At 39.3% G+C, this 144,179-nt stretch overlaps 6 protein-coding genes across 8 annotated transcripts in view; 5 read left to right on the forward strand and 1 right to left on the reverse strand.

Annotated features, from left to right (window-relative positions):
- Nucleotides 1-5,303: 5,303 nt before the first annotated feature.
- On the forward strand, nt 5,304-8,265 carry LOC142379374 (GTPase IMAP family member 9-like). Its single transcript, XM_075464519.1, has 3 exons — nt 5,304-5,414; nt 5,596-5,667; nt 7,020-8,265. Exons 1-3 carry the CDS (start codon nt 5,405-5,407, stop codon nt 7,949-7,951), a joined length of 1,014 nt encoding a protein of 337 aa, XP_075320634.1. The 5' UTR covers nt 5,304-5,404; the 3' UTR covers nt 7,952-8,265.
- A 1,372-nt stretch (nt 8,266-9,637) lies between these two features.
- Nucleotides 9,638-14,122, reverse strand: LOC142379137 (GTPase IMAP family member 8-like). Its single transcript, XM_075464274.1, has 3 exons — nt 13,979-14,122; nt 13,058-13,873; nt 9,638-11,582 (listed from the first exon to the last, which is right to left on the reverse strand). The coding sequence occupies exons 1-3, from the start codon at nt 13,998-14,000 to the stop codon at nt 10,795-10,797; spliced, it is 1,626 nt and encodes a 541-aa protein (XP_075320389.1). The 5' UTR covers nt 14,001-14,122; the 3' UTR covers nt 9,638-10,794.
- A 1,081-nt stretch (nt 14,123-15,203) lies between these two features.
- On the forward strand, nt 15,204-17,404 carry LOC142378837 (claudin-4-like). Its single transcript, XM_075463762.1, has 2 exons — nt 15,204-15,290; nt 15,441-17,404. Exon 2 carries the CDS (start codon nt 15,638-15,640, stop codon nt 16,304-16,306), a length of 669 nt encoding a protein of 222 aa, XP_075319877.1. The 5' UTR covers nt 15,204-15,290; nt 15,441-15,637; the 3' UTR covers nt 16,307-17,404.
- Nucleotides 17,405-21,413: 4,009 nt separating this feature from the next.
- On the forward strand, nt 21,414-32,393 carry slc25a10b (solute carrier family 25 member 10b). Of its 2 annotated transcripts, XM_075463764.1 has the most exons (12): nt 21,414-21,596; nt 21,800-22,032; nt 25,467-25,586; nt 26,648-26,762; nt 26,904-26,952; nt 27,062-27,103; nt 27,182-27,225; nt 27,320-27,390; nt 29,427-29,519; nt 29,620-29,697; nt 29,818-29,874; nt 30,691-32,393. In XM_075463764.1, the coding sequence occupies exons 2-12, from the start codon at nt 21,943-21,945 to the stop codon at nt 30,790-30,792; spliced, it is 861 nt and encodes a 286-aa protein (XP_075319879.1). In that variant the 5' UTR covers nt 21,414-21,596; nt 21,800-21,942; the 3' UTR covers nt 30,793-32,393. The 2 variants fall into 2 exon arrangements, with proteins under 2 accessions (XP_075319879.1, XP_075319878.1); XM_075463763.1 differs by having other exon boundaries at nt 21,414-22,032.
- A 16,901-nt stretch (nt 32,394-49,294) lies between these two features.
- On the forward strand, nt 49,295-109,517 carry gcgrb (glucagon receptor b). Of its 2 annotated transcripts, none has more exons than XM_075463765.1 (14): nt 49,295-49,738; nt 92,270-92,417; nt 92,605-92,701; nt 92,810-92,917; nt 94,864-94,952; nt 95,280-95,386; nt 95,755-95,911; nt 96,815-96,974; nt 99,911-99,971; nt 100,132-100,201; nt 105,398-105,486; nt 105,880-106,024; nt 106,963-107,004; nt 107,339-109,517. In XM_075463765.1, the coding sequence occupies exons 2-14, from the start codon at nt 92,364-92,366 to the stop codon at nt 107,759-107,761; spliced, it is 1,602 nt and encodes a 533-aa protein (XP_075319880.1). In that variant the 5' UTR covers nt 49,295-49,738; nt 92,270-92,363; the 3' UTR covers nt 107,762-109,517. The 2 variants fall into 2 exon arrangements, with proteins under 2 accessions (XP_075319880.1, XP_075319881.1); XM_075463766.1 differs by lacking the exon at nt 49,295-49,738 and adding an exon at nt 58,883-58,907.
- A 33,230-nt stretch (nt 109,518-142,747) lies between these two features.
- LOC142378844 (tubulin beta-4B chain-like) overlaps nt 142,748-144,179 on the forward strand; it is a 2,902-nt gene continuing 1,470 nt past the window's right edge. The window contains exons 1-4 of the mRNA XM_075463772.1: nt 142,748-142,988; nt 143,673-143,781; nt 143,885-143,995; nt 144,102-144,179. The exon at nt 144,102-144,179 is cut by the window's right edge and continues 167 nt beyond it. Of these exons, the coding sequence (XP_075319887.1) occupies nt 142,932-142,988; nt 143,673-143,781; nt 143,885-143,995; nt 144,102-144,179 (355 nt within the window). The 5' untranslated portion in view covers nt 142,748-142,931. The remainder of the gene's footprint in view (nt 142,989-143,672; nt 143,782-143,884; nt 143,996-144,101) is intronic.

Genomic DNA, 144,179 nt, shown 5'->3' on the forward strand with positions numbered 1-144,179 from the left:
CCATAACAAAAAATAAGGGGCATTCACACACTTAAGAATCTATTTAATAAATTAAAGATTTGTAAAAATTCTCAAAACCTAAATAATACTTGAGACATGAAAGATTTGATGGCATTGTGCTGTTTGGGAAACCAGCCTCCTACTACACACAACCCCAGTGGTTGTTTGTTCATACAGACAAAAGCGACCCATAATTACATCTGACATCCAGTGGTCTTGAGAGCAATTGCTTAGTGTCAAAATGGCGTTTATTTTTTCAGGGTTCAAATTGCTTTATTGTCACTCTATGCTAGAATGAAATTACTTTTTTTTTTTTCTTAGGATCAGCAGCACAGATGTAATAGTAGCAGTTAAAAGAGACAATGAATAAAACAAATAAATAAATAATGACAAAAAGAATGGGCAATGATCTTTATGCATTAAAAACAGAGCATCATGTAAAGTGCTAAGTGTTAAAGTGAGCAGCGTACAGGGCAAAACCGCATTGGGTCTCATCATTGCTTTGAACTAACCAGTCTCTGGATAGAAGCTGTGATTGAGTCTCTTTGTTCTGGCCTTAAAGGATAAGACCGGTTTTTTGACATTGGGCCCTTGATTTCACATTATAGCATGATGTTCTACTCACCCCTGCTTGTTGTTGAACATTTGGAGCTGTTCCGAAGATATTCGCGAGGCGTCTGGCTGCTCTCTTGAGATATTCGGCCATGAAACGGTTTCCTATGGGCAAGCTCATACAGGCACAAACTATGCTGTTTATAATTTATTAATTACTCTACACTAGAACTGATAACGTGGAGGTGCGTCGCTTACTTAAAAAAATCCGGGTTATTGTAATTTTGATTTTTTTGTCGTAAAGTGGGTGTTACTGACGTCATCGTCGTGCTACTGCCACAGGCAGCCCACAGACCTGCTGCCTATTTATTCATTCGGCTAAAATTCAAAATTAGTAACCCGGATTTTTTTAAGTAAGCGACGCACCTCCACGTTATCAGTGCTGGTGTAGAGTAATTAATAAATTATAAACAGCATAGTTTGTGCCTGTATGAACTTGCCCATAGGAAACCGTTTCATGGCCGAATATCTCAAGAGAGCAGCCAGACGCCTCGCGAATATCTTCGGAACAGCTCCAAATGACAAACAACAAGCAGGGGTGAGTAGAACATCATGTTATAATGTGAAATCAAGGGCCCAATGTCAAAAAACCGGTCTTATCCTTTAATGCTACGCAGTTGCCTGCCTGAAGAAAGGGGCTGAAACAGGTTGCGTGCTGGATGGGTGGGATCATCCAAAATGCAGGCCGCACTGCTCCTGCACCTGGCAATGTAAATGTCCTCCATGGAGGGGAGGCTGCATGCTAATGATTTTTTGAGCAGTTTTCACCACTCTTTGAAGAGCCTTCCTGTCAGCAGCTGAATAGTTCCCATATCAGGTGGTGATGGAGAAGGTGTTTAAGCTTCCTCAGGAAGAAGAGGCGTTGATGGGCCTTCTTCCTGACACAGGTGGTGTTGGTGGTCCACGTCAAATCCTTGAAGCTATGGATCTTTCCACAGCTGCCCCATCAATCAACAGGGGGGTAGTGATGTGACTCCTCCTCCTGAAGGAGGGGGGTGAACCAGGGTTTAGGGTGACGTGAGAGGACGAATTTCCATGGATCCTGACAGTCGTTTGCCGTTATGTCAGGAAATCCAGGACCCAGTTACAGGGGAAAGGTTTTATTCCAAGCAGCAGAAGTTTGTAAGTGAGTCTCTGCAGGATAAGCAGAGTCCACACTCTCCAGGTGGGTGAGAGCAGTGTGGATGACGGATGAGACTGATCCGACAGCGATTCTTCTTGTAGTCGACCGGACAGGACAGTGGAGTTGTAAAAGGAATGTATTTCAGTCCTGTTTCCTGTATCCAAGTAATGTTATTGACTAAACCCAGAGACTTAAGTGTTTTAGTAAATGCTGTCATGATTGACTGATTATAACAAAGGACTGAAAAAAACAAGGAAAAAAAAATAGGTGTCATATGAGGGTGTTGAAAAGGTGTTCCACAACTAATGGTTAATAATATTTAAAAAATGACCTATTTTGTTGTTTTTAATAGAATATGGAATATTTTATTTAGAGTTATTTTTAACCAACAGATTTGTGGATTTAGGCATCTTATCATGTTTTGTCACCCTTTAAAATATTGCTGCATAAGAAAGTCGGCTTTGTTCATGGGTAGAAGTTGTATTTGTAAAAACTGTTACGCCCCTCTGCATCCTCAGTGGCCTTGCAGTGAAAGTCGGAGGGGCAGATCAAATAGTATTTGTTGCGAAGGAAGATTTTTAACTGAGTGAAATGACACAGAGGAGGTAATTTATCTAAGTAGCAGGCATGACAAGAGCTGTTTAAATTATGTAAATAGTAAGGAAAGGAGCTTCAGTGTTTTTTTTATTATCTCCTTTAGCAAAGGAAACACTAAGATTTTAAATAACAGAATTCTCTGTGTTCGCAACTTGCGTCGTTTGATGCAATCAAATCGCAAACACAAGTGTAAGCAAGCATCGACGAGTGCATCACACAGTCAGTTCCTGGACCCCATGCTTTCCTGCTGGTGATCGGTCTATCAGTGAGGAGAAGGACACTGTGAAGTGTATCCAGGATCATTTTGGCTCTGAGTCACTCATGCTGACGCACAGCGAGGGAAATCTTTAGAGCAGAGAGTGAACATCTACAGAGACTGATCAACCAGTGTGGAGGAAGATAACATTTGTTTGACAATGGCCAGATGTTAAACAGCGTCCAGGTCAGAAAACTTCTAGGTAAGAAAGATAAAATGGTGGCATTAAATGGAGGAAGCTCAGAGCATTCTTGAGGAAGCAGAAAGGGAAAGGAGGAAGGAGGAAGAGCGGAGGAGAAATGAGGAGAGAGATGAGGAGGAGAGGGAGAGGAGGAACCAGAGGGAAACGCTGGTGTGAACAATGATGGGAAGGTATTACACTGTAATTGCTCTCTTTGTTCAACTATTACACATTTTCACTGAAAACTGTGACAGCATGACATATGTTTACTGATGAGTGGGATCTATGATAAAAAGGAAAAAGTGGAAAGGATAAACTGATTGGCTCCCCAATGGCACCAATAACAACAGGTGATGAACACGAAGGCGAGGTAAAAAAACTTTGTGATAAAAGAAAATATGTGATTTAACTGAGGTGATAAAAAGGCAGAATCCTTCGCTCATAAGACTGAGATCCTTCTGTTAAAGAGCCCATCTCATGCTGTTTGGCTTTACTCTTACTGCAGTGTGTTATTTTGTTTTTTAAATTTTGTACAAGTGAACAAAGTGAACAGCAAAAGTGTGTTACCATATCCTAAAATGCTCTGCCTGTAGTCCAGCTCCCTTTTTTATTACTCATCTACAGTGCATCACAATGAAAATAATTTCCCTGCCTGGAGGCAACTCTGGCATGCCTAAAACAGGGAATGAGCAGATGCCTCACAACTTACATTTTTGACCAGCCACTGTCTAATCAGTGGCCTGTGATAATGTACGGTATATATAAAAAAAGTTTTTTGGGTTATTTTCAATACACAGACTGTAATGCTCTTCTAATTGGCTCCCCAAAACTAAATTGTGAATATGTAAATGACCACACTGACATTTTGGATTTTTAGTCAAATATAGTGATTGGGCACGATGTTATTTAACGGGTGAATTCCACTTTAATGTTTTTTCATAAAAATCTATTTTAAATCTTAATTTGTTAAAGGATCATTTTGGTTTATTTCCACTTGATATACTGACACTGTCCTCCTGTCCAAATTGCGATTATGTGGCCTAAAATTACATTCGAAGAATAAGTTGAATAAGTGATTGTGGGAGCTACTGCATGTAAAGGATAAAAATGGTGTCCATGATGGTACGATTGCATTGTAAAAATAATGTTTTATGGCCCTATCCATAAGTGTGTTCTCGCCCTAAACAAGTGATATTTTCAGATTGTGACCACATTCCTTTATAATATGTTGTGTTTACATGTAACCGAGGCAACTAGTAAAAAATAGTGTCTATGAGAATGATGGCCATGTTGTATAAAGAAGTATTTTCACCTAACCATGATCAATTTATAACCCTAAATAAGTAATATTGCTGCCTAAATCCACCCAGGAAGTGACACAAGTGTTTTCGTAAATTGTTGTTGTATTATTGAAGGATCATATGTTGATCTTAATCTCACGTCACACTTAAAAAGCCCATGGCTGAAAGTTCAGCTCTTAGCTACTACGTCAAAGTCCCTCTTTCTTCCCTTCTTCCTTACAGTGCTTGGTGGCCTCTTAAACAAAATACTTGAAAATGACGTCAGCTCTGATGTGGAAATACTCATGAGTCGTGCTTCCCTTCCTCTCACTTCTACTGTGGTACTTTTCAGGACACTGTTGTGAGTGGGATAAACAACCGACTTTCATGTCTGCTTCAGTTGGAGGGCTTGTGAGAAATATTTCCTATTGATTTAACAAACTTAGTCACCAGACTGTTACCATTGTACATCATTGGGCAAGTCAATGAGTGTGCCCCTGGTGTGCTTCCAAATGTGTGTGATCAAGAAAAAAAGTGCTGCATGTAGTGAATAAGAAACACTGGTGAATGCAAAACACGTTACAAAGCAATTTGTGGAACCCAGTGAAGGTTGTTGCTTACGTACAAACCTTTTAACATTTTTAGCCACTTGCTTCCCTTAAACAAGATGACTGTCCTTGTTGTAAATAAATGGAAATTAAACTTTAATTAAAGAATGTTATTACATGCGATATAAAAGCAAGCACTGTTTGAATAATATGTGACTGTGTATTTAATAAAGCCCTTTTTGATTGATTTTGTAATCTTAACTGATGCAGTGGTGGTGTTTGGATTTCCAAGTTGAAATGACTGAAATAAGGATTTATGTGATGTTCTTTAAACAATTTGTACCATAAGGTTCACTTGCTACCTGATCATGACTTGAACAAAGCCTCCAAACATATGTTTGCTAAATAAAAGATTTAATTTAGATTTCAGAGCTTTCCTTTCCTTAGATTTCCTTCTTTTTTTTTTTTTTTGTTAAGTGAAAATGAAAAATTAATACTTTTTCATCCCTGTTGTCAAGATTTGGACTCGGTTTCTTGTATCAGTCTTGCTGTATATTGTGTGAAAACTAAAAACCTTTTAGTTTTAAGTTGTTAAGTGTTAAGCTGAGTCTGGGTATTCACAGACTGACGTGTAACCTCAAAGACAATGCAAGGAAATGGGAAGCCCCCAGTGCTCAGCCTAAACTTCCAGATGTTTCTCAGAACACCAATGTGAAAGTTGAGCCAACGGTGATTGTATTAATTCACAACTCAGGTCTGGAAGAACTAAATTTGGTCTGAGACGGAAAAAAAAGTGGATTCTAAATAATGGCTGAAGGTAAGAGGATCTCTCTGACTAAACACCAAACAGTATTCATCCTTATACTGTAGCACTGTGATGTGACATATGGAGTAGAGCACAAAAGAGAAATGAAAACTAAATGCAAATGTTGATAATGATGATGGTAACTAATATTTTCTGTCTTTTCTTTCTCGCTGGTCTAATTTTGACATCATAGAAATACAACTTAGAGAAAAGAAGCCAAAAACTCTGCCTCGGTCTGATGGGTGTGGTCTGAATAACTTTGACGGTATGCTTTTTGATTCTTTCAATTCTCATGAAACCATCGTAATTTAACATATTTTCTCTAGATATGGTTACCATATTCCAATAAGGATTTCTAATTTAAACTATTTGCTATTGTTGTAAACATAAACCATAGCAAGGCTAATAGATAAGTTACATTTTTTTAGTTGCCATGTTGTGAAAAACTTCGTGTTTGTTCTTTCATCCATTTTTGATGCAACTACAGAGAAAAAAGAGTCTAGTTTTATTTGTTACAAACATGTTTTATAGAGTTGGGCTTTGGGTTGTCCCCTTTCTCTCAGCCTGATGGATAAAAGCTCCTCCTGAACAATGGAAGCTGCTCTAAATGCTGTTGTTTCTCATTTAGGCACACTTGTATTAGAAAAGATCAAATAGTTAAATTTAAAAGAAGATAAGATTTAAATAGATTGCTCTTATAGTAGTTATATATTGAAAATTGTGCAATTATTTGAGTGTACGATGGTAGGTATTGATTTGAATGAAAAATGCTGAATGAAAGTTTTCCAGGTAAACAAATGATGGCAAAAAATTTTTAAATAATAAAAAAAAAAAATTTTTACAAAATGCTGTAATTTATCTGTTTGAGGTCTTTCAAAGAGTATCTCCAAGTAGCTCCAAGATTTCTTCACTTTTAACCACGAATTTAACCTGTTTTTCACTCCCAGCACAATGATTCAGATGCTTATTTGGGACCTTTTGTGCCACCTTTTAACACACAGGGTACCCCTTTGACTGTGCAGGATAAAATGACAAATGCATTTGAGGGGTACTCTTGTGTGTATTACCTGCATTGTAATGGTATAATAACATGAAGGGATGGTATGACACTGTATACTGCAGGCTGTGTATTCAGGTCAAATCAATCAGTCTTTCCTTTTTTTCTAGTGGTCATTGCAGTCAGTTTCAAGGCCTCCTTGTGAGATATTATGGTCATTAAACATGTGTTATATAGAGAAAAAAGTTAGCTGTGTGCACTCTTGTAGTGTGAAACCCTCACTGAAAATTAGCGTGTGCATCTGGCAGTTCCAACCGCATCAATGCCGATCTGGGTTGATAAATACCCGCAATTTCCATCGTCATTTGAAGGAGTTAAATGCAAATTAGAGGCACTCAACAACCATATGTTTGTTGACGAAGGCGAGGTTTTGAGCAGTGTGAAAAGGGCGATACACACGTAGCTTCTTTATGCTGCTATTGAGCAAAAAAACTGCATGATGCCTCAACAGGGATTAGTTACGAGATAAAGCAAAGCACACTAAAAGAAAATACAAATATTTTTTTCCTTATATAACCCAAATATTTCCCATAAATAAAACAATTTGCTGTCTACCATAGCTCTGGACTTGCCTGGAGGGCTGAGGATCGTCCTGGTGGGCAAGACTGGTTCAGGAAAGAGTGCAACAGGAAACACCATCCTCGGAAGAGCTGCCTTCAAAGAGGACCCAAGCCCGGTGTCTGTGACCAAACACTGTGAAACACAGAGCGGGGAAGTGGATGGGACTCCAGTCCAAGTAATTGACACTCCAGGACTGTTTGATACAGGCATCATGGAGGAAGAATTAAAAATCAGAATAGAGGAGTGTGTCAAGATGTCAATACCCGGCCCACATGCATTCCTTCTGGTGATCAGGCTTGGTGTCAGGTTCACAGAGGAAGAGAGGAATGCTGTGAAGTGGATCCAGGACAACTTTGGAGATGATGCCTCCATGTACACTATCATGCTGTTTACTTGTAAGGATCAAGCTAAAGCTGACAATGCTCTGAAGGAGTGCAAAGAGCTGCGGAGACTATCGATTACATTTGGACGCAGATACCATGCCTTCAACAACAACGACGCAGAGGACCGCGTGCAGGTCACAGAGCTGGTCAACATGATCAAAGACATGGTGCAGGATAACGGAGGGAAACACTACACAAATGAGATGTATGAGAAAGCCCAGAGGAAGCTGAAAGAGGAAGAGGACAGAAGGAAACAGGAAGAGGATGAGAAGAAAGAGGAGGAGAGGAAAATCTGGGATGCAGAGAGGGAAAAGCAGCAGAAGGAGAGGGAAAAGGTGAAAAAAGCTCGGATAAAGAATATACGAGTGGCCTCAGCTGCTGCTCTTGTTCTGGTGTTAGCAGGGGTGGTTATAGCTGTGGGAGCTGATCTACCCGTAGCTCTGGCTTTAGGAGGCCCTGCACTTGTCCTGGGAGTGCTGTGCGGATTTGCTGCCATTTTTATATGGAAGGGCATAAAATGCAAACCTAAAGCAAACAGTCCAGTTTAATCAGTCTGCAGTATTTGACACTAAATATACAAATAAATGCAGATATAGACTAATAGGAAATAAAAATGCCATTGACAATACTATACTGTTTAGAACTATATAGATATTTATATGTATTGGTCTTTTGCATTGTGGTTCTAAAGATTAAGAGTTTTGAATCAGAGTTGCAACATCAGAAATATGTGAATTTAAAGGTGATGGTAATCAGATGGTATGAAAAACAAACCTTGTCTTATTTTACTTTGGTTTTGTTTTCACCCATTTCTTGTTTGAATGTAAGTTATAGTTGAATAAAAAAAATTTCTGGCACACAAGAAAAAGCACAATTTTTATAAATATTTTTTTCTTATAGCTTCAACTTAACTTTATAATTGCTCAAATGTAATTTCTCTGCAGATAAATTGTGGCATGTTTATTAAACTATGACAGGCTGTTTTCCCATGCTTTATTATTAGTGACATGACAAGCTCAAAGGAAATGGGAAACAATGGTGAATGTACACTGACTGATTTCATACACGGGGGCAGCTTGAGCTACCAACATTGTCAGCACCGGCAGTCTGAGACAATAAGACCAAGAAACGCTTTAAACCAGTTGTTTCGGTGTTTAGGAGTAATACAGAGCAAGACATCCTGAATCTGAATCATTGTTCATGTACTTATATATGTACACCAGACCTTCAGTTGCAGCTTTCAGTATGAGAGTTCATACACCACATTACTGCTATATCCAGTCATGTTAAATGGTTGTACAATGAGATGTGGGTATAACTCTTAAATTGCAGTAATAACATCTTTCAAAACTTTGTTTGTTTCCACCTGTAAGGGCTGCAGTGGATGCAGTTAAAACTCCGGCTAGCCATAGAATCTATGCCTACTATCAGATGCTCCTCGAGGCCTAAGCTTTAGTTTTATTGTAATTGTATATTACAGAGTATGAAAAGTGTCATAAACCTTTACAATACAAGACTGAGGAGGGAAGTAGTGGGAACATAATGAATCTGTAGTCATTGGGTACATAGACATTAATGTTGTGTAATGTATAAGTTAGTTATTCTTATATTTCCAATACTATTTGAGGATCAATACAAGACATCTCGACATAGTTATATATATTGATGGTTTAAAGTGTATCTTGTATTTCAGATCTGAAAGTTACTGATAAGTCCTGATAATGATGGACAATGATTAGATTTCTGAGTTTTGTGAGTCATAGTAATCACACCCAGGGACTCACATAAACTACGTAATTAAAAATATAGATAAATAAATGATATGCTACATGTTCAATGCCAACACAATCGCATACTCGCCTTCAGTTTATGTCAGTCCCGTCATGTTGGTTTTGGATATCATTACCCCTATTCAAATTTCTGTCTTTATGTTCCAGAAATGTCAACGTTAGTGTGAAAACAAGCTGTGTGCACGGCTAATTTCCATGAGCCATTTCGAGAATGGCATAACAGAGTAATATGTGGAAACCTGGAGATTTTTCATGTAAAACGGGCCTAATTAAATGCTCATCTAAGGGCATCTAAAGCTCATCTTCAAATCTATTTCAGGGTTGTTATAAGACATCACAATATAATTATAAGATGTATCTCATATTTCATACCGGAAGGATGGCAGACAAGAAGAAAACTGACGAGTAATAATCATAATGACTGACAATAACACATACTTGTGATTTGATTCTTGGAATTTTGCCACCCAGGTGTCGCTTTATTGTTAAAATTGTTAAGAGAGGAATACATAAAACCCAAATCAAAATGCTAAAAATACCAACAGCTGATAAAAATGACTTGTAAGCTTATTAGGGAGAGGTATTTTGTAAGAATACAGTTATGTAGTAGAGATGCCATCAAAAAACAATCACATCGAGTATCATATTCTGTGCTACTCTGCAAGATCAGCATCATTTGACTTTACTCTTGTAAAAGAAAGAACTAGCAGCAGTAGGCATTACTGATGACTGAAAGCCTGAATATTCTTGTTATGAAATTCTATGGTAAAAACTAAAAAAAATGGCTTTATTATCAGCACATTGATTTGATTTTCTTACCAAAGATAGTCTGGAAACTAGAACAGTCTTTCCATAATGCAATTTTCTGCTAAGGCTGTATAGACAATAATCCAGAACCATTCCAAAATTCAACTGCTCCACTTAAAATTTACCTTTGAAGATTTCCTTTAGTCTTTGTTACAATCACCAACTATGAAAGGCAAACAAACACCATATAAAGCATATCTCTGCCAGGGTTATGCCTCACTGCTGTCAGTAAATTTCACACCTGCCTGAGGAGAGCTGCCATGGTTACAGTTTCTCAAATGTTGTGGCAATACTGTCCCACAGGATCTTTTTCTGGTTACAACCACAGTTTTTTTTTGCAGTCGTCAGGTGAGTCTCAGGAGTCCTGACTGGGATTAGAAAAAACATCATGCCAGCAGTTTTAGAGATTGTTGCTTTCATAACTGAGGTTTTTCCACTGATAAACATTTAGCATTGCATCAAATAATCATTTTCATAAATTCCTTATATATATTTATGAATATATATGATATGTATATATATGAAATGTAGTACAACTGAAGAATCTTTGTTTTCTACCAGAACACTTTCACACAGGTATATTTTATAACTGGAAATAAAACTTGAAAATCTCCTTAGTCTTTTCAAGCAAAATCATCTTCAGAATCAGAATATCCAGCATCTAATTTAAAAGAATAAAAAAAAGTCAGTTCAGTTGGTTATCGATAAAAGCAGACAACATGTGACAAATATGTCATATTGCACACGCAAAGGAGATACAGGGTGACTTAATAGGTTTCATTGCTCAACATGACTTAGCTGTTGCTTGTTTGAAGTCTGTTCCACCACCCGACAACAGCAGCAAACAGTGCACCTCCGAGCATCAACATTAGGCGTCTGGTGAATATCCCAGTACTTAATGAAGGGGCAGCTGCTGCTCCCCTCAAATAAGGACTTGCAGAGCTCAGATTGTCTCCAGACATTCTTCCCCATAATTTCCTCTGGGCCTCTTCATAGATGCTGCTTGTGTAGTGGCCCCCATTCATTTGCACGGTCATGTCGATTTGTTCAAACAGATCAGCAACCTGAGTGCGGTTTTTCATGCAAGTATTGTCAAAGACAACATACCCAGCTTTACATTCATCAGTGAGCTTCTTCAGATCAGCATTTTTATCCAGATATTCTTCAATGGTAGATTCCATGAGCTCATCACCCCTGGTGAAAAGCACTAGTGTATACTTAGCAGCTTCCTCCCCAAAGTTTTCTGTGATCCACTTGACAGCTTTCTTCTCTTCCTCTGTGAAGCGTATACCCAGTCTAACTACCAGCAGGAATATATGTGGTCCTGGGACAGACAGGATGATACACTTCTCTATTTCACATTTCAGCTTCTCCTCTTCAATCGACGTGTCAAAGATCCCAGGGGTGTCGATGACACTCACAGCCCGATCATCAAAGTGGACAGTTTTTATGGAGCAAGTTTTTGTAACAGAGTTTGGAGACATCTCTGCAGCAAAAGCTGGCTTTCCCAAGATGGTATTCCCCGTTGCACTCTTTCCTGATCCAGTCTTTCCCACCAGGACAATCCTCAGGTCCTTTACAACTGAAGAGTGAGAGAATATAGACTATTTAATTTGAACTCTTCAACGAGGCAGCCTGACACAAGCAGCTAATCTCAATGCAATGGCATACTCACCTTCAGTTGAGTCTAATGCCATCTTGTTGGTTTAAAGTATTTCTTGTCCAGTGAGTCCTGTTCGTTGTGCCTCTATTTGAATGTATGCCTGTATTTACCAGGAATTCTAATGTTTATGTAAAAACAAGCTTTCTTCACAGTTATTTTCCATGAGTCTTCATGAAAATATTTTGGAATCACAAAAATATGAGTGCAGTCAACCTGAGAATCTCTCCTGTAAGACCGGCCCAGTAATTTTTTCTTCTAAATTTAATGCAGTTTGAATTCAATTAAATTCAATGATACTTTACTGATCCCTAAAGGGAAATCATATTGCTGCTGAATGAAATACTATTCAAGGTGTGCTACTGTTATGAATTGAAAATAAAACAGAATGAAAATCAGCTGACAAACATTTAGAAAGTTGAAGTGTAGCAGAGAGAGGTGTGGTGGAAATCTTCACAGAGATTAGATTAGTTTTTTTGTTTTGTTTTGTTCTGCTCTGTTGCAGCTTGGCAAATACTTAGCTGATGATGTCACACACAACATTAGAAGGTTGGACAGAAGAACTCTCTCAGCACACAACAACATGGACAGAAACTCAGAGCCAAGTCAACAGATCAACAACTGGGGTGCAGAGACATTCCTTTTCAGTGACATGACCAGCATTCACCATCTGTTGTCAGCATGCACTGAAATCTCTCCTGCTTTACTGTTACATCTCTGTCTGCCCATATAGTCTTAAAGCTGAGCAGAGAGATGTTAGAGTTGTTCCTGCAGCCATGTCTTAGTGCAAAAGATGACATTAACATCCTGATATTCCTAATCCATCCTCATCAGGGGTCCAAGTTCATCCGTTCTATCCTCCAGTGATCTCTCACTTCCCACCATGATCAAGGGAAAGACTGGTTTAAACTTCTTACTCTTTTTTCTCAGTTTTGTTCCTGCTCTGTATCATTAACATATCCAACATCCAAACAACTTTCCAGTTGCCATGGTTATGCTAAGGAATCTTTTTATGCTGAAGATAAAGGTTTTGCATGCATAAAATAACACTTTTCATAAATGTGCTTTTTAAAAAGATCTTTATTCACAAATGTAAAACTGAAGAATTTTTGTTCTCTACCAGATTATTCAAATAACTTGAATATAGAGAATCAACATTCAATAACATGAACACTTTCACACTTTTATTTCTACTTTTACTTCTAGAAATAAAGACTACCTCAGTGTTTTACACACAAAATCATCTACAATCAGATTATGCAGCATGCGTATGCGCAAAAGACTCATAATAGGTTCAGTTGGTTATCATTAAAAGCAGGCAAGATGTGGTGAATATGTCATATTGTATGCAAAGGAAAATCATGGCTGACTTCACGTGTCACTCCTCAAAATTACTTAGCTATTATTTGTTTTAGGTCTGTTCCACCATCCGATAGCTGAAGCAATCAATGCACTTCCAAGCATCAACATAGGGCGTCTGGTTACTACTTCCTTAGCTGCAGAACTTAAGACTGGTGCAGCTGCAGCTGCTGCTCCAATCACATAAGGACTTGCAGAGCTCAGATTGTCTCCGACCTTGCGCCACCATAATTTCCTCTGGGCCTCTTCGTAGATGCTGCTTGTGTAGTGGCCCCCATTCATTTGCACGGTCATGTCGATTTGTTCAAACAGATCAGCAACCTGAGTGCGGTTTTTCATGCAAGTATTGTCAAAGACAACATACCCAGCTTTACATTCATCAGTGAGCTTCTTCAGATCAGCATTTTTATCCAGATATTCTTCAATGGTAGATTCCATGAGCTCATCACCCCTGGTGAAAAGCACTAGTGTATACTCAGCAGCTTCCTCCCCAAAGTTTTCTGTGATCCACTTGACAGCTTTCTTCTCTTCCTCTGTGAAGCGTATACCCAGTCTAACTACCAGCAGGAATATATGTGGTCCTGGGACAGACAGGATGATACACTTCTTTATTTCACATTTCAGCTTCTCCTCTTCAATCGACGTGTCAAAGATCCCAGGGGTGTCGATGACACTCACAGCCCGATCATCAAAGTGGACAGTTTTTTTGGAGCAAGTTTTTGTAACAGAGTTTGGAGACATCTCTGCAGCAAAAGCTAGCTTTCCCAAGATGGTATTCCCCGTTGCACTCTTTCCTGATCCAGTCTTTCCCACCAGGACAATCCTCAGGTCCTTTACAACAGGAAATAAGGAGTCTGTAGAAAAAGCAATAATTTCATGAATAATATGAGGTGTTGGGTTTTGAGTCAACTCATCTAAAAAGCATGCGTATCCCCTGCTCGAAAGTAGAAAATACTTGCCTTCATCTGAGATTATTCCCATCTTTTTGCAGAGAGAAAGAACTGCTGTTAAACCACAAAAATCTGACTTTGTATGGCTCCAACTTCTTTGCCTCTGATCTCAAAATGTCTGTTTTTCTGTGTGCGGCTATAGTTGCCCCTCCCTCTTCCCCAGTCTCTCACTCAACCACTGTTCCAGTGAAATGAAACTCACCACTGTGGCTACACAGGAAACGAAACTCAAAAGAGCTGCTGATACAGGGTTGGAAAAATAAGTCAGAACTATGCATATTAAAGCAGGAGACATTTTAATCTCAGTTTTGGCACCACACTTTTAAAGATTCTGCATCCTACTTCACTTGCATTACCCCAAATAGAGACAGAAATCCAATACATTTTTTTAAAGCTTTTCCACTAATCTGTTATGTTTATTATTAAATAATACTAAATTAAAATTACACCCTACAGCAATTTACAACAAAAATATGATGTTTTCCCAACTTGTTGCACATGGAAAAATTGTATGAATAAGACATGGAAATTAAATCAAAACAGGAATTTTTAGAAAAAAATGACTTATTTAAAGTACAAGTTGAATTACTTTAATAAAAATGACTAATATGCAGTGAGCTGTGGAGCAATGGCAAAGTAAAGCTGAGAAGCCAGAGAGAAGAAACTGGTCTGAGATTGTCTAAATGTAAAATCCTAAAATAAGCAGTTGGATTATCCTGCCAGGCAAATCACTAACACATGTGCCTCAGCACGCTGAAAGCTGCAAATATGGAGCTCACGGCTCCAAAGTGCAGAAGAGAAATGTTGAGGCCTGTGTGGAAATGGAGGCAGCGTCTGTTGTGCCATCTAGTGGCAAGTAGTCAGTTCAACATTTCTCTTTCACACAACAGACTTTAGTTTGAGGAGCCGTTTTTTACCAACTATGGATGTTTTTCAGGATCTATGTTTGCGTCACAAACTAATCATCTTCCAACTACTCCCCCATGTTTCATCCTTTGCCGCAATCTGCCCACTTGAACACCGTGAGATGACAACACAGTGGCAGCCAACAGTCTCTGTAACAAAGTGTTCTTGTGTGCTTGTACTGTCATGAAATGGCATTTCAATTTTTTTGTATAACTATGCTGTGTATTTGTGTGTGTGTTTAGTATGCAGTATAACATTGCTGCCCTCCCACCCACCCACACCCTTGTTTGAAATCTATGGGACAAGCTTCCCAGTCATGACACTACAGCCACCAGCCACTCGCATCTGATGGCTGCATTGCACCTAGAAGCACACAGAGGATACATCAAGACGTCTGTGGACATCTGGCTAAAAAGTAAGTTTTACAGAAATTTTCTGGAATGGAAGAAATGAGCTAAAACTCAAAAATGTACCTGCCTTACTGCTGTAACTGCTAAATATGGAGTCAAGCTTAAAATTGTTCTTCGATAAGGTAAATTTGCTAAAGAGGATTTCTTCTTCACAGTATATCTTGGTGTTAAAGAAGAAAGGGTACCGAAGAGCACAAGGGACTCGTCTCCACAACTCGCAATCAGTGAACATCTTACCGACTAAGCAATAATCTCTAGTTTGTACAGTTATTATTAATCCTTGAGTAAGAAAGGCAAGAAACAGCTTTGACTCAAGAAATATTTTTTTGACAGTGAAATTCCTTCAGCGAAGATGGCATCAACAGGTCTGCAGCTGCTGGGCCTGGTGTTGGCTGTGCTGGGATGGGTCTTTGGAGCGCTGGTGTGTGCGGCTCCTCTGTGGCGTGTATCTGCCTTCGTAGGTGGTGAGCTGGTGATTGCCCAGATGTTGTGGGAGGGACTGTGGATGAACTGTCTGTCCCAGACCACAGGCCATATACAGTGCAAGACCTACGACTCCACTCTGGCCCTACCTTTGTCTGCGCAAGTGGCGCGAAGCCTCACGGTTCTCTCCCTGCTTCTCTGTGTTCTGGCCCTCCTACTCGGGGTGGCGGGGGCCAAGTGCACTCACTGCATGGGTGATGGTAACCAGGCCTCAAAGGCTCGACTGGCCAGGATAGCAGGGCTGCTCTTCATTGTGGCTGGTCTTGCCTACTTGACCCCCGTCTGTTGGACTGCCTATACCATAATCAAGGACTTTTATGATCCAAATGTTGCGGCGCCTTTAAAGAGGGAACTGGGGCCAGCGTTGTACCTGGGCTGGGGTGCTAGTGTGCTGCTCCTGGTGGGGGGCGCTCTGCTGCACGTTGGCTCCTCTGCACCAGGAGGAAGAGCGATGCCTGTGTTTGGAGCAGCAGCGAAGAACAGCCCACTCACAGGGGCAGCAGGAGAAGTGAAGCAAAAGGAAAAGTCTTTTGTATGAGATAATTTTATTAGATTAGCAAAGTTTAAAAAAACACTGAGGTTCCAAGCACAACTTTTTGGAAACGAGATCCCTTAGAGTATCCATCAGTTTTATTTATTGACAATCCAAAGTTTGTATTTGTTTCTTTGGGTTATGTGCATGTTTAATATCTATCCTCTACTTGCAGTCCACTAATACTTGATGCTTACACCAGGGTTTCCAATATTACTGAGGCTTGAATGTTTTTCCTCAGTTATAATGTTGCTAAAGGTGAAACTTAACTTTCAGGGCTTTGTGTGATAGTACGAGTTAAAATGTACAGTGGGAGGATTTTAAATGTTTAGATGCTCACTAATGCATGCAACTTACATTTCTCAGATTCCAGTCTGCCTCTGCTTCTGTTTGTGTGTGCGTTCGTGTGTGTGTGGGTGGTCTGTGTACAGAAGGCCAGTATGCACGGTACATCTGCGTATGCTGGTGTTTGCATAGATATGTGTGGATGGCTGGAGCTGTGATTGTTTACTTTCTTTTCTACACATCATTTGTTTATAATCTGTGGCTTTACGCCTCTTATTAATTTTCATTTAGATAGTTGACTGATGCAACATAAACTGTAAATTTGATAGTTTTGAAGAATGCTTACATTTTCAATTTTTTAAACAAATGTGGGTTTTAAATTTCATTACTTCCAGCTGCATCCGTTTGGATGGTTAATTGAACAAAATAAAGAATCATTGCTTTTGTTTTTATTCATCTAATTTGTTTTGGGTCAGTGAGCAAGATGAATAAAGTGCTTTACTAACTTCTTACACTACTGAGGAGTACATTATGTTGAGATGTTGTAGGTCAGAATGTTTCTTTTACCAGATCCGACCAAAGTTGTACAGTGCTCTGTGTACAGGTCTAATATTGACCTGACCGTGATCCTTGCAAGTGCAAATTTAGCCTTTATATAAATCCACAATAGACCTGAAACAAATCAGCTGAATAACTGGACTCACTTTTAAATCATGGACATAATTCTTTTGAAGTTAGTCTAATGCTTTTTGTTCCAGGGTGTTACCAGTGGTTTACAGCTTTAGATAAATCCTCAATGAAACCTCACGGATGTATACTTTCCCAGTGATTTGCTTTCACAGTTATTCTTGACTTGTTGTTGTGAAAGTGTTGTTTTTCTTCAGTAAAGAAAGATCTACGTGATCATTCACTTCAGTAGTTTTTATTGGCCTCCTTTTGTTGCAGAACTCTTGGATTGTACCAAATTGTTTATTTGGCATTTCCTGCTATCTCTCTGATTGAACTGTTTGTCTTTTTTTTTTTCTCCTGTCAAATACTGGCCTCCCTCACTTGCCTGTATGTACACATACTGAGTTTTCCCACGAGAAGCAAGTGCAAATTCAGCAGTTGGAATAAACCCAGGATTTTTACCTACTTAAATTACCAGTATCATGAAATCAGAAAGTCTCACATGCCTTGAAACAACTAGTCAATCCCTAGTATTTAAGCTGGAAGTCAACATTTTAATTATATATGGACTATTTTTCTTCAAAACTGCAAAAACGGCATCCTTGTCCAAATACTTTTGGACCCATCTGCATATCCCTCAGTCACAGTTAGGTTCAGAATGCCTACAGTAGACTGGAGACCTGTCCAGGCTGTACTCTGCCTCTCACCTAATGTCAGCTGTAACAGGTTCCAACCTTTGCGACCCTGAAGAGGATAAAACAGGTACAAAAAGTGGATGCATGGATGATTGATGTGAACATGATGATGACTTTATTTTGCAGTATAATCTCTTATGGACAGCAGATTTATTTGACTCCTCGACAACTGACGCTCCCTTTTATAAGCTTTCCACGAAGAAATAAGGAATGTACTTACATATGTGGTTATTATTCTCTCTCGGAAATCATGTAATTTGACACCTTGAAAATTATTTTCTATTCAGGTTTATCCTATGAAATATTTTCCAAATGCTCACATACACACATACAGATAAGAACAGATTAAAAAAAACAAAGACAATAGCACAGCTGAATATAGGACATGTGCCACTGTGTGAGTCTGTTTTTACCCCATTTGCCCCCTGTGAATCAATATGATGGCTTTCACTTTCCCTGATTCGTCATATATGGCTTCATCTGTCCTCAACACTTCCAATAAACCTTTTCCTTTACGTCACACAGTCTTTAATTATCATGTTTTCGACGTGCTCATCATACAGTCTAACTTCTAAAATATTTCAGAGTGAAGATTTTGTCTCATTCTAGCATCTGGTTCAAATTGAGCTACACATTTTCTTTGCCCAGAAAAGAAAACAGTAAAACAAATAAAATAAGAATACCACAGAAATGATTCCTGTCACTCTATCTTTCTTAAAAGTTGTTTACCAGAACACTTAGATGCAATAAATGCAAAGAAGAAGAAGAGAAAAATGGCACTTGTAGATACAACATGACTGCAAATCAGCATGGATGAAAGCAAAAATGCCTGCACAATCCTTCCAAAACACATTCCTATTTAAATGGACCACAATTCAGTCCCTGTCAGATTCACATCACAACTAGTGATGGCAGACTTGCCACACTTGGGGGCAGCAAACACACACAAACTAAAATCAAAATGGGCACTATCACACACTTAACCACGCCATGATATCAAATGGAAATCATAGAGAGGAAGCTGACATGATCATGTACATGAACACTTATTCAAAAAGAGCATCATTTTTCAGTAAAATTTCTGAGAAAACTGTGTAAAAGGTTGAACCAATGTGGGCTACATGAAAATGAGAGCTTCTTTTTGTAACTGTTGTTTCTCTTTTTGCTCAAATATGTTGAGTTTTGTAACTTCCCATATCGATCACAATGCCTCTTCTGCACACACATGACATGTGGCACAGAGAAGCCAGGGGTCAAACCACCTACCTCCCAATTGGTAGGCAACTGCTCTTCTCTTCCTCCTGAGCTACAGCTGTCGTAACATGATTGCAGCAGTGTATTAAGTAAAGGTTTCATTACATCTCAGTTAAGCTTTTATGGCTGAGTTGTATAATGATCAAACAAGTCAATACATGTCCATTTCCGTGGTTAAGTTGCTGTAATATTTTTTTTTTTAACCGAGGGTAGAAAGTAAAATATGTACATCAATAAAACTATAACTGTTGTTGGAGACATTATTATGGAAGTTGAGCATATAGAGCAAGGGAGCAAAATAATTGAGGTCTCATAGTGTTACCATGTGATCTTACATGCACACCGCTGTACTAACTAAAAGGCTTGTCTTTAAGGGCACAGGGAAGGGTGATGGCAGGCACAGACCTGCTTCACGCTGTGTCAGAGGCTTCTCCTTTAGGAACAACCGAAGCAAGATTATTTCCACTCTTAACTCTTTTGTTGTGACTCAAAATGAAAATTATGACCGTGCACCATCAGCAGCTGCAATGTGACACCATGTTGAGAATAAAGAAAAGAAATATAAACCCAGAGTGGATACATCTCATTTAACTTTTCTGAAATAGCAATTCGACAAAAACAGCATCCCATTTCCGCTTCAGATTTATCAGTTCTTATATTAACAATTAACAATTGCTTTCACTTCATTTAAATAACTGAATCCCATCATAGGGCAACTGGCCTTTCGGGGGCATCCATATTGGTTTTTAATTAGACCCATCTAGAGTAAATCGAGAGAAAAGGAGGCCAAATATTAAAAAAAATAATAATTAGAATCTGTTATGCCTGAACAGGGTTTCAAATTATCCAGTAACTCTAGAACTAAGAGGCTTTGCCACAGTTTTCTTTTTGAAAATGAAAACTATGGTATACGGTTTTCTATATTTACCAAATAAGCTGCCAGAAGAAGAGATAAAATACAGAAAACGAGAACCCCCCCATCGAGAGAGAGAATTTAAGAGAGAAGTTAACAGCTCTGAAGATCCGAGAATAAAAATATGATCTGCTGTAGGCTAATGCATGCCCTGAGTGTCAGTGAAATCCTCAGTCAGGGCAGAATTATATGGTCACAACTGCCTTATGAACTGCAGCTGACCCTACATGACAATCTTTTAATGTCATGTGATCATCGTGCTTCAGGTCCAGTTGATTCTGCACAGTTCCACATCAAGTAGAATACACCTATCAAAAAAGGTCATGAATCAAAACATGTCAGTCAAGCTGGTGACACTCCCCAAACACTCCTTTGTTTAAGGGCTAACCAATACTTTCAAAAAGGAGAAATGTTTGCTGTGGATGGTATTAAACTTTTTTTGTGGTGAAATGATAATTAATTGCCATCTTGTAAGCACCATCTTTTATTTTATTTTTTAAAAAGGATGAAGTTGAGAAAGTGGAAAGAAGTGGAAGTGGAAACGACTGTATTTCCACCATGAATCATGTGGCCCAGTGATGAGCCTGTTGCAAGATGGCAGATCAGAATGCAGTGAAGAAGTGGGAGCACTCAAAAATGCACTTCAAATATGCTGGTTAATATATAGCCCGAGTTAGTCAAAATATTCTGGATTTACTTAGTGACAGTGTGACACGTAGGGTCTGAAAGCATACGGATGGAAATTTGTCTCACCAAATTTGGACATTTTCCAAAAAAAAACGTTTGTCTCCAAATTGAACTTTGACTTCTCTTAAACTTCTTGCTACCAAGTTTTTATTTTAAATATAAATGCACAAACACACACGTTGCTGAAAAATTTAAGAATTAAACAATCATAACTTATATTATAGGTTTATTCAAGTAACCATATCAAAAGTTCTACATCAGAGTTACCCATTATTTTTTTGCTAATTTGCTAATCTACCTGTATGTTAACCTGTCATTTCAGGCGTCAGTTTTGCATGCTATCCCTGTGTGCAGAAGGAATACTTAGTCACACTCAAAATTTGCACCTTTCACAAATCCTTTATAAACAATTTTCCTTTATGATGCAATAGTATCGCACAAGCTTGTGTTACATTTAATGTTGACGGTCGGTGAAAACGGGATTGTTTGTTTTGGTTGCATTTTAAAGTGACAAGACAGACAGTCTAAACGGAAGTACAAGCTCCTATAAAAAAAACACCAAACAACAACCCCATTTTTTCATGTTAGTTTCTGTTCGCTTGAGAATGTCGGCCGTTGTCCTCTTAAAGAGACAGTTCAAATATTTCCCCTTTCCATGACAGCAGCGACGATGTGTGTCTCTTTAAAACTGCATGATAGTCAGAGGTGTATGTGGAGCATGTGAGTTTATTCCATGCGGAGCTTTTAGATTCTCAAACCCCGCAGTCGACCTTTGGATACGGGCCCCAGGCGGGTAGGCAGCCCCTCAGCGCACGGTGGCAATTGGCTCTTCTCCCTCGTTAACAACCCCTTCCTTCCGCGCCAAACATTGATTTTTAACACGCACGTTATGTGGCCCGAGCGTGCGAGAAGCTGCTGGCACCCAAAGTCCGCTGTCCGTGGTGCAGTCTCTTATCGGAATGTTTGAAGATTAACGAGCTGTTTCTTGCCCTGTAGACCGCACGCGCTTGTGACAGCTGGATCAGGCAGGCCAGGAAGCCGACAGCAGCAGGGGGACCGCGCGCCGAGGCGGACTCGGAGAGGACTTCGAGAGAGGAAGGACGTCACCGCTGCATCGGACAACTGCAGAGCCCGGTATCATGACGGAGAAGCGGATGTCGCGGTGGTACTTCGGCGGGCTGGCGTCCTGCGGAGCCGCCTGCTGCACGCATCCCCTGGATCTCATCAAGGTGAGGGTCCGAGGTCACCCTCCGCCGGAGTGTAGAGGAGTGCAGGCCTGAGCCCCAATGATACAGCTGTGTCCAGTTGTTGTAGTGGGCAGAATCGATCCAATTACTCGCCTCAAGACGACTTATCAACTTGTTCCAGATGACACAGTGAATGTGCTTTCTAAAGTTGCTGCGAGCTGAAATGTTTACTTTAGGCATCACACGTCACCTATAGTCTCATTGTAATGTGTGGGATGCACTGTACGAGGCTGGTTAAATGTAGGGTACAGGTCAGTTATACTCAACACACGTGTTCATAGTTTGAGAACACAATAGAAAGGTGATATGGATTAATTGGATTGAAGCTCACACGATCAGGGATCACCAGTAAAAGCAGGTGTTTGTGCGAGTTTCGAGATGAAGTTCTGCCCAGAGTTTTTTTTTTTTTTTTGAACTAGCACATCCATAACACATGCTTAAACGTCGAGCTTGACATCTCAGCCCATGACCCTGCTGGACCTCATGAAATCATGTGGTGTGTAATTATATAGTGAAGGCTAGTCATCAGCACAATGTGGGCTTCAGAAGGTCCTCATGTCTGCCCTTTGGTTTGTTGGATTGCAATGCTATATATAGTTGTATTTTACACATTGCAGAATTCTGAATATGTATTGTCCAGAGGACAAAAGGGGGCACTATCAAGAGTGTTAAGCATACAAACTCCCCTATTTGTAGTCATTTTATAGCTATGGTTTACTTTAGATGCAGTAAAATCAGTCGCAAAAAAAGAGGTTTAGAATCTTTCGGGACATTGTAAAAATGGGGACATATCTTTTTGTGGTAGCGTTTTTAGCTCCTGGATACCAACTAACAACTTATTCTTAAGGGGTAATTAAAAGAGCAGCTGGGCAGCACATAATGTGGATCAATATGAGTTCTTTGAAAAAACTAAAAAGAAATGAACGAAAGTTATTGCTCTTGGACAACTGTGAAGTTTGTCTGACTCTGTTCCTCTTCAGTTTGACAGAAAACTGAAAGTCAAGAGACTTATTGATTCTTTTGACCTATTCAGTAGCAAGAAATAAATTCAGCTAACATTTATATTAAGGGACTTGCATGTAGGGACTGAGCAAATTGAAATTGCCTATTTATTTAGAATGTTTAAGAATATTTTCACATTTCCATTTAAATGGGCAGATATTCTCTTTCCTGGCTCCGAGAGCTATTTCACACCTGTGTAGCCTCTGATGGCCCCAAATCCATCTATTAAATAGCACGACTACAACTGATTTACTGCAGTTTCTACTGAGCGCTACTGTTGTTTGTGAAAAAGAAATGCAACAATGAACAGGTAATGAGCACAAACAAGACACACGAAAGTACAGCCTGATCTGTTCTCTGTAACCCGACAGTGAGGCAGATTGTGACTTTGTAGCAGCAGCTTACAAAGTTTAGCTCTTTATGATGCTGTGTACTTACCACATTGCAGTAAAAGCTAACAGCAGGGCTTTTAAATCTTGGCAGACTGATTCGTTAGTTAGAGGAAAGAATGCCTTTTTGAACTGGGAAGTTGGTGTCGCCCAAGCATGGAAGTCGCATTAACAATAGACTGCGTAGTCATGTTTCATGTCATCTTTTGTGTTGACCCAGAGATTCAATACACTATCAGATCCTCAACTTGTCTGACCTCACCTAAAAAACGTTTTAGTCTTAGACTTACAAAGTAGTGTAAGTGTCATGCTTAATCACAGTATTTCCAGGCACATGCTGTAACTGCCATTCTGTTGACAGCACACATATTTCGATAAACACTAAATGTACCCCAAAAAAAACTGGAGTAACAGACATGTTAGCACACAGAATAGCAGCATTGATAAGCAGTTGCAAGTCAGACTACAAGCTGATTTTTTTTTTTTTATTTAAAGTAGCTGTTTGTGACTTTATTAGGCTGATATGAGAAAGCAAACCATTAGCTTAGGACATGTGGCTCATTTATCCAGATATCTCCTGTTTTGAAGTCTGGTGGGACACATGTGGAGACAACCATCAAATCAATGTCTGTCATCATCCCAGGCAGAACAGTCACAGCTCAGCAAGCTTTTGTTTAATTACAGCTGGGTCATGTGTCTGTGATGGATTTGAAATAATCCTACTCTAAGAAGTGGAGGCTGAGTGTAAAGTTAAAGTAAAAGTTATGCTTCTGATATTCAAGACCACCTTGCAGCTGTTTTCCCCATGTGTTTCTCTATGTTGCATTTCTGAATTGAGAGTGCTATTTTGGAAGATGAATCCCATAAAAAGACTGAAGTCAGTCAGTGAATCCTGGGAGGCTTGCGGTGTATCCAGGTGAGGCACATTGTGGAAAAATGACACATTCTGGAGCCAGCACTGCTGGAGCTGCTCCTTCCTCTTTCAGTAATAACAGCAATTTATTGTTAGTTTTGGACACTTCATGGTGTGTCCATGAAGTGTTTTGTTTTCAGTTTTGATTTACTACTGAGAAGTTGACCCTGTGCAGCATTTTCATTTTGACAGTGCTGATTATTTTAGCTCAAAGCACCTCTACCTCACAGAATGGCTTTAGGCTCCTAGTTTGTTTTTGTTTCCTCTGTTAAAAATCATGACAGCGCTGTGCACTCTTAAATAAAAGCAAAGAACAATTTGAGGAAGAAAATTTGGTCAGTCAGGTCTTCAGCACACGGAGTTGTTATTGCGAGATAGGTTTGGCTGGAAAAATAACTTAATGTTCAGAATGATCTAGATGTAATGATTATGAATATCATATATAAGTATATATGTAAGACGTCGAGTGCAAAATTGTAGCGAAACCTTTCTATTGTGACTAAATTAATCACTGTATTTTTGCGCTCACAGTGGACCTACGAGTCAGAACTGATAATTACCAAACTGCTGTGAAAGCAGTTTGGTAATTATTGACCACTTTACCAAAACTGGGAACTAAATGCTTAACTTAAGTCTTGTTTCCTGCTGAAACCAGAGCTGACAGGCTCCGTGCTGGCCGTGATTAAACAGAAATCATTGACTGAAATGATGAGCTGTATCACACAACCCCCTAAATCAAGTTTGGTAATGTGAGGGCAAAAAAAACATTGTGTTTTGAAGTATTTAGTGGCCCTCAACAGAGGTCTTAATCAGAACACAGGACAAAGGCCACATTGTAGTGCACCCGGTCCCCTTCTGACAAGGACAGCACCTTGTTAACACTTATGAATGGCGTCATGACTGCCTGAAACAAACAGTAATGTGTGTTCCTACCCCATATTCCTTATTAAATAAATGACACTATGGGAAATTTTGTCTTTTTTTTTTTTAGTGCTGGATCAATACTGGAGGCATCAGCCACATTAGGGACCTGTCAGCTACATTGAAATTGAAGTCTACATGTTTTTTTTTTTAGAAATGACATGAGTCCTGATCCAAGTCTCTCTTTCTAGGTACACCTGCAAACCCAGCAGGAGGTGAAGAAGAGGATGATGGGCATGGCCATACATGTGGTGAAGAATGACGGGTTTCTGGCTCTTTACAGTGGTCTCTCTGCCTCACTCTGTAGACAGGTATGTCTCTGTAAGCATGCCCACGTCTGTTTTTTGAGCCAAGTGTCATGAACATAATTCCAATCATGTTGTAGTTGGCTCGGGAGATCGGGGGATCTTTGATGAATTCCAGTCATATTTAGAGTGATTTTATAGCTGCTTTTGAGCCACCGACAAGGATATAGTAATGATTATCATGTGATACACTTCTCCTCAGTCTAAACAATATATTTGTCTCAGTGACGTACAGTCAAACATAAGCCTTAACTGCACCACAGAAGAGGTTTCTTTTTAAGCCATGTTTTTTTTAAGAAAAGTTGAATGGAAGCCAAGTAAATTGATGAAGAGTAGAATAAGTGTTGTCCTGTTACACCGTAGGCTTAAATCATCTAAACTCTCCTCCATAGATGGTTTAAAAATAATGGACTTTACCACCATGGCACCACCTGCTGGTTTGTCAGTTGCATTTTTGAAGCTGTGAGTTTAAGATCCGACATTGATACTGAAATGATGGGAAGCTGTGTTACGAAACAGAGTGCCAACCTAGTTCTTCGTAAGTGTTTTAACAATGTCACCAAAACTATCACCAGGCTGACCCCATCTCTTTTACCTCCCTCTTGTTTTCTCAGTGCTGTTCTGTTGTGGTAATTCCATTAAAACTAGATGGGGAAACTGTTCAATATTAGCTTCTCCAATTGCAGTAGTGATGTTTATCCACCCCAAAAGAAACAGATTTTCTTACATTACATTTTCTTACACTGGAGGATGTAGTCTGTATACATATATGTGGAAAAACAATGAAAGGGTTTCTGAACCTATCTCTAAATTATGGGAAAGATGGTCGACAGAAAAGACCCTCTAGCTACTCAGATGCTACCCTACTCTGCGGCACATTAGGTTTACAGCATAAGATACCATGGTGATAAATTATATTAAGAACTGAATCACGTTTGGGGAGTTAAACCTAAAGGTACTTTTCTAAGCCACTTATCCCTCTTCTTATGCAGGCCTCTAGACGCTTTGTCCATGTTTTATTTGTAATATGTGCTGTCCTCACACCTTTTTTTCTCTTCTCTTCTCAGATGTCTTATTCCCTCACCAGATTTGCTATCTATGAGACAGTGAGGGACATGTTAGGCAGCACAAGTCAGGGCCCCATGCCCTTTTACCAGAAGGTCCTGCTGGGAGCCTTTGGAGGTGGGAGCACTCACACATTTTCTGTCCCCCCCCCCCCCCCCCTCCCCCTCCCTTCTTTCTCCCACACATATTGTATGAACAACTGCAATGCTACCCATTCGGGATTTTGCGTGACTTTGCACGATTTTTCTCTGCCAACAGGATTCACCGGTGGCTTTGTTGGCACGCCAGCAGACATGGTCAATGTCAGGTAACATACCCTGACAACCGTCCCAGTAAACAAGCAGTTTATTATCTTTTTGCTCAACGTAAGTGACAGTGGGACATTTTAATAACATCTGAAATGTTTTTGTTCCTAGGATGCAGAATGACGTGAAGCTACCACCAGAGCTGAGGAGAAAGTAAGTGTTATAAATGCTAATGTTCAATCTTGCAAGTATTCTTTGTAATTCAACACTGAATTTGTGCTTTTCCTCCAGCTATAAGCATGCGATTGATGGGCTCTACAGAGTCTTCAGAGAAGGTAAAACCAAAGGAGGATCTCGTCAGGTTTTTTGTTTCATGTTTAGCGCATGCTGCCATCGTGTCTGAGGTCTGATCTCTGTCCTGTCATGCAGAGGGTCTAAGGAAACTTTTCTCGGGCGCCTCCATGGCCTCCAGCAGAGGAGCGATGGTCACTGTAGGACAGGCAAGTCCCATTACTAAAAGTCAGATCAATGAATGTTATGGTGAGGAGTCTTTGTAGGGCATTACACGTATAGGCTGCTTTATTTAAAAGTCCTTTTAAAGACAGACTAAGCAGAATACTCCTCAGCGATCGTTGCCTGTGTCTTTCTTCTGTGGTCTTAGTTTGTTTTGTGAAGGATATTTTCGGGCAGAGGGCGTGCAGCTTCCAGCTAATGACATGAAATTGCAGCGATTTAAAGTGCTGACTTTCCTCTGTTCTCTGTGTACACACATCCAGACTCCATTTGCAGAACGGGGGCTTTTACTTAAGCCAAAGCAGCACCTTCACATGGGGTTGAGTGGAGGTGTGTAGTTGTGAGCCGTGTTTGAGAACACGATCGTGGTTGAATAACTGGTAGATAACCCTTTATTTCTCCTGGTTAACACTGCGGCACCGCTCAACTGTGGCTTGACAAACAGAGTCGGAATGGCCAAATTTGAATGCTGTGTTTGCAAACACAAGCTGAAAATAATTTCTTAGTCTGCCTTCAAATGTCTGCAGCAGAATTACACCCTTGGTCAGTCAAGCAAGTTTTAGACTTTTCTCTTTGGCTGTTGCTATTTTGCAATGTTTGGCGTCATGCTTGTAGCCTGCCACGTGAGCCGAAGGGCAGCACCTTCTTAGTACAATCGCACACTGAGACCCCGCTTTTGATTACAACAGAGAAAAAAAACAAACATTTGAATGTGTTTTTCCACTTCAAAATAGCTGATGCTGACACATGCTGGGGGTGCAACGCACTTTTCGCCACCATATTGACAATAAATCAAAGATTATAGTTAGTTTTTCCACAATATTATCTGGATACTGGCAGCCCAGAGCTCACATGTGTAATTGACTTAATTAACAAAGCTCAGAAGTTCCATATGAATGGGACAGAACATCTGAACTATAGATCAGAAAGGTTTGGTCACTTTGAAGTACTTAAAACCTTTATCATGAAAGGATATATCTTCTTTTTCTTGAAGTGGGGTTGTGTGAAGTTGAAGTTCTCACGAGAAGTCGGTGTCTTACCTGCAGAAGATGGCAGTCAGTGACAGATAGACATTACCTCGCATTTTCTTACTCTTTCCAAGGTGTAGCTTTTAATTCTCATATATACTGGATACTTTGAGACGACCAGAAACAACCAATAGGGGTGCAGTTAAAGGGCCAGATAAAATAAGCTACATATTTGAGTTGCATAAACATTATTCAAATGAGGTGTTGAATGATGTTTTAGCTTAATTTCTCTCCCAAATTACAGTCATCTCTTAATATACTTCCATCTAAGCATTGCATAATTAATCATGTATTAACTGTTAAGTATTGGCTTCATTGAAGCATATCTACGTCTGTACAAACTGTAGCAAAGAAGCAACTATTCACATCTAATTAGTATGAAATACATCATTCATACGGATTGACTGTAGGTTACACATTAAGATAAAATACACTGTTTTTAGCTGTTCTCAAAATATGCTACGATGACGTGGTTGACGCAAGAAAATCAAGCTAAATATTCAACAGCATTTCTGTTACAGTGAGAAATATTTAAGACGCTTAATAAAAAGTCTTTAAATCGTGTTGCTCGGATCATTGTGTAACTATCAAGGTCAGCTCATTTGTTAGTTTTTGTAAAAACAAGTATTGAAGAAAACCCAAAAACATCGGTCTACCTTCTATCTGTCTATCTGTCTTTCAGTGTTAACACCAGAGGGAGCCAAATACCGAAGTGTTCACATTGTACACATTACTGTCTGACCGCATGGCTTTTGTTGAAATTCACAAAGGCTGACTGACTTGCTTTTCCCGACACTTTTCACTGTAAGAAGTCAGTACCTCGAGTGCAACAAGGTTTTTTGAAAAGAAAATAATGACAAATGAGCCAAGTTGAGCTGTTAATCACCCTGGTGTGAAAGCAGCGAAGAGATACTGGGTACAGATTCTTCATTGTTTATTTCACCCCATAAATGTCAAAGACCTTGTCAGTGTGGGCTTATTTGTTCCATTTGCAGTTGGCGTGTTATGACCAGGCCAAGCAGCTGGTGTTGGGAACAGGCATGATGGGAGATAACATGCTCACACACTTTTTTTCCAGCTTCATTGCTGTAAGTATCTGGATTTGTTTGTGCAGTGACTCAGTCAGTGTCAGGTTTACAAGGCTCCTTTGTCCCCTCATCACAGCTTGTGTGAACTGTTCCTCTGCAGGGAGGCTGTGCTACGTTCCTGTGTCAACCTCTAGATGTGCTGAAGACGAGGCTGATGAGCTCAAAAGGAGAGTACACAGTGAGTGGATCTCTCCTAATTTATTTTTTTATCCCATCAAATCCTGCCTTCTTTTCTTTTTTTGATTATCCATCTTTGTTTGTTGCAGTTCACTTTAACACAGTTTACCTCTCTCTTCAGGGGGTGACCCATTGCTTACGGGAAACTGCGAGGCTGGGTCCAATGGCATTCTACAAGGTAAAAAAAAAAATGCAGTCCTGCAAACAATAAACTCCTTGCTTGGAGCAGAGTAGGAAAAGTAAAGTCACCTGCTTTATAAAAACTCATTCGGGCCCTGGGGTAACACGTACGGTACCATTATACTGCATCTTAGAATTTGTATACTTCTATTGTTTCCTACTGGAAACTGTTGTAAATACAGTTCACACAGCCTGAAGTAACACTCTCAAAGTTAAGAACACACAATTTAAAGGAAGTTATTTGATCTGAGGTATCTACATCTAGTTCAGAGGTCTATAGCACAAAGTTACCTACCGCATCAGTATTTAACAGAAGCTCCACCAGCTTACGTGCAGCAGTAGATTTTTCAATGCTTTAAGGTAGTGCAAACTTTCAAGATTGCTTTTTTTGGCTCAGAATTAAATTTATAATCAAGAATTAGGAAATAACTTTTATTCATTTATGTAAGATGCTTAAAATATTTGACTGATAACATATTTTTTGATAAATGAGCTTCTTACACAGTAATCATTCCAAGAAAAAGGAGAACTGACTGCAGTGAAATGGTGTAACTTAGCGAGTTCGGTGCATGGATGCAGAAATATGAACACATTTTGGATTTTTCAGGCTGATTCCACAATTAGTACATTGTCGGCATTCTTATATTTTTTTTAGACACTTCTACTGTAGGTAGAACTCCAACATCGCTGTGATATATATATATATATATATATATTTTTTTTTTTTTTTTGTATACTCTGCTCTGGGCATTACAATCAGTGCTTTGAGGTCTGTAAATGAACAAATCAGGATCTAATGCTCATTTTGTTTCAGGGTCTTGTTCCCGCTGGGATCCGCTTGATTCCTCACACAGTGCTCACCTTCATTTTCCTCGAGCAGCTCAAGAAAAACTTTGGCATCCGCATCGTGTCCTGAGCTGCTTGTCGGCGTTGTTACAGGCCTCCATCATCAGTGTGCTCCTCATCATTTGAAAGAAAAGAAGGGAAGAAAGGAAACATGAATAGTTCATTATTGGTGTTTCATGTCCTTACTTTTCTCCTTTTCCTCTACCTCTGCATTAGAAGTCAAAGTTACATGACTTTGGTTCAGTAGTACCAGCTTATGTCAGACCCCACTAAGTATAATCGTAAGAGTTAATTACTAATTTAGAGGTACTTCAATAAGCTTAATATAATGACATGTGTTGAGGTTAACTTTTAATGTTGAGTTAAGGCAGGCCTGGTCATCATTCATCTGCCATGTTGATGACAATAAATTTTGACTTTAACTAATTCTAAATCCAATGCTGTAACAAATTCTGCATTTAACGTCACATAAAGCCTAATTCACCAGTGATGTGTGGTACCCTCAGAGCCCACACCAGTCTGAGTTATTGCAGAATGTTGCTTAAATGTGATCTCTTTGGTTGAGGTCAGACCAAGAGGGTGTTCGTCATTTAGCAGAGGCACAAAATGTACTCATTAAGGTTCAAACAAACACAGCAGGGCCTTTTCATCGGAATCCTTCTAACCAATCTAAGATATACCCCAAAGTTACTACTGAAACAACACTGAACAAGCTGTTATATATTGATACAGAAGTCATTCCCAGCTGTGCTGACCAAATATCGTGTCGATCTTGTTGTATGCTTTATTGTAACCTGATGGATGTTTGACTGGAAATCAACCACTAACTGGTTAAGATATCAGTAACTTTTACCTGATGCTCCTGTATTTCATTCCACCGTCTTCATTTAAACTGGGAGAGAAGTGGACCGGGCTTGTTTGTGTCGAGCTTTTTTTAAGCGAGGAAGGAGTTAGTGGAGAAACTGTGAAACAGAAAATGCAGATTGTTGAAATTCTTTTTTTTTTTTTTTTTTTTTTTTTCCCTGTTGCAGTGAAATTCTGTCTGACCATTTGATCTCTAAGATTCCTGTTGAGAAGCCTGTAGAAAACTGCTGCATGTTACACGTGTCACATGTCCACCTGTCATGTTTCTTTTCGGTCTAGTCGTGTCAGACTTTATGAATCAGAATGCTAACCTGTTTTACAAGGCACTTTATTGAAAAAAAGACAAACAACTCGAGCTGAAAAATAGAAACACATGCTGCAGTTTTAAATTTGAAGTGTTAATGGCTCCTGTTGAGGATGTTTTCCATGTGATTTATTGATCCTGTACTGTGCCTGCTCTGCCAACGGAGACCTTGTTAAGTCATTTTGCCTTTCAGTATCTGTCCTGCAGGGGGCGGTGTTATAACATGTGAATTATCCTGATTTGTGCATCCCCTCTGTCCTCATCTCAGGATGAATTGGGGGAAAAAGAAAAATCTCAAAGCAGCTTCACATAATGACTACTTGCCTGCAGGTTCATATGTTCCTCATTAACATGTGATACTGTACTGTAACTCAGCTGTAATGTTGCTAATGACTTTATATACAAACACAAAAATGAAACTGGAGGGACATTTTGGACTTGTAAACTACAATTTGTAGATCTTTAACTAATGATTTTGGAATTAAAGTACTAATTGAAACTAATACTTTAGTAGACTTATTTTTTAAGCAAACGCACCTGCTATAAATCATACCACTTTTTTTTATGATAGAAGTTGTTTTTTTATGTTCATAAATCAGCTGCGGACCATTTGTGCTGGTACATCTGTGCCATAATGACATAATGTCTTACTGCTTCTTCCTCACAGAGCACAATGACGCTGACTGTGATTGTGAATTAGATGTAACCTTCAAAGATCTGCTCTCATCAGCACAAGGACATAGTTTAATATCTTCACATCTACAATACTGACTTGAGAGCAGTACTTATTTTGCAAAACTGCGACCTCTCCACAGTCGAGCTGCAGTTCATTAGTGGTATTCAGACATAATGATGAATGGAAGCAGTTTGACTCTGTTCCTTTGTCCAGATCAAAATATCTGTCCATTCTTTTATTGATACTGTCCATCATATTAGTGACTTTGACCCTTCAACTCTATCATCACATATGTGAGAGAGTTTGCACCCGGCTCATTTTAATAGTAATCAGGACTGCTATTTTTGCAGAACTGGTGTGTGTGTAGCCCCACCGTGTTTTTCTTTAGAAATTCTACCCTCCACACTCGAGCCATCAAACAATCCAGGTTTAGTGTTTTCTGTAACAATATTCAAGCACAAGTGCAACACAAAGTGCATTACAGAGTTTGAAATCAAGTTTAAAACTATTCTGCTAACGTGCGGCGCTTCCACTGCCTTACTGAAGTGATAGCATGTGAGTCAATTGAGGTTGTAAATTAAGACAGCTGCTTTGTACAAAGGCCATATCTTTGTTAATTATGCCATTTTTGGAGTAAAGTTCAAAATAGATTTAAAACCTTTCTTCTCGGATTGTCTTTATTATTTTTGATTATCCTCTAAATTTGCTAGTTTCCACCATTTATGTAGCAAACATGACATTAGCTCATTTTACTCACAGGTCACTAGGGTCAGGCTCACACTGGAGCGCCCTCAGATTGTGATTGTGTGTAACAATCTGAAGAATATGTCTATACATCTTGGTCTGAAACACTTACAGGTATTTTATTTTAAAAAAATTGAACAGCATACTAATCATTTGAACATGAAGTTTCCCCATGTTCAAATGGATGTTTGAACTTCACATAAATAGTCCCAGATTACAAAGCAAAGCAAAGCTTTGAAATTTTACAAAGATACAAGCCTGGAAATGAAATGTAAAATATTATCCAACAATACTTGCCAAATACACATTAACATAAATAGAAATACAAGCAAAAAGTCAAGATAAAAACAAAAAGTATACAACAGACAAAAATAATGTTCTGAATGTTGAAGTTAGTGTAAAAAAAAAAACAGTAAGCTTTTTGAAAAATGTATGTATTTGAACTGAGCCTTAAAAGCAGAGATTGTGTCTGTGCTTTGTACCCAAACTGAGAACTTGTTCCACTGAAGATTAGACAGAAAAATATAGGATCCGCACACTTTAATGTTTAATGACTAAGTTATGTAGACCGTGTGCAGTTTTATCAGTTTATTTTGAGCAGGTTTTGCAGTATTCATCTTTCCATAATCAGCTCCAGCAGCTCCAGAGCAGGCCCCAGCAAAAAACAACTTTCTTTATCAATTTGTTCAGTTTCTTTGAGACACTGGCTCCAAAGCAGCTGCCTCCACAGGTGGCTGCAAAGCAGATTGCACTCTTTATAATAAACTTATAGATGATGTGCTACAGCTTGGTGCAGGCATTGTAGGCTCTAAGCTTTCTCAAGAAGTAGAGTTTGCTGCGTCCCTTCTTGTAGGTAGGCTAAGTGTTGCATTTCCAGTCTAACCTTATGTTCTGGTAAACTAAAAGTTATCTGTAGGGCTCTTCCACTTCCACCTATTCTCACAGGATAGAAATAGTGTTTGGTTGATTCCTGGTTCTACTAAAATCCACAATCTCCAGTTATCTATTATCTAAGTATTTATTATTTATTTAAACTGCAGATGACAGGACTCAGCCCTTTACTGCTGGACCACCGTACCGTCTGTCATGAGCACTGATACCTCTATATTGTCTCCTGACGGCAGTCCCAGTTAATTGTAGGCTCTAAAGAGTTAATTAGCTTCCTGCGGGCATTTTCTGTTTACAACAGCAATGGCTACCTGCCATATTGCCCTGGAATTGGAACTAATCATTATAGAGGAGCAAATGCTTCCTTTGTAATACCTGTAACACCATGAAAGTTGAGGATGTCAGAGATGGTGAGATGTTTAACAAGGAGATGAGGAAAGACTAAGATTTTGTAGTGCTGATTGCAGAATTATGACTTGGCCTTATGGTCTACAGTGAGAAGAGAAGTGGTGAGAGGACAGTCCCCTGTGATGCTCCTGTGCTGCTGACCATCTTCTCAGACACACACACCTTCACAAACCTGTATTTTCTGAATCTTCTTGCTTAACAGTGCTAGCTGACTTGTATTAAAAGCAAGCACCGGAGAAATCAAAGAACAAAATCCTCACTGCACTATGTCCAGATGAAAGTAGGCTTCTGATGGGGTAGATGATGGCATCTACAGTATCCATGTTTTCTATCCTTTCTTTGTACATCTCCTTGCTCTATTCTGTCTTTTTTTTCTGTCCAACTGTTTCTGTATACTCCTCAGTAACTCGTCTCCCTCACTGAAGGCCTTTTCCTTCATGTTCAGCAGTTTTTGAAGCAGCAAAAAAATACTCTGACTCTTGTACCACTCATAGATATAAATATATATCTATATATATATGCATAGATAGTATAATAGTATAATAGTAGTAGTATAATATATAGCTATAGAACTATGTATGGAAGTTGTATATATACATATACAACTCTTCTACATCTATATGTGTATACACATATTCTATATGTATAGAATATTGGATATGAACTCTTTAGTCAGGTGAGATCTGACTTATAACCACACACAGTATCTACAAATACAGTACGTGGAAAATTAGTTTTTTGTTTTTCTAAGCAAGTGAATAGATTATGTTCAGAAATCATGGTATTTCACTTTATCATTTTGGTTATATAAGTTATAGCAAGTGCTTTTAAGCACGTCATCCGTCACCTTGGACAAATGTTAGACTTCAAGGAGGAAACATGAACTATTAGAAAGTGGTGTTCACAATCAAGGACCTTGCCAGTTGAACACACATTTCTTTGTGTAACACAAGGATTCAGGTGATAAACAATATTGAAAGGCAGGGAGGCAGATTCAAGGTTGTAACTTTTTCATGTATGTGAGTGGGTGAAGCTAATGAGAAAGTTTTGAAAGAGCCCCGCCAAACTGTAAGTTTAGCATCACTTGATGATTGCAAATTTCTGGGTTGATATTTTGTTTCAATGGGGTTCGATTTAACACTTCTATGTATGATCTAACAAATCATACATAAATAATGCTTGATAACACACATTTCATGATGATTTAATGCAAAGCAAGATGTATTTAGGGATCTCTGTTAACCAATGATTAAGTTACTATGACTTCACAGCGTGTGATTACTTCACTGATACTTTACTGCTGATTTTCCCCTCTAATTTGTACAATTATTTTTGGATTCGCACATGAACTAAAGCTACTTGGTTGAGTAAAAAATAAATGATCTAGTTATAAAAGTTAGGTTATAAAAGAAAATATTATAAGCCAAGTTGCAAAGAAATAAGGCATGTAGAGTTATGTTCGCATGTATGTAAAAAAGCATGAAATACCAGTGTTTGGATCATTTACACTTCAGGTTCTTATTTCCTGAAATGTAAAATGTATTTTCCCAGGGACTGGGCTGTTTCTATGGGATTTTATTCATATTCCCTCACCTCCACAGACACAAGCACATTCCTCTTGTTACACACACTCGCACACAAGGGTGTGGGGGTTGAGGGGGTGGGGCTCCATATTTAGTCAGAGGACACTTGGACATGTGGGCTGAAATCTCCATCTTTCTGCTCTGAAGTGTACATTATTTCATCATAAACTGGCTGTGCAGAAACCTAAGAGAAAAGTGCAAATACCCTAAAGTGGTTTTCTTTGTGTGTAGGTGCACACAGTTTTGCAGGTTTTAACTGCCCTTGAGCATTCAAATGGCTTTGCAGATTTAAATGTAAAAACATCTATCGGTATTTTGTTAAGTCAACCATGAACAGTCAAAGACTCTCAAATAAATTTACTGACTTGAATACTAATAATCTATTTCAGTTTTTTATTTCTATGGAAATCTTTTTTGTATTTATTTGTGTTTTCACAACAGTTTTTCCACATCATACAAATCACCCAGAATTGCTTTTGTGTATGAAATATACAATATAAAACTGCCCTGCACAAAATTTTCACATTTCAGTGATTTGGTGTAGATCCACATGTCCCATCCAACATTTCTGTCTGGCATACACCATTTAAAAAAAAATAAAAAATGGATAGCTTCTCATATCACCTCACATTCTGCTGCTCTCAAGGTCATGACAGCCCCATCACAAAGACTCTGCAGAAGTAACTAATCAATAGACCACATGGCAGAGAAGTTACATCTCTTTTGGTCAGATTTCATCTCACATTAACAAGATAGTAGATGGGGTGATTTACACATATAGGCGGGTAAGACCTGCAATATCTGTCACCATTACATCTTTTTATGGTCAGTCAGAGGCAAACAGATCAGTGCTACATTAAGCAGCTCAGAAGCAAGCTCACCATCTTATTAGTTAAAAGTAAGGTGCATTTACTTCAACGCTTTTTTTTACTTAATTATTCATCAAATTCTCACGATGAACCTTATGATACTAAATACTGAATTTGCATTTCCCTCTGGCTTTGAGGAGTTTTGGTGAATGTTAGTTCTTTTTTGTTCTCATAAATTAGCTGTTTTTCTCTTCTCTTAAAATAGTTCTTTAAGATGTATACTATAAAGCTGTTTGCTGGAGAAGCTCATTGTGGACTATCGCTCTGCATTTAACAGTAACACAAAGATCTTTTCCCCAAGAGCCATTAGAGATCAAACAGGGTCTAAAAGATAAAGCTATGCATACATATAACTTGCAAATGTGCTCATTTGGTTGGAAGCAGAAGGTGACACATACTGTGTACATAGAAGCCAGGTGTAAATGAGATATCTCAGCTGCATATATTGATATCTGTGAGGCCATATGGCAAAATCATAAAAAAGCCATGATATTTTCAGAACACGACAAAATTCAGCCTCAGGCTTTACCATAAAAGTTTTTTAGTTTTTTTTTTTTTATCATTTTGACTGCTTTTGGAATTTTGCTTCTGTTGTGCACCTGGGAGTTTTTTTAAGCACTCTGGCTTGATGAGTTCAGAGTTCTTGATGAACTTCGAAGCCATTCTCAGAGGAAAATATTGTTGTTGCGCATTCATGAATAAATTCATCACCGCACATGTACACACAGACTATGAGAGATGAAAAGGTTTGAGTGGATGGGTTAAATTAGAAATAATTAACTGAATAGAGAAGACGTGTCAAAGACTTATCAGGAGATTGTTCTTAGATCCATTTCCCAGATTTATGTTTATAATTTCAAAACATTTCTGCCTACTAATCTGTAATCAAACTGTCTATTCAAACAAAATGTTACATAATATTATTCAAATTGAATTAAACAAAAATAATTCATTTGTATATAAATTAGAACAAAAACATAACAAATTACGATGCTTACACATAGGATCACTGTTTGTTACTATTAAGCGATCATACTCTGTGGCATGTTTAAAAATGCTGAGATGGCTGAGTTGATTTTCGTTCTGAAACCTCATCAGAAATAGTTTCCATGGAAGTATGATTGTTGAGAAACATTTTTTTAAAGGAAGGGGAACAGGGAGAAAATGCTGACGTATGCCAAAATGACACAAGAACTGGACTGAAAAATCAGCGGCAACAGGTCTTATGGAGGGATGAATCCGCCTGAAGACTACTTAAAGAAATTACAAGACAGTTAGTATCAGAGGGTTCGGGCTGTGTTGAAGAATAAAGGTTCTCATACCAAATACTGACTTTCAAGAAATGTGCAAACGGCCTTTCTGCCTTACATACTGAATTTCCATTTATGTTTGCACATGTTTAAGAAATTTGCACATTTGAAAAAATGAGGGAGGGCTAAAGACTCTTACACAGTAGTGTATATCATGATAACAGCACAGGCCTGAATATATGGCCATGACAGACAGGGATCCAGAGGCTCTGTCATACTGTTAGGGACATTTAGCTGGCATGAACTGGGTCCACTTGTCCCCTGAGAGGGAAGGCTCACAGTAAATCAACAAAAAAGTTGTTCAGAGAGATCATTTTTATCCTGCGTAGCTTCCAGGGTGGCAGTGCCTCCATAGATGGGGCATGAAAGGTTCACTGTAATCTGAAATGAAAATGGCAAGAATAAGAGGCTACGGCCTTCACTGTCACCACATGTCAACAAATTTGAACACAGGCAAAATCTGCATGAATGTGATAGACATTGTTTTCCACCACGATTATCATTAAAACACCAAATGAGGGACTGATTTGAAGGCATTGTTGACCTTTACTTAAATTTGTCACTTAGTATGTTCAAACTATATCATTTTGTTAACCTTAACATATAAACCTGCAAACAGTGGGTACCATTGGGTTATTGAATGGTAAATGAACTGCATTCATACAATGCATTTCTAATCTCAAAGAGCTTTAGGCCATTCATACATACTAATACAGCACTTTTTAGTCTAAACGGTCTTACAAGTCGCATTTTTCTCTATCATACACCCACTAAACAGACCAAGGAAAGTATCTGAGGCAACGTGGGTTTCAGTTTCTTGGTGAGGACACTTTGATGTAAGAGCTTATGTGATAGAATAAAAGATCAAATAAATGAAAGATAAAATAGATGAGAGAGAATTAATTACATAGAGTTCTGTCATGTATGTGTATATGTGTGTTTGTACGTTGGTGCATGTGCAAGGTTTGTTTGAGAATAATGGATAACTACTCAAGGTTAGAAGGCAAACATGAATTGAACTGCATTCTTTATGAAGACCGCGAGCAACATGAGAGAGTGGAGGCAGGGTGCGGGGGAGGCAGGGCAGAAAAACAATGCCAAGAACTGAGACTACCCAGAATCAACTTTAGATCAGATTTCACCTATGTGTGCCGATAAATGGATGCTCCTCTACATCTCCAGGTTGGGACAAAAATACGATTCAGAGGCTCTGACTGAATTTGAAAGTATTTGTAATTCCTATTCAAAGGGCGGTGGCAGTCATGCTTCAGCTTCAGCAGTTCATCGCCAGCTGAATTTCCTGCTGTACTGTCGTACAGACAGTCCTTTTCCAGAATGCTGATCATGGTGCCGTGTGAAACATTTATTTCGATGTCTGACCGGGGGCTGAGTTTAATGTTACTCTTCAATACCTGTTGAATTGAGTTAACCGTGAATAGATCCATATGTTGGTACCCCTTGTTTGAAAGTAGAACTGTAGCTGAATGCAACCAAAGTACATTGCAGCTTTAACTAAATCAGCTGGATCAATTTGCAAAATGTGTGACAAGTAATGAGCATAATATACCTGCCAGAAGCAGCTTTAGTCTGTCTCCCTCCTCATTTACTCTTTTCAAAACTGCCTCTAGAGGCATAAAGAGGAAGAAAATATAGCTTAGAAAACGACAAGCTGTACCTAAATTTCCATATTTTACTTTAAAATGTTGTTTTGAAAGGGCTGCTTCAGTCTCTCTTCCGCCCTGATGCTTCAGTCATTACCTCTTTTCAGCCAGTCATAGCTGCATTCGTATTTTTCTATCATAACAGTCTGAAATTCAAAGGGTGACTCCCTCCCTGGCAACATCAAATTCATGTAGTTCAAAAACTTGCAATAAAAGCTTATAATAAACATACTGCATTTATGTGGTGCTACACTACGACTCAAAGTGCTTTACAAAACAAGTAATTTTCAATCATCCATGCTCACATTTATTCAGATTTTTGAAAATAACTTGATGCATTGACCAAATTTCTTTGTTATACACACACAAAAAAACAATGACACTTGAGTACATATGGTGCAACTGTGGGGTTCAATATCTTGCCAAAGAACATGTCAACATACAGATTAGAGAAGCCAAGGATAAAAAAAAGTAGATTTTTATACACTCAAATAATGGATAGGAAAGCAATTGGAAAAAACGCTTGTGAATGAAAATACATGGGAATAATTGTTTTTCTTCACAAAAAAATGTGACTTCAATTTCTTTTGGCTGAACATTCTTTGATTTTACAGGCAGTTAACAGAACCTTGACTCATGAGACTGTAGTCAGATTATAGATAATAAACAGGGTATCCTGTAACATTTCCCTCATGAGTCTCATTGCTTGGTCAGCATGTGGGTTTTCTTACATGGCCCTCATTTTGCTTCAATGGATACACAGACTCATGAGCCAACAAACATAGTATCAAACCTGATTGTGATGTGCAACATGGGCAGATAGTATTTTTTAAAGTTCTTCCATTAAACACTTGTTTCTATGCCATAAAGTTATTAAAAAGTGTTGCATCTTGTCAGCATTATACATATTGACTGCCAAAAAAAGCTATTTTCAGCTGTTTCATCAGTCTAGTTGTTAAAGCTGCAGTCTGCAACTCTTTTTCAAGCATAATGCCTGGAACTGTCCGGGGATTCTGAAAGTAGTACATTAAATACCCCAATACAAAAAAAATGAGTTCTCTAGGTCCCCTATATGTCCCGCTAGGTCCCTCCAAAGCCAGCAGGTTTGTTTACAAAATTGCAGACCAGACCGGTAAAAGGTAACCAATCAGGTTACGAGCTGGGCTCTGCTGCCTGTCAATCACCGATTGTGCACGCGCGATACAAGGTAGGCTCGTCCCCACGCTTATTTATCTAGACTATTGAACTTCATTACGGGCTAGTCTACTTACTGTGTCTTCCATGATCGCAAATGACAGGTGAGTTGATGAATGAGGAGTCGTGTACGCGCATCTGGCGTGCACGTAGACGTGCACGAGTTCTCATGTGTTTTGATGGGGCGGGACAGGAAGTTGAATAACTTTTTATTTTTCGGTTAAAAAATAAGCATTTCTTGCATTTTGCGACTACAGAGGTCACCGTTTTCAACTTCAAGCGTTCTGATAGATCATGTAAACTCTTAAAATGCCAAAAATTAGGACTTTACGTATGACAACAACAAATCCTGCAGACTGCAGCTTTAAGACAAACTGTCTAAGGGGACAATTGGACCCAGTTCATTTCTCTGTTGTAGGCATGGTTGGGGTAGTTTCCATTCCTATGATTCCTCACACATGAGGCTCATCATTGTCCTGTAGTGTGCATATACCCTGGTCTGCTTATTACTGACTGCCGGATTTTCAGTTCACTCATACAGTACTCTATTTGGCCTAAGAGTCAGCATTGTTCTTTGTAAAGATTACATGAGCATTGATAATCAAGTTTTCTGTTGTCATGTTTCCCAGTATTCGCCTTTCTGTCCGCTCCATCATTTAACCTGGCTGGAGGGATTCACAACAAGATTCACTTTGCTGCCTCTGTCAGCAAGTCCAGGATCCCTCTCTGTGGAACCAGCTGCCAGTATACGTCCGGGAAACAAACACCCTCTTTACTTTTAAGATTAGGCTTAAAACTTTCCTTTTTAGCAAAGCTTATAGTTAAGGGTAGCTCTAATAACATCAGGTAAAACTCCCATAGTTTTATAGGCCTAGATTGCTGGTGCCCTTCCCATGATGCACCTCTCCTCACTCTGTTCTCTTTTTTCTCTATGTACATATAACATTATTGTTGTCGTTAACTTGTGTTTCTCTTTCTCAGCAGGTATCAATGGTCTGGGTTTTTGGTGTTTCTTTCCTGTCTTCTCAAACTCCAGCTGGTGGAGATGGATGGCCGCGCTTCCTGAGTCTGGTTCTGCCAGAGGTTTCTGCTGGTTAAAAGGGAGTTTTTTCTTTCCACCGTCACCTCATGCCCACTCGGGATGGGAGATTGGATCAAAGTGAAGTTTCAGTGCAATCTGTTGGTTTCCTTAGTTCGAGTCTTATTTTTTTTAAATTGGCTTTCCATGAATTGGACTAATATGGAATTTATTGATTGGATTTTATTGTATTACAATGAATTGGATTCTCATTGGCTTGATTTAAGGTAAACACAAGAAACTTGTGCTAAAGAAAAAATGGACCAGACTCAGTGAATAATTCCCTATACTCCCTATATAGATCAGTGAGCAGTGCTGACCAACATGTCATTGGTGTCATCAGTGTTTCGTCGAGTTGGGCCCACGACACTTCCAGGAGGGTAGACAATGATCACTAGCATCTCAGAGTCACTACCCTAATGCCAGCCAACACTGCTCCTCACACCACAACAACCATCTTTTTTTCTTACTTTTTTTTTATAACCACAAGCTACCCTTGCCTCTCACCAACTGGGTAGGGGGTAGAAATAGAAGAAGTAAAGATAAGCAGGAATAGGATTTAAACCCTGGTTCGGGTAGGGGGTAATGAAAGCATAGAGGGTGCCAGAGGTGGAGGCAGGACAAGACACACTAGCATATTCGGCAGACAAACTGACCTAAACAGTCTTACAATGACTAAAAATGACAGCAAAAACAAAGTCATACAAGCCAACTCACCTAAAATGGCCGCCTGTTTTCAAAAGGCTCACATGGGCCACACCCTCCACTTAAATATCCTGAAATTTCTTCTTTGCTTCTTCAAAGAGTCTGTTTTCCCTAAGTGCTCCCCCTGCTGGGCCCCCAGCTACTATTGCTTCTTCTAATCCAAATCCACTGGCTGGATTTTACTGCTTTATCTGACATTTCCTGCACTATTTTCCTCACACTCTGTCCACTTACACCCAGCTCCCTCAACAATGAGACAACAGACTTTGCAAAAAATCCTCTACATCCTACTTCCACTGGACAGATTCTTACCTTCCATCCTCGCTGCTCTGCTTCTGCCCCCAACTCCACATACCTAAGCTTTGTCCTTTCATATGCTTCTGCTACTAATTCCTCCCAAGGAACAGTCAACTCTATGAAATAGACTCTCATTCTACTCCTAGACCACAAGACTATATCAGGCCTTAGATTTATAGAGGCTATTTCCTGGGGAACCACAAGCTTATTTCCTAAATCTACCTAGATCTCCCAATCACAAGCATCCTCCAAACTGCCTTGCCTCCTTATTGTCTTTTTAACTTTCTCCCCCTCTTGAACAAACTGAATTCCCACTCTCTTCACTTTAGACCCTGCTAAGTTTACCTGCTAAGCTTCTTAATACTTGGTCATGACGCCATGTATATCGGCCTTGTGACAGAATAACCTTACAACCTGACAAAATATGCCTTAGAGTTGCAGTACCTGAGCATAACAAACATAACGGGTCTCCATTTACCCAGAGTTTTAGGTTCTGGGGAGTTGGCAATACATCATATGTTGCCCCTATCAACAATCTAATACTCCTTTCCTCCATACTCCACAGCTCTTTCCAACTAATCTTTTTCTTCTCTACACCTTCCCAATTCAACCACCGTCCCTGCTTAGCCTGAGCTGCTGCTTTTGTACCCCTTAACATTTCCTCCTGTCTACAAACCTGCTCAACAACTAGCTTTCTCTTCTCCTTTGGACCTGCTCTACTCCACACTTTTTTTGCCTGGGCCAAGCCCCAAGCCTCCCTGGCCTATTTGCACATTACCCACAATCTCTGATTGTCTAAGAGTTGCTTCTGCCTCCTGAGCTGCCATTCTTGGTTTCCACTTCCTCCCCTAGGTTGGGTTTGGAACCACCTTACTAACTACCACATCTTTACTCCCAGCTAACAGGAGCTCTGTCCTAACTTTAGTACATTTAAACTCCTCTACTCGACTAGATACTGGGAGCTGGAGTATGCCCTTCCCATACAGTGCCACAGTACTTAAGCATCTAGGAACACCTAGCCACTTCCTAATATAAAAACTAACTAATCTTTCCATTTTTTCTGCAACAGATAATAGAATCTCATACACAGACAGTGGCCACATCAACCTAGGAAACAATCCAAACTGCAGACACCACCGATTCAACTTTCCTGGAAGCTCCGATTTATCTTCTATCCAGTCCCTCAGCAACATCTTTCCGAAAACACTGCCCGCACTCCATCATTCATGTCTGCCTGGTACCACCTGCCTAAACTCTTTACTGCTTTTTCCCTAATTATTGGAATGTTTTATTCATCTATTACAAACTTTCTATCACTTAATTTCCCTCTACTTATTGAGATACTTCTAGACTTAGTAGGTTTGATTTTCATACCAGCCCACTTTAGATTTTTATTTAGTCTCTCAAGTATTCTCTTCATACATGGCACTGTTGTAGTCACCAACGTCATATCATCCATGTATGCCTTAATTGGTGTAAGGCGCATGCGATCCTGACGTCTCTCTCCACATACAACCCACTTAGAAGCTCTAATAATTATCTCCATGGCCATTGTAAATGCTAATGGAGAAATCGTACCCCCTGCCATAATGCCTATTTCTAGCCTCTGCGAGCCTGTTGTGAAACCTGCTGTACTTAGGCAGTCTAATATCCTGAAAATATGCTTTCCTCTGAGAACTATTCTGGCCAGTTCTAGCCCTAGAGAATAGGTCCGTGCCCCTATCCATCACTGAGTCACGTATCCACCTCATGGTCATGTTTGTTCCAGTGTCAATTGCCATAGTCTGCCTGTGAGTCATTTTCCGCCCCTGCTCTCGCTGACACTAGGGGTATTCTCTTTAATCTACTTGTAGCTTATGCTGGTTAAAACAAAGCTGCTAGGCCTCGCCTGGATCATAACTTTAAAGTGCCTTGAGATGACATTTGTTGTGATTTGGCGCTATATAAATAAAATAAAGCTAACTTATGTCTGGACTTTCCCTGTAGAACAAGTAACGTTAAAGAGACTGCTCTGATTTGCCACAAGAGAGACTCAGTTTTAATTGTCATTCAGTTTTTCTGTAGGATAAACGTATTGAACTGCTTTACTGTGATTGCCTCTGTTTAAGGGCCAATCCTATACAAACAATTGGTCTATATCTTTTGATATAAGAAAATGAAAAACATATGACACCTTGTGGTTATACTGTTACCAATTTCGTCCTCTATGTACCAAAATTCATCTGTGCTATCTTTTAGTAACATCATGTAAAAGTACAGATTCATTAAACTATCCATAACCAGTGTGCTCAGCACACTAAACATGGTAATGCTACACATCATGCAAGACCGCAAGCCAAGATCAATGCAACAGATTTTGATGAAATGTCGACCCCTCCATTCATCACTTATGTGTGGTGTTATGTGTTAGGGATCCTCCATCAGAAGCCTTGATGTTTAAAGGCTCTGCTCCTTCAGCACCTTGTTAATGTTATTGTCCATTCTCCTCTCCTTCGGCTCCTTTTCATCACTCACTGTCCTCAGCTGCTTGATTCATTCATTCACTAAGCATATCATCCCAAGATGCTATCTAACTTGTGTATTAATAGATGCTTCGTGTTTCATCCTGCTTCCATTTCATCTGAAGTCTCAGTACATAGGTTTTTTTTTCTTTTTTTGTGTCTGGATATCAGTGTCATCCACCTCCTCCCGTCGCGATCTTATTATTCTAGCCGTGTATCCGATGACTCTTGTAGAGCCTACACATTGTTGGCTTGGACCTTCTTCCTTCGGTTGAACAGAATTTTTTGTACCACTTACCATCTGGAGGCATTTGACTGTTTGCTGATCTCTTTGGATTCTGTAAGTGAGTTGGGACAGATGCCCTGCATGTCTGTTCTCCTGCCCTTTATTTACTCTCCGCCTTTAGTTCTGATCAACTGCTGCCTCTTTGCTGTAATCATGAGGTCTGAAAAAAAAAGCAAAAAAACATCCCTGTGTCCTTGACATAAATCCTGGTGGAGTGTATTGAGTCATACACCTGGATTTTAAACATTGTGATGTCATTCCTTCTTCTGTTCACCTAACATAGACTCACTAATTTATCACTAACAAGATCTTTCAATCCCCAATCACCCACTGCAAAATTCTGAAACCACTACTTAGCAGACTTCCTTAGACAGGTCTTTTACTGATTGGTGTCACATATCGTTTATTCAGCAGAATCTGCATACATGGTGGGTTTTCTTAATTCCACTCAATAAAAACTGAATGCATCATCTCTGATGGTGTTATTTCTTTTAATCATCCTTGTTGTGCCTTGCTTACATCTGATCAAATTTCCTGAAAGTGCCCTGGAGAACCACAAATTGCTTTAGAAAGTCTTTCCATGATCTGTCCAACATGGTTGATCCAACAAATGTGCCAGAAATTAAGGGACGGTCAAGAAAAAGTGAAGTGTATTAATCATTTGACATAACCTAGTTCCTTATTTCTGTGATGAACTTTTTTCTTATTTGCAGATTAATGTGAAAACATGGTTTACGCAATCAACATTTCTTTTACCAGGAAAATTAAACCCTTTGGATTTAAAATCTTGGCCAAGTTAGGCAGTAGCTCAGTCATGAGGTTAAAAACTAAAAGCTTAAGAAACTAAAAACCTCACAGTCATTGTGGGCCAAATGGGAGAGGAGTGGACAATCATAACATTCCCAACCAGCCTCCAATATGATGTCTCATACATATACACATATGCATGTACCGTTTGAAGTACAGCAAACACAATGATACAGCCACAATGGTGCTCTTGCACTCTTGCACACAACTCAAGGCATTTTTATTGACTCACCTTCATACGGGGGCCGACACGTGCAAACGCGCTGCAAACGCGCTGCAAACGCGCTGCAAACGCGCTGCAAACGCGCTGCAAACGCGCTGCAAACGCGCTGCAAACGCGCTGCAAACGCGCTGCAAACGGCGAAACAAATCCAACAGTAAAACGCTGCAAGAGAAAAATGTGGCAATCACAAAAACGACCGGAGCACACGCGCTGCAAACATCAAAACACATGCAAGAGAAAAATGCGCTGCAAACTTCAAAACACATGCAAGACAGAAACGCTGCAAACTTCAAAACACATGCAAGAAAAAAACGAGCTGCAAACATCAAAACACATGCAAGACAGAAACGCTGCAAACTTCAAAACACATGCAAGACAGAAACGCTGCAAACTTCAAAACACATGCAAGAAAAAAACGCGCTGCAAACATCAAAACACATGCAAGAGAGAAACGCTGCAAACCTCAAAACACATGCAAGAGAAAAATGCGCTGCAAACTTCAAAACACAACGGAAGTTCGCCAGGCCACTAGGGGGTCTCGACCTACCATATTAATGAAAGAGAAGAAAGTCAAAAGGTACGTTGTCATTTATGTCTTTTTTAAACACTTGGCCGTAATCTTTTACCTTATTATAGTGACATAACTTCGCTGCTCTTCTATAATAAAGTAAAATATTATGGCCAAGTGTTTAAAAAATAAATAAATGACAACGTACCTTTTGACTTTCTTCTCTTTCATTAATATGGTAGATCTCCCATAGATATCCCCTATCCCACAGGTCGAGACCCTTAGTGGCCTGGCGAACTTCCGTTGTGTTTCTCAGCGTTTCTCTCTTGCATGTGTTTTGGGGTTTGCAGCGCGTGTGCTCCGGTCGTTTTTGTGATTGCCACATTTTTCTCTTGCAGCGTTTTACTGTTGGATTTGTTTCGCCGTTTGCAGCGCGTTTGCACGTGTCGGCCACCGTACCTTCATGTTGTCCTGCAACAAAACAAAGAGTTTTTGTACTTGCTGTCAGGATATTGTCAATCTTCTAGTGCACATCTGTGCAACAAATTGGTGTACATACCAAATAAGCTATGTATAGAAGTGGGTGCACTACACAGCTGCATGCATCCTTGAGCATGATTGGGGCTTAACATTGGCAGTTGTGAACTTCCATATGTCTAACAGCTGTTCACCTCACTGGCAGCACAAACCCTGTTGCCTTGATGCTACCAGCAGTGTTGAGGAAATATTACAAGACACAACCATTCTATGAGGCTGTGTTAACTCCTCAGAGGCATCTCTGTTGGTCATATGATTGATTCTGTATGTTTTTCTGACTGCCTGTGGTTTCTGTTGATGACAGAAACACACACTCACCTGGGAGAAAGCTTCCTCCCACGACCCTCCTGCTTCTTTCCTTTCCCCCATTCCGCCAATATGGTCTTCACATATAAAATGCTGTTTCTTTTTGCATTGTGCTTTCTAAAATAAATCCCTTCTATTTTTAAAGACAAGAAATATTTTAAACGCAAGCTTATGTAGTCACCACTTATTTTGAAATTTTGCTGGACTAAGAGTGGGACAACACTGCTATGCATGAGTAAAAAAAAAAAACACGTCCAATGACATTTGGTTAAGAGCCTCGGCAAGCTCAGACTTACATAAAGCCAAAGCTTTTAGGAATAACCTTAACGGAAGCTTAGAGAACTTTTTTTCACGATAAAGTCCTGAATTATTACTGACATGAACACTGAACGATGAAAAATAAAGCTTTATTCGACTGGGTCTGTTTTGCGGCTGTGAGTGATGCGTGACAACGTTTTCTTTAATCGACCGTGGGCGATTTCAATGCTGCTGGTTTTCTATCTTCAGATCCTTTGATTCAGACTCAGCTTGTACCACGTTATGCTGACATTTACAGAGAAGGAGTAAAATTACTCTTTCAGGATGAATTAAAGCAACGCACGAGCCTCTGCCTCATCTCACATCAGCCATGAGCAAAAAGTGAATTCGTGCTTATTTTGGACTAATCTCATACACAAATTTGATAATAACCGCATCAACCAAAATCACACACATACACAGTAAATTTATGCACACGATGCTTTTGATTTATCCATAGACGTTTGCAGATGTTTTTTTCGGAGTAGTATATTGAAACACTGCACCGGAAGTTGGCCTGTATTGTCTACAGCATTTTGTGCAGAAGGTGGGAGCGGACAGCACTCACAGCGCAGCACTAAGTCGCTTTCAGTCCAGTCCCTTTTGCAAGGGGAGCGAGATTTAATTCAAAGAAAGAGGAAAAAAGTCAAATATGTGCAGAGAAACCAATCTAAAAAGAAGTAAACTTGGAATTTTGCCTGGTTGGACCAAAACAAATCTCTAAAAGACCCAAGACAAGCTTTTTTCTTTCTTTCTTTCTTTCTTTCTTTCTTTCTTTCTTTCTTTCTTTCTTTCTTTCTTTCTTTCTTTCCATCTTTCTTTCTTTCTTTCTTTCTTTTGGAGGCGGTTATGCGTTCTGGTTTTGCGCTCTGGACCTCTGGACCATACCTGCCGTAATGGGCCGGGCTAGGAGGTGAGCTGTGGGCAGTGAGGCGCTGCCAGATGCGCAAGAGGACGTCGAGACGCATAGGTAAGCTGAAAAGTAATTTCGTTGTCACTGACTTACTTCACATTATGCCTTTAGTCTTCTGTTTCTCCTTACCACTGGGTCCGTTGGCAGATGCATCAATCCAACTAATAAGGGGCATAAATTCTTGATCCTGCAGGAAAGACATATTATTCCGGAGGAGAGCAAAAGCTGAACTTTTTGCGTTGTTTCAGGAGATGTTTTCATCAAGTATTTTGATGCTTAATGTATCCTTTCTTTTAGATTTGCATTAACTTATTTTACTTTTATTCTTAAACACTTTGTGTTTATGTGTGTGGTCGCAATGGAAACTGAACACTTCAGCCATACTCGACTTGGGCACGCACAACCACATAAACGATACAATTACGATAGCATAATAGATATAAAAATGACATGAATTGGATTAATCGTGTCGATCGTAATCTGCATTGTGTGAAGATTGCTTTTTTTCCCCATGTGACTTTTATAAATCATCTATGGCTTCATGCCATTAGTGCTGTGTGTGATTCAAAATAGTTACAGCTCAGTGGTTATGATGACAAGACACTGGATTATAAGACAAACAAAATGCAGTGCACATACTATGCATACCTTATTGTGTGTTGCAGCTTGCTTGAGCACGGAATCTGGTATTTTGCCTGTTTGTATAAAGGCTTTCTGCAACATTGCTGGGCCTACAACGAACAGATAATTGACATGATGGATATTCGTACGTGTGTCTATGAATGTTCTGCTTATTGCAACGTGATTGCTGATTAATTATTTTATGATTTGCTTCCAACTGTGGCTGAAGCAAACCTTCTTTCATTTCAACAATCAGGAGTTCCCTTCTTGAACCAAACATGATGTCTTGTGACACACCATGCTTCCATCTTTCAGGACAAAAATAAGCAGACTTCTGTCAGTCTCTGCCAATTATTGTTCTGCTTTTATTTGACACTTCCAGGGAAGAGAGTCATCATACAGCTGCAAACAGAGCGTACAGTGTGGGCTTTGCAGGGACTGAGAGTGCAACAGCACCTAATCAATATTAAAATGAATATTGTATGTCCCTGTAACAGTCGGTGTGGTGGTCATCTCGGGTTAGAGATGAGAAATAACACAACAAACTCATCTGACACCACAGACCAGTATGCATTCTGTTGACTGAGCAGTCCATCAACATAAAAAGGAGTCTATTTTGCAAATTATTTTTTAGTTAAGAGTGAAACCGTCATTAATATAAACTCCTCAGTTACATAGTATATAATAAGCTAAATATCTTTCTACTCCCAAATAAAACAACTTGGATTATCGGAAATGATAATTTTCTCGAATTAAAAGAGGAAAAAATAAATGAAGGTAATTATTAAATAAACTGTCAGTGAAAATTAACTCACTAACAGATTTGTAATCATTAGAGGCAAAGCAAAAATACTCAGAAAAATTTAAACCCTCTGATCCCTCTGATTTTGTTGAAGTTTCAGCCAAGTCACACTCAGGGTAGCAGTTAACTTTTTCCACTGACCAAGACTGGAGTGTCACACTGTGGCTCCAAAGATGTGACCTCTGAATGTAGGCAGTGTTCATGAAATTTAAATGCAAACCCGGGTCATGTGTTTTTTAATTCCAAAACCTAACCACGTAGTTTCATTCCTAACCCTAGCTAAGTATTTCTTCATATGTAACCCTACACAAGTATCTATTTTATACCTTAAATCTTACCATCTGTGAATAAATGAACTTTAGAAAATCATTGCACCAGAAGAAGGTGAAACTCTGATCTTCAGTGTGGTGGTCTGAGGATTATTGTCGCCTGGCATGCCTTCCTACCTCTGTATAGTGTTTTATTTTTATTTTTTTTTGCACATGTAGGTATGTCATGATTTCATGAGTCTTTAGTTTGAAACTACTATGTTTGTTCTATGGTCTAATGTAGCTTTTGCACATTCTTGAGTTAGACTCCATTGCATTTTTACGAGACTATCCTCCTCCCTAAAACATGCACACGGTGCACCTTGCAGATACAACCTATTTATTACATTTAAAAAGCAACCTCTTGTGGTCGTGAGAGCGACTGCATGTGAAGTCTAAAACTAGCATAAAGGGGTATTTTAGCCCTAACTATGATCGTTTTCTAACCCTAATCCGTAATGTTACTTTCTAAACATGTACAGAAAGTGACAAAGATGTTTTAGTAAAGAGTTTTGGTGTAATTAACTAAAAACAATTCAGAACTGGAAAACAAACAAACAAAAATAAAAACTGTTGTCATATGTTGGTCTGGATCCCATGTTCTCAAATATGTATGATTCAAAGCCCTGCACATAGCCATGCCATCCACCCCCATCTTTTCTCCTTATGAGCACTTTCTGGCTTTTTTCTTGAATTACTTTACTGATGTTTGCTCCGATGTAGAAACATTGATGAGTCGTAGGGCTGGACACAGTTATGAATCCTATTTAAGGGTATGAGCTTGACATGATCGTATTGATTGGAGGACTTGTTTTTTTACAGGTGTATTTAGAGTAGCTACCGTATATTTTTACTGTATATATATTCATATATATATATATAAAGTATATTCAACTGTGCACCTCTTTGGTTGGTTTGTCCTCAGCGGGTCATTTGAAAGTAGTTGTGTATTTTCAATACTGATAAGAGCTGATTATTGAAACTTATCACTCGAAGACAATATATTCTGCTTGAATTTAGGGTCCCAAATTGTCCCATATTTATGTGTGAGTGTTCTTTTTTTTTTTAAATTGAGCCTTTTCTCTTTCTTCATGCCTTTCCCCCCCTTCTTTGTTTTCTCTTTTTTCCTTTGTAACGGTATGGTGTCCAAAGGATTTGATTTGTCTGGTCAGGATGAGCCAGTACACATGCAGGGGACATTTACAAAGGATAGACATTGATTTGCTGATGCTGGTCTACAAACATGAAAGCATGGAACGTTAGATATTGAGTTTTTCCCATTAGCTTCTTCCCATTTGATGTGAAAGCTCAAGGTTCCAGTGACTAAACTTTTTCAGTCAATAAATGGGCAAAGAAAGCAGGCTGTTTTGAAATAAGACAGAGAAAGTCTTTTTTAGCTGGAGCCAATTTTCATTAATGTCTGTGTGACCATTAACGTATTAGAGTGGAGCAACTTCTACAAGAAAAATATGAAGACATATTTTTTTTGGTGTGATGTTAAGTTCAATTTGATATTTTGCTTTGCATTTGATGCCTTTTACATGCGTTGTACATTCTTGTGCTTATAACTAGATTATTTGCAATGTTTATATAATGTTGTTTATTCAATTCATGTTGACTATATTACATAACATAAAGAACTTGAGGTCATTAAACAGCTGTGACTGCCTTGTTGGGATTTTCCACTGTAATATTATTCAGTGTCAGTCAATGAGTTTTAGCTCTGGAGAAAATCACCACGAACACATACCGCATTTACTTTATTTGCCCGCATGGCAGGAACAGAGTTTGAGCATCATGTCAAATGCTTTTCTATCCAGCCACTGTGTGTTACTCTAATTTGGTCAAAGATTAAATCAGGTATTAAGTAATGGAAAGTATTCCAAGAGGGATGCAGAGCTAACATATACAACTGATAAAGGATTTTGGCAATCGTGCAACTTCAGTGTCAACTTACATGCTGTCAAACACAATAAATTACCCTCTATCTAGATAATGTATGTGTAAGTATTCGATTCAAGCACTCGATTCTCCCCCACTGCTGGGCATCAAAATCATTGCTCCGTAATTAAGTTAGACGATTGAATAATCCATGCAATGTAAAAATGCGCGCCAAATCCACCTGATATGTTCCTGCAATTTGTTTCACTGCAGTTTCATGTTACTACTTCTTTTATTTTGGCTGCATAGACAAAGGAGAGGTGAATAGGTGAATGAGTCACTCACTATCTTGATACCTCATCTAACATGCATGGAAGTGAATGCTACTGCACGCGTATGCAAATTTCCTAAGAGACAGTGATGGACAGAACCTTTTTCTATGGTTTCTAACTTTCATATAGCAGATGGGATGAGATGGGGACTGAGGGGAAGGGGCGACCTTAATTGAAAATAAGCCTGCTGTTTTATTTTGTTGGTTACATAAATAATTATATATATATTTGGTAAGGCATCCATGCACAAAATAGTGTGACAAGTGTAATAATTGTGATGCTTTGAAATATAACATAAAGACTTGAAGTGAGAAATACTGAGGATAACTATGCCAAAGAGTTTGTTGTCATAAAAGAATGGACAGCTGACTTGTCTCACACTAGAATGTGTTACAGTCACATTGGTCCAATGCACAAAAACTTTTGGTATTATAATGAAGGCCTGACGTTGTAAAATTGCATTTTCAAAGCTCCAAAAAGGTTACATACCTACATTTTGCATGAAGTCAACTGAGCGTTTTTCTTTGCAAATCATCAGGAAATTTACTAATGAACTTATGGTTCCATTTAGCAATTCCTGCTCCCTTATTGTGACACTAAAACCCTTTGGAGATGTGGACAAACCTTTCTGTTACACATTCTCTTGTGAGACTGGGCTCTCTCCTGTTCTCCTGTACTTTTCCACAAAACCTAAATAAATCCACATACCCTTCTTCCACACAGTTCCAGATGCTAATTTAACATTACTTCAATGGTAAGTCAATTGAGCATGTATGTATCAGCTTTTCATAAAGGATGGGCTTTAAAGCTGACTGTTGGTTTCATTCTGTCTTTTTCTGTTTTTTTCTCAACACTGTGTTGTCCCATGCTTAAATTTGCTTCACCTTTTCTTCCAGTTTATGTTGAAAGTGGTCTTTCCTTGTGGATTTCGGTTTGTTTGCTTCCTGTGTTTGTTTTGCTCCAAACCTCTTTTGAACATATTTATAATCCCAAATTGGATGTTCCAGTTGGTGGATTTTCTCACCTTTACACCTTTATCGCCTACGCACCTTCTTGTCTGGCTTTTGCAGTAATGTGTTATTTGTTGATTTCAAGCGCGCACGATCTCTGCCTCTTCCTGGTCTTTGCTCTTTCATGACCCATGTCAACTATGTTACATCCCTCAGGTTTTTGAGGTTGCATACTGCTTTTGCCTGCTCTCTGTCTGTTGTGTTCTCTTTGCTGACTTGTTTGATGAATCTAGACTTTTTGACTTTTTATCCAGGTGTTCATCTGAATCTGATTCCGTTTCTTGTCACCAACCATCATCAGTCTTCCTCTTTTTTAGCATTAGATAAGTTTGTCTCCTTCTTTTAGCAGGTGTCTCACACCACCAGAGTTGGCAACATTTATTTTTTTAAATCATGTATACTAAACAAACTAAATTAGGTACAGTGCAGGTAATATGGACTCCTAATATGGAGTATGGATAGTTGTAATAGGGCTGGGTATAGCATGCAATGTAGTTTGTGCTCAATTGGCTCAAGTTCATAAAACACTAAGGAAAACTGAGGCTGATTTGATTTGATCAAACTAAAAAAACAGCTCCAGCTCAAAGAAGCTGTCTTTTTTAACTATTTTTAAAGGACTCTTATACATTGGAGTGACATCAAGAACCATCAGTGATGAAAGGGCACGCTGCTGGGTGGCTGTTGTTGCAGAGCTGAACAGTTAAATTAAGACTTAAACTAAAGTGATATACACTGCTGTTTAAAGATTGACAGTCCATTAATTAATACCATAAGAGCCTATAATGAGCTCTACATTTTGTTACACTTTGTGGCTGGATGACCTGCAGCGTTTTATGCCATAAGTACTTGGGAATCATCCACTGGGACTATACTTAGTCTTTGATTTAATACATGTTTGCATCATGAGCTGCCCATGGAGGATGCTGTAAACACACACTGACAGCATGGCACTGACCTAAACAGCCAGTTAGCACTCTGACTGCCACTTTATCTATTCTATCACAGATGGAAAATAAAAAGCTTGTGATAGTGCTGTTATTAATGAATGGAAACCGAGAACGATGATGACTATCTCCAACATGTTTACTCGTGCATTCACCGCACAGTCTGCCTGAACAGAGTCATAGTCCTTCTTGGAGCCGGAAAACACACTGAGCACTGCGGTGAAGTTATCTATCTGTGAACATTAGTTTGCAGGATTAAATCAAACATAAAAGGTAACATTTTTAGCCTAAGCTCATATTTTCTTCGGCCAAATGTGTTGTTAAAACACAAATACATTCATATTTGCATTGAAGCCGACATTACACAAAACAAAGGTCATTTCAATGGTGACTTGTGTTGCTTGTAGGAACTTCAAAGTTTCAGACAGTTTTTCTTATGCTCAGGAAGAGATGGACGTTTATGTAAAAGCCAGACTTGCATATTAAATGTAAATTTTCTTTTGTAAGTGCGTACATTTGATCTCTCTGTTATTTATTCATTAGAATGGGTTGACGTACAGGCTGAGTGATTATGGGCATCACAGCAGCCCTTCTCTCCTGCACATAATCACAGGTGAATGTCCAAGAAAGATGCAAACACACAGTGAATGATAAAAATACCCTTATGACAATCATAAAGCATCAAAGCTCCTTTTTGATTTTTTCCATACTGAATCTTTACAATGTCATGTGTTCCAAAGAGATAAAAAAATTGTGCATGTATGCAGCTGTGAGTTCTCATTTTACATTGTTTTTTTTCTTTGTTTGTGCGTATGCGCCTCATTGGAAACAAAAGACATCGCCTCGCATGTTAAAGAGTGTATCATGGTACTGTGTGCGTGTATATATTTTTCATGCACGTATGTTGAAAGAAGACCTGTTCTGTAAACACAGGTTTTTATTTAATCAACACTGAAGGAGACTGGTTTCTGACGCAGCTTGTGCTCACATTCACGCACACACACACACACACACACACACACACACACACACACACACACACACACACACACACATATGCAGACAGTCATGTTTCCTTGACTTTAGCTGATATAACTTTACATCAAATCCTTGAAGACTTACTCCAAACTTATTAAAAATTGCCAAATCCTATCTAACATGTCATCTTAAAGTTTAACTTACATTACAGGGACTTTTTTACATTACAGGGAAGCATTCCCATTATGCAACTGTTTAATCAGATTTAGGTCTTTGCAACATGACTGACAATCGACCCCCCACATCCCACTCCCTCACACACGTGTGCACACACACACACACACACACATGTGCACGCACACACACACATATACATTCAAAGTACATTAGTGGCAGATTGCCCCTGCCTAGTAAACAGGGATGCTTTCTCTGAGAAAAAATCACATTAATTACCCTCCCAATGTGATGTTGACGTCAATGACATGAGACACCACTTTGGCTATTAAGTGAAATGGCTGAAGGGTAGAGGGACATGGGGTTAGTATTTTACAAATTTTAAAGCGTTTCCACCTTGGGGTAATTATAGTATATATATATACATATGTATAGTATTTATATAGTGTATGTAGAAGTAGTTATGCTGCTGAGGCTGGATGTATTCATGATGAAACGGTTTCTGAGCATGTTACTTTTAAATCAAAGAAGCTTCTTAGTATTGCTATGACTTAAAGAAAAAAGTGCCATATATTGTAACACTGCTGTAAACTCGACGTAGAGAAGGGGAAAGTTTCAATACCGAACAACAAGGTTTGGGTGTTCTTTAAAATGGATGACCCAAATGCATTTTTTTTTTCTCAATACAACATGGAAAAGACATCAGAGGTTCAAAGCGAGACATTCTACTATTTCATGAAAACTGGCAGCTCACGCTGGAGTGGTGGTTAGTGCTGTCACTTCACAGCAAGAAGGTTTGAACCTCAGGTGTGGCCTTACTGTGTGGTCTTTGCATGTTCTCCCCGTTCATGTGTGGATTCTCTCCAGTTACTCCAGCTTCCTCCTGCAGTCCAAAAACATGAATGTTAGGCTAATTGGTGACCCTAAATTGACATCAGAAGGGACTGTGTGTGTTCATGTTTTCTCTGTTTATGTGTTGACCCTGTGATAGACAGCCGATCCCTCTCACTCGATGGCAGCTAGTGTACACTCCACCTTTCTGCAATCCTGAATAGGATGAAAAAGGATATGGAAAATTAATGAATGAATTATATTAACTTATATTGATGTTGATAGCAGCAGCAAGACATCACAAAAAAGTTGCGACAGGGCCAAGTTTAACATTGTGTCTTCTTCATTTAACAACAGTCTGAACTAAAGAGATCAGTTGCTGGACCTTCGGAAGAAGAATATTGTCTCATTCTTGACATTCTTGATTTAGGATTCTGTCTGCTCAACCTTTATGGGTCTTTTTTTAAAGTATATTTTGCATTTCATGATCTGCTATATGTTTCGACTGGTGAAAGGTCTGGAGGACTACAGGCACGCCAGTCCAGCCCCTTCTATTACAAAGCATTGTCTTGCTTAAAGACATGCACTGCCTTTCTTGAAAAAGACATCATTTGGATGGGAAATACCTTTCACTACTGAGTAGTGTAGATCAGTGTTTCCCAACCCTGGTCCTCAAGGCACACTGCCCTGCATGTTTTCTATGTTTCTCTGCTCCAGCACACCTGGTTCAAATGAATGGGTCGTCCTCAGCCTTCTGGAGAGCTTTAAGACCTGACCCAATTATTTGAATCAGGTGTGCTGGAGCAGGGAAACATGGAAAACATGCAGGGCAGTGTGCCTTGAGGACCAGGGTTGGGAAACACTGGTGTAGATGATGGAACATTCAACACCTACAAGTTTAGATAGAGGAACATTATTGTGAAATGGCTCCACAGTTTGCAAACGAGCTGTTCTGCAGCCTGTTAAACCTCCGCTTGTCTTTAATTCTGAGCGACTCTGCTTCTTTCAGGCGCGATCTTTATATCCAATCTTGTTACTGACCTGTTGCAAATTGACCTAATTAGTTGCCCCCATCCCAGTGTTGCTGTCATCAAATTGATAAAAAGCAATAAATTGCACATGGTGATGAGAGTGTTTCAGGAAGATTTTGGAAATCCTGAAAAAACTGAAGGTGTGTTCTGATAGCCAAATTTGAAAGCCTCTGCAACTTCAATTGAGTATATTCAAAGTTGGTTCATAAGCTTCTCCCTATCACCTTGTTTTCCAGACATGACACTTTCTGATAACAACACCAAACTTTCTTTTTTCTTTTTTTTTGTAGGAACATGCTTCCATAGAAATCAAGGTAGTTCAGTAAGTCGTCTTTATTTCTGGTCATTTTGGCATGTGTGTAAAAGCATCACATAGTTAAAAACAGTTAAAGTCATAAATTGATAACTGACAATGCAGTTTATGAATCATCTGTGATGAATTTAAGATGAATTCTTTATAGAATCACCGATCATTAATTGCTTGCTGGCAAGTGTTTGTGGCTATCACTGCATGACTGATGCATTTCATGACAGGGAAAAAAAAAACAAAAAAAAACAGATTCTTAGTGTACGCTGTGTTTCCTGACCAAAACCTACACCCACTACAAATGACCCAAACACCACTTACTTTCTTTTTGCTTGGCTACATAAAGTCTGCACTACTTTCCTCCTTGCCATTGAAACATTATTTCTTTTGAATTAAAGCTCATTTCAAATTCGGTGCCGTTAAAATTGGTATACATAACTAAATTAAGACAGTGTTGCTATTTCCTGCTTGTTGTCTAAATTGTCTGTTGTACACAGTTTCGTTAAACACATGACAAATAGCCCGTCAACCCACAGCAATTGTTAACAATTTGAAAAGTCACCACAGCTATTTGCAAATCCATTGAGGCAGAGTCTATTGATGATTATCTGCATGAATCTTTTTTCCATGCTTCTCTCTAAGAGTTGAAAGCTGTGAATCAGGCAATCATTTTATCAAACTGCATCATCCCTCCCGCTTGTTGATGCTCACTGTGTTTCTGGCATGTACCTATCTTTCTTATCTCACCCTCTTCCCCCATGAGGGGTAATAATGCTCTATAATAATACTCTACATTAACCATCTCTCCACCCTCCACTATATCCTCCCTCTCCTCTGCAAGGCATGCTCTCAAATTACCTCAGTCCTAATCTCCCCACACATTTTCTCACTTTCTTTCTTGGAGCGTAAAATTGAACCTCTCCCGCCTAGATGTGAAGTGTGTGTATAGGTGTGTGTATGCATATGTGCGTCTTTGTGTATTTGTGTGGGTGTTAAATGTTCATCCATTCCTCCTGAGCCCTTGTCCATAACTTTTGACCTTCCCGTCGAAAGTTTGAAAGTTGCTTGGGATATTTGGAAAGATTAGTACTCTCTCTGTGCTTTAAGATGAATGATTTGTGATGAGATTTGTTAAGACATAAAGTCGGACGATATTTAAATCCGCGTATATTCTTATATAGGGGCATTGGCCAATGCCCCCGTTCACTCCCGTTATAGGGATATAAGCGGATCTAAATAGCGTCGGAAGGACTCCAACTTTCACCAAACTGTTATTGGTGAACAGATGAACGTATTTTATGCCAGAAATAAGGTCCAGGTATAAAAAAAAAAAAACTAACTTCTCCTTTAACGGCTTGATTACTCTGTTAAAGGGATAGTTCGCCTCTTTTGACACGAAGCTGTATGACATCCCATACTAGCAATATCATTTATGAACATTGACTTACCCCCTGCTGTGTCCTGTGAGCCGAGTTCCGGCCTCGTTTTGGCGGTGACGAAGGTAGTCCGGCTAGTTGGCTGGGCATACAAAAATAAAGCATTTTGCTTCTCAAAACAATATGCGTTCAAAAGAGCAATACATTTGCATCACAAAATCGTTTTCTCCAGGAAAAAGTCAGACCTCACAATCACGTATCACTGCGTGCTGTGTAGACCGTGCAGACCGAAGTGCAGACTGAGCAGTCCCCTGCTTCAGAGCAGTAAACACTGTAACAGGCGCGGCTGTCGGCAGGTGGCAGCACGCCGTGGTACGAAGGGAGAGAAAATAGCGCCAAGCGATTTTGGGATGTCATACAGCTTCATGTCAAAAAACTATCCCTTTAATGCTGTAGTTTTAACACACTAATATCACAGTGCCAGAGAGGGGGGGCAATATCTGCCATTTCAGAGATACGGAACCTGGGTGTCATCCTGGACTCCACTCTCTCTTTTCGGTCCCACATCAAGAGCACCACTAAATCTGCCTTTTTTCACCTCAGAAACATTTCAAGACTCCGGCCCTCATTATCCGACTCAGTAACAGAGACCCTCATCCACTCATTTATCTCCTCCCGCCTGGACTACTGCAACGGTGTCCGGTCTGGGCTACCCAGTAAGGCCCTTGACAGGTTGCTGTATGTCGAAAACTCAGCTGCCAGGGTGCTAACTCACACCAAGCCCTGGCAGCACATCACCCCCATCCTGAAGCAACTTCACTGACTCCCAGTCAAAGCACACATCACCTATAAAATCCTTCTCTTGACCTACAAATCTCTCCACTCACTTGCACCAAAGTACATCTCTGATCTCCTCCACCCCTACTCCCAGTCGCGGCTTCTTCTTATTATTATTATTTGCAAGAAACTGAACAGTACATCGAGTGAGGTAGAACACATTACACATCTGTTGCAGATATGGATTTGATCCAAAATATGTATGTATATTACTCTACAAAAAAGTCTAACATGAAGAAGCAAATAAATTAAATGTGACAAAAAGCTCCAGGTTGGGGATGGAAGTCTGACTAACTGCAGTTTTACTACATTCAAAAAAGGTGAATTGATTGATTATTTCGAATAATAGAATTTGAATAATATCTAACCGTTTGCACAACGGTGCATACAATTTTTTTTACGTATTGGCCAATGAGCGAATATAACTTAATCTGCACAGCAGGTGCCGGTGCCCACATAAAGTCCAGCTAAGCACATAACAAATACAGATCAAAGACCATTAGCACTTTCAACGACTTAAAAGAAACCACACACACAACAAAACTATTTAAAGCACTGTTATTACACCTAAAAATAATATTATATATACATAGGAAAAAATCCGGTCCAAGAATGGCTTTATAGATGCAGGCACAAACTGATACAGCCCGCTTGTGCCTTATCTATGACCTGAAGGTAAATACTGGTAATGTTGCGTGTTGTGTGTAGTACCTGAGCCGACTTGATTTTGCTGCTAAATTTGGTGACTTCATTCAGAGGATTAATGTAAATGCTAATGTCATATGCATCCCTACTCATGACAGTCATCTTCAGGTAAAAATCATTAAGAAATAGAAATCTAAATCACATTCAGCGTGTCATTATTTTGCTGAATGAGACGTCAAGACTGAATGAAATGCAGTGAATAGCTGGCAGCATTTGTCAAGTATGCATAGAGACATCCTTTGAGGAAACAAGGCGCTTTTCCCACAGCTCTGCAGTATCGCTGTATAAGTTTCTACACAGTGAACCAATAGACCAAAGACACGATGAGAGAAAAGCGGATTGAAGCTGGTGAGCAATCCACTGCCCCAAAGCTTGATCTATTATACATGAAGAGATAATATATAATGGGATCCACTCTACATGGCCAGAGGAAAAGAGGGGGCTTATAAGGAGATAGAGAAAGATGTGAAACGATGGAGAAAAGATAATTGAGGTTTGTCTATTCTGACATCAAAATGAGTCATGTAAGAAATTTTGGCACAATCAAAACAGATCTGCTCGCTGCTGCTTCTTGGCATGAATGAATTGACACTCACGATCTAACTCATAAAAGAGGACCCACTTTTTTTCTTTGATCTCAGGTCAAAGAAGGTCAAGTGTGCCTATGGAACATGATGGTGCGACATTTTTGCTGTTTATTTGGGGATTTGGGGGAGGGTAAAAACTTGCTCACCTGGAAGAGGTCGATTGATGGCTTGCCCCGGACCGCACGTCAAAATGTGGGAGGACACTTAAACCCACGTTGCCTCGGTGTGTGAATGTGTGTGGTAGAGATAGGAGACACTGTGTGGCCTGTAACACTGTATAGACTAAGATGTGCTGTAAGAGTATGTGTGTGTGAACGTGTGCGACTTGCAGTGTAAAAGCACTTTGAGTGGTCAACTAGACTAGAAATATGAATACACAGCTTATGAACAGAAGACTACATTTATTGCAACAAAACAACAAGCAGATACTAAGTTAAATATTTTTTTTAATTCCTATGTATCCATCGAGGAGACAGAGACTCGTGGAGACCGCAAGGGTTGTGATTGGTCGGCTAACAACATAATTTCTGGAATCACTTTTCCGGTTTAGCTCCTTCTTCTCACAACAACACCGCCATTTTTGAAAGAGTTTACTGTGTGCCGGTCAACATTTGGTCAAAATTATTTGCATTTCAATTTCAACAAGCTCCAACTCCAACAACAGTCTTTCTCTCTCGGTCGCCTTCGTTCACTGTGAAGAGTCGAACGGAGCCGGAAGGTAAACAATCAATCAACGACTTTCACGATAGACGTTGCGAGATTAGGTAATCTAACGTAGCGATGCCTACTGATTGTGAGGTGAATTGCCTTGCGTATCCGACATCCCGACGGAGAACTTCGAAAGGATTAATAGCCTCGCGTGACCACGGAGTCGGATTGGCGGATAGCGACGGAGTAGCATACCGAGGCCTTAAGGTGTACAGTTTGCTTTCTGAGCATCTACAACATCAAAACCAGTTGGATGAAAGCAGGTTCTGTGGGAGGACTCCATTAAAGAGCCTGGAGCCTGGAGCTCTTTCAGAGAAAAATTGCCATAAGATGTCAAATTTAACATTAAAATCACCCAGTTCTTACTATGGTGATTGTGTAGAAACTGCCCAGCAAGCAGCAGCTGGAATTTCAACATGTAATGTTTTACAGGATTTTTTAAATGTCTTTCCGACCTATTGAAATATAGTTGCATTTATTTTGATTTAATGTGGTTAATACTCTGAAGTTATTTATCGGTGTGAATATATTTCTCTAAAGTCTCTATTGCACAGTCATAGTAGATTTGTAGCCTACACAGAATTTCTGCATTCATGCTTTTTGATAATCATAGCTTACTCGTAAAAGTTCATTTTTCTTTCAACTTTTTCCACACCATAGAAGTAGCCTAATTAAAATAGATGAGAAACCCATGAAAGCTTAAATGTCATTGGAAGGTCAGTACACATCAAAGAAGATGTTATGACTGAAATTGGCCGTAAAATGAAGTGGGTGTAACTGGAAGTCTCGCAGGCTCCTGGTGGATCCATCTGGTTTAAAGATAAGGTGCAACTTTGGCTTCATAATAACCAGTATGCACTGAATAAGTTTTTTTCTTTTTCTTTTTTTTTCTAATTATAAGCCACGCAAGCTACTTTTGAAGAGCTCCACAATAAAATGAAAAGCAGCAAATATGGGGTGAAAACTTCACTTACTGCCGGATGCTGTAGCCTATCAATCCTGCGTGGGCACATGAATAACTTGAATTAATTTCATCTTTAAGAAACGTACACATGTCTGCAATTCAAGGTAGTCACGTGTTAAGCCATGCAGTCTTTGTAATTGTATGTTGTGACTTAACAGACAGTGTTGGTTGTCGAAGCAGTATTTATGATTAAACAGGGGAACATTTGCCCTTTAGAATATGTGCTGGAAAATAAACAGTGAAATCTGAATAAATTACAAAAGCTAGAAAGTTACTTTAAAACAACTCTCAGCGTATTCATCTCCTTGAGGTACCAGAGGGAATTTTGACAAAACATCGACGAATGTTAATAAATTAAACTAGCCAGCAGAGATGAGATTTGCAAACTTGGTTTATTGATAAAACAACAACAAAAAAAAACTGATGAGAATAGATACAGATATCAGAACTTTACATGCAACTTTTAAAAAATGGTGGGTTGGCTAATTAAGCCACAGGGGACACATAAATGTAGAGAGTCAGTAAGTATGCAACCCTGTGTGCATAAAATATTTCACCACCTGTGGGGCAAATAGCCTTAGTTAAAGATAATTTGTGAGATCTTGAATTTTCATCTACCGCTATGCAGGAGATATTCTGGTAAAAATCCTTGGACACATGTTGGATACCTTTCCATGAATTTCTTCACTTACAAAAGAACAAAGATCCCCACCCCCATATTTTGTACTCAGTCATAATTTGCATATATTACAGGGCTCCAGGCTTACTCCAGGAATGAAAATTATAGGAGCACCATCAGAACATTTAGGGGCACTGCTTAACTTGACTCTTTAGCAACGCTTTCATACGTTTTCCATCTTGACGGCATCACCGATGAAAATTAAAAAAAAAAAAAAAAAAACAATTCGGTCATAAAGAAGTAATTTACAGAAATTTATATTTTTTCATTTTATTTCAAAGAAAAAAAATTGAGCGATGGAGCACCTAATGAGGTTTAAAAAGAAAAGCAGTTGCCAAAATTAAACTCAAATAACAAATATCAGTCCCTTAAATCTGTTCCTTTGAAATAAAACAGTAGTTTGTTATTTCAGTCACCCAAATTGCAGTTCAATACCGAAGCATTTAAGAGTAATCCTGTTCAGATGGAATAAATACTGTTGTGTTGAGTTGCATATTGACAAATTTGGCTAATTTACTGACAAAGTGTAACTTCCATTCTATTTATTATCATTGTATTTCTAAAATTAGAATCACACGAGCGCTGTATTTTCAAAGAATTAAATAGGACTCATGGACTTTGTGCATGACAGCCCCCTTTTTTTGTGTGGTCAAATGTGTCTAATTGTATTGTTTAGATCAAATAAGATAGTCCTGCATTGTGAAGATTTCCATGTCGCAGCAGCAAAGAGGATAGCAAAAAGGAACATGAAAAAAGTTGGTGGGAGACACGCTACAGACCTATCGGTGCACAACGTGCTGAGCAGTGAGGGCACCTACAATGAATACACAATGCTCCTTTGTTTGCGTTATCTTTACTTTAGAATCTGTGCAAACATGTCATAACGGAAAAGTAGGTCCTTTCTGTTTCCAGACCGAGATCTGCTGCTGATTCCTCGTAATTGTCATCATGCATTCAGGATTATGAAGTGAGAGGAACGTCTAAATTATAGTTCGCTGTGAAAAAATTGCCAATTAGCAGTGTTGGACATGAAATGTTCTGACCAAGCCCCAAATCGTTTGATAGAATAATTTTTCAGTTGTTGTTCATAGTCTGTGATATTGACAAGATGAGAGGACCTGATCAGATGCAGCAAGTCTCTTAGTTAGGCTGAATAATTTCACAAATTCTATGAGCTGATACTGTGATTGAAGAGCATGGGGGTCATTGAGTGCAGCGTGTGTGTGATTCATCCCGCAGACAGTTGGCAGTGACAGAGGCAATGAGCAGAGTGATGACAGGCTGAGCGCAGTCAGGTCTGTGACACTACAGGGAAATTTATGAATGATTTCTGAGCAACAGACTGTGGAGCCAGGAATGCCTACCTGACTGAACGTATATGCTCTTGTAGAATTAATAGTCTGATTTATGTGTCACTCCAGATTTATTTCAAATATGACGCTGTCAGATATTTACAGTTCTAACAGATAGCATGCCAGGAAAGGTACCAGATGAACTGCGTTGTTAGGTGTCCCAAAGTTAAGATGAATCTGTGAAATAAAAAACGTGCTTACAAGACGTTACACGTCAAAAGCATCTCTGACAAGTCACAGAGCAAAAAGTAATGAAAAAGATGAAATTCCTAGACCTCCAAATTATGCCTTCGCTGAGGCCAGATGTTGCATAGATGTCAGTGACAAACCATGATAATGAAAGCTCTCATGATGATGTCTTTTTTATGACCCTGTATTACACGTTTGCTGTTACACTCCGCATGGTATTACATCTAGGAACCCATTTGGAAAAAATGTGGGGTTTAGCATCATGCCCAAAACCGTATGAGTCTGGTAAATGGTAAATGTGGGGAATGAACCAAGGAGCTTCCAGTTGAAGAATGGCTACTCTGGATCCTGAGTTGCAGGCAGCAGTCCAAGATACAGTTGTACTTTTTCAAGCTAATAATATTACAGATCCTACAGATGTGGGTTGCAGTAAGGTATTACAAGCAAAATACTATAGAGCCTGAAGAACAAAGAGTTAAGCTGTTTTTAAAGGTTTAACAGTTTTGGATAATGAATACTTACTAAACTGATCACATAAGTAACCTTTTAAAACTTTAAAGAACAGCAGGCAGCAGAAAGTTTGCCACTTGGTAAATCAAATCAAATCAAATCAAATTTATTTATATAGCACATTTCATGTACAAACAATTCAAGTGCTTTACATAAAATAAAAGCATTGCAGCAGGGAGTGTAAGAAGCATTAAAATACATAAAAGAATATAAAGAGAAACAAATAAAATCATTTAAATGAATTTAAAAACAGGCAACAGTCAAGATAAGCACCTGGAAGAGTCTAAAATGCACTGACTTTTGTAGCTTCTCACACATTCGAAACAAAATACAGTAAAACTGATTTTTCCAAATTTACATCAAACCTAGTGTGCAAAAATGCACACAATACTTATGATTCATGTGAAAATTATGGATATCCATGGACATCTATGAGTTGGCGTGTCTGAGTGTCATTAACTGACTTATGGCCATCGGTAGACATCAACATTTCTGGAGATTCATAAATGTTGTTTGCTCCTTGATAAAAGCATCTTCAGCTGTATTTGCTTGATGGTTGCACTTTTCTTTTTTTTTTACATTGTACATATGTTTGATGTCAGACATTAAGAACATCCAGTGTGGGTACTGATAGCATCCTGTTTTTATAAACTGTAGCTGTAACAAGAACTGGAGAGTGGAAAAAGGGAAAAAAACAATAATTGCTTGAGGGAGTAGATAGCATTTGATATCACCTGCTTTGGGGGATTAAAGAGAAATATGGTATGGATAGCAGAGTAGAATATGTGTGGGATTTGAACAGAAAGCACCTAAATAAATATTTCTGTATTACAGCTCAAGAAGCTCTCACACATTTAATATACCTCTTAGAAGTGTCTCTAAATATCTGTTGAAAAACTGAAATGTCAACAACAACACAGACTGAATAACAAAAAGTAATCTACTTGCACACTTAAATCGCTCTTAATGTCTATTGTGAGTTTATGATGTTGGATTTTAGCCACTCAGTCGCAGCTTAAAGGTGCCATGGCATGAAAATAAATGGAGGCTTTTATATATTTTTATAGGCTTTTGTGGTCCCCTAATACTGTATCTGAGTTTTTTCCCCCAAAATTCTGCCTTGGTGCAGAATTACAGCCAGTCCCAAAAATGAGCTTTCCTTAGGATCCTCAGAATGAGCTGTTTAGGGTCTGCAGCTTTAAATGCAAATTAGGAGGAGAAAGGTGGGGCAAAGATTGCTCTGGTTTGCAAAGATGCACGTAGCGCTAGTCATTTCAATCAGGGGAAAGGCAGATATCGTGCGCGCCATAACACCAACAGCAGGACGGGTGGCTATCAAAACAACAAATAAGTACACAACACTCGCGTTACAGTAAATGAGGTGTCCACTCGCATACCTCATGCTATTTACCGTTACATTAACGACAGTGACTGAGCTATTAGCTGCATAGCTAACAACACAGACAGACTGACCGTTTTGACTCTGGAACCATGAATGAATCATTATCCTGATGAAATGCACTGAATTTGCGGATTCATTGTTCTTCAGGAAGCTTGAAGTAGGGGGTTTTGGTCTAAAATGAGCGAGCTAACCATCTCATGGGCATGCAAACACCTCCAACAACCCAGTTGGCAGAGATAAGAGCTTGCTAACATGACACACGCATAACTGATGCTATTAGCTGCATAGCTAACGATACAGACACTTTCTTGTGGTAACAAGCTGTGTAACTATACTGTACATACAGGAAAGCAACACAATTATAGAGCGTTAAATTACTTACTTGTCCGAGGTCTGTAGTTGGGCCAAAGAGAGTTGGTACTGATCCAGTGTTAATTTTCAGATGTTCGGCAAGGCCAGCTCGGTATTGGCCCTAGTTATGGAAACATTCGTCGGTGAAACTTTTGGCGCACACATACACAAATCTCTTCGGTTCTGTCGTCACTTTCCCAGAAAAAACTAAATCTGTCCACTGGCTCTTTAGAGGTTCTGATGCAGGAACTCTAAACAGATTTTTTACATCCATGTACAGCGCAATGAGCTGGCCAAAGAGCTGTGGGCGGGGAAAGGCAGTTTTGGCATAGCCATATATGGGCTCTGGGGGGAAATAACCTTCACGTCATAAGAGGCGCCACGTAATATGAGGCAGCTTTCCTGATCAGGCCATCTGCATGGTCACATTACCAAAGGCGGAGAATAATTTCCATTGCATGGTTTAGGTCTATTGTCATTTTTATCCACTGGGGGACCGCAGGCAGGCTAGGGGAACTCATATTAATTTTAAACAACCTTAAAAACTGAAAATTTCATGCCATGGCTCCTTTAAAGCTCAATCTTCCTCCGTCCTGCTGAACAATCAGGTCATCAGTATGTAGAGTGCCTGCCAAACTCACATCATTATGCTGCAGACCTTAAGCACAACAGGAGAGGATGAATAGGACCATCAAGACCCCTTTGCATGTTTAATCTCAAAGGACTCCAAATACCTCCGTATGATCACCTCCACAGCAACTCTGAAACAGGTGCCAGCTCATCTGATACCGAAAAATATATACAAGACATGTAACATTTGATATTTTGTATTATCAAGTCATTAAAATAGCCTTTATACACTCACTCTGTGAGAAACAGACCAAAGCTTATACTAACACCTCCCTGCTGCATGGACCACATGGCCATTAACAAGCTCTGAGAATAAACAATCATCCAGTTCCAAGATAAGTTTGAAGACTCATTATCTTAGCAAAGCATATTTGAGAAACGCTGGAATGTTCTTGTCTTTGGTGTGACTTCTTTCCAAAGTAGCATCATTCTTTTGGGTCAATGCAAATTCTACAAAAAAAAACTGCCATACATGGGTATTTGGAGCTGGAATGGACTATTTTTGTGTGTGACATCCCTGAAGAATTTATTGAGGTCGTGGGTCTTGTCCCTTACTTATCAGGCATTTAGTTTTAAAGTCATTTATTTAAAAACAATCTCTGGTAATGAATGTGGTGGGTTAAAGTAATAGATTAATGAGTTTGGTCGCTAATCGAGTAAAAAAAAACATTGTAGAATGTTTGTAACCTTATGAAGAAGGATTTCACAGCTTATATATCAGTGATGATGACCAGGTGAACTTTTGTAACACTTTTCATACACTGCTTGAGCAAAAAAAAAAAACAACTTGCACTAAGTTTTTGCTAGACCACCTTTAGTTGTGACCACAGCATACATTCACTTTGGCATATTTTCATTAAAGCTTATGTAATGTCAGAAAATGAACTTCTGTCCGGAGTTGCATTAATCTTTCATTAATATATTGGACTGATGATGGGAGAGTTGGACCGCTGTGTAAAGTCTTCCCTGGCACATCCCAAAGATTATCAGTTGGGTTAAGGTCTTGAGTCTGTGGTGACCGATCCATATGTAAAATGACGCCTTTACAATTTGAGCTCAATGAATCTTGAAATTCTTATCTTGGAATATGCTCATGCCATCGGGGCGGGAAAATATTGATGGAAAAGCCTGATCATTCAGTATATTCAGGCAGTCAGCTACCCTCATTTTTTGGACACATAATGTAAACTAGACCTGACCAAATAGAGAAATCCCAGATCATAATACTGCCTCCTCAGGCTTGTGCAGTTGTCACTTGGGCATGCACTTCATCCTCTTCGTCTCCTGTTGAGGCTATTACTCTGGAACAAGGTAAAAGTTGACTAATCAGACCACATGACCTTTATCAGTCCAATCTTTAGGCTTTTTAGTAAAAGTGTGCCTTTTTTATTAGCTTCACGGATTAGTGGTTTCCTTAAGCTACAAAACGCTTTCGAACCAAGAACTTGAGTTCTCTTCACATTCTGCGTGTAGAAATGCTCTTACTTACTAAAGCTTGCCATGAGTTCTACAATTGATTTTCGTCTATTTGCTTGCACTAAACATTTAAGTGATCTCCGATCATTCATAATTACTTTCAGTGCAGTTTCCTTCCTCAAAATGATGGTTCAACACTATCCTTCCAGGTTTTATTAATGCATTTAACAGTTCTTAACCCAATTTTAGTAGTTTCATCGATCTCCACAGTATTCCCATTGAAGTCACAGGAATAAGCACTTACATGTTTGATTGGCTATGTTACATGTTGTTGCAGTAAAGGTTGAACCATGCTTAATTCTTTTACTTGGTAAGTCTGTATAGCTTTTTCCCTGAGGCCTGTGTCTGCAGCACCACAACCTCAACACGACGGCATTGGTGAAATGGATGATGGGCCTGTGCCCAGCTTTATCAGCTACTGTTTTATCTCATGTTGTATCTCTGAAAACAGCCTTAAGGCAGATTCGTGCCACAGTGTTTTTTCTGACTGTATTAGATTAGACAATTATAGTCCTAAATTCATGGAGAGACTTTGTCAAGACACATGTCAGACTACACGTCCACAGCTAGTTGCCTTTAATGACGTGCTGATGTCATTGTAGAGGTGTCAGGGACAAATGACTGGAAATAAGAAAATAAGAAAACCATCATGCCATCCATGACACAAATTACCTTGAATGTTCAAACTCAGTCTTCATTTTGATGTCAAATACATGAGTAAAATTGCGCATTGATACAGTTTGACCATTTATCAGCAAGAAAGATGACAGACATAAAAACTCACAAGGTGAAAACAATACCAGCTGCACTTGCCTATGGTTAAAATGACATGTTTATTCGTCAGGTCTGGCTTTATTACCTCCGCCAAGGAGGTTATGTTATCGCCCGAGTCTGTTGGTTTGTCTGGATGTTTGTCTGTTCGTGCTGCAATCTTGCGACCAGCCACAAGGTGGCGGGGCTTGGTTGTTTCGTTTTCGTTGAGGGAGGGGTAGGAGGGGGTGCGCAGGGGGAAAGCTTACACTAAAGCGACTGGACATCTATTTCTAGATGCAGCTGATCGATCTAGAAATAGAAGAAATATTGCTACTACTGGAGCTGGCAGAGAGGCGAAAGATTCGTCACGGTTAGCACGGTTACCATTAGCCGGTTAGCAAACCGGAAATACATAGTGTAGAGCGGATGTAGAGTTGACCAATCAGAGGCCTCCTTTCTCTCCCCCCTGCGACGATATCTGCGGCACTGTCTGCGGTGAGTTACAATTTTGAGGAGGTGCACCAGAGTGTCTGCGTAAGGGGCGGGGGCATGTCTGCGTTAACTGCGACACACATGCAGACGACCTGGTTTCCGACCATAAATCAGCCTTAACTGCGCAGGGGGGAAGGTTAACACAAATGGAAGCCGTCTTTGCCGTTTCTGAGAAGTCGCATCTGAAAGATAGCATCTTTACTTTGTAAACTTTTTCAATCGGAACACGAGCCATCTGAATCTATGCACAACTTTAAGCAGACGCATCGCTTTCTCTCGGACGTGGTGGATTATGACGTTAATCGTTTCAGACCATTCACTACAATATATGGGTGGATAAAAAAAAAATGCGCTTATAAAACAAAGCTTCCTTGGCGGAGGTCTGCACTCTCTGAGTACATTTCTAGTTTTGATATAATTTACACACCTGTAAGACCTGTGTTTTTATCTACTGTTTTTTGCACAGATTTGATGCTTTGGTTTTGACAAAGTCTGCCAACAGACAAACATCCAGACAGACATATCAACACCCGCTGTAGCACTCATAAGCACGTTTGTGGTAGTTCCTGCCACAGTAGGTGCCCCCAGCATCACATTTTGCCACAGTGACACAAACACAGACAGACTCTTAAGTTGAAAACAGTAGCAGCCACTTTGTCACAGCTGGGTAGAGTGGCATGAACAGATGTAGCTGTCTTGTTCTAAGAAAAAGAAGAAGCCTAAAACAGAAAAATGTGATGTGGGATTGACTAAGAGGACCGTGCAGGTTGTCTGTAATTCAGCTAATCTTTTACAGTTATCACACCAGATGTCCCTTCCTCTTGTGTAACCCAGCATAACTGTGAACGTGGAAACAAAGTCTCCTCACAACTGGAAATTCTATTTTATTAATAAAAGACGATAAGTTGATAGTGTGATTGTTAGTCACACATGCATGTCGGCTGTTTACTTGGAAAAGTGGATCTGACACACAAACACAACCTCTTAGTTTCCTTTTTTTTGATGAAAAAAAAAAAAGTCGCTGGTTTTCTGTCAAACTGGGTAATCATTATTTTTTGATTCCTTGTGGTGGTCCTTTAGAGGAACTAGTGTCATAAAAAACAGATTTGACATAAAGTAGTTATTGCATTGTTCTTTCACAGTTTCATGGTAGGTTACATTTAGCTGGGTATTGATGGCTCATAAAACTCCTTTAATCTAGGGAATCATTGGTTCAGGTGTAGAATTTCTTTTCAGATGGACATGAAAAAAACCTTTATGTACATGTTCACAGGCTTTTTATGTGTAAATGTGCTTACAGGGACTGTTGTAAATTGTGACAAGTTAAAGGTAAGCAGAATTAATAATTCTACATGCTTTTTTTTAGGCATAATGAATTAGAAATGCAGAACTTTACTGTGAATATAAAATACCTCAGTTGCAGCAGACTTCCTCATGTCTTCTTTACTCATGTACACATGCCTGTGTGTTCGTCTGTGTGTGGCTCAGTGCACATCATCAGTCTGGACTACGTGTTTCCATCCCCTCACTTGAATTATTTAAATTATTATTTTTCCCACTCCTTCTCCACTCCACACATATCTCCACTTTGACTCTTGTCTTGATTAAAGAACGTGATCAGTGCTGTTGGTCTGTTTATCAGCGTGAATAATTAAAGACATTACACCTGATATGGAGCACCAGTGAAGTAAGAACTAGGGCTGTCACGTCTTCCAAAAATCAATTTCAAACAAATTGGAAATAAACACACAATTCTTCCAATGTTCATAAGAAATCTTACTGTCTTACTGTTAGACTTTCCACACTAGCATTGCATGTGTGTAGTTAACAATCACAAATATAAATTGATATAAACGTAAATGTTTCAACAATGTCTCCTTAATTTCAAGTTGAAATAGTCTTTTTTCAGAATAAAATGGGCTTCTCAAACAGGCAGGTTTTGTCATCTAACCCAACATTATCTAAATAAATCTAAATCATCCATTTGTTTTTTTTCTTTACCCACTTTAGAAAGGTTGTTGGGAATTGGAGCTTTATCAAGCTAACACTGGGTAAGAAGCAGATTACCTTACATGACACTGTGATTTAATACATAGTGATTTATTTTGAGGGCTGCATGGTGCTGTACTGGTTAGTGCTGTCACCACACAGCAAGAAGGTTCCTGGTTCAAATCTCAGCTGGAGCTTTTCTGTATGGAGTTTGCATGTTCTCCCTTCATGCACTCCGGCTTCTTCCCCCAATCCAAAATGCACAGATTTTAGCTTAATTTTCATATTGACCATATAAGTGCACATGAGCATGTATAGTTGTTTGTCTCTGTGTGTTGGTCCTGAGATGGACTCGCGACCTGTCCGGCGTGTACCATGTTTTTTACCCCCTGGCATAGGCTTTATTTCATTTCAGGCCCCTTCGCAACCCTTAATTATATAAAACATTATAGTATATAGATGTTTAATTTTGATCTAAAAATAAAGATGATGACTAAAAAAACGTGTTGCAAATCCAATACTATTGGGAGCAACATATGTAGCAGGGTAATGAAGTGTAAACTAAAAAAGGCTGATATAGCAGTATGCAAGACAAGCCTTTATGAAACAAGCAAATATACCGACAGTCACCCCCACATTATGACCACCTGCCTACCATCGAGTAGGTCCTCCTTTTGCCACCAAAACAGCTCTGACCTGTCAGGACATGGACAGAGACCATCTCAGAGTGTTCTGTAATGTCTGGGACTGATACATAAGCAATAGATCCTTTGGGCCCTGTTGATTGTGGGGTGTGATCTTTGTGGATTGGGCTTGCTTTTTATAGAAGCCATCAGATCCCATCAGATTGGTATCTGAAGAGTTTAGTGGCTGGGTGAACACATCAGACTCTTTGTTGTGTTCTCTGCGCCCCTCCTAAGCGGTTTTTGTAAGGTCTACTGGTGTCGTGCTGGGGGAGGCTCCTACTATAACAGAGTGCTCTTATTATATGGGGGTGCAAGGGTGGAGGGCTTATACACAGCCTAAATTGTTAGTGACTGGTCTGTAAAAATGTGGTGGCAAATGTCAGGCAACATCCATGTTAATGCCAGGGTGCAAGTTTTAGCAGCAGGACATTGCATTTAGGCATTTGCACACAGGTATGTATGCAATTCTCTTTTAAATAAAGGCCTGTTAACTTTAGCTTTTTAACTGAATCAGACCCCAGTACCAATTTATTTGAATATGGTATGTTGTCACTCATGATACTGAAATAATAATACTCTCTACTGTCCATTTTATTACTGTGGCTTTGTATTTGTGTGTGTGCAGTTAATAATTCATGTGTTACATGCATCGATATATGTCCATCTACAGTTTATATCTAGAGGGTATTGCAGGAAATGATGTGAGTGCACAGTTGGGTAACAATTGTGACCTTGGTCTCTGGGCTTATGCATTATTAATGTTGATTACGAGTAAAAATCAAAGGTGACATGAGCAAATGTGATCAGTCGTCTAGACCAGATGAGCCCTCTCTTCTTGGCATCATCAAACATTTCATGTTAGCAGCCTTAAAAGTCTCCACCTGCTGTACATTGGGTAGTCATGCATGCTTTAGGAAAAATGCTTGTCTGAATTTCTAACTTAATCGTTTGTGTGCAACTTCAGTCAATTCAAAAAGAGAAAAGTAGAGTTGGCAGCAGTGCAGATGGCACAGATGTTATTCCTTATTAAGCTAGAATTGAAAACGAAATCACTAACTTTGTGGATTCAGTTCATTTATGAACTTAGACTTTTAGTGTGTGCTACAATTGTAAGGAAAGGATTCTTTCTACTTGAAAGTTTTTTAGTATTACTATTATATTTTGGTGAAGATGTTTCCTTAGTTAATTAACATCGTGTCAGTATTTCAGCGGCAATGCACCCAACTCTCAAGGCTAAGTGTCTTCTCTTTTGTGAAAATAAAATAACTGGAATTGGAAACTATGACGCAACTTCATACTTGAATTTTATTCAAGAATTGGTTGCTTTCATTTCGAGACCCTGATAATCTACTATATTTTTAAATGTATTTCGTTTAAGTTATTTTTGGAGATCTGTGTCTAAACCCTGGCTTGACTGTCACCTGTCACTTCTAAAGTTACAATCTAATTAGTTTTCTCTCAATGAAAATTGCTCCACATTCAATGAAAACGGATCAAGTATGTCTCTTTTGAAACATGTATAATGAATGAATATTACAGAGAGAAATGATATACTACAAAGAGATTATGGGAGCAATGCTGCAATTTTTAGTCTGGCTGTGTTACACTATTACAAAACAAGGTGATAATACAGACTAAGAATAATAACTTATCTCTTTCCAACAATGTTTGTATTGCAAATTCATAGGACAGAGTTGAAATAAAGTCTGAAGTGTGAGCCTGGCAGAAAATATCAGGAGAATCATACTATTGAATTATTAAGTCATCACCATGAATTTAAGTTAATAAGAAATTCAATAGATGCTGAAGACATGATATCAGATTTTTTACGCCTTCCACACCTCAGTTATGACTGCATTCTGTTTAGTTGTGCCAGCTCAAGGGTCTTTCGAGCATTAGCATTATTAGCTATTAAGTTAAAATATAATTAAAGAAAATGTGGTACTTTATTGAGTTGACTACCAGCAATGCACAGCTCAGCTTGATCCTCAGCGGAGCCCTTATCTTTGAGAAGAATTGAAAACAACGGTGTGTTTTTGCAGTCATTAAATAGAGCAGAGCCAGCCCGAGTCACTTGGTTGATGCAGACAATTTTAAGTATCTTTTATCTCCCCTGCAGAATTCCATTAGACCTTAAATGGGTTTAGATTTAGATAAGTTTAGATCATATTGACAATAATGCAGAATTTTAATATCCATGAGCCTTTTCTCTATTAACTCGAATCCTGTCTTTCAGAAACAGCCTGGGTTTCACAGAAATATGAGAAATGAGCATGACCTCTTTACACTGATACATGCGGAGGCATGTTACGAGTTAAAAATGATCTGTTGGTATCTATCAAAACAACAAGCTTTTCTCGTATTGACTTTAAGATGTTTGGAAATCATGCAGATCTCAAGAGTGTGGAGCGGACAAGCCTGTTTAGTTGCCAGGATGACGTATCTCACCCTAGCTGGTGGAGAAGACACCACCAAATGGTTACTGTTAGTGTTTAAAGCCAGAAACAATTTTTCACGTTGCTCTAACATGTGCTACTAGCTCCGCTGCCTGTGTAATTGCACTGATACTTGACTGTGTGCTACAGTTTTTAGCGTAGGATTTCACAGGGGGCACACCAGCAAACTCAGAGAACGTAGAGATTTTACAGGTTGGAAACAATTAACGTGGAGAAAATGAATAATGTCACTATTTGGCTGATGTTGGGATCCCTTCAGAAAAAGTGATAACTGTGGCATTTTAGATAGTTTTGAAAGAGTCAGAAATTAATGATGTTGGATGTCCAGTCACATTTTCTGCTACCACTTCATTTGTTACCGTCACCTTGTATCTTATGCATTGCTTGAATTTCTGACAATAATAATAAAAGCAGGATACATGAAATAACCATCCTAAACACGTGAAAGTGCAATTTAAGTGTTTCTTTTTTGCCAAAGAGCATGTATGGTACTCTGTTGCAGAAGTGCCTTGCTCCTCAGCACCTCAGCTGTGGCAAGGAGGTGGGCTGCCACCCCACTAGCTGTCAGTTCACCAATCTTCGAGTGGGAATTGAACCTTCAGGTTGTTGGACGACCCACTCTTACCACTAAGCCATGGCCTCCCTTAAGCTGCTAATGGGAACATTTGTGTGAGGCACACCAAGTGTTATTTATTTATTTATTTATTTAAAAATCTTAACATATAACTACAAATGAGAGTAACAACAGCTCAAGAGAAACTGCAGAAAAGCCTTTTTGCCTGTTTCCATTGAGCTGAAAATTAGAGGCATTAGAGGCAAGGAAACTGTTTAGTTCCCCCATGTGTTGTCATTCTTACGTACATACAAGTCTTTTTAGGACACTCATACAAATTAGTGTCTTGAATGAAACAGAAGATGAGTTTTTAATGTTCTTTTAGCCCCTCTAGCTTCTTTGAAGACAACTCAATAAATCTAATTATTTGTAATTAGGCTTTAAGGGGGAAAGACTACAACCAAACAAACACAGCTGAATTAAGAGTCAGATTCTGCAGGATGCATAACTATGCACATACACACAGTCTCTCTCCTTGTGCCTTGCTGTGTCACACAAATGCTCTCAGAAAGATTAAGCTTTCTGTCTCTTTGTGCCTCTTGCAAATGGGGACTATTTAGCTTCAACAGGCTTATCTCATGATGTTTTTTTTATTAAAAAAGAAATTTATGTCATCTGACAGAGAAAAATGGCAAAAGTCCAACACTTCTAGCCCGTATCTTATTTCTTTTCACAGACAGTGATACCATCCATCATTGTGCTGATATTTATTTAAATTTGATTCAGTTCATTAATATTGTTCCAAATTACAACAAAAATCTTTGTTGGGACTTTAAACAAAAAGTAAACAAGCGTAATACAAGTCCAATAAGATACTGTCAAATTCAATTCAATTAATTATAATCCAATTCACTCCAATTTAGTATAATTCGATATTTAGGCCACAGCAGTGAAAAAGTCACAAATGCAGCCACATTTGATTCCCTGGAATTACATCCAGTGTTATTGGATGTACATCACAAATCAGATTGTCTCAAATAAAAACTCTTTGTCAGTGTCAGACACAGGGTAAGAAATGCACACTCACATTTGATTATATTCAGGATTTTAATGTTTTATCTGGTTATGGCTTCAGGTCTGTTCACACACAAGGCGACAACAATCAGAAGTGCAAAAAGCAAAAAGGAAATTTAATGTAATATTCCCTTCAACAAAGACAGAATCATGCAAACATATGGAATCATTATGTGAGATGACAAAACTAATAAGAATACGAAAGAACAGAAAGTCATCTGCCTTGCTGAGATGGTTGAGCAAGCTTCATTACTTCACAAAGCAGACCGCAGCCTGTGGACCGTACACCCAACATTTACATCACCAAACTCCTTGCCTGTTGTTATTTTTTCCCCTTGTACAACATAAATCAAAGAGAAAAAAAAGAAAGAAAAAGAAAAACTTAAAAAAAAAATTTTTTACATGATTTTATACTAAATTGCTTATTTACAAGATACTGGCAAGACATGGTGTGGACAGCTCCTTTGATTATGTAAAGGTTATCCTGACAATCCCCTGTCCCAGGATCGGTCAAAACAGATTGAAAGATTTAGAGATGATTTAGTCAAGCTTCAGAGCTCTGAACTTTTTCACTTACATCAGATATGATGAGAAGGTTGACGGTTGGCCAGCTGAATGAACTCTGTGTCTATCAGATTGAATAAGCTCTGAAATATGTTGCTTTTATTTGTTCTGCTTGCGTTAATCTCAGCCTGTGTTCCCAAGTTCAAAAGCATCAGCTGTTCCAGCAAATCCCCGAAAAGGACATGTGCTTTCTTTGAAGTAAAAAACCTGTATATTGTCTGTAGAACACTGACTTGTGTCGGAATAAATAAATAAAAAGGAAAAGACATTGGTCCAAAGAAGTGTACTACAGGATAAACATAGCCAGTCTCTCTTTGTGTTAGGTAGCTTGACTCAGAAATAATATGGAGTATGACAGTGGTACACAAAATACCCCAATCGTTGGGATTATGATATGACATGAAAATATGATCTCAATAATTTCTAACTTGATAAGAAAGTACATTTAGCTTTGCTACTGTACTATAATGACAAGGAAATCAAGTAAGGTATTGACTTAAATTCAGAGAAATTTGAATATTTTCCTATATATACATATTTTCTGACGTGTGTTAGATCTCATATAGAGATCGTATTTGTTCAAATGTTTTTGGGGAAGTAGCTGAATCCCACATTGACCATCGGTGTTTTCCTCAGTTGTAAGTAGTTTTTACAGAATCGTCTGCTGAATGACAATAATTTAATGAAATTCCAAAAAATGTGAGACTATTAGATTTTCAATATTAAATCTGCTCAGAAACAACAGTAGTGGTTACTAAAGCAGGGAGGGATGCGAAACCCCAAGGAACACAGCACAGCTGCTTTTCCACGAACACTGTAGCAATTACGTTTTCTATTTTAGAAAACACTGTTTTTTTTAAGCTTGAGTAATGCATCCGGTTCTCAGTCAATGTAGATAATGACCTTATTTGATCAAAATTGCTTCCTTATAAAGCATCAGCTATTTTAGACTGTTGATAGTGTGTTATCTGCCTGTTTATTTGGCGAGGACGGACTCGATGATACTGACTGCACTTTGTGGCTTGTGACTGATTTGAGTGTCAACAAATGTTTTTCCACATATTTTTGAAGTCATAGAGATAAAAGAGACAAAACACAACATGACTCATTTGCATGTCAGGCACTCAAAAAAAAACTTAACATGTGAAATGGATCTTTTCCTTCTAGAAAACATTTTATTTGTATACTTTTTCTATCTGTTAGTCAGAGGAATAAAACAGGTGTGTCTGACCACAACCACCCATGTTGTCTGTGTTTCCAAGTATTGCGGTCACAGTGGGGGTGCCATGATTGTCTTTGTTCACTCTTTGCAAAACACACACATACAGGCGTGTTTTTATGCAGGAACATATGCACACTTCAGGCAACTGAGCGGCTACATAGTAAAAGTATCTCCGGAGCTACGGGTTTACTTATATTGCCAATATTTCATACTTTCACCCTCAGGTGCTTGGCTGGTGGTTTTATACTAGCTTTTATGTTCCATGTGGTAATCATCAAACACATAATGAGCTTTTTGTTTTTTAGTTCATTTGCATTTTTTGTTCTTTTTGGCTTCTTACTGTGGAGCGTCGTGCTGTGTCATCAGTTTGTACCCCCCATATTTGTGGCTGTCACACGATTGACGGTGTGTGTCGGCCGATGCGCCATCTGCAAATGCATGACAGACAGGTCGAAGGGTTAGTTTGGATATGACACATAGTTACACGATATCACTGACATCAGATTGCGGGAGATAAGGTAGATGACAGCAGTTTGCTGATTTTGTTGTATGAACTGCCATTGCTGGGGACGGACATATCACAGTCATGTGTTTACTTTGATTAACTAGTAGTGTGAAGGGTAGATAGCGTAAATTCTGCAATAACATTTGTCATTGCATTTTGTGAGATTAACTGTGTTGTTGTTTCAGTTGGAGTTTTATCAGGTGGGAGCGCTGCTCAGGTTTTTTTTCATTCAGACTGGGTGAGACATGTTACCCACAGTTTCCTCCGGAAGAGAGACACTATGTCCTCTATTGTTGCTTAATTTTCATAGATTTCAGTTCCACAATGTAGAAATCACAACACCTTTTTATTCATAGTTCAGTCTCATTTCAGGGCACCAGAGAAGATACCCAGCAACTGATGATGTCTTTCAGTTGCCGCCTTCAAGCAGTCACTGCATGTAAAGGGTGCAACAAAGTGCATGACTCCTACAGTAAAAATGCATATGTAAACAAGGGCAAATGTATCAGGCAAATACAAGCAATACTGAAATGCAACAGGGTCCAGATGAGATCGTAAACATTATGTGCGTATACGGTTGTAGTTAGATAACTACAAGCATTATGATTATATGATAATATTACACTAAGAAAAAACTGTTATAGTTACATTATACTTATGTTCATCCTGTTTCACTCCTGAAATCAAAAAGCGTATATACCTACACATAGAAGCCCAGAAATGAAGTCAAGACAGTCATCATTAAGCTGTTCTGGTGATTTAGGAAACTTAGACATGCGATTTCATGTGTGTGCTCTTATGCATCAGAGTGTGCTGGCACCGAAATATGAGGTGTTGGGGAGCGATTTGAGGGAGGATAAAGTAGAATGTATGGAGAGCAGGATATGTGTGGTGCAACTAAAGCAGATTTATGGGGGAGTGCAGAAAGCACGCCTGAGGATTTAGGGTCCAGCTCTGGGCCCTCTCCACGGGACACTGAGAATGGTATGTGCTTGGCCAAGCCATCTTTCCATATGCGTTTCCCCCTCTCTCCATTTCTGTCATTCTCCTTTGTTCACACACAACTTTTTACGATCTCATCTGGATGCTGCTGAATTCATCCAAAGCTACCACTGGACACTTGCCTCCTTTTTCTTTGCTGCCTCTATTTAATTGAATTTCTGACAGAAATATACTCTGAATGTAGCGATCAGTTCAAAGCTGCTAGGACCATCTGCTAGTGGCTCAGTGATACTCAGTTTTTTTTTTTTTCCAACCCAGATGTTCGCCCCTTTCGCTGGAAGGGGAGATGATTGGAACATAACAGTGGTGGAAGCCAAGCTATTTCAACTATTTCAATGTGCGAAACCATTGAAGAGGAGAGGTGACTCTGCCCTGTTTTCTGTAAACAGCAAATACTGGAAGGTCTTTGTCCTCCTAATGAAACAAGTCAGAGCAGCATGACCCAAAAAAAGAAAAGATTAAAAAAACAACGAAAAAAAAACAGTTCTTTTGCATGGTGTTAGAATAACCCAACCTAATACCTCTGCATTATAAGTAGCTTTAAGCCACACATTTAAAGTACATCGCAGTATGTGTAAGTTATGAAGAACTATTTCAATCAGTATCTGTCCAGTCTGAGGTGCATAGAAGAGACAAATGTCCCTGTCAGACCATGTGTGCGTTTTTCCCACTCCACTAACTTCCCACATGAGCCAAATCAGACAGGAAACAAGATGGTCAGAATTTCTCCCTTGAGGACACAAAAGGAATAATAACAAGGAAGGACTTCCTGAAAGCTTTGGCTGATGGCACTTCAAGTCCACAGTCTGAAGCCAGTTTGCTTATGAGAGGCTGAAGGGACAGAGCATAAAAAAGTTGGAGAATGAATTGATAACTGTGATAAATACAAGATGGCAGTTGAATTACCATTATCATATCTCAGACAGTCCAATATAATTTAAATGCCAATGTCAGACATCAGCTTTCAGTACTTCTGCCCGATGACATTTAAATGTTGCCCGAGTTTGATTTTGCTCTCTGGACAAGAAACGCTGAAATGATTTTTGCAAGAGGATTTAATCTGGAAATCTAAACACAAACTGGCTCAGCACAGGTTATGAGTTCAGCCCAGGTTACCATGGTGATCTTGCCAGGTTGAAAGAGAGAGCCACCATTGTGACACTGAAAACGCTGCTCAGCATAGCTCTCTAAGCCACTAAGATCCGTAGAACACTGCTCAGGTCAAAGTGAGTTGCATTCATCTCCATTGTTTTTGGAAGTAAGCAGATGTGTCAGGGTCACATGTAAAATTAAAATAAGGACAAAGAAATCCCAAACTGCCATAAGGCTTTCTGTAGCCTTTTTGTTTAAATGATGGTCTAATTTTGTACTGTATTTTCTTAAAGATTAGACAGACTGTAGAGCTTTGAACACGGCTTAGCATGAGCAATATATACATTGCTATAAGAAAACACCTTTTAAGTAAACGTAAAACTTAATATTCTAAAACAATATTTGGTTGCACTAGCCTTTCATGTTCAAATAAGATGTAATTTAAAATCAACCATCATCAGATAGAAATTGAGCTAAAAAAAAGAAACATAGACAAAAACTAAAGAAAGACTTTCAATAATGCAAAGAAATGATGCTGGTGTTTAAGCTTAGATGAGTCTCTTTCACTATATGGGAGCAGCTCACCAAAACAGCAACAGCATAATTACTGCTCAGTTTATCTCCATTACAGCCACTGCACTCTTGTATATACCTCCTACATACTCTCCATACTCTGCCTAATTACGTTCTCCTCGTCACATAGGGAAGCCTTATTGATTTAAACAGCATAATATTGCAAGTGCTCATTGAGAGTAATGCAATTATTCAGCAGCCCCATGCCCCACACACAAATGCACTGTGTGACGTTAATGATAATGGGGAACTGTCTGTTTTTCTGATCATCTTCATTATCGGACATTTTATTAGATGTGGTTAAAAACTTATTTCCGAAGTTTCAGTTGATCTTCTGTCTATTTGTTTTGTTTTGTTTTCCTAACTAATATATTGTACACTTTGATGAAAGCATGTGAGAGGAGGGAGGCATGATCTCAGCTCTGATACACTGATACAGGGAAATATGACAACAAAGGTGCACTTTAAACTCGGGGGAAAGGATGAAAAATAGAACTGACGCGTCAGAGACGCTGACTGACATTCTTTATGCATATTACAGTTTATTCAAGCAGTGGGATAAAGGACTGTATTATAGCGAAGGAATGACTGGTAGTGTTGAAGAGTGTGAAGCTGCTGCAGCTAACTTGTCCAGCAAACAAGGAAAGGCTCCCTGATGTTCACATGACATTTAAGACGCCGCTATGTCTGCAACTGACTCCCATGGCAACATTTAAAGCAGGACATTAGGGAGACTTTATTGACATCTGTAACAAGTTGTTGCCTTGGTCTTGGTTTGACGTTGTGAATGACAAATAAATTGAACATTCTCTTTTGATCCCCTAAAAAACATTTACCTTTTCCCAGCCTGTGCCATTTAGAAACAGGAGCTCGTTAAATGGAAGCTGTTGAATCTAACAGGCGGGAGCTGTCAGAGCAGAAACTCTTCATTCATGGACTTGTTAAAATTGGCTTTTTTCTTAGACATTATGAATGAAATAGTCTTTGTACTTTTCCACAATGACCTAAAGTGATCCAGGAATGGGGAGACAAAACAATTAGCCTGGGAAAGCAATTACAATTTAAACAATTTGGTCACCTCGATCACCTGGATCACCTGGATCACCTCCAGCAGTCCTCCCTCGGACAGTTCTCAGAGTCTGCCATCCAGCTCACGGCACCAAATTGTTAGTTCGATTCTTTCATTGGAAGCTCAAGAACAAACCGGAGGAATCTCAAGTTAAATAAAGTGTTTATTGGTAGTCACACGTCAAGCATATCAGCGCTGGGCTCAGTGGAACAGAGCTCCCGCAGAAAATCCGTCAGACTGAGCCTCGATTTCCGGGTATCATTTGTATTTATAGCCTCAATATTTCACATAGGTTGGACTCACACTCAACCGAGTATGATTGGACATGAGTAGGTTCAACATGCTTCGTCATATTCTCTGGATCAGCCAAACAATGTGTGTGTGCGAATCTGCACCTGTTTTCCCAGGCTAATTGTTTTGTCTCCCCATTCCTGGATCACTTTAGGTCATCTTGGAAAAGTACAGAGACTATTTCATTCATAAAGTCTAAGAACAAAGCCAATTTTAACAACTAACAATTTTAAATTCATGCAGAACCTTTCTTGGTTTCAAAAGACATGCATTATGTGTGTGTGTTTTCACATAACCACTCACTGTAACAATAGTTTTTTGGTAGATGTGTATCAGAATACAAGTGAAAAATGACTCTCCCTACATCTGCTTGCAAAAAGATAAAAGGAACATGCGTACTTGTCTTTATGAAGTAGATGTATAGCTCAGAGGGCTATGTTTTTTACTGTAGTCTAGTTCGGGATGGTTGAACTTGATCTTGGTTCCCATTTACTAAAAGGGAATCCTGCACAATGATGTGTGACTGATGTTCTGAGCAGACCTTTTTTGTTAGCTGGGTGTTTTTCATTCTATTAACTGAAAGCACAAAACCCCTGCTGGTGATTATGTCCTTTGATCTATTTGCATTACATATGAGTTGCATGTCACATCATGGATATTTCACAAGACACTTCTATACATTTTAAGATTTATTGTGTCATGTTTTGCTGTTAAAGCCTGGTTTAAGCCTGGTTTATAGTAACGCAAGACGCAACGCAAGCCCTTGCGCGGTTGCAAGCCCCCCCTTGCGTGCTTGCGTGTGTCACCTCAATTTTCTAAACTTCACGCAAGACGCAAGCGCAAGCCACTGGCTGTGGTCGAAACCGCCTACTACTTGATCGATCTGACAGTATGCAGAGCGTTTACACACAGTGCACTTCACACCTGCCCAAGCCGAAATCAGCCGGCCTGAAAAGCTGATTTCCCTTAAGCTATAGGCTAAACTCTTTAAATATATAACTTTTGCAACATTTGAAACATTTTCAGGCGAGAAAGTAGTCGTTTAGACCCCAAGGTGTCGAAAATCTGACAAAATACCGGCTATTTACAAGAAGAAGAACAAGCATGAATCCAGTCGAAGAAATCTATGGAAGAGAGACTTGCTGAAGAGGTCCTGGCGGTGAATTTCCTTTCATCATAGTAGGCTTGTCATTGAAAAAACCCGCTACTCCACCTACTGTCCTGGCGGTGAATCGCCACGCAGCACACACAACCGCCGACAAAGCAAAATGAAGTATAAACGTCTCGAGCCATTAACATACGAGCAAGACGCAAGCGCAAGGGCAGTTAAAAGAAGTATAACTCAGCCTTTATAGTCGGTAACACAAGACGCAACGCAAGCCCTTGCGCGGTTGCAAGCCCCCCCTTGCATGCTTGCGTGTGTCACCTCAATTTTCTAAACTTCACGCAAGATGCAAGCGCAAGCCACTGGCTGTGTTCGAAACCGCCTACTACTTGAAAACGGCACTCATCGATCTGACAGTATGCAGAGCGTTTAAACACAGCGCACTCCTGCCCGAGCCGAAATCAGTCTGCCTGAAAAGCTGATTTCCCTTAAACTATAAACTCTGTAAATATATAACTTTAGCAACATTTGAAACATTTTCAGGCGAGAAAGTAGTCGTTTAGGTGTTGAAAATCTGACAAAATACCGGCTATTTACAAGAAGAAGAAGAAGAAGAAGCATGAATTCAGTCGAAGGCTGTGTTCGAAACCGCCTACTTCTCCTACTATTCCCACTAGTCATACTTTTTTAAGTTCCCTGATGTACACTAGATGCATACTAGATTCGCCGAAATGTTGAGTATTCATCATGAGGTTACTTGTCACACTCAAACTACCCAAGATGCAACGTAACGTGACGTCGCCCATCGCCATTTGAACGGTCAAATTCCGTTGACGAGAGCAGTCAAAACGGCATAACCGGAAGTGCGTTGCTCACTGCGGCTAGCTTTACTAGCGGCGAATTCGTGGGAACAAAATTGTAAATAGCCGGTATTTTGTCAGATTTTCAACACCTTGGGGGTCTAAATGACTACTTTCTCGCCTGAAAATGTGTCAAATGTTGCTAAAGTTATATATTTACAGAGTTTATAGCTTAAGGGAAATCAGCTTTTCAGGCCGGCTGATTTCGGCTCGGGCAGGAGTGAAGTGCACTGTGTGTAAACGCTCTGCATACTGTCAGATAGATGAGTATACCGTTTTCAAGTATGTAGTATGTAGTAGGCGGTTTCGAACACAGCCGAAGAGAGACTTGCCGAAGAGGTCCTGGCGGTGAATTTCCTTTCATCGTAGTAGGCTTATCATTGAAAAAACCCGCTACTCCACCTACTGTCCTGGCGGTGAATCGCCACACAGCACACGCAACCGCCGACAAAGCAAAATGAAGTATAAACGTCTCGAGCCATTAACGCAAGCGCAAGGGGAGTTAAAAGAAGTATAACTCAGCCTTAAATCATTAAGGTTGGCACAGGTTAAGGACAGGGTGTCATCTCTTGACAGTACACAGCATAAATAAAACACTAAAAAGGCAACAAGTTGTAGTCTGACAGCTTGTAGCCTAAACCACATCTAGATAATCTTATTTGTTAAAACCTCTGTCTTCCCTAAAGAGAAAGATAAGAGTGTGTGAGAGAAGAAGCGTGGCAAATGCACCATGCAAAGGATTGTTTACAGGTTGTTAAAGCAAAAAGCTCTTGGGCATTGCAACTGTTAAAGGGACCGCAGTTGCACACACAATGTATGTGATCATCTGTCAGTTGAACTTTATTTACATCATGTTTTCATATGAATAGCTCATAATTCAGGCTCATCCAAAGAAACACATGTAAATCATCCAGGCTGATTGTGCTCATACAAATCAGTGGTTGAGTAGATATTTTCTCACTTTCCATCTCATGCATTGTCTCGCTCCTTAATGACACAGTACTCTATTCATCTTATGATTATTTGACACATATGCTGAGCCTTTTCCATGGAACTGTGATGTAACATAGATTAAACTCAGCTATTTAGAAGAAGACTGAGCGGAAGAGTTCACAGTAAGGTTTCTCACAGTGCATCAGATAAAATAGAATATACTTCACTGCAAAATAGTGTGCCATATCAGAAGAATATATGAATTATATAGTTTTTGTGGGTAAATCATAATTTAGACAATACTTTGAAAAGCACTTAATCTAAAGACACTATTGAAGCATCACTGTTGAGAAACAGAGGATTTTGTGTGCTCTTATATAAAAAAAACTCTACAAACAAATCCCTCTGGGAAAACTCTAAAATGCACCGTCATCAAGGTAATCTTGTAGATACCAAAAAAAAGAAGAAACTTTGAGCCATGACTGTATATCATACCCACCAACACCAAGAGCTGTTTTCAGGATTTCATTTCTGGTCTTCTGATACTGTGATATAAACAAAAATGTACACAGGCTAAAAGAATGAAACCAGATAGCCTCATTCCTTAGGATTTTGACATGCGTTTGAATAATGTTTGCACATTTGTGTGTGAGTGTGTGTGTAATGAAAAGCCTGCCCACACGGTCGATAAGGCTATCAGTTTGAGACAGTAGTGCACTGTCCTCTGCAGCCGTCCTCTGCTCAGTATTCTCTGCCTCTATTACCTCATTGCTCTTCTAGCAGGTCTCACTGTTTGCACATTTAATACCCTGCAAAAGATCCAGAACATGTCTGATGTTTGATCAACCGAAAAAAGAGTGTCACTCCACTACTCATTAAACTCCACTAGCAACCCCTGGCTGCTTAACACAAATTCAAGTCATTACTGTTTACCTACAGTGTGACTGTGGGGGTCTGCACCCAGCCATGTAAACTCATACAGGCTTATGTTCCTTCTCAACCAGCCTGATCCTTTCAGGAATGTCATCAGGTTTTGCATTCCGTCTGTACAAGGCAGTCTCAGTCCAGGATTTCCTCATTTGTGGTCCCACATTGGTGAAATTATCTACCAAGTGCTACCAGTTAAGGGGTGTCCCTCTCTATCTCCAAGAATCTCCTGAAGACTATTTTTTTTAACACCCCAACACCCCAACGCACCTAACCTGCACTTACTTCCACTTCTAACCTCGTTTTACTTATACTCTTTCATTTAGATAGATTTATATTGATTTATTGCGAGGATGCGGCCTTGTGATGACTCTTTGTCTATTGCCTGCCGCAATGACCACTTTACGCTCAAGTGCTTCTATCATTAACTGTTTTGCTTAATCAGTGCAAGCAAAGAAACATCTGGTCTTTTTGCCATATAAGCAGGCAACCAATCAAACCAGGATGAGTGTGCCCAGTGCTTCTGATCGGTCATGTGATTTATGTTTTCAGCCTGTTACAATGACAGAAATTACTCATGAAACATTATGTGATACTGAATACAAGTTCTGATCTCGCACTTTTGTGAATACCTCAGTTTGTTTAATTGTTGTGTAAAAGACAAGAGTGAATGAGAGGAAAAGCTCATTTTTGATAATGGTGTGCTTTCAGTTGGAGGTCTATTCACTTCTTTTCACTTCAGCAAACTCTGTATTATGCCCCTCAAATAAATGCAAAAAACTATTGCATTTAACTGTATTTCTCTGGAAAAAATGATGACCAGTAGATGTAGTTATTTTCTTCACATGCCATGGCTTAAAGGATAAGACAAAGGATATTTTTGCCATTTTCAACATTTCCATGGAAAGAGCAAAACCAACAATAGTTAAGCTTGTGTCTCAAACAGTTTTATTTTGAAGCTTATCTTTATAAATCTTCTTAAACCCACGAGATCCCACGCTGAATTTAGAATTATAAAAATATGTGACAAATTAATCCAGCAGTGGATTAACACATATATTTGTTGCTCTTTAAAGAGTTTTAATCATAGCATGAATTGGATTGATATACATGTGAGAAAAAACATGATATCCATGCATTATTAGGTTGTCTGAGTTAACAGCTTTTAGAATGACTTGGATTCATAGTTTGATTATTGATACAAGATCAATTGCTCAGAATATTTCGTTTATAGCAATTTCATTTTTTTGTGTAATCCCTCAGATTTTCTGTACCAAATAGCCCCACAAGATCTTATAATCTGTCTGTCTCCTATCTGTGTGGTCAGCTTTGCTGCTCAGTCAATAAGAACTGCATGTGGTCATAAATAGAAAGATTATTACTGTAACACCACAAGATAACAGGTCTGTTGCAAGACCAAACCACAGCAGCAAACTGCTGTTTTGTTATTTTTACTGCATTCTCCTTCAAATGAAAGTGTTAATCTGTTGCACTCTACTGATCATCTTATATTTCTGCTGGGTGTCGTGATTCAGCACCACGGAAGCAAACCTGAGCAGAAACAAACACACGGCCTGAAGCTGCACTGCGTCAGAAGCACAAGGGACTGGAATAGAATGGAATTTGAAACGTTTTAGCCAAAAATGTTTCCATGGTCAAGGTGTTTTTTGCAGAAACGTTTCAGATTTTGTTTTGTTCTCCAACTGCGCTGGTGGAGATGTTCAACTGATGCTACAGGAACCCATCATAAAACACAAAGGCACTAACTGAGAAGTTGATATGGTTAAATGTGTAATTCTTAACATAAAGGGAGAATCAAACAAACACACATTTGTAAATATATGAGGGGTGTACTGCATTAGGGTTTGGCGAAGTATGTTGAGCTTAATGGTTTTTACTGACATCCTGGAGCTGTTTGTGTTGAGTTTCCGATCAAATTGTCCGTAAAAAGCACCATTGTTTCTTTGATTCTGCTCCTTACCATATCCCAGACAGCAAAATCAAACTGAAACAGCATCTAACATCATTGTTATCGTTGACATTTGAACCAAATTGAAAGCACTTGACTGACCTTGAATAAAAGTCAGATTGCCAAAAAGAGCCATCTTCCGGAAACATGCATGTCTATTTATTTATTTTCTTTCTTGACATCAAGATTCTCAAAGTAAAACGATGATGAAAAAAAAGCTAGTTTTTAGCGCATAGTCAATTGGATCATTTCCGAAACACCGATGAGAGCACATTAGTCAACGCTTCAGTCTCACAATTAGATAGATGGATAGATCCCATCTGGTGTGGGAGCATGACAGCTGAAAAAAATCGTACTCAATAGCTATGCCTGACACACATGAGGACAGAGTCTGTGAGTATGCAGCTGCCCGCGCAAAGTCATCTATTCCATCCTTGAGATTCAGCTGACTGACACCACTCTTCTCACTTCTTTATAGCCGTCTTCTGAGACCTACTTTTGTTTGAGGGCACCACTTTTTGTAGTAGGCACCGTGGGAGTGTTGCTCTGTAGTTCCAAACATGTCTATAGCGACATATGTCTGCAACTGTCCTAATACTGTAGCATTAGTTGTATTAACAGCACTTATGTCTGTGTTCTGTGCACAAATCATTGCAAGGTCTTTGAATTCAGCATGACCCATTCACTGTTGACATGAACGTTATTCAATGCTGTGAGAAAAAGTGGTACTCATTTTCATTCGTTAAAAAAAGAGTTTCTCATTTCAGAATTCATGATAATATGAATGGCATATTATGTCATGAATGCCATGAATGCGCTCATTTTATTGCATTCAAGCACAACAGTAACTACCATCATAGTATTTGTTATCTGAGTGGAGTTTTAGGTTTTGTTTAGAAAACCTGGCTGTCAGGGTGCTAGGTAGTTCAACTGGTTGAACGGGTGCCCCATGTACAGGGGGCTGAAGCAGGGGCCCTTTGCTGTCCCTCAACATTTGAATAAAGGACATAAAGGACCTAAACAATAAAAAAGAAGGCCTATCTGTATTGAATTTGCTTAGAAGTAAACCCCTCTAAAAGCAGTTGTGATCCAGTAATTTTTGCATTGTGTGTTTTGGTCACACACTGTTGCATAGAGATGCCTCTGTGTGTGCACTACAGTTTTCTCATATCTACAATGCTGTTTTCATGTGCTTTATTATGTGCGGCCAACATGAAAACAGATGCAGTGTAAGAAGTGGAATGATTTAAGCTTTTATCTCACAAATAAACAGAGTTCTTTTGGATCTTTGTTTTTTCAGAAGCATATGGTTTCCATCTGTAAACTGTGAAATGTGTTTTTTGAACACTGATTTTATTTTTATTTTGCACTGATTCTCAATACCATCATGTTTCACATAATCTGTCTTTCAGTTCTAGCTCAAACAAACAAGCAACACACACACAGACACATACTCACATAAAAAGTCTTTCCATGTTTAATGTGTAGGCCACAGGGTGAAACAGGGCTGAGACTGCCTCATGTATTGGGCTTCCACTGTGTTCTGGTCCCCACCGACCCCCATCCTCCCAGCATCAGTGGGATGTCCCAGGTGTGTCTCCTCTTGGCCTTGCTCATGTTCTGCAGCTGCACGAAGGTACACCACGACTCGCAGCTCACACTCCTTCACACACACGCGGACAAACACATACACAGAGAATAAATTCTGGTTTTAATCGACTCTGTCTTGAGTGCCACTTATTACGACTGAGAGGTCACTGATGGGCAAGTGGTGGCTTCGCTGATGTTTCACATGAAGATTCTTAAAGTCCTTCCTGCTGCAGGTTTCCTCTGCTAACTCTCTGGAGCTTGTGAAGGAGCAGTGGAGCAGCTACAAGGACAAGTGCCTGGATTACATCAACGCCACGCCCCCTGCCACAGGTGAGTCCTTCTCCGCCATGTCTGAATGAGATGCATGCAGGGGAATAACATAAACCTGATCTACACGGATCCCAAGCAAACATGTAACACATCTGCTATCTATTACAGGGTTGGTGTGCAACCGGACATTTGATTTGTATGCCTGTTGGCCTGATGGACTTCCAGGAACCACTGTCAATGTCTCCTGCCCCTGGTTCCTGCCTTGGTTCCGCAAAGGTCTGTATGTATGCACAATGTATGTGGGGTATGAGTATGTCTGCTTAAGAAGAATGAAGAGATTAAGAGAATGGAGAATTAGAGAATAAGTAGAATATTTTGTATTAAGAGGGGATTAGATGACTATATTTTATGTAAGGATTATGAACTCGAACAAGATATCTTAGTTATTTGCTGTCCAGTCTCACACAGACTTTAGGCCGCTGTCCTGCAGGTTTTAAATGTTTCCCTGCTTCAACACACCTGATTCAGATCAATGCATCATTAACAGGCTTGTGCAGAATTTAACAATCTTTTGAAGAGATCCATGTCATCTGAATCAGGTGTGTTGAAGCAGGGAAAGATCTAAAACCTGCAGAATAGCAGCCCTTGAGGACCGGATGTGGGTATCCCTGTCCTACACCATGCCGTCAGAGCTCCCAAGCCATACCTCTAGAACATGTGCACATGCAGCATTCAGGCCAAATGCAATGATTTGACGGCCTACCAGCTTCTCTGCCTGTTTACTTTCCCTCCTACGTGCACTCTGCCTGTGTTTTAATTGAATGTCACCTAAGTCTACAGATCACTGCAGGACAGAGTCCAAGAGGAGCTAGCAGACAGCACGGTAATGGCAGCAATTTTAACCTTACACATCAGACACTGTTACAGAAAGCTATAAAAGGAAGTATTAGCAAAGGCTACAACTAAAACAATGATTGGGTAAAGAAAGAGGTCAAACCAGAGTCAGAATAGGGATAGCGTTTCCACAATTGCTAGAACTGCGGGAATCACAGAGTTTAAGAACTTGGTAATTTACTGCTGCACACGTAATATTTTGGTTTGTTTTGTGTGAAGTTTGTTGTTTTATATTGTAATACAACTGTGTAGCTACACTGTGTGTTAGTCAGTCCCAGTATTTACCACGGTTTCTGGTGTTAGCCTTAGGCTAACTTGCTGCTCTTCCAGCTGATTGTGCTGCAACCTGTGCACATGTTGTAGAGGTGTAGCTTTAGAGGGAAAATTGGGAGTTTTTTTGGCTGTGTGGTTTCAAAGTCTATCTTTCACTAGACTTTTCACAAATAGGAATGAAAAAAAAAATACCAGTGACAGAACAAACCACAGGGTGAAACAAGGATGTCCAAAGTAAAAGAAGAGGAGAAGAACGATCTCCTGCAGGAGTGTAACTCGGGTGTTTCACATGAGAGGAGGATATTTCAGATCTCCCGTCACCTCTACTTTCTCCTGGGTGCTTAGTTGTTGCCTGATGCATATCTTTGCATGGCCCAAAAGATGACCATGCAAAGAAAAAAAAAGTGAAAAGGAATGTACACATTGTATGGAATGGCGGTTTCCTCAAAATGTATTGAAACTGAGTCGCCTCTGCTCTCTGCTGTGTGCTCTCTACATCAGTGAGATTTGTTACAGACACAGAACTGTGACTAACATTCATGTGGCTTGTGTCTCCTAGAGCAGCTCACATTTTGAATTGTGCTATCAAAAGGTGCAGAATGTTAGAAAAAAGATACTGCAGCTTTGTGAATCTTTGTGATCATGTTCCTGTTGGTTTGGGAGCTGTAAACAGGTGTGAAGACAACTTGTTTCTCTTATCTCCTGGATTAGTAACCTAACAGGAAGTCTCTTGTCCTGTCTTTAAAAAAAACTCTGATGTTGAGACTTCTGAGTGTTTCCTGTTTGTGTATCTAACTTTGTGCCAGATTACACATGTTGCGTAGCTGGCTGCTTTCATACATCTATCTTAAAATGTGGAAGCTACAAAGTTTAGTTGAGCTTCTGTTGAAAATAAGAAATCACATAACGCCACACAACGTTCATTTAAATTACAAAGAGGCTTTTGTTGTTGTTATTATTGTGGGGCAGTGTATTTAGCACCATCTGAACAGTGGGGGGTTCAGCATACATTCCACCCTAATAATCTCACAATGTGCATATTTCTGTGTGAATAGTTCAGCGGGGTCTGGTCTACAGAGTCTGCAATGAAGATGGTAAATGGGGACAAAAGAATACCAGCGAATGTGAGGACGACCCTGGTGAGGTGTGTCTATAAACAGTACAGTATGTTTGGGTATGCCTGTTTGTGGATAGAACTATGTATGTATGTGTGTGGGCCTGCTGGCCTTGTGATTTAAGTCTTGCCATTTTCAAAGCTGCTTACAGTGGCAGATGGATATGCGACACTATGACTTGAAACTTTGACACAATCTAATATGACGGCATGTGAAAATATTCCCATCTGTTCAAATACTCTTTTTTTTCGTCTTTTTTGCGTAATTTGCCCCAAATTTAATCTCAAATGTGTGTTCGTGTGTGTTGAATGCAGTACATGGAAGTAATTGCTTCCGTCTCTTTGTTGGGTTTGCAGCAGCAGTATGGTCGTATCCTCAGTCAGTTACGAATCATGTACACAGTTGGCTACTCTCTCTCACTGGGAGCGCTGCTGCTGGCCCTTGGAATTCTCATCAGCTTCAGGTATTACATGCAAGCAATTGAGCGAGGGAAGGGAGGGAGAAAGAAAGGAGAAATAAGTGAGGATAGATTTAGAAAAGAATAAAGCGATTAAAAGAGGGAAAGGTAGCAGAATGGATGAGTGAACAAATAAATCAATTGAAGAATGCACAAAGAAAATACAAATGAACAAACACATTAAGACAGAAGAACGACATGACAGGAATGAATGAATGCCAAAAAGGAATAGTAACAGTCCAAAACGAGATGAGAACAAAGCAGGAAATAAACAAAGGAAGGGGAGACAGAAGTAGAGATTAATCTAACAAGGATAAATAGTGAAGATAACAATTCAAGTACAAAAATAACTCTCACTGACATCTCTGTATTAGGAAGCTGCACTGTATGAGGAACAACATCCACATGAACCTGTTTGCTTCCTTCATCCTGAGAGCTGTGTCCATTCTGGTTAAAGATGCCCTTCTGACCGTCACACTGGACCCGAGGAACAGTAGTGACACTGGGTCACAAGCCTGGGTCAGCGTACCGGTGAGAGCATAAGTATCACATCAAACTCATTCATTTTAAATGTGTTCATCTGCAGCTTGCTTGTAACACAGCAATATGCATCTGGGGAACCATTGCTAATGTTTTTTTTTTTTTTTACAATATTTGCTGCTAAAAGTACAGTGCTGTCAAGCTACATTTAAAGTATGGAAGCTACAACCAGATCATGAAAAGCAATGATGAAAGAGTCAAACGGGGTACACAAACTCATCAGGTTTTACCCTACCTTGCAAAAAGGTTGTCCTAATGACAGTTCACAACCAAAGCATAGCTCTTTTTTAAAAAAGTTTGATCGTGTGCAGGAATAAATTCTGCTATACTTGATCAATTTATCCTTCTACACGAATTCAAGAAACAGATGTGCAAAGTATCTCCTTTGTTTTGTTTTCAACAGTAAGTCAGGTCATCTACACTTAATATTACTAACAGTAAATTACAAATGTACAATAGTCATATCGAAAATAGGAGCAAACGAATAACACATTATCTTGATTATAACAGATCCAGCACCATATCTTTCACAGCTAACAACCAGTAATTTCCATGTAGGTTTTAAAAATATTCAACCATCTCTCACGGTTTATAACTTAACAAGCAAAAGATTATGTGTTGATTGAGTGAGTCTAGAACAATGAGATTGATATTTGACAAAAATCAATTAATGGAGCCACCAATTCCCTCCAAGTTGCTTTTGGTGTCTTTTTCCATCGCAAATCTTTACATTTGTTGTGCATCAATCCATGTTCAGCCTAAAGAAATGAAAAATTCAGTGGAAATGCAACTTGTGGCTTGCAGATACTGGGGAATATTTACAGCGAAGCAGTGTTGTAAACACCTCAGCTGATTTTTGTCTGCTCCACCTGTGTCTTTTGCATTGTGCATCAGGCTGTGACTTGGTGTCGTGGTGCCATGGTGATGATGCAGTACAGTGTAATGGCCAACAACTATTGGCTGCTGGTGGAGGGCATCTACCTACACAGCCTCTTGGTCATCACTGTTTTCCGTGAGAAGAAGTACTTCTACATTTACCTGGCCATCGGCTGGGGTAAGAACCCAAACTGCTTTTATGAAATGATTTTCACCAATTAACTGTGATGTGGTTATTATAAGAGTATACAAAGGTGTACTTCTGTTGTTGTAATAAATGTATAAACGAACTATCCCCAGAAGTTAATTGTTTCACACACATTCACAGAAGTTTCTAGTTAAAACGCTTAAACTTTTTCACCAAGTACTGTTTAATGTCTATTCATCAAACCTACTTATTTAGAAGTTGATCTCCATAAAGATAATCTGAGTGTTAACTCTACCCATTGCCTTCTTTGATATGTGTGGCTCTATGAACATGTAATTTAGCTCCACCTGTTGTTGGCAAAACACAAATGACATGTAGTTGTGCTTGGTAAACCTTGTTCCTGATACTATGGCTCCCCCTCAAAACTTTGCCCTCACACTCAAAAAGTCCCTGTTTAAAAACACTGCTTCTGCACTCAGATTCACTGCTGCATGTACAAATGTCCCTCTCTCCCGTTTGCACCCTTTTCCATCCACTAAGGCTTTTTCTGGGCGCTTTAAAACTTTTCTCACTGTCAGGCCTCGAATTGTAGTGAGACGACCCTGTTAAGATCCACCTGGTCAATACCTCTTTATTGTGATAGTCTCATTTTACTTCAGTCCTCTCCTGGCTCAGGAAATGTTGTAAATCATATGGTGGTGTCATACATTTTTTTTTAAAACAAATGCATTATTAATATTATTAATAAATCATTAAACAAGAAATTAAATGAAATTTAATCACATAAGTATTTAGTTTTAGTTTGGGCGAATTTGAGGTGTTAGTTTGTGTTGTTTATTAATGATGGCGTCCTAAGATTTAGGGAGGTGGCTGCAGCATGACTAAATAGGGTAGAGCTCCATAATCCAGTGTGGACAGTATGCTGGACTGTAAAACGTATTTTTTTCTGCTGGTGTATAAACTCTAAACGTACTAGAAGAAAAATGTTAAATGCATAATGTTAAAAAAAATCCTTGTGGTAAATAAGCCCATTAAACTATAAATCGTTAGGAAGGGACTCCTGAAAAAAAAACACCATGCAGGCATTAGAACCCTGAATGAAGATAGTAATATGCTCTCCTCTGACCTGCTTTGGAGAAGCAGGCTCTATTGTAAAGCTAGATCACGAACTTACGGTGAGGCATCTTTTCAGCACTATGGCCCCCGTCTGTGGAATAGCCTGCCGGAGGACCTGAGGGCCGCAGAGAGTGTTGATATTTTTAAAGACAGGCTCAAGACCCACCTATTTAATTTGGCTTTTAACTAATGTCTTATTTATACATTCATTTAATTATTTTAGCCAATTTATATTTTTAGCCCTTTTATTATTTTATTATTTTTACTTTTTATGACAGAGTTAATTTTTTAGCTATTTCCTATTATTATTTTATTTTATTCATTTTATTTATTTGATGTTCTTAGCCTTTGTAGTTTTATGTTCTTATTCCATATTCCCAGTGTTTCCTCGGTGGGGGCCGTCTGTGCTGGGGGCTGTGATCGACTCTGGCTGGGATGTCTCAGACTCATGGTGAACATTGGCTTGGCCAGGTGGGGGGTCTGCGGCAGTGCTCCACTGCAGTGGGCTCTTGGCTGGCCTATAGCTTGGTGTTCACCCGGGTGGAGGCGTCCTGGTCGTGGGTTGTGAGCAGCACCCAGTGTGCAGAAGCCTTGTTGTTACCAGTGATGTCCAGCCAACTTCATCACTGTATCTGTCAGTGGCGAGTGGAGTAACTGTCTGGAGTAATGAATCACAGAGCTTTGTGGGGGATGGCTTCGAGAGATTTAGGGAGGTGGCAGAAGCATGATTATATAGGGTAACTCCATAAGTGGACAGTATAGTGGATTGTATAATGTTCTTTTTTTCTGATTTCATTGGAGAAGCAGGCTCTATTGTTGTTGAACCCAGTGTGATTTCTGCTGCCAGTTATGTCAGTTCTGCACAAAAGATTAAACAAAATGTGAAAACTTTCTCATGTTGTTTTAAGCTAAAATTCATCACACAAGATATTTATATGGGATGCATGAATTGGTCCTTTTTCAAAACCTACACTACCACATAGCTCCCTCTGGAGACACAAAAGGCTTTATAATTTCTTCTTCTTCTTTTATTTTTCTTTTGCGTATACTGCACAAGAACTCCCAAAGACCTGCAAACACACTTTGATGTGTAAAATTTGTAGAATTCTCCCTTACAGAGTGAACACTGAGATATTAAATTCATAACAATAAAAGCGTGACAGAAAAAAAATGTTTTTCTCAATATGTTCCCTTCCTGCGACAGTTGTGTGAGACATTACTCTGAATAAAAGAAAAAAATTAATCCTGCAGCTATTTTTTAATTCTTTATGGTTAGGTTTATTCTCAGGAGATAGATAACTCACAATAGCTGTGGTTTATTGTTTAGCATTTGATGTCTGAATGTCCAAATATTTTTTTCATTGGGAAACTAATTCAGACATGATTTTCAAATCAACCTCTTACTCTGCTATTCTGAGATAACAACTTAACTGCATAATTATCATGACAATGAGTGGAAAAAACAGCTAATGATTGATACATTATTAAATTAACTGTCCAACTGATGGTAGCGAGTCTTTGTACCATAGCATGATGGGAGTCCCATCATGGGACTCGTTATGTTCACAGAAGAGAACAGGTTCATCTTTATTCAAGTGCAGACAAAGACAGAGATGCCCCCACATTTTCTAAATGAAGGACGTTTTGGTTAATCAGTGGAAAAGATGAGAGCAGAAATATTTGCCTTGAGATTTTAATCGTGTCATGATGATACATTTGTGTTTTTTTTTTATGTTGTTTCAAATGTAATGATGTAATGATGTAATGAAATAAGTAATGTGTATCAACGCAGGGAGCAAAATATCTACCAGGAGCACATTGATAATCCATGACGTCTTTGTTATTCTCAGGTGCACCACTGATATTTGTGTTGCCGTGGATCACAGTGAAATATCTGTACGAGAATGAAGAGTAAGTTCACATCACATGAAAAGACGCTTTAAATGTCGCAGTGTCATTTTTCTTTTTGATATCTCTCAAGGTACTCTTATTGTAGAGAATGACTATATTTAGACTATTTTGAAAAAATCACAATGACATGAATGTGTTGCATTTGTGTGTGTTTGTCTAGGTGCTGGGAGAGAAACATTAACATGGGATATTGGTGGATCATCCGTTCTCCTATACTGTTTGCATATCTGGTAAGACTGTGTGCTTATGTCTCTGTCTGTCTCTTAGTTTAATCTCCTCTTTCAGTTTACATATAAATAATTAAAAGGAAGTTCAAGTTCAACACTTACAAACGTGCTTGCAGAATTTGCTATAAATAGGGATGCAGGTACCTGAAATGTAGCCTGGCGACGCCATCCTACGTACTTCCGCCCAAAGATTTTGGCTCCGCACATAGTCTGGCCAAATCCCCCTACCTCGGTTCGCTCAGTGTTTTGCCAATCAGCAAACAGTTGCGAGTGGTGACGCAGAACTCACGCGCGGAGTCCATTGTAGTCCATATAATTGTAGTTCAACCGCAGCGGAAATAAACATGGCGACGGAAGAACGCTAGAAGCTATCCATGAAGTTGTCTCAACTCTGGAGATCATTACACAATTAAAACGAGAGCAAGAGGAATGCCTCGTCAATTTTGTTAGTGGCAAGGATGTCGTAGCTCTCCTTCCAACTGGCTTTGGGAAAAGTTTGATTTATCAAATGGTACCGGCAGTGGCGGCTCCTGACATTTTTTTTAGGTAGTGCAATTTCCAGTCTGTGGAAGCTGCATCAGAGTGTGCCGTGCGAAGCTGAACCGATTGCACTGATGCAAACCTGTTATGTTCCCACACAGGAAATAAAATGTCCAATCGTCCAGAAACTCCTTGTCTTCCTTAAATAAACACAACGCAGAGTCGAGGGGTTATTTGATCTTCCAAATAACCAAAGTGACTGCAATTTCCCCCCGTTATGTCCATAAGTACCATAAAAGTCCATAGGACTGAGGTATATTTGTCTAGGTAGCATAATTTATTGTAATAATTTTAAATAATTTTTTGTTATTTTTTGCATAATTTGCCAATCAGTTAATATTACACCTTAACCATTATTTATTTATTTTCCTCATATTGTTCCAGGATTCTATGAAATAAGTAAACACATAAGCTCTTAATGATAAGATTCATTCAATTTTCATTCTAAAGAATGTAATTAAAATGACAGCATATAAATCCAAGTCAAGTGTTTATTGAAGTTTTGGAAAATATGACTTAGAAAAGCATAACCAGTTGTCAAACATGGTTAAGTGCAGCTTACTTATGTGAGATTTCTCTCTTTTTTAAATATAATACTGCACCGTTAACAATGAATGTGTCATTATACATTCTGCTATCATTGTCAACATTATATAAAAGATTTAAATCATTACAAGTCAATGATTGAGCACAAAAGGGTAAGTTATACTACCTGGAAAAATAGCAGGGTTGGTGGAGCCCTGGGTTTCATCTTTGCCTCGCAAGGTGAGCCCGAAAATCCTGCAAAATTCTTCCAAACTTCCTTCTCCGCATTAGTACGACGACTAAAGGGTACTTCTGTCAGAAATACTACCGTATTGTTGCACTCGACACTCGCCATGTTCTTCATAGAATGTTTTTTTTTTTTTTTTTCTTTATTGAAAACCACAATGTTACAACAACAAGTAGAAAGTTCATGGTCCCGCGCAACAGACATATGACGAAAGCACGTTGTGCGTCGTTTGTGCGAGCACATAAACCCTCATAGAAAATGCATTGGGAACAGGATTTTTGAAAAAAACCGAGGTCCCATTCATGTCAATGGGAGCTTCCTGGTGCAAATTCGACCCTGACAGAAATCGCACAAAATGGGCGTAGCAACACCAGGCGCGACCTTAATCTGATTGGACAATGACATATACAACCAGTTTGCCTACAGCAGATCAGTCCCACCTTAGCAACTAGATTAAAAAAAAAAAAAAAAACTCCGTGTTTGGTAGTGCGTCGCACAAATCGCCCCTGTGGAGGAGCCGCCACTGGGTACCGGTATAATGAAAGCGGATGTGGGAAGCGTGATTCGTGAGCTAGAGCCTCGCGAGAGTAAGCATGAACCTCGGCGCATAACCAACGTCATTTCTAAACATTATGATTGGTTAAGGGAACTCCATTACTCCAATGAATTTAAGTTGCTGGGTAAGGTCCCGCCCTCCATGGAAACGGATTCCTCTTGGGTTTTCCCAGACTGTTTGACAGAGTCAACAGTCGGCTTTCGCCCAGGCTACCTGAAATGGTTTTAAACTATGAGAATTAAAGGTCTTCACAGAACTAATCCTGAATTAAAACCGGACCTGTTCACAAATTTCCCCTCTTCCTTTCTCCTGTGTGTTTTTCCATTTGGCATAGGCCAGTTTACGATTTCAAGGTACATACAGGGTTTTAAAAAGTGACAGTTTCAAAAGCACGAAAATTTTATGTCATACAAATCCTGCAGTCCGAGCAGCTTTTGATGATGTATCAAAGAAAACCAGTGCAGGAATTTCTCAGGTTGGGTGCTACATAGAATGACACTCCCCCTCCCACTTTGGTTGGTGCAAGCAGTTAATCAGCTAATGGAGGTGAGCGCCTCAACCTCTTTCCTTTTTGTAAAGCTTGAGTTTGGGTGTTTTGGGGAGAATTTTAGGCATGAGAAAAACCAAGAAGGGTATTTGTAAAAAGTACCTCACCTTGACAGAATGCCACTCTTTTTGGTCAAGTCTAGATGTAGGTACGAAGCTAAGAGATGAAGATTATTTTCACTCAGCCACTAGTGATGAACAGGAGTAGGTGTATGACAACTTTTGATGAAAAGCTTCTATTAGGTTCGTATCTAGTTTATGATAAATCCACCAGATTTGAGTGTACCAAGACTGAAAGAGGAGTTAGACGTCCCACTGGTAATAATCGGCATATCGACCAGCATTGTGGAGGAAAGAAAATTAGTGTATTCTGAAATCTGTTTCCTTATTTAGCCCTCGACATAGTATGTGACAATGCAGGAAGTCTCTGTAGAACACCACAACAGTTTGCTGCTCTGAATAGATGGCTCAACTTTCACTTCCTTATTCGGCCCCATCAGTGCCGCTGATCCACACTCATGCTTGCACCAATAAAGGTCTGTTTGGATGTTAACCTTCAATAAATTTCTAAAGCACTTTACAATGAGACTGTCATGCACCATTCACACTGATTTGGGTTTCAGTGTGTTGCCCAAGAGCACCACAAAGAGGAACTTTAAACAATGAAAACCTCTGCCTTTATAGAAACATGGATAAAAATATGATGAAAAGTGTAGATACAAACCCTTCTACACTCCGATTATTATTATAGCCTTGAATAAGCTAACTATGACACTAGGGCTATCTACTATTGTCATTAGATGCTACCACCTTAGTTTCACAATGACAGTACATTTTATTGAGAGTAATTGAGTTACTTATAAAATACAATACATGCTTACCTGCAGATCTGCACATGCCACCAAAAGCAGTAAAGTGTGCAGTCAGCTCACTTAATCTCAACACACACCACTTGCAATGATCCACACCAAGCAATAACATTCAAGACCCCTCGTAGAGCCTGGCATGCTAAGGCCCCTAAAATATTAATGAAACTTTCCACAGCCACCAATCACTGCATTACTGCCATATGGTAGTAACTTTCCCTGACTGAGACTTGAATACTAGAGACAAGGCTGGCCTACTATTTCTCACCATGTCAAGTTTTTAAAGTTCTACTGAAAAAAGGCTTTGCCCTCCATGCCATTCTACTTTAAAACACAACAAGATTAAGTGAAAATAATAAACAAAATCTAAGGAGCCACTGCTAAAAAGCAATGCTGTGCGTAATGGGCCAGCTGCTTTGCTTGACTGGTTGACCTTCTACACATTATCACTTTATGTTGCAAGACCAGCTCAAAGGCTCCGGCTTATCAAAGAATGACAAAATCGATATTTGATTGATTAAAACATCTGACATTCACCAATGACTTTCAACAGCAGAAGGGGTTCATTTGCACTTCTGAAAGTCTCTCTTTTTTTTTTAAACTCTGTGCTAGCACAGATAAATAAAATTTGTTTGGAGTGGACAGTAACCACTCACTATGAGCCAGTTTAGCAAGCACTATGCCAATCGATTTTAAACTGTATTTTTTTCTTCCCCATTTTAAAACTACACAGTCTATTGGCCACCAGGAAAACTCCCAGTACTCCCATGGCCAGTTCACCCCTGGATGCCGACCCTGACAGTCTGCCTCTGGAAGCCCAAATATACAACACATACAGAAATTCTTAAAGAAAAATGTTTCTTTTCAACCTCCTTATGACCTCTTGAATTTGCCCCATGGCATATTGTGGGAGTGTGGAAGAATGCAATTGCTTGCAGTAAAAACACTGCTTCATTATAGTCACAACCAAAATTTGGCCTGAAATAATAGAAATGAAAAAGATTCATTCTCAGTGATGTGGCAGAACTATTGTTAATGCAATGTCTTGGGTTTATTTTAACATGGATGTACACTCCCCTGCCACTCACACACACAATCACTTAAGGAATTCCTCTTGTGTGTTTCCTGACTCTTGTTCCCATAGGGACAAACATCATTATGGATGGACCTACTTAAAAACACAAGTGCACATAAATTGGGACAACTTTAGTGACCTCATGTAAAAACATACGTGCTCTCCTTGAATGTGTAGCTCAAGTAGCGCTGTACTCAATATAGAAACATTGTTTTCCACTGTAATCACAGTTGCTGTACAGTTGTGTAACAAGCGTGCAGTTTTTTGTCATACAACAACAATCCCAGCAATCCTGAAGCTCAAATACTGTTCAGGCTCGTTCACACCAGGAAACAATGTTATTGTGCACTCAAAGGGGCACATTCACACAAACACACCCTTTATAACAACATCCACACTTTACCAAACTTGGCGCTCCAATAACTTGAGTGCTGTACGAATTAATGTTCTCTGTCACAACAGAGTGTTCTGCGTAAGATCACACTATGTGTAAGCGCACTGTGTGTTTGAGTGCTTATATCACTTGTATTGTGAGGACACAAATCTGTTTTCACTGTAACACTTTAAGTTCCCATGCCAATCAATGCAGTTAATCACAAAGACTCAATTTAGAGATGGTAAAAGGCCTGCGATTAGATCAATGGTAGTTAGGTTGTGGATTATGGTCTCTGAATACAGGTAAATTAGATGTTGTCTGAAGCAATAAAAACACGACTGTGTGTGTGGCAAGTCAAGCCCCATAAACCAAAGAGACTTACAGTAGATGTTGCAAAATAACAGACCCAGTTATTCAAATTTAGCTTTTTTTTTTTTCATTGTAACTCTGCCCGTTGTCTCATTTCAGATTAACTTCTTCATCTTCATCCGAATAATTAAAATCCTGATGTCTAAACTAAGAGCTCACCAGATGAGATACACTGACTACAAATTCAGGTGAGAGAAGTACGTCATGTTTCTGGAAAATATAAAATGATGAAGATGAATGGGAGTGTTTGCTGGGCAGGTCTTTAACACTAGGTTTACGCTGGTGAAAATGGTGATATTAAACAGTTATCAATGTATCAATAAAGCCTCTAAAAACGTAGAAACTGACAGCCTGCACTTTATTTCTGAATCTGTTATTCTCACACTATGTGTTTGTACTGTTTATTTTTTGTTACATTCTTTAGAAGCTCTTACAGATCATACAGCTTTAGTGTTAGACCAAAAACTCTGCAGGCGAGGACATCCTGCTCAGACATTGTAACTTAAACAATGGCAGAACTTTTTGGTTTCTTACAATATTTAAAACTCTTCACTGTTTTCTATTTTTCTCTTCCTGACCAGACTGGCAAAGTCCACCCTGACTCTCATCCCCTTGCTTGGGATTCACGCCATCCTCTTCACCTTTGTCATTGATGAGTCTGTCCCTAAAGGCTCCATGCTTCGCCTCATTCGTCTATTTTGTGACCTTCTGTTCAACTCCTTCCAGGTCTGAGATCAGCACCATATGAAACACTTTTTTTCTCCACATTTTTGTCCTGAAATATTTCTATATGACAACTTTTTCTTGGTTTTCTAAATATGAGACTTTATTTTCTGAAGCATACATTATCAAGTCTGCATCCCAGAACTCCAAAACTTTTACAATCTTAAAAACACGTACCAGTATAACAGGTAACATATCACCTTACTGTGATGTTCAGAATTGTGTTTGGAAGAAATGAAGCTTGGTACAAATCTAAAGACTTGATGAAACCAGTAAGACCAGACAAACACATACTATAGCCCCACAAATTTCCAGATAACACCAGCTGTAAAGTGTTTACTGATCAAAACAGACAATAAGGACATTGACATGTGGCTGGTAAGATTTATATGCAATGCAATTTGTCTTGAAAAACCAACATTTTGGGTAAAAGCTAATAATTCTAAGTCCTTATGTAGAAGGAAACAGAATTTTACAGATCTGACAAGCTCCTTCAGTTCTGACTGACAGGTGAGGAGATTCAGGTTATAATATGTTGGATATTCAAACCTTGAGAGTTATTTAGTCACATGTGTGTCCCTGATCCACCCACACACCCTGTTGGTCATTTGCTACTTTATATCCTGTGAGTCTACCTGGCTGGTTGATATTCGAGATGTGAATGGTTGTGAAATTGCCTGAGAAGGAAAGTCGGAAGTGTTAGGGGATGTCTGAGGAAGCCTCCATCTGAGGAGCTGATTCTCCTGTGTTGCCCTGAGTGATTGTGAAGTTTTTTAAGTCGACTTTATGATAAACTCACACTGTGTGTCCTGCTAAGAATACGCTGAGTGATAGGTTTTTTGCTGAAAATGATCAAAAGAGCCTTAACTAATGTGTGTTTTTTATTTTCTAGCTTTTAATTCAAGAAAATGATTGAATGAAAGCCCACTTTTTCATTTCAGGGCCTGCTGGTTGCTATTCTGTACTGCTTCATCAATAAAGAGGTGAGCAATTTTGCTTTTATGTTGTGCACCACAGTTATTTGATGTTTGCCATTGTTGTAGTTCCTTCCCTTTGCTTTTGTAGAGATGATACATTTCTTAATGTCAAAGTTAATTTTGCATTCATTTGTTTGTTTCTTTTATATATATCTAAAAGGTCAATCTTCCGAGTTCCATTTTAATCTTGGGCAAAGGGTGAACACAGTAGTAGCCATCTGCCAATCGAAACTTTTAAATGCGGCCCTTGGCAAGAATCATCCATCAAATTAAGTGCTTTGTGTCTTATTTAATCTTCATCACTGCTATCTGTTCTTTCTTCTCTCCAATCCTCTCTCAGGTGCAGTCAGAGATGCTGAAAAAGTGGAAGAGGTGGAAACTGGGAAAGGACATTGACGAAGAGTACCGCCACACCCACAGCCACACGCCGCACATCAAGAGCGGCAGTATTGCCACAGGCAATCTGCCTGATATCCATGACAACAATGCCAGCGACCAAAGCAGTAACTCGCCTGTTCTCAACAAAGCTCGCAGCGGCCCGTCCGGCTCTGCTGCACCTGAGGAGAACCGCCAACTAGTCGTCTCCTGCAGCAATGGAACTGGGAAAAGCAGACCTGCCAGGTGCAGACAAACCCTGCAGCTATCACTTAGGCCGCACCGAGGCTCCACCAGTCATGCCACCACTTTGACGAAGGATGCGTGTTTGGAGGAGCGTGTGCAGTACTACGCATATCTACAAGAAGGGGAGGAAACCAGCGTCTGATGACGACCTTTCCCGAGCTCGCATTATGAACAAACATCACAATGTTCATTGCTGTAAAAATAAAGTCACAGGAAACACTGTTTTAACTTGTCCGGCTGCAAATCGATATTTATTGGTTTTGGGACCCTGAAAAAGAAAAAGAAAAAAAAAACATTCAAGGCTTAAGATATTAGGAATGATAAAATGAATTAAAATGTAACTATATTGGTTTTCCTTGTGAGAGTATACAGTACCTGTGTCTGTGTGAGGATTCCCATTTCAAAACCAAACCTGTGCCGCTGTAACCAGTTTGAGACATGCTTTTGTTGTGGGTCTGCTTGCAGCAGTGGGTGCTTATTTGTGGTACTCACACAGTGGTTTTACGGCACAGGACTGGAGCATGGGTCACACTCTGTCTTGTTCAAGGTCACAAGAACAGCAGAACTAAGGGATTCACTGGAGACTAATGAATCATGCCACTCACTGCTGAGAGTCAGTGTTTGCCTCTCTGTGGAGTCATGTGCTCTCATCTTCAGAGAGACTGTGTCATTATGTTTAAGTTATTGTGGTATAAAATAGCCAACGCCAAAGGACAAATTGATAATATATTATAGATTTTACATCCTTTGGATTAAGTTTTAAATCCATTCTCTTGCCTTTCCTTTCTTTTTTAAATACAAATTCCATCCTTTTATCCATTTTAAACATATTTTAACTCAATTCACTTTTGAAGTAAAGAAATACAAGTGAAAATATTCAAAGTTACTGTATATATGTAATTAGCACTACACATGATATCCATAGCACTTGGGTTTTCATTAAAATGTTTGATTTTCCCTCAATCAGTTTGATTTTAATTATTTGTTTTGAGTGTTTCATTCAAGTGAAAGTTGCTCCAGATCACCGTCATCCAACTGTTGTTGTCGCCGTCCATGCATCTGCACATCTTCACACATACAGTAACATACAGTATGCACAGACACAAAAAGAAGATCTATTTGCTTGGAGAAATTTATAAAGACGACTTGGCATTCAAGAACATAACATATGGCTAATATTATGTGTCAAAAAGAGCCCCTCATAACAATACATGACTTTCTTTTATTAATGTATCTATTTTCTGTTTTTCTCCTGCAGATTGAGTCAGAGTTTATATCTTAAGATAGAGAAACAAAACTGTACAATATGGAGCCCTTTTATGATTTTGTGTAATGAGGAATAAACTTAAACCAGCAACAAATCATCTGTGATTTTTGATAAAGTGTTACTTTGTGTTCAAGTATGCGATGTACATTGTAAATACTGGTAAAAATGTTGAATATCCTAAAGACAATAACGGGTGGGTGGAGGGGTGTATTGTTCTGTGTTTTTGCTTGGAGTGCAGGTGCTTCAGAAATTAAAACATGAATAACTATTCAGAGGAAAGACTCTTTGTTTCATGGCTAACAATCAGATCCCGCCTTTCCACAGTCAGAAGGTTCCTTGGAAAGAAGGAAAAAAGTTTTGTATGAAAGCCAAATGACCGTGTCTCATGTCGCTATGGAGCAATTAAAATGAATTCTGTCAGCAAAAAAAAGACTCTGTATATAATGTCTTTTAGAAAAGGTTGCCATTCCTCAGTTCACTGACAGGTACGTTTGTCATGTTTGTAATACTTACGTAAAAATTGTTGAACTTAACTGACATGTTGTTGTGTGTTAATGCAAATATGTTCCCGTTCGAGACCTGTGTTTTGAGTTAAGCTGAAAAATTTGCATCAGACGAATAAATTCTTCAGTGTGCACACATGCATGAATATCAATTTGCAGTTATTCTTCATCAAGTCTGCCAGCAAAGCAAGTCAGTGGATTGATTATTGCATGTTTTCACTGGAGGTTACTGCACCGTGAGATTCATTTGTGTGTTGTTGTCCAGAAGGTAATAAGTTGTGAGCGGATGAATTATGTGTAAGTTACATGCACATGTCCAATAATGAGTGTTTGTGTGTGATCCTGTGTGTGATTGACCGAGAGATTGATCTGAAAACACCTCCCTGCCTGTGTGTGCATTTACCCATAACAGAGTGCATAAATGACTGGAGGCATGGAGGCAGCTTACTGCATGGCAGGATGAAACCGGCACAAAATACTGTATTAGCTCACACCGGAGAATCCCTGACTTCAATTACATATAGGGTCTGATCTGACTGCTAATGTACACTGCTGTACTTTACAGGTTAAAGATTTGAACAGGTTCGCTTACATGTCTTGTACTGTACTGTAAATCATTTCAGTTAAGAGCTTTCAGAAATTACTATTGAGAAATATCATACAATTTCAGAATAATCAGACTTATTTCATAAACGAAGAAATATAGAAGGGATTTATGACAGATTATAATGCGGATATATGAACGTCAAATTTTGTCTGAGAAAAATCTAAAGAAAACAACTGTAACGGCAGGCTTGCAACGTATAATAGCTCAGGAAATTAAAAAGAAAAACAATTATTTTGATAATGGAAAACATGTTCATTTTAGTCTGTTCTTTGGGGATAGCTGTGTGCAAGTTTAATCAACGAGTGCCTTGTAAAAGCAGATTTTACTCTGGTTTTACTTGTGGTAAACTTTATTTTGTGACTGACTTTAGGTTAAAAACCTACAATGCGAATATTTTGCAAAAGCTTCATAATCAATAACATAAACTATTCTTTATCCCTAGGGGCAACATTCAGGAGTTGCAGCAGAGCAACAATAAAAACAGAGAAAAAAACAAAAAATATATCATTTGTAATTCAAATATTTTGATGAAATCAAATCTAAACCTAAACTTATATAACTTACACATGCTATCTATGTCACACCTTGGTTTCTGGATTAGGTTTAGTTAAGTTTGTCTTGGTTTTAATGTTTCTTTCTTTTTTTTTTTCTCTTATTGCTGTCTACTCTCCCCACACACCCGCCCTTGGTTCTGATTACCACACGGATTTAGTAATTACTTTTGTTTTCTGCTTTTCCGTCTGTTATATCTCTCAATTTTCATCAGCAGTTTTGTTCCTGCTATGTTGTGCTCAGGATACCTGCCCCCAGCATTTGAGTCTGCCTTCGGGTTCTCTTTCTCACACACTCTTTGACAACCCATGTAGATGTAGGCAATCAAAATATGACCAAAATTACACTGCCATCTCTGTCATGTTTGGTAAGCAGACCATCAGAACCCTGCACGGTTGTAGTGTACTTTTATAGGATTATACAGTGTGGAAAATATACACACAAGCTACACTGATAAGCTACAATTTTAAAACTATGTGCTTTTTATAGTGTAGAACCCAAAACAGGATAACGGTTTGGATCTGCTGGGGTATGGACACAGGAGCATTGGAACTGTCTTGAGAGGGACTGGGTTTGGTTTTAAGATGCCAGAAATTCCTGTTAGCCTTCAGGTTGGTCTGTAGGCTTACAACTATGTCTTCCTCCTGATCATCAACAATTTCATGCAAAGATATATGACTTTATGCAGGCTGTGTGTTCATCTGTTGCCGATATAACGGTGGTTAAAGGTCCTCCTCCTGTAGCCCTGATGTTACGTTGTAATGATTTTTTATCTATTTCATTTTTTTCTAATACCTTGGCTCAGCTCATTTGCTCAACTTACAGAGTTGATGGCCTGTGCGACTTTTGTTCCATGCTGCAATTTTGGATCTGCTTGGGACTCCAACACTTACTCCACCAAATAAGACAGATTTCCTTCTCTCTGCTTCACTGAGTGTCTCAATATTAGATTTGGCAAAAATTGTGCTATTGCTTTTATTTTCATGTGTATTTAGTTGTGGTGCAAACAATCTTTTCATATGTAAATAGAACATTGGGGAAGACTCTACACATATTCAGGGCTAAGGATGGGAGTGGAAATCTGGCTTGTGCACATGCTTAAAGTTTCATGATGACCGAGACTTATAAAAGAGAACAATATATGCACTACTTTATAGTGCTGGAGAAAAGAATGCTAATGCAAATTTCTGCAGAAATAGTTCTAGCCGTGTAACTACACAGAGCATTGTGCATTTAGCCACAGGACTTTAGCCGAGGATGCTTTGGTTTCTGTGGGTTGAGGGTCAGGCCTCCAGGGATTACACTCGATCAGGGTGGCATCTCGGAAGCTTGGAGGCTGGGTCAACACCTCTGGCTCTTCTTCGTGTGCCTTGAGTTGCTCCTGAGGAGTTTTTGCAGTTTGAAAGCATTAACTGTCTTATTGGGGGAGGCTATTACCATCCAAAATAACTTAATTTTGTTTTACGTTATTGTTTGGAACTGATTAATATCAGCAAAAAGAATATCTTTTATATTGTAACTGTAATTTCAATATAGATGCACAATTTTGTCTGGAAATTTGACACAGAGGATCTCCCTCAGGAACACTCTTCCTTTATCTTAGAAAACATCAAATGAAATGGGATAGGATCGAAACAAAGGAAAACCATTCCAGTTCAGCTCTGGGTACGTTAAGATATGATTGTGAAATATTTAGATAATTTTGTGGATGATGTGAAAGCAGAGCTGTGATTAAAAGGTGATGGAGCAGCTATCTTTGAGGCAAAGACCGGTTTAGTTATCAATTCAATTATTTAACATAGCTAGTACTGACAATATAAATATTTAAACGCATAGTTAGGTGTTACCTTATTAGTTGCCTGACCTTTAATGCCTGGAATTAGGTTTGAGAGCAAAATCCTGATGATTGCTTTTATGTGTGTGTTCAACTCACAGGTGGATTTCTCTGTTTTGTGAAGAGTCCACGCCTTACTTTGAATTAAAACTGCACAAGAAACCTAATTCTCGCACCATACAAAATTAGAAGACGTTATTTTGGGATCAGGACAAAAACACGTCGGGGAGCTATGTGGAGCAGAGATCAATCAGTTGTGACAGGTCTATTGTGGAGAGCACTTAAGTCCTGAAACGGTCAAAGGTTGGGTGATGTTTATAGGACCACAAAAGTAAAGGAAGAGGAAAAAACACTGTTAACATCTGTGCAAACACAGTGAGAGACTATGGGTGTGGTGTCAGTGCTGCATAAACTCATGAGCACAATGTAATCAGGCTTGGGATATCAATCAAATGTTCCAACACTGGAATTGTAATTGTCATTTCTCCTCTGTTCAAAAGCGGCACAGACAGAATGAATCAATCTTCCCGCTAATTTCAAAGGAAAAACATATACAGTATATTACAGCTGTAATCAGCTGACAGTTTTCAAAGTTTATTTCACCCTTTTTTCTACCGGGGTATATTTAGAAAATTATACCGCAGCCACTGAGGGGGTTATCAGCAATGACAGCAAACATTAAATATAAGAAAATAGCAATCACTCAGTTTCCAATAAGGTTCATTCAGACACAACAGCTCTGGTTGTTGACAAAAATAATTAAAAACCGGAAATTGCACTGCTGCCTGTAAAAGTTCATTTCCCATTGCGTGGTTTTCCATTTTCCCATTCCCGGTAAACCTTTCCACATTGAAGATCTTTGTATGTCTACATCCATTTGCAGCATCACATGATGCTCAAAAAACTATGCCAAAACGACAGATCATCCTGCATCATTAGCTGACCGTCTTTCCTGCATGTTCGAGCAGAGTTAGAATATGCTTTACCACAACAGAGGCATTACATTTATAAAAATGACTATTTAAAATAAATATTTTTACATTTCAACATGTAAGTTTTCAGATAAGATAAATATTCATGTATTCAAATACAATAAATTCTATATTAAATCTTTATATTGATCTATTATTAGATCAAAAACTGATGTAAACCACTACATTACATACTGAATGCATGAAAAATCTACATCACATTCATCCATGTTTTGCAGTGTATGGGAGACGAAACCTGTATTTTTGTTCATAACTGTTAATGATAAATATTGACAAGGAGAAATTCTTCCAAAATTCTCCCAACCCCCAATGTGACAGTTGACGTTTCATCTCCTCAAGAACGAACTGTCGACTTGAAGTACAACAAGTAACTTACTAACAGCCAGAAGTACTACAATACGTGAATTAAATATTTAAAATGAATGAAAAATAAACCAAATGCATTAACCAAAAAAACACATTGGAAAATGAACAACACTCGAAACATATACTGAAAACTGAGGAAACGTAACAAAATGCTAAACCCTATGTGATACTGAGCCATCACATGCTGTGAGTCTAAACTAATCTCAGTTTTCCACCTGTGACTGAAAATAAAAAGTTCAATGTGAACTCAAACAGCTCTCATTTTGTTTACTCATTTCTTGTTGCGAAAGGAAGGTAGAAACACATTTTTCACAACCCACACACATTCTGATAAAAGATTTTGCCGAAATCTTAATTATGATTTTTTTTTTTATTTGAATAGAAAATTTAAATTAATTAGAGCCACATTTCCTATGTAGCACATGACAAGCTTCTGTGTCATGTCTGTAGATTTGTTTTTATTAGTTATTTTAAGCTAAATTGAACAAGAAGTGTAATCTAGCAAAGTTTTATGAAAACCTTATTCACCAACAATACTATCATCTAAAATTTATTACAAGTTACAACAGTTGGTAGTAAAAATTTGTCATAATATAAAGAATTCAATTGATCACTTGGAACTTCTGTTGAAGCTCCCCAGGCCTCAGGAAAAAGGTAAAGATGGGAAGGAGGTTGAGTCAGTCTGGAGGGTGGATGGATCAGACCGATGGCTCAAAGAGCAACTGGAAAGAAAATCACAGAGCAGTGAGGACTAAAGAGACAGGTGAGTTTAACAGTATGGGAAAAAGGTAATTACGAATCATAACAGGATGAAATGCTCGAACACGAGAGAATGAAGGCAGACAAAAGGGACAGCTCTTCCTTTTCTAACTTACACCTTCATGAGTTTTGAGAGTTGTTGCAGAGCACAGTGGATGTGCAAAATTTATTTATAGCTAAATAGGAACAGTGTGACATTTTGGAAGATGTGCTCCCCGTGAGTCAGAACCTAAAGTTACTAACCTTGTGTACTGTTTTTTGTATGTAAGAAAAATCTTTTGGATAAATTAATTTCAAACGTTAATACTGTCTTTTCCCAGTCCTTCCAAATGATAATTTAAATTTCCACAAGAGAAAAAGAGGAGTGAATCATTGTTCATTATCTGAGTGCTGTGTGAAGTAGATTGAACTATGGACCTAAAATCACAGTGTTTAATTCTTACCACTTGTACAGCGGTTTGGCTGCTCTGGGGAAACTTTTTCCATAATTTCTGTGCTCTTTGGCCTTTAGATCCCTGAAGAGCTATTACACAGAAGTTTAGCATACTTCAACTGCACTGGTACTGCAGGCTGAGTGGCTGCCTGCTGCAGAATGCAGATGATAATGGCTTATTAAGCTGAATTATATGTAACAACAACAAGTGACAGAGGTGGATGTTGCTTTCTTTCACATTTGGCTCAGACTTTCATAACTGTAGATAACATCTCAAGTCATCTACCAGAAAAGTACCTCTGCTGTGCCCTTCGCCACTAAATGATTTCTCCTCGACCCTGCACCACTGCCTTTCTCTCAGAGTACAGCAGCCATAATTTATCCGTCCCAAATGCCCTTGTCAAAGTAAATGAGCTGCACCTCTTTTTGTCACAAATTTACTTGACTACGGGGAACACCTCTGGGAGAGGATGGAGGTATTGAAAACTTTCCCTGTATAATATATTTACTCTGTGCGACCTAAGGCATCCTGTAAGCATGGGGAAAGAATAATTAATTACCCAAACTACTGTGTGTGTGTGTAAGCAAATTAATCACAGAATCAAACCACTTTAGCAGTTTATATCAGTTTAATTAATATAGCTTCAGTCTCCAACACCTCGGCTGTAATGTCACTCTAGCTGCTAATACTTTTGTAATTGCACTGAATTGGTTTTCAAAGCTCTCTAGTGCAGTGCCTGATGCACATATTCTGTTCAGTGAGGCGTCAAAAGATTAATATTCTATTTGTTATTACATCTACACATTAACACACACACGTTATGATTAACAAATCAATAACGATGTACTGTATGTGTGACTGTGTGTATAGTATTCACTTTAAATTAATCAGTTCTTAAAAACCACATGCATTGCTGAAGCCTCGAAATGTTCATATTCAAGTCTGAAGTTGAGAAATTGAGAAAAAAAAACACTGAAAAGGAGTTGTGACTGGATTAGGTTGGTGCAGCTTATCAGTGTCACTAATGTCATTGATGACACCACAGTGCGATGTCTTCACAGATGGCTGAAAGAAATATCTTAAACTTGCAACAGCAAAACAGTACATCAAGCATAAACACAAGAACAGACCTGAGGCGAGACTAGACTTAGACTACATCTGATGAATAAAAAGAACTAAGGCAAATCATAAAAAAGAGAGAAGAAACAAAAAGAGAATTAATCTTAATTCAAACCAAGACAAAGAACTCTAACTCAAAGTCACAAAATAAAACTGAAAAAAAAAAATACAAACCCTAACAATAACTCCAGAGATTAAATTATCCACGTCATAAGCATTTTAAGTTTTAAGTGCTGAAGTAAAAACATTGATTCTAGTGAAGTGGTTGCTGTTATGCAGTGATTTAAAGGTTATTAAACATAAATACAACAGCAAACAACCGTTTCTTATGAAAAGTAGTGGCGTAATCAGTTCCATATCCTTCCCAGAGTGAGCAATCACAAGCTGCTGTGTCCTGTGTTGGGCAATCAGTACGGCCACATGTGCACGTTAATGCATGCGTGTCCCTGCCAGGCATGCTGGGCTCGCTAAGCTTCCAGATTTTCCCTGAATGAATAAACAAAGTATCTGCGGATCTGCCTGCTTACAAGTCACATTCAGTCTGGCAAAATATTAGTCTTTCACTCTCTACTGCTAAAACTGTGCACACCTTGTTATCTCTGCATTTTTCTTAATTAAAAAAGCATCTCTGGTGTCAAAAAACACTGTTTTTCCTACTGCTAAACCTCTTGTTATTCATGGTAAAAATCCAGTTGATTTCTGGCTTTATACCCCATATTGATACGATCTGTGACGTGCGCTCCATGGTGTTCCCATTTCTCTTCCTTTCTGACTCATCGACAATGGGCTGGTTGTCTGTAATTTCTTTTTCCTTTGTAAATAAACTGCGAACAGATCTTTTAAAAAAATAAAGAATAGTAACATATTGAGTACCAGTCAGAAGTTTGGACATATCTACTTATATGTAGCTGTGTTTAAATTGTAGACTGAAATATTACTTTGTGTAAAAGTATAATCATATTAATCAAGTTATAAAAAAATGTCCTCCGAATAATTGTTATGTTGGTCGTTATATCAATCGACAAATGGGGAAAAACGTGATCAGGGGCAAAGCAGACCTATATTATAATCAGAATCATCTATAGTTAAGCAATACCAGAGGCCAAACAATCTTCCACTTCTAAAAAGGCACTATAGAAGAAGCATTGCACTAACTGTATCTTAATTTTCAAATTTTAATCCATATTATAATATTGTCTACTTTACAAAGGTACGGTATATGACTGAAAATGAAATGTCACCAAACAGCTTTTCCATTTTCATTTTGACTAAGTTTCAAGTCATGAAATCTTTTCCGATTCATCATTCCAACTGAGTTTCTTGCTTTGTGGCCCCTGCTTGAACCAAGCCTTTTTTTTAAAAAAAGAAAAACAAAATAAACTGTCTCATGCAAGTCCCTCACCTTCATGGAAATACAAAACAAGCAACAAAATAAATTCAGTTTGTCGGGATGGATCGTATTGATTCAGGTGCCTTGTGTGTCGAACAAACACACTGTAAAGCTAACTTATCTCGACACTTTTGTTCATTTTGCTGAATAAGACACATCTCTTTTGATAATAATCCATCATTTAGACTGTACATGGGTGATCAATGGATTCCCTGAAGACCTTTGCTTCATAGAAATCCTTTATGCCTCATTTCTCATGCTATGGTTTGTAGAAACAGCAGAACATTTTAGGGGAAAAAAGAATATACAGAGTTTGTTCAAGGTTTCATTAATGACAAACAGTTTCACCAGTTTACCACTTAGCCCAAGAATTCCCTCCAAGGACCAGCCAAACTTCCAGGCCAAGTTTTTAGGGACAGGAAAAACACATTTCAAAAGTGTGAAACTGTTTAAACCTGTCAGAAAAAAAGAATGTGTAAGAATTTTCCTCCTTTTAATTCTGTTGCAAGTTTATTTATATTAAAATAGTCAAAGATTTATGTGCCGATTATATCTCAAAGTAAATATGACACTAAGTCAGAGGCTGTTAATTTATCTTACTATAATGTTTGGAAACTTCCCCTAAGTAATTAAATCCACCAATTAGCACAGTGATGCCACCCTGCAGAGCAACCGCTCTTATTGTCACAAGATATTGAACACATTCTTCAGGCTACATAAACAAATTTTTCATATTATGAAGTTATACTTACAATTACAGTTTTAATGTTCTCTAATGCGACATTAGATGGCTTTATGAGAAAAGAGATGAAGACATGAAAATACTTAGATGAGGAGAGGCGTCTGGCTGCAGACCTGCACTGTCAGGACCCTTAGTTGGAGACATGCACTGTGACGTCACCTGCACTGTGAGGACCCGAAGCGACAACCGAGGAGCACATATTTTTCGTTCCCCATTTGAACTGTGGAGACGACGAGGTGAGTAAAAGTCGAGTGAAAACAACTTTCTTTGATACGAAGAAACAGAAACAGTCTTTATTCACCTTAACGTTACGTTGCACACTATATACTCTAAAGTTATATTAATTTTAAAGAATCAGGTTTTTTTTTAAAACTTTTGGCTAGTCTTCAGCGTTGTAATCGTATCGATAGTGCTCACTTAAATGTGCCATTTTTCGTATCGATAGTGCTGACTTGTTTAATTTTGTTTGACTTATTACGACATTATTTGTCTCTTACATATGCATATTTCAATAACAACCGCCGGCACTACGCCCAAAATTGAACGCTGCACGTCATGTTGCAAACTGTTTCACTGCCCTCTGTGCCTACAATTTAAACCAGCAAAATTGTCCAAGCTGCAGAGCCACTTAGAGGCACATACAAAAGGTGGCATTTTATTTAAAGGTAAGCATAATGTATTTGTCTGTTTGTTTGTACTCATAAGTATTAGCCAACGCTACTAACTTCTGGCAGGTTGTGGTTTGGTTTGTAAAAGGGTAAAAGGAAAATGAAGGGAATGTAGGTTGCAGTGAAGAACATCTGACACCTCACTTTCTGTCTTTTAGAAACCTATCCCAGTCACTAAATCCTGGCAACTGGACAGAGAAAACTGGACTACAAATTCAGGTAAGAGTATAAAGTATGTATAATGCATGTATTCATATTAATAGTTGAGTACTCAGGAAGAAGAGCAGCAGGCAGAGGTCTCCAAGAGAGCCAGACTTGCTGATGTGGACACACCAGTGGAAGGCGTAAGCTTTTGCACAGTATCTATTGGTCAGATACTGTTGGTGTGGCAGCTATAGTACAGACATCTTTCTTTCTGTCTTTTCCATAGGACTCGGTTGAAGATCGCATTCTTCAAAATTGCAGACATGCAGCAGAGTGGGTTGAGGCCAACAAACCACTGTTGTCTGCCAGATTGGACCTGCCTGACGTTCTGGGCATGGGGGAAGAGGAACAGGCAGAGGCTGCTCTACAGTATGGGAGGTTGTGGAACGAAGAACTGGACGAGGATGAAAGAGAAGCGATCCTGGAGCCTTTCAAAATGATATTTCACAATATTAACGACATGTTGATATTTTGTGAACAGGTAGTCGACAAAAACAAAGATTTTTTGTCATATTGTGAATGTTTGACTAAATAAACCCTACAGAACATTTGATCATGTTGTGACTTGGTGTGCTTTTTATGTTTTCTCATTGATCCCTTAATAATTTGACTAAGATTATACTGTAGATATCAAGAGTTAGGGTACTATTTAGTGGTACTAAGGTGTTCCAGCAGCCCTCTCTCTCTCTATCTCTTACTTTTTCTCTCTCTCTCTCTGCCCCATTTTATTGTATGTATGTGTATATGTATGTATATGTATGTGTATATGTATGTATTGTTTATGTGTTTGTCTATGCGTCAACTGTCTAGTGTCATTTGTGTATATTTGTGTGAAAAAAAAAAAAAAAGTTTATATGGTGGTATGTTGAAATATAATGGAAAATAACTGTAGTCGTGTATGGGCATACACTGTGAACTGGAGGAAGAGAAAGAAGAAAGGGAAAAAAAAAAAATATATATATATATATATATATATATATATATTTTGATGATGATGATGAAATTGTATATGTTGTACAAGTCTACCAATAAACAAAGTAACAAAAAAAAAGAACAAAATTGGCATAGACATAGAACCAAACATGAAATTTATGGTGGTTAAGGATAAAAATACAGAATAATACAACAGAAAAACTAATTGAAACAAATATATATATAAAGACCAGTGCGATAAAGTCAACATGAAATGATAATGAAATAGCAGTGACTTACTCTATAGTACACAATAAAATGTACAATATAGGCCCATGGCATCTTGTGAGATGTTGGCTTATGAATATGAGCCTAAGAGAAAATGTGTGCAGTGACCAAACAAAAGTTTACAATACAAATAAAAACAATAGACCGGGAATTGATAGATTTTATGTTGTACTGTTAACTAATTAATTCATTTGTGAGGACCTCTTGAAAAATATAGCGTTTAAAATCGTTTGAAAATACGTGCTTCCGATACACACGCTTTTATTTTGAAAGGCTTCGAATCAACTTCCGGTCCTCACAGTGCACTTCCGGTCCTCACAGTGCAGGTGACGGTCTCCAACAGGGTCCTGACAGTGCATGTCTGCAGCCAGACTCTCTTGTGAGAGATCCTACATAACCATGTCTCAGTTCTAAACAAGGCTGTAGTGTTCATTCACATTTGACTGATTTGTGGACTGTTGATGTTTCTTTTGTCTATGTATTGATGTTCTGCCCTCATTAAAGAGTTCCCCTTCTTTAATTAGACAGACAGATGACTCCCATCACACACTGGTCAGATTTGGTAGATTTATTCAAACTGACAGCATGTAAATAGGTGTAAAACTAAAATGGAGAAACAAGATAAAACACACAATCAGCATAAAATATGTAATCACTAAAATATCTAATACAGATCCCCAAAATTAGGGCCTACAACTAGCCTAGAAAACTACTATAGTATCTAGCTGGATATATGAAATAGCATGTCAAAGATCAATAGCTCTCACTTCGATGAAATTACAAAAATATGCAGAAATATACCCATTGTATATTTATACTAACAACGATGCTTCTATAAGTGATTTCAAAGAGGATGGATTAAGATGTAGCTGCTGCTCACACTACCATGCCAATACTGGTCTGAATTTCAATATAACTGCCCAAATGTTAAAGGGGAATTCCTGTATTTTCAACATTAAGCCTCTTTTCTGAGTCGTCTGCAATGTTTTAGAACCCCCCTCACCGCTTTTTTGATGTTTACTGCTGTCTCTGGTATTTGCCTAATTTTGATTCTTCTCAACCTGCTTCAGAACGGCTAGTCATGTGCATGTCTTAAAAGGTCCGTAAAAGCACAATAAACGTCCGTTTTCAAAATAATCAATTCACCGGAGTGGTTACTGGTGTGCACTGGTAATCTATATCAAATTTCGTAGCGAAAAGTTGCTTCTGTCGTGTTTTATTTGACATTTTGTAAATCCCAGTGAGTTGTATTGAAGACTGGATGTTCGTCGATAGCGGACATGTTTGTAGTTCTCTCGAACCGGAAATGCAATACACCTAGCAGCATTTCCGGTTGATTATTCCTTGAATACGGGCTACAATGCGAACGTCAAACATCTGGACACAAAAAAAAATAATAATAATAATTAAACCGTGGACCCCGTACGGTTTGCACACGCCCCGCCCCGTGAGAAGAAAACCGTACGGTTCGGAGCGTCCACCAAAACCGTACCATGCCTAGACTCTGTGGTGAGCTCCCTCAGTATGGACCTTCCTTGAATGCTTACAGGGGCAGCAAACCCTAATGGGTCAAACAGACTGTTTACCGTTGACAGGACCCCACGTCTTGTATAAGGCTTCTCTGCATCAGCAACTTGGAAGGTGAACACATCTTCCAAAATGTCCCAGCTCACCCCTAAACTTCTCTGTATGGGAAGGGGGTCTGTACTGAGATCCAGATCTTTCATCCCCTTAGCCAGATCTTCAGGAGGGAAGGCTCTCATCACAGCCACCCTGTTCGCAGAGATCTTGTGAAGCCGGAGGTTGGAGAGGGCCAGCATGTCTTGAGTGTTGTGAAGAAGAGTGATGGCTTCCTCTTCTGAAGGAACAGACAGAAGGCCATCGTCGACATAGAAATTCCTCTCAACAAACAGCCTCGCCTCTATGCCGTACTCTCTCTCTCCCTCTGCAGCAGCTCTTCGGAGCCGTATGTGGCCACGGACGGTGATGGGCTATTTCCAAAGACATGTACGCGCATCCTGTACTCAACGACGTCGTCATCCAGGTCATTATTGCGATGCCAGAGGAAGCGCAGAAAGTTCCGATGGTCCTCACGTATGACAAAGCAATGGAACATCTGTTGGATGTCAGTTGTCACTGCCACTGGCTCCCTCCTAAACCGCAGCAGTACCCCGAGCAAACTGTTGTTCATGTTTGGGCCCGTGAGGTGGACATCATTGAGGGATACCCCTTGGTGTTGCGCGCCGTTAATACACACATCCCCTACTATCACCCAGCCGAGGGCTAATCGTTGGGCAAAAGGAGCATGTGGGGGGCCATTCCGCTGTTCAATGACCTTGTGGACCTGAATAATGTCTCTTCCTAAAAGAAGTAAGATCTCAGCGTTAGGGTCAAGAGGAGGTATCTTGGAGGTTAGGGAGTTCAGGTGCGGATGGTACTTCACAGCAGCTGGCGTGGGAATCTCTGCCCTATTATCAGGAAGTTGATCACACTCGATGAGTGTAGGCAGAGCTAGACTGGTCTTTTCATCAGCCAAATCCACGATGAATCCCCTTGCTCTGCGGCCTGCAGCCTCTGACACACCCGCACAGGTTTTTAATGTGTAGGGAGAAGTGTTGTCGGCTATGTTGAACATCTCAAAGAATGATGACCTGTCTAGTGACCTATTGCTCTGGTCATCTAGGATGGCGTACGCTCTTGTCTTCTTCTCGGGTTGGTCTTTAGGATATACATAGACCAGACAGATTTTGGCACAGGACTTGGTTGCCGCACTGTCTCCACAGACCTCCGTGCAAACTGAGGTGGTGACTGTAGCAGGAGAAGATTCCTCTCCCTCCCCGCCATGCTCTTCAGAGGGGCCGCTTGCTGGCTTTGTTGACCATGGTGCGGGGCCGGCATGAAGGGCTGCGATGTGCTTATCGCTGTTGCATTCAGAGCACTGGATGATAGCCTTGCAGTCCTTAGCTTGGTGAGAGGTTGAGGAACAACAACGGAAGCATATGCCATTCTCCTTAAGGAAGGCCTTGCGCTCGTCCAGCAGTTTTTTGCCCTAAAGGCTCTACACTTAGGTAAGGGGTGGGGCTTTTTATGTATGGGACACTCTTTCTTTAGGTTGTCTGAACCATTGGTCTCATCCCTCTTGGCAGGATTTTCCACCTCTGTTTTATGCACAGCTATCAGGGTTTTAGCTGATTTTGTGGAAAATTTCTCCCACTTAGGTGGCGTGTTGCTGGGCGCTAGCAGTAAAGCTTGGATCATTTCTCATCTTTGCTTCTGCACGAATGAAGTCGGCGAACACGGAGAAGGGTGGGAAGATGGTGTGGTGTTTTTCTTTATACTTTGTACCGTGCACCATCCACTTCTCCTGCAGGTTGAATGGCAATTTCTCCAGGATCGGGTTAATGCCTCGCGCTGTGTCCAGATAAGCCAAAGCAGGCAGGAATCCATCCTCCTTGCCTGCCTGTATCTCCAGGAGAAGGTCACCTAGTTCCCGTAGCCGCTTGGGTTCTTTATTGGAAAACTTGGGAAACCGTTCAAGCTTGTTAAAGAGGGCTGTCTTCATGGCCTCTGGCGATCCATAAACCTCCTCTAGTCTTTGCCAGACCATGCTGAGGGCCTCACCAGGATAATTGATACGAACTGACCTCACTCTCCTTGCATGTTCTGCAGATTCCGGCCCAAGCCACTTAATCAGCAGGTCAAGTTCTTCACTAGGCTTCAGACCCAGATCTTCAGTAGCGTTAGAGAAGGCAGACCTCCAAGTCGTTGAACTTTGTGAGTCCAGCTGTAAGTAACTCATAGCAAGCTAAGAACCTTCCCAGCACTGATACATTTGCACTGGATTCTCCTCCCCGTGGATAGCTGTAATCCGCTGTATCGTGTCTGGGCGTCCATCGGTTCTTTGGTTCAGATGCTGGGTGTGATGCAATAAATTCACTTTCTCTTTTTGGTGTGAATTGCACTGGCGGCCGTTTTGAATAAGCAGCTGTTGCTGTCGGCATTGTGGCTGTCACAGACAAACGTTGCCTCTCACTTTGCCTAGGTAGCTCATGATGTGTCTGAGCATCATCATTAGAGTTGAGGTTAACAGCTGCTGAAGGAGTAAAATCATCCTTTTTATCCCGCTCTGGATCGTCTGTGCGCTCATTAGATTTCACATAGGCATACTGTTCTCGAACATATTTCTCTGTTCTCTCAGCTGAATGATAGGATGAGTCTTGGCCAACATCATGAACTCCAGTGAGCTCCCTCATTGCTGCCAAATCCACTGCAGATTCCAATACATTAGCTTCAGCACAAGTCGCGTCGGCCTCCTTCTCTTGCTGCATGGCTTCCAATGTGGCATCAAGACGTGTCTCCTCTACTTTCAGCTGAGCCTTTTTTACTTTAACATCAATTTCTCTTTGTGCATGCAACACTCTTGCCCGTGCAGCTTCTGCCTTAGCTTCCAATGCAGCCAAGCTAGCTGCAGATCTCACAGAGTGCTTCGACGATTACGATGTTTTAGATTAGCGTGAACACTCTGACCTTGTTTCATAATTCTTTCCTTCCGTTGCCGACATGTTGAAACTGATAGATGTACAACAGGCTGGATATCTTACTCACTGAGGTAGAAATCACTGATGAGTCCGTCTTTTTACTGTTCTGCCCTCATTAAAGAGTTCCCCTTCTTCAATTAGACAGACAGATGACTCCCATCACACACTGGTCAGATTTGGTAGATTTATTCAAACTGACAGCATGTAAATAGGTGTAAAACTAAAATGGAGAAAAAACACACAATCAGCATAAAATATGTAATCACTAAAATATCTAATACAGATCCCCAAAATTAGGGCCTACAACTAGCCTAGAAAACTACTATAGTATCTAGCTGGATATATGAAATAGCATGTCAAAGATCAATAGCTCTCACTTCGATGAAATTACAAAAATATGCAGAAATATACACATTATATATTTATACTAACAATATCCTTCAAAAATACTTACAGACGATGCTTCTATAAGTGATTTCAAAGAGGATGGATTAAGATGTAGCTGCTGCTCACACTACCATGCCAATACTGGTCTGAATTTCAATATAACTGCCTAAATGTTAAGCCCAACCCCAAAAGCAAAGACACCACCTAGTGGCAGGAGGAGGAAATGGCACACTAATTACTTTTCTAATTACACTGAAATGAACTCAGTCCAGAACAATTGACCTTTAGTAAAGGTAGCAAATGTCAAAGTCTAACACAAATTTTCACAAGGTACAAATATATTGTATAGTACATCATATCATGTGGTATTGCATTGTAAATTTAACAATAACCTTCAAACATTGTGAGATACAGAAATACACGGTTTCAAATTCACTATAAATTTACAGCAATGTTTTAGCTTTTTAGCTTTAATCTCAGTTAGATGAGAAAGCATGAAGATTCATAAACAATATACATGTCAAATATTTAATATATCAAAGATTTAAAGTGTTGTATTGTACCTTTCCATTAGGGACATGTTGCCTGTGATGAGCAGCAAACTTGTGTTGGAGTCAAACGCTCTTGTGTAAAAAAATTGTTTTGTTGTCATATAAACAATTAATCTGTTGCTGATATAAACTTTTAAAAAGTAATAATAATTCCACATGTGTACAGAGGTAATGCCTCTAAAATGATCTTTTTGCTAGTCTCCAAAGCTCTTATCCATTTGAAGTGCCTATATGGGATAAATTGTCCGCTGTTCATTATCATAACTGAGTAATTCAAATTATCAATCTGTGTTGGAAGAGTAAAGCATTTTCAGGCGTGTTTTGTTGTGAAAAAATTACACTTTAATTATCGGTTTCCCTCACTGCAACTGCAACAGTGTTGCAGAACAGAGATAATGTTGAAGTATTCCTCTAAAGTACCATTAAGCTATTCAACAAAAATTATGTTAAGGAGATAAACAATGCGCATTGGAATTTTTATCAGAGCCATTATAAGGCTGAAGACTTTGGTTTTAATACGAATGATTGCTGCAGTATATAAGACATCCCTCTTACTCCTCTTTTTCCCCTCTCTGTTTTACTCAGTTTTAACCGTCGCATCATTCTTCTCGATAATCTCTCTGCTCGCTCAGCTTCTCAGCATACATCATTCCTGCCTCCATTATACCCCTGAGTCTTTCAATATCCAAAGAGAGTTAGGAAAAAGCCTGAAGTACTTTCTGTTCACACCCTCTCATCTGGAGGCAAATGAAAGGTTCAGTTGGACTACTATGCATTCAAATCTGTAGCCTCCTCCTCATCATCTCTATTGTGCCTTGTACCTTCAATGAGCGAACATTCCCCACACATTTCAGCCTACTCTTTTTAAATATTTATTTCCTCTTTGGATCAACTGTCATATAACTATTGTTACATATTATATTCTGTATGTACTCGCGCTACCTCTTTTCAGTATCTTTTGAAGGCAAAATCTTATCATTTTCAGATAAATAACAGGGTTTAGTTGTTTTTTTATTCAGTCTATTGAAGATTTTCAGAATGGTGTGTGCATGCTTTTAGGTGCGTTTGCGTGTATTAAGAAAACAATACGAGGAAATGATAATTGCTGGATTTTGTTTTTCTCTATGTTGAACCTGTGATCCTTGAAGTTAAGCTTAATTTAATTCTCATGCATGCATCACAACGTATGAACATGTCCTCTGACATGTTTACACTTTATTTCTTTTGCTCGATCTTTCTTTGAAAACATCTTGCTGTGCAGAAAATGGAAAATTCCCAAAGAAGCCTTAAAAATGAGATCTCACACGCTGCGTGTATCTCTCCCCAGTGAATAAAAGTAGGGAGACGTAAACAAAAATTGTGAAATACAAGGAAGGTTTACAGCCAGTTTTACACATGACAGGTTTCTTTAGTTATGGTATGACCTGTTTCTATAAGTAGTCGCTGAAATGCTTCTACAACTTTAAAGAGGTTGATTTGTGCCAAGTAGAATATTTTATGAAATTAGGAAAGGCCCCCGCTTGTCTGTATAGTGTCTCACAGTCAATGTCAGGCATATAGCAGCCAGTGTTTTGCAGTGCAGTATCTTCAAAACTCTTGGACTATCAGAAGCAAAGTCCTCTATCAGGACAGGGTGTCACTCTACATTCAAGACATAAGTAAATATTCATTTCTTTCTGGAACATCTCCTCTCCTCATACCTTTAACACCCAACATCCCTAAGTTGTACCAACTTTGCGCTTCTGAGCTTGTTCCATTTGTATTCTGTAGATTTAGCACTCAATATTTGTTCCAAGTTTCTTACAGAACTGAAACGTTAATGTCATTGCTTACTTGTAGGTTGATTTAGATAAAAAGAAAAAAAAAAAGAATTACTAAATATAACATAAATGTAATGAATCATCCATCCATCCATCCATTTTCTATACCCGCTGGATAACCCGCCAGTCCATCACAGGGCCAAACAGAGACAAACGAGACAAACAACCACACACACGCTCACATTCACTCCTAAGGACAATTTTTTTTTTAGAGACACCAATTAACCTAACATGCATGTTTTAGGACGGTGTGAGGAAGTCGGAGTACCCGGAGAGAACCCACGCATACACGGGGAGAACATGCAAACTCCACACAGAAAGGCCCCAGCCGGGATGTAATGAATCAATTAATCTAAATCTTGGAAATAAAAAGATTGTTTGTGTTAGTCAAACATGGTGATGGTTGCATCATGCTGTGAAAAAGCTTTTTGAGAGACTTGCTGGGATAAAGGGAAAAGTAGATTTACATTTCAACCATAAAATGATGAAAAGAAATTGGATATTTTCAGTCTTATGAAGTTATAAAACTCTCTAAACAAATTTGTGATTGTAGTGAACGGTACAACAGTTGATGAGGCTGAAGATCAGTCGTGTCACATTTCTCAGCTACTTTGAGATTTTGATATTGTTTCAGTGTGGTTTGTTGCCACTCATCTTGTGTTCCACAGGAGCATGACACTGAAATTATTCAATTAACGCTGAGAAGCACCCAACATAACTTTCAAAAGCCCCCCATTTTTTCTTTTTCTTTTACACTTCATAAACCACGAACACCAGCTAACAGTAGCCTTTGTGTCAATGTGAAAGTTTTGGCTGGGCATTCGTATGAACACAACACCTGGCTGCACATGCTAATTTTCACTAATGTTGACTGATGATTATTAATTATAATAATATGAGAAAAGGACTAAACAAACATGCTACAGCGATATTGTGGATAGAACAACTTGGTGTCAAACTGAAAAGGATTTTTGAAACAAAATCTCTTACATGGTGTTTAATGGCTTGTTTTCAGACCTATTTGCCTGGGTTCTGTGTTTCTAAGTCAGTGGGTTTAATGCTGCTGGCTATTGATAACCCACTGAATAATTAAAACCCATGTCCATAAATAATGGAGGAATGCCACTCTGAAGTCTGAGCGCTGGAAATCTAAAATATGTGTGCATTTTTTTCTGATAAGCATGTTTGTTTGTGTGTGTATATGTGTGTGTGTGTATAGCTAAAACGGCAGTTCACACTTTCACGCAGACCTCTTCACAGCAGCTGATACACAATGACAGTTGACTCTCAGAGATGTGTTAAAACTCTTTATTTGTATTTTTTGAGAAACAGTAACAAGAAGAAAAGGACCGAAGACAGAGAAGGGGGTAAGGGGAGGAATCCATGAGAAGTAGCATCATATTCCTACAACCATAATTGCTCCTTCAAGGCATATTTCATCATGCACTTATATCCATTTAGTTGCTTTTGGCTTGTTTATTTGAATGTTAATTTTGTGGGTTTTGCCTTCCTAATGGCTGTAATTATGATAATAGACTAATGTAAGTGATTTTTGGCAGGATGTTTGATGAATGTGAACGTCGCTCTACAGTATGAGTGTGTGTGTATGTCCCTGTGGGCCATGCTTCAATATGCATCCGACTGTGAAATTATGTCTCAACAGTCTTTTTTTAATTATTTTTTTTGTTTAGCTCCAAGTTACTCTCTATAGCAACAATCACAAAAAAGCACTGGTTATAAAAGCATGTAGTCTGCACACATGAGACTTATATACTCATAACTCTGTGAGGGAAATAGGAAACAAAGAAATATATGGTTGAATGGTTCGTTTTTTATGGCGTTTAAACAGTGTGATTAAATATACAAGAACTCCACAAAATGTTGATCATTATTATTCAGGTGCAGGTACAGATAATAAAAAAGAGAAGGTGGGGGTGGGTTAATAAAAAGGTACATTACTCTAGAGCATTTCCTGAAGGGGACATCAAAGGTACTGCTCTGTGAAGTGTTACCTATTGGCTATAAAAGGCACTCTACAACACAACATAACCGATGTGTGAAGGGATGAGTTTACAATGTGTCCTGCAGGCTGTGTTTCTGATATTCACAACTCTGACATAATTGGGCTACTTTAAAAAAAAACATGGCAATCTCTTTTTCGTAAGTGAATGTTATCGGGGTTTTTGACCACTGTAAAACAGCTGCTTTTTATTCACTCCGGCTCTGCATCACTTGGTGCACGCCCCCGTTTTCTCTGAGAAGGCAGCAAAAGGGGACACAGCTCACGTATTCTTGTTTTTTGATTATTTAGTTTCTTGATTCTATTCTTTCAAATTTTCATTGGGGCTAGATTACGACAGCATTGTCTGAATGATCTGAATCAACTGCATTATTGTTTATAGTGCAACGTATACAGTGCCCACACTTCATCTGTTAACTGCGTGACACCCTCGAACAAATCATGCTTATTTAATGCTTTGTTCTTGTAAACATATCTGTTCAATTCACATTTTTATTAAAATGTTTCTTCTGTGTTTGTTTTTTTAGTGCATATATGCTAAACTTAAGCAGAACTGACAGTAGTCTTTTGAACTGATAGCAGCCTGTTGGTTAATCTGGCGAAAGTATATATGCAGTCATGCAAGTACGCCCTCTTTATATTCAAAGGTTTGATGTCCATATTGATCAAACAAAAATGTGTGAAAAACCAAGCTCAGTACATCCCATTCAGAAGATTGTAAAACCAGCAGCAATAACTTGAAGTAATATTTTTCTGTATGACATTATCGGTTTCTCACATTTGTGGAGGAATTTTGGTTCACGCTTATTTACAGCATTGCTTCAGTTCACTGAGGTTTGGAGCAGTCATTTATACACAGCTGTCTTAATGATACACCGCAGGATTTTAATCAGGTTGAGGTCTGGACTTTGACTGGATCATTGCAACAGCTTGATTATTTTCTCTATCAGCCATTTTACAGTATATTTGCTGGTGTGATTTGGATAATTGTCCATTTACATGACTCACTTTCCACCAAGCTTTAGCTGTCAAACAGATGACCTCACATTTGACTCTTACTTTGATATACAAAGGAGTTCAGCGTCGCCTAAATGACTGCCAAGTGTCCAGGTCCTGTGGCTGCAAAACAAGCCCAAATCATCAGCTCTTCACCACCGTGCTTGACAGCTGAGGTGTTAGCACTTATATGAACCTGCAAACTCCACACAGAATGGCGCCAGCTGGGATTCCAACCAGGAACCCTCTTGCTGTGAGGCGACGGTACTAACCACCACTAGCTCATAATAAGTTCATTAATTTCATTAAATTAGCAGCACCTGACTGCTATTTCCGTCCTAATTGCCCTGAAAGCAGTAAGTGTGGATTTATTTTTCCACACACAGTGTATGCACTTGTCATATGAAAATTGCACAGTGTAGATTGTTACTATCTTTCCTGTAGAGATATTGTACTCTCTTATTCACATCATTTGAAATGAATCACTAAACGTCTCTACATCCTTTTTAACATTCCAGGCACTTTTAGGTTTCCTGTTTCCCAGGCATTTTAATTTATTACTGTTTTTGTATGGGATTTGAGAAGAGAGGATGAAAAGCAAGAGGGTTTTTTTTTCTCTTTTGTATGCTGAATATCTAAAGAAGCAGAGGAATACATTTTCTTCAGGCATCCACATGTCAACTGATACAAACATTAACAAACAAAGACACACTGTAAACCCATAAATATTCATTCTGTCATCTGCCTCCTTCATAAAGTCGACATGTTAGTCAGAAATGTTGATTGTTTGGTAAACAACAGCCAAAACCACTTACTATGCTGTTATGTTATCTCTCTCATTAGATCAACAAGTAGCAACCCCATGGGTCTACTCCTGTAATTGTACTGCTGCTTAGGTTGAAAATATCTACTCACCCACATTAAGTTCCAACAATTCTGATATAAGGAATAAAGGAAAAAAGAAATCATACCATTCCCGTGAAGGACTGAAATTGCAATAATCCCAACACAATACAACAAATTGATAAATAACTCAATAAGTGTATATGTCGATAAATGCTACTAAAACAAATCAATTGATTTGTTCATTCAATAATTAACTTATAGAATGTAAAATAAGATATTTCTGCTTTAACTCCCAAATATATACCCATAACTTTGTGTTACTACCCTTATTTATTTACTTTAGCATTAAATTTAGAATTTCCTTTCTTGATTTAAATCTATCATTGATTCATTCATATATTCATTATTTTATCCATCAATTTATTTGTTGATTTTTTTTACTTACTGTATTTGCCCTTCATTTCTGTCCCTTAACTTATTTATCAATGTATTTCATTGTGATTGTAAAATGTATTTTCAATTCAATCCTTCTGCAATTTTTTATTCGTGGATGCATTTATTTCTGTTTTAGTCTATTCCAGGCTCGGTTTTTTGTCAGTGTGACTTGAATCCTGATGAGTAGTATAAAAGGGCTAAAGCTCCCAGAGTGAAGCAACTCTCAGCTATGAACCGTTTTCCTAACTCATTGCAAACCAAATCGATACAGTGAAAATCCACATCATTGCACATTGACTCTACAATGAACACCCAGAATGACTGAGTTGACTTTTTCTAGTGTAAATAGGAAATTGAAAAAAATCTAATAGCAAAAGAAAAGTAAAATAAACAGGGGTTTTAACATTAAGTCACATGAATATAGTTGTAAATAATTGCAGAAAAAAAAATTCACATTTACCAGTAATACACAAATTACATTTTAGATTTAGTTACATTTATTGGCATATTCACTTATTATATAATTTGAAATTTTTGGCAATTACTTTGGATTATGGGAGTTCCAGTCTTCTATAGCTATACATGAGTTATAGTGGTAATCTTTCTCAAGATGGATATTGATCCTTATTCAATCACATTTTTACTTGGAAGTTATTCACATCTGACTTTCTGTGTTGTATAAGGTTGTGTGTGTGTTTCCTTTCAAAGTGCTAAATGTCCTTCTGATCTGGCCAGATGGTTTTATGACTCTCCTTAATGGGTTGGAATGTATCTGCCAGCTAATGCATAAGTAGACAAACTGCTGGTCAAATGTTCATCGAACATATTTAAATATCTGTGAAATTTATAAGCTGAAAGAAAGCTCATGGGTGTGTGCAAGTGTGTGTGTTTTGAATAATGACATTTTAACAGTTCAGTTTGAGAGAAAATTATCAGGTGCGAAGAGGTAAAAGCAGAGGTTCATCGATAGTTGTTACAATGGTGATGTAGGAGAGGAGATTTAGAGAGAAAGATAATCATTTTACTAAAGGTGATGTGACCAGAGGAGTTGCTAGTTTGTAGGTGGACTTTGAATATATGACAGAGTATGTTCTTAAAAAAGGACAATATGCTCTGCACGCTTTATATCCTCCAAAAAACGATTCATATAGGTGCGGCTGGGTTTATTTTTTGTTGGTCCATAAATGTGCCCCTCCTCACCTTAGGCATCCTGAATCCTGTAAAACCTTAAGGTCTTAAAGAAAATGACAAAGGAAAGTGCTGGTTTATCAAAAGATGGAAAATAACAGAGCAGACGAGAGAGGATTAACCAGACACTGCAGTTTTCATCCTAAATATTCATTTGTAAATCAGCCTTGGAGATTGTTCCACATGGAACAATGGTTCATGGAGTTAAACATTCCAGATACCAAAGTTTAATCAGCTGAACAACTGAAGATATCTACCCCCACCTTGTGGATGTAAGTTGTTACTACAGAAATCTTGGCCCTCCTAATCCTGCTTTGGGCCCCCTATACTCTCAAGTATGAAACAATACATTGCAACCTTTATCATATTTTTCATGGAGCTTTAACAATATATTTCAGAATCCTTCCCGGCCATTCACAAATATGTGACAGTTTGAATTAAAAAATAATAACAATAAAAAAGGTTCAACAATCTGCATTGAACTCTAAAAGTTTAGAACATTCAGTGAGATTCAACAATATGCTGGAGCTTCCATGGTTTACAATCAGGCTACTTCCGATGTGCAAATGACCAAAGCAGTTATGAAGATAGAAATCTTGAGTTATGGCCAGCTTTATGTTTTGAAGCACCCTTAACAAATATTTTTGATCGATGGTAGACATGTTTTGGCGCTGATCAGTGCAAAAGTCTGAAGCCACCCTTCATTTCTTTAACCCTTCCTTCCAAGGAGCTAATGTTCTTGAAATCTTTCCCGATGGTCTTGAGCAACACTTTTTCAGAATTTCTGAAGGTCTTTCAAAGGTTTTCTGTCTGACACTGTCTACTTTTCCATTTATTTTTACTTGTCATATCTTGATATGGCACATAGTGAATCTGGAAGGAACTGGACAGATGTAGTACCAAAAAAAAGGCAGACGTAAAAAACATATTTAGAACAGATGAACAGGATCTGAAATCTTTAAGGAATGTAAAAAAAAAATTGAGCAATGTCCTGAAACATGCTTTATACCTCCCATCATCATGGGAAGCTTCTTCTGTTCTAACTGACTAGTGGTGAATTTCAGGCTCATGAGCTGTTTTTGGAATATAATTTAAAGCTGGTTCTGTGCTGGAGCCACTGGAGCTGACTGTGGAAAGAAGAATGTAGCATAAGCTGCTCAACATAATGGACAACACTGCACACCCTCTACATAACATAGTGATCAAAGAACAGTCAGAGGCTTCTTAAACTCTGCAGCACCAAAGAATGTTACAAGAACGCATTCCTGCCCACAGCAAAACCTGTGGGAGCCAAAGTGTGTTTCAACATGCTTTTGTTTGTTAAGTGTGAAAGTTCATATGAATGGATAAAACGTTGATTAGAAATAGGTGGAAGGTTATTTAATTCATTTGATTGAATTCATGTTTATTTTAAAAGAATTTTGTAACATTTTGTTAGAAGCCATTGTTTATATTACTGTCGCTTTAAAGGAGCCATGTCATGAAATTTTGACTTTTTAAGGTTGTTTAACATTAATATGAGTTCCCCTAGCCTGCCTGCGGTCCCCCAGTGGCTAAAAATGACGATAGACCTAAACCATGCAATGGAAATTATTCTCCGCCTTTGGTAATGTGACCATGCAGATGGCCCGATCGGGAAAGCTGCCTCTTATGATGTGGCACCTCATATGACGTGAAGGTTGCTTCCCCCCAGAGCCCATATATGGCTATGCCAAAACTGCCTTTCCCCGCCCACAGCTCTTTGGCCAGCTCATTGCGCTGTACATGGATGTAAAAAATCTGTTTAGAGCTCCTGCATCAGAACCTCTAAAGAGCCAGTGGACAGATTTAGTTTTTTCTGGGAAAGTGACGACAGAACCGAAGAGATTTGTGTGTGTGTGCGCCAAATATTTCACCGACGAATGTTTCCAGAACTAGGGCTAATACCGAGCCCAATAAGGGAGAGCCCAGACACCCTGCGGAGGAAACTCATTTGGTCGCTTGTATTCGCAATCTCATTCTCTCTGTCACTACCCACAGCTCGTGACCATAGGTGAGGGTAGGGATATAGACTGACCGGTAAATCGAGAGCTTCGCCTTCTGGCTCAGCTCCTTCTTCACCAGGACGGGCCGGTGCAGAGCCCGCATCACTGCAGACGCCGCACCGATCCGCCTGTCCATCTCCTGCTCCATACGTCCCTCACTTGGGGAAAGATCTCATTCCAGAGAGTAAGTAATTTAACGCTCTATTATTGTGTTGCTTTCCTGTATGTACAGTATAGTTACATATTTCTTGTTACCACAAGAAAGGGTTTGTATCGTTATCTATGCAGCTAATAGCATCTGCAAGCACTTATCTCTGCCAACTGGGTTGTTGGAGGTGTTTGCATGCCCATGAGATGGTTAGCTCGCTCATTTTAACCAAAACCCCCTACTTCAAGCTTCCTGAAGAAGAATGAATCCGCAAATTCAGTGCATTTCATCAGGATAACGATTCATTCATGGTTCCAGCGCTAGCGCTACGTGCATCTTTGCAAACCTGAGCAATCAGATGAGAATGTCAAAATCCTCACTCCTACTTTCCCCTTCACGCACGCCTTTTTTGTCGTCTTGCTGTGTCTTGTGTAGCACTTGCTTGATGTTTGACTGTGTTAGGAAAGTTGTTCACTAACTAGTTCGTTATATTGCCAAAGTAAGCTCATTTCAACAGGTTTCGCTAGTTTTACGGCATAGGGCTGCCGCGCCATCTACGTGCCATAGCGATTCACAAAATATTTGCGCATGGTACAACCGGCGTAAGTAAGGCCACACCCCCACCCTCCGCTTTGCTCCGCCTTTCTCCTCCTAATTTGCATTTAAAGCTGCAGACCCTAAACAGCTCATTCTGAGGATCCTAAGGAAAGCTCATTTTTGGGACCGGCTGTAATTCTGCACCAAGGCAGAATTTTGGGGGAAAAAACTCAGAGACAGTATAAGGGGACCACTAAAGCCTATAAAAATATATAAAAGCCTCCATTTATTTTCATGCCATGGCACCTTTAAGAAAACAGCGCTTTCGCGCACACAGGTGTTTGGAGACAGTTGAGGCTTAATTAAGGACCGAGCGACACAGTTTTCTAATGCCCCTTTTCCACCGCCAAGCTAGCCCTACTCTACTCGGTTCGATATAGCCCAACACTACACTACACGACACGGCACCAGTAACATTTTCTTTTCCACCCAAACTGTGGCCTGGAAGTGGGCGGAGTCGGTCCGTTCACCACTAACATGACGCCGGTTTCAGGTGACTACAAAGTGTCACGCCGCGGTTAGTCAAAAGTAAACACAAGATCGAGTGTAATGTGTAATGCAGTTGACAATCCATATTGTTTAGTTAAACCAAGCTCTTTATTAAAAAAGACAGCACAAAAGTAAACAGCAGGAGTTGTCTCAGATACAGGCAATGCCGGTTTGGCAATGGTATTATCCGGGACCTATCCCGGCCCAAACCATCGACCTGGGCTGCTTGGACCATGGGGAAAATAGTTGTAACTAATTTTTGTCACTTATCTTATTCTTGCATTAATATCAATTCAACTGTAGTCTGCATAAATTCACCATTGCAGCGCAGCCGCCTGCAGCATCACAGCAGATTAAATAGGTTCTACCATGTAAGGGAATTCTCTCCTCCCAAATGTTTCAGATGGTTTGGCCCATGGCTCGTCTTTTAAATAACAATGGCGCGACACAGAGCGCGTCAGTGATGGAGGGTAGAAAGTGGCCAGGTGGAACAGAGAGGGCTAAGCTCAAAAAAAGACAGGAGGTGGCAGCCAAATGTGCCAAATTGACAGATATCTTCTCAAGACAAGCTGGTAGGTTACTGAGAGATATGGATAGTAGGCCTGGTTGTGAATTTGATCAAATAGGCTATAACGTGGCGAACGTTTGCAATGTCAACTCAACTGTCATCTGACAGCTTTTGTTGTTAAATATGTAAAATCTCACAATTTATATGATTTAGAAGTGTATTCCTATATTCAAAGAAGAACCGAACACTTTCTTTAGGCTACATTCCAGTTCTGATGAATAATTGCTTAACGCTTTATCACGCTTTATCTCCTCATCAACTGTAGCCTGCATTCCCACAGGCGCGCACGTGTGGTTACTAACGCAATATTAAATAGGGGCGATCACATTTGTTGTTTGATATTTGTTATTAAATGCATCTCAAACATGCATTAAAATAAATATAATTATTTAGAAGGGCTGTGCAAATATTGTACATGGTTCGCGTGCGCAGGGGCAGCGCGAGCACGTTGGGGTGTTTAGTTGCCTTTTTTTAATTACTGGAGAGTCTGCACGCGCGTTCTATCCGCGGGAATCAGCATCATGTTTCATGTTCAAGCCTTCCCCTCCTATTTATTATAATGTGAGCTGAGCCCGCTCACGCCCGTGCAGGGAATAGACTGTTCTATTTTCAAGTTACAATGAGCACTTATCCGGACACCGCGCGGGCACGACGCTTTGATGTGAAAGGAAGAATCTGTTTTCTTGTTGATTTCTATCCATTTCGGACTGAACACGGATGCAGATGCAGACATGTTTACGTCCTGTGCTTGCTGTGTGTAAACGAACCGAACACTTGCTTTACATTCCTGTTTTCCATATTTTGACAAACAGTTTCAAGTGCTATCACGCTTATTTCGTCTCGCCGTCATATCGTGCATTTCCATAGAGGGGCGCACACTGTGGTTATCAACTAACAATTAAATATATATTTTTTTTATTGTTATCGATTGTTTTCTAGCATCAGATCAGCAGACCACTTCCAGTGCTACTGATGATCCCAAGGAGGGCACGACTACTGAAGGGCCAGGTAGAGGAAGATACTGTAGTTAGTCAAGATAGACATTTGTGATGTAAAATATTGGCATAGAGAAGAAAACCATAAGGTGGTAGGGTGGTAGACTAAATCATACAAATCATTTAACACAACCACAATTAAATAAATAAATGAATTAATCAGTGAATGAAAGGATAAATAAAGTGTGTCATGTTTTCCAGCAACATAGACAACTCTTAATGAACATTTTCTGTAGCCTCAGAGGATCAGGTGCAGTCTGAAGGAGAATGCACTCCATATCAGAATGGCCTGAATTTGAATTAAATTCCCGGACTGAGAAAATGGCCCACCCCGGCCCTGGATACAGGCGTCGACGCCAGTGTTGGTGCCGGTAGAATGCAGATAGCAGCTGCTGCCTCAGCAGCAGATTGCGATGCCAATGTCGGTTCTGAAGCCTGCAGGATTGGAGGATCTTCGCTGACCTCAGCAACCGAACACTCATCGGTTGCACAAACCGAGTCTTGAGTGAAAAAAAATAAAAAGTGTGAACATACGAAACGCATACAGTAACCGCATTGGTGAGACACTGTGCTAGCCTTCCAAAACAGCGTTGTTTGCTAGCTCACTCAGAACAACTTACATGAGACACCTGTGTAACTTTTTACATAAGTTAAAGACTGAACATGTATTTGTTACGATATAAAACATGCATTTGTTAAGACATATGCGTTGCACCAATGGGATAAGAACAACTTACCATTTTTCATCGCCTCCAACAAAGACGTCGCCGTATCCACGCCGTTCGCCGGGCGGTGACAGTAAATGCCGTCCATTTGGTCGAACCACTTCCATGTCTTTCGGTTTGACCCACTCCGGCTGTTGTGGTCCTTTACCTGCCGGTAATAGCTCTTCAGCTTGTCTCGGCACTGCTGAGAATTCCGGTGATAGCATGGCTAGCCATCAGCTTGGTTATATCCTGGAACACCTTCTCATTTCATGTCGCTCCGTCCAGTTCCTTCTGCACGCGGTCCTCGGCCACCACACACAGAAAGGTCTGCACCTCGCTCACTGTCCATGGGCTGGCTTTCTTTCTCTGGTCTTCCATCTTCACAATTCTGTTTATTCTCTGGTTCTCTCGCAGTTGTGTTTTCATACGTGGCGGGTGTTTCATACATAAAGCTCCCCGAGCTTCGTTGCGTGTATGACGTAATTTCACCTGACCAATCAGTGGACAGCACTGATCATGTGACGTTTTAGCACCGACAAGTACCTACTAGACCCACCTCTGAAGCAGGTACTTGCCGGGGCTCAAAATTGTAACGGGTCCCACCTTCAACCCGCGGTGGAAAAGCTCCCAACCAGGGTAGAGTGGGACCGTGTAGAGCTGTGTTGGTACAAAAATGTTCGGTGGAAAAGGGGCATAACCGCAGTACCTTTTCTAATGAGAAACTTTGATTTGGAATACTCCTGTAACAAGATACCTTGGAAAACTTTGGAATAAATACATTGTGTTCATCTTTTACACCGTAGTCCTGTGGACGTTTCTTGTTTTCCGTCCAGTCAAGGTACACGAGTTACGTCAACCTGGTTTAAAGCTTCAGCGCCCACAAAACCCTATACAATGACATTTTATAATGACACATGATTCTTTATGGGGATTGATAAAGTATCATTCAGTTCAATTCATCTGAAAAAAATCAATTAACTTAAAGACTACTTCTGTGCAATGATTTTATCTACACTTACACATATGGTGATCTTTAAAAAAGAAATGTAGAAGCAGCTGAATGTTTGGAATCATACAGTCAACAATGTGGAAAATAACCACATTGCTGTAACCACACTGAGTACCATCAAGGCTTATGGAATGATGAATCATCTCTAGAGCCTAGACCTCAACATTATTAAAGCAGGGTGGGATCATCTTGTCAGAAAACAGGACAAGAGGCAGCCGACATCCAAACAAGAGCTTTGAAAGAAGCCTGGAGAACTATTCCTGAAGACTACTGAAATAAATTACCCTTGTCTAAGAGGCTTCAGACTGTGTTAAAGAAAAAAGCTGCTATAATAGATATTTAATTTTTTCCCCTTAAGTACTATATTTCTATTTATGATTGAACATGTTTCAATAAATCATTGCACCTATATCATGTTTTCCTGGAAATATATAAAGAAATGATGGGTGACTCGAGGCTTTTGCACAATACTGCATTCTGGACGATTGCTAACACAATTCTCTATAAATGCTTTTATGAGGCGATAACATCTCTGTCCTGACACATGTCTCAGTATCTTCTAGAGCGTTTAATATAGTCCCCTTTCAGGTGTTCTGAAACTTACATTTCGATTTTACCTCCTCACTGATGCTAGAGTTTATTTTCAGAAAACTAGGATTTTTGCACAAGTAGGCAGAGGAATGCATGCCATTTCCAGAACATCCCTCTCAGATTCAACCTTCATTTCCTTCCAGCCTCTGTTTTCAAACTTCCTGTATCTGTCTCCAAGGGCAACAGCACAAACAAAATAAGAAGCTGCTTCTTTATGAGTGATTAATGACTTATTTACCTTTTAAGTGAGGCAGTAAGCCACAGCTGAACCAGCATGTGCAGCCAAAATATGGGGTAAAAATGGCTCAGAATGCACATATGACACATCAAACTTCAAGACAGAAGAGCTACACCAGCGGAAGATAACCTGACGCTATATCTGAGGCACAGGCTCACCCATAATGGACAGAAAAATTATTGTCTTCTGGATTTCTGCTAAGGTTGCAGATAACGTGCAGAATTATTGAAAGCTGCATCCAACAACTTCAAAATCCTGCAATCCAAAAATCCCAACTACTTAACACAGTAATTAGTCAGGTGCATTGATGTTTGAGAGCAGGTCCGTTGCGTTAAGGTAGGCAATGTAGGCGATTGCCTAGGGCCCCCGAGTAGGAGGGGGCCCCCCAAGGACGACAGGTTATGTATTTTTTATTTATTTTTTTTAATTGAAAGAAAAGTCTGATACAAATGCAACATGAATCAAACAACAGGCATACCAATAAGACAGGTTATGTATTCAACAGCAATGACGATTTTAAATAGCTTCATATATGCGCAGTCATCTGTATGAAGGGCTTTGCTGCGAAGGCAGCAAGAGCGCCTCCCTAGAGCATGCGATGGCCGAAAAGCGCAACGACAGTGTAGTCGAAATACCCCAGCTCGAGGGGCCCCCCCCTCCCCATTGGTTGGCTGTGACAGCGTCAAGTCAAGTGCAAATACCTAGAACTGACAATGAAGCGAAATTATCTCTCTGGGAACCAAAAAAGGAAGAAGAAAAAGGAAGAGGGGGAGAAAAAAAAACAAGACACCGGTAAGTAGACTCTATACAATCAACATGAAAATTGTGCCAGGGTATACCGTATTTTGCAAGAGTGAGGTTGTAACGACGACTAGCTAAGAACTGTGGAAACTAGCTTACCTGAGCTGTCCCACAGCGTGGGAAAGTTCATGCACTTGTAGCATGGGACGTGCTTATCAAAAATGTCAATAGGAACTAAGGTATTATTCATTATGTGCATTATTATAGCTCTAGTCTTGTGTCGAGGGCACATTCAAATTGCTCCCATACCGAGCCAATCATAACTATTTTAAACAAACGGCAAATAAGTTTATGACCGTGGTCAGATATTACCAATCTATTACCACCTATTACCATCTAAGTCGGTTTCAGTTCTGTTATACAACAGGACTGCATGTTAGGCTAACAGTTTTCTGGTAAGCTTTATTTGTTAGCAGTCTTTAGCAGTTGGTGAACACATTTCTTGTGGCCCTGTTGGCTTTGTAATGGTGCGTCTGATCTATGATCATGTGACCAATATCTCGGCAATTTCAAGACTGCCACATCCCTATGAAACACTTACTTTTTTTTTTTTAAATAAAGGCTACTTTTCAGAGTATGTTTGACCTCTTTTGTGATTAAAATGCACGAAATTTCATGTAGGAAATACAAAATTTTTTGGGGGAGGACCCCCAGACCAGCCGTAAAAAAAAAAGCCCTCGGGCCCCCAAAAACCCCTTTGCCTAGGGCCCCCAAAATCCTAGAAACGGGCCTGTTTGAGAGTAGGCTACATCAAATATCTTGTTCATGTGGTACAAAACACCACATGCCCTCTTAGAGAGACCCTGCCATTTGTATACTTAAGGTAGAAGGAGACAGATTGGAAATCAGGTGGGTAATAACACACAAGCATTCCAAATTGGAACTACTGAAACCATATGCCAGATATTGTCTACATTTTATAATCCTTTAGATACAAGAAAAATTCAGCCTCAGTCAACTAATGGCATATGGAATTCATTGGTCAAGACAGTGGGCACATTGCAAGATGCCAAGAATTTTTTCTTTTTTTAATTTGCAGTCATGCAAGTACTTGAATGAACATTTCGCAGTCTGTTGAAATGGATCTATCCATTTTGTCAGTCACAATTCGGGAAATTACAATCCTTGTGAAAGCATACGCGCACACACATGTTGCAGTGGTAGACAGTGCAACAACTGCACTGTAAAACCGTACCATAATCATTTTCATCAATAACGTTTTGCCATCACAATAGGATACAGTGTATTCATTTCCATGATGTCAGACATGCTGTCAGCCGGTTAACACATTTCCACCGTAGGTTCTGAATCAATACCTAAAGAGACACGACAGCGCCGGGGCTGTTGCTTTGAGGGATATACCTCCTTCTCGGTCGCTTACAGTATATCTCCTGCATTTTCTTTTCCAAACATTACGATTTGTGCGTGTCTACTCAGTCTTTTTCTCTCCCGGCCTGTCAAGCCCGGGCAGGCCAAATGTTCCGGCTGTGCCCGGTTCGCGTTGCCATGGAGATGACGTCATACTGCAGCACAGGCAGGAACGGCGCAGCCGCGGACAGAGGGAAGGGCGAGACAGCTTACAAAGCAGCCACATCTCCTCCGCCATTCAGCCAGACTGTCGATAGAACCGGGTGGGCCAGGACCGAACAGCCGCTAAAAACCAGAGCCCGTCTTCAGCTTCCTCCGTTTCTCCAGCAGCAACAGACACCCCACACAACAGCGACAACATGCGTGAGATTGTTCACCTGCAGGCCGGGCAGTGCGGGAACCAGATTGGAGCAAAGGTATGGAGACAGACAGGCCGCCGCGGGCGTTTTATCTACCTGTAAGCAGCAGCCGGTTTAATGTTACTAAATTCAAGTTTAGTGACATTTCGACGCGCCGGCTGGTAGGGGATCACGTCGTCCACAGGAAATTCTATTTAGGTCAACACAGGGGAATGCAGATTGTTAAGGCCGTGTCGAAGGCAGCGTACAACAGCATCCTTAAGGATGGGCGGTGGCAAGCCGAGACATCCCGGCTGTTGTCATCTGATGTCCTTTAAATGAGCGAATACACCCAAACGGAGCCACACATCGAGTGGAACTGAGCGTGGATGAGATTCAGGATTAGATCGATCCAAGTTTTTAGATAAAATAAATTAATAAATTAATTAATAAATAAAAAGGGCGGTGGTGGTAGGGGGTTAATATAAATTAAACTGACTACACCCCTCGTGTGGCTGCGACACCGAATATACTGGAACGTGCAGGGATGCAAATTTTCAATAGAAATCGAAACTTTCATATCTTGTCTTGGTATAAATCAGTGTGTGTATAGCATCAGCTCCATATATTCACCAGCTTGTAAATACATTACATCAAACATGCTTGAGGCATGTTAATAGTTAAATTCGTACTTTAGGGTCATGGAGGATTTTACTAACTGCACTGATTCCTTGTTTTTTAATCCCATCAACCTGTCTGTAGTTCTGGGAGGTGATCAGTGACGAACACGGCATTGACCCAACAGGATCCTACCATGGTGACAGCGATCTGCAGCTGGACAGGATCAACGTCTACTACAATGAAGCTTCGGGTCAGGACTGAAAACACAGCTCTATATGAGTGTAAAACTTGGCATTCCAGCTATCTATTTTCTTATCTAAGCATAAATTTTGACGCATGCGTTTGTGTCGTAGGTGGAAAATACGTGCCGAGGGCCATCTTAGTGGATCTGGAGCCAGGCACTATGGACTCTGTCCGCTCCGGCCCCTTCGGACAGATCTTCCGACCAGACAACTTTGTCTTTGGTATAGAATCACGTACACACAGACACACGCACATATGGTTGGTTATATAATAAAAATAGAAATTTTTGTTTATCGTTGTGCTGCATCCCATTCCTCATCCTTACAGGCCAGAGTGGAGCAGGTAACAACTGGGCAAAGGGTCACTATACAGAGGGAGCAGAGCTGGTGGACTCAGTGCTGGATG

Source organism: Odontesthes bonariensis, chromosome 4 (assembly GCF_027942865.1).
Source record: "Odontesthes bonariensis isolate fOdoBon6 chromosome 4, fOdoBon6.hap1, whole genome shotgun sequence".
Lineage (NCBI taxonomy): Eukaryota > Metazoa > Chordata > Actinopteri > Atheriniformes > Atherinopsidae > Odontesthes > Odontesthes bonariensis.

Coding starts and splice junctions, on each gene's coding strand:
- LOC142379374 (XM_075464519.1), top strand. Junction 5,668..7,019: donor TGGTCTGAATAACTTTGACG/GTATGCTTTTTG, acceptor TGTCTACCATAG/CTCTGGACTTGCCTGGAGGG.
- LOC142379137 (XM_075464274.1), bottom strand. CDS start 14,000: ATGGGAATAATCTCAGATGAAG. Junction 13,874..13,978: donor GGGAATAATCTCAGATGAAG/GCAAGTATTTTC, acceptor CTTTTTCTACAG/ACTCCTTATTTCCTGTTGTA. Junction 11,583..13,057: donor ACCTAAAACAAATAATAGCT/AAGTAATTTTGA, acceptor CTCACTCTTCAG/TTGTAAAGGACCTGAGGATT.
- LOC142378837 (XM_075463762.1), top strand. CDS start 15,638: ATGGCATCAACAGGTCTGCAGCTGCTGGGCCTGGTGTTGGCTGTGCTG.
- slc25a10b (XM_075463763.1), top strand. CDS start 21,943: ATGACGGAGAAGCGGATGTCGCGGTGGTACTTCGGCGGGCTGGCGTCC. Junction 26,763..26,903: donor CCTGCTGGGAGCCTTTGGAG/GTGGGAGCACTC, acceptor CTCTGCCAACAG/GATTCACCGGTGGCTTTGTT. Junction 26,953..27,061: donor GCAGACATGGTCAATGTCAG/GTAACATACCCT, acceptor TTTTGTTCCTAG/GATGCAGAATGACGTGAAGC.
- gcgrb (XM_075463765.1), top strand. CDS start 92,364: ATGTCCCAGGTGTGTCTCCTCTTGGCCTTGCTCATGTTCTGCAGCTGC. Junction 92,702..92,809: donor CGCCACGCCCCCTGCCACAG/GTGAGTCCTTCT, acceptor TATCTATTACAG/GGTTGGTGTGCAACCGGACA. Junction 107,005..107,338: donor ACTGCTTCATCAATAAAGAG/GTGAGCAATTTT, acceptor ATCCTCTCTCAG/GTGCAGTCAGAGATGCTGAA.